Raw genomic sequence first — 144,179 nt, 5'->3', positions numbered from 1 at the left:
TCTGTAAGTCTTCACAAGGTTTTCACACACTGTTGCTGGTATTTTGGCCCATTCCTCCATGCAGATCTCCTCTAGAGCAGTGATGTTTTGGGGCTGTTGCTGGGCAACACCGACTTTCAACTCCCTCCAAAGATTTTCTATGGGGTTGAGATCTGGAGACTGGCTAGGCCACTCCAAGACCTTGAAATGCTTCTTACGAAGCCACTCCTTCGTTGCCCGGGCGGTGTGTTTGGGATCATTGTCATGCTGAAAGACCAGGCCACGTTTCATCTTCAATGCCCTTGCTGATGGAAGGAGGTTTTCACTCAAAATCTCACGATACATGGCCCCATTCATTCTTTCCTTTACACGGATCAGTCGCCCTGGTCCCTCTGCAGAAAAAACGCCCCAAAGCATGATGTTTCCACCCCAATGCTTCACAGTAGGTATGGTGTTCTTTGGATGCAACTCAGCATTTTTTGTCCTCCAAACACGACGAGTTGAGTTTTTACCAAAAAGTTCTATTTTGGTTTCATCTGACCATATGACATTCTCCCAATCTTCTTCTGGATCATCCAAATGCTCTCTAGCAAACTTCAGACGGGCCTGGACATGTACTGGCTTAAGCAGGGGGACACGTCTGGCACTGCAGGATTTGAGTCCCTGGCGGCGTAGTGTGTTACTGATGGTAGGCTTTGTTACTTTGGTTCCAGCTCTCTGGAGGTCATTCACTAGGTCCCCCCGTGTGGTTCTGGGATTTTTGCTGACCGTTCTTGTGATAATTTTGACCACACGGGGTGAGATCTTGCGTGGAGTCCCAGATCGAGGGAGATTATTAGTGGTCTTGTATGTCTTCCATTTCCTAATAATTGCTCCCACAGTTGATTTCTTCAAACCAAGCTGCTTACCTATTGCAGATGCAGTCTTCCCAGCCTGGTGCAGGTCTACAATTTTGTTTCTGGTGTCCTTTGACAGCTCTTTGGTCTTGGCCATAGTGGAGTTTGGAGTGTGACTGTTTGAGGTTGTGGACAGGTGTCTTTTATCCTGATAACAAGTTCAAACAGGTGCCATTAATACAGGTAACGAGTGGAGGGCAGAGGAGCCTCTTAAAGAAGAAGTTACAGGTCTGTGAGAGCCAGAAATCTTGCTTGTTTGTAGGTGACCAAATACTTATTTTCCACCATAATTTGCAAATAAATTCATTAAAAATCCTACAATGTAATTTTCTGGATTTTTTTTTTCTCATTTTGTCTGTCATAGTTGAAGTGTACCTATGATGAAAATTACAGGCCTCTCTCATCTTTTTAAGTGGGAGAACTTGCACAATTCGTGGCTGACTAAATACTTTTTTGCCCCACTGTACATCTTATACACATTTTACAGACACAGTCTACTTTACAATAGTTCTCTCTTGTTAAGTCTTAGTCCTTCCTCTATTTCTGATGTCCATCCAGTTTGATTTCTATTTGTAACTGTGCTATTTCACAAATGTTCCGAACCTATATACATTTTACAGATCCTGTATGTTTTACATTGTTTATCTTGTTATTAGTCCCACCCTTCAGCTCCATTTAACTCCTCCCATCTATCTCTCAACATCATCCATTTCGGATTTCTATTTGCCATATATTTTTCAACTGTGCTGTGATGCTTCACAAAAGAATTGAACCTTTCTATTCTCATAGCTTCTACAGATTGTAAATTAAAAATAAACATTTTTGCTAAAATAATTATTATATTATTGATTGATTGACTATGGCTTTTCAAACCACCCAGTATTGCTATCTGTAGCGTTAGTTCTAGGCAAATGTTGCAATTCTTCAGCCATTCCTGGACCTGTGACCAAAAATTAGCTACATATGGACGATACCAAAATAAATAATCTAATGACTCTGCCTCCTCACAGCAGAATCTGCAGAGCTGGGAAGATTGTATCCCCCATATATATAACATTCTATTAGTTGCAAGAATTTTGTATAGTAATTTAAATTGAAAAATTTGAAGTTTTGAATCCGCCGTTGTTTTGCATATCAATTCATAAACCATGTGCCATGGAATGGGTACATCGAAAATCTCTTCCCAACTATTTTGCCATTTATATGGCACAGCTGTCAGTTTTTTGGTCCTTAAATGAAATTGGTATATGTTTTTATTTATCACACTTTTCTTTAACCATTTATGTTCTTTAATACAGGGCCAACATACAAGTTTCTTACTTTTTTCCCCTTCTACTTGCCTCTTCCATTTTTGTGGTAATGCTGTAATTAATTGGTTGTAATTTTGGGTAGAGCAGACATATCCATATGTCTGTGTATCCATATGTCTGTGTTAGCTGCATGTGTGACATAACTCCACCAGTCCTATTTATGATATCATTCACAAAAATTATACCTTTTATAAACATTTCTTTGAAAAATACATTTTTTTTAATCAATTAGTATATTTGAATTTAACCACAATATTTGTTGTATTATTTGTTCTGTCTTTTCAGGTGGATTAAACTAAAATTGCAACCAACGAAGGCTTGTTTAAAAAATAAAGATATTTTGGAGATTATTTCCTTTTCAAACAACCGAAAGTGAGCAGGTGTAATCTGAATAAAGGGAAAAAGGTCCTTCTTGAACATAGGATGAGACATTCGTACAAGACATTCGTACCAATTTACTAGAGAACCAGTTTGGATTTAAGTATAACTTTTGTATGACTGATAACTTTAGGTCTAATGCTTTAATATTTAATCATTTCTGCCCTCCGAATTCATATTCGTTATATAAATAGGCCCTTTTAATTTCATCTGGCTTGCCGTTCCAAATAAAATGGAATATTTTTTGTTCATATAATTTAAAAAGCAGATCACTAGTTGTAGGCTAAACCATAAGCAAATAGTTAAACTGTGATATAACTAAAGATTTAATCAGGGTGATTTTTCCACAAATAGACAGGTATTTTCCATTCCATGGGAGCAAGATCTTATCTATTTTTGCTAACTTTCTATAAAAATGTATTGGAGTGAGATCATTTCTTTCTTTTGAGATTTATATACCGAGTATGTCCACATCTCCATCGGACCATTTAATTGGTAAACTACATGGCAATGTAAAATTGGCATTTTTTATTGATCCAATACGTAATATAGTACACTTATCATCATTTGGTTTTAATCCAGAGAGGATAGCAAAAGTATCTAGATCCTCTATGAGGCCGTGGAGAGACTCTAATTGTGGTTTTAAAAGAAAACATGAATCATCAGCGTACAATGGCACCTTAGGTTTTAAGCCACGGATTTCTAATCCCTTAATATTATTGTTTGATCTAATCTTAACAGCTAACATTTCGATGGCAATAATAAATAGATATGCCGATAGTGGACAACCTTGTTTTACTCCTCTAGATAGTTAAAACTTTCTGAGATGTAGCCATTATTTACTATTTTACACCTAGGGTTACTATACATAACTTTAACCCATTTTATAAGAGATTCCCCAAAATTGAAATATTCTAGGCATTTATATATAAACTCCAGTCGTACTTTATCAAAAGCCTTTTCAAAATCAGCTATGAAAACCAGTTCTGGTGTCCCCGATATTTCATAGTATTATATTGTTTCCAGTACTTGTCTTATATTATCTCCAATGTATCGTCCATGTAAAAAACCTGTCTGATTAGATTGAATAATATCTGACAGTACTTTTAAAATTCTATGCGCCAAGCATTTTGCTAGGATTTTTGCATCACAACACTGAAGTGTAAGAGGTCTCCAATTTTTTTAATGGACTGGATCTTTATATATACCACTTGGATCCTGTTTCAGTAATAATGATATCAGACCTTCTTGTTGCGTGTCTGATAATCTACCATTTATAAAGGAGTGGTTAAAACATGCTAATAATGGTCCTTTGAGTATATAAAAAAAAGTTTTGGATACTTCCACTGGTATGCCATCCAGTCCTGGAGTTTTCCCAGGGTTAAAGGCCCCAATTGCATCAAGCAGTTCCTCCTCTGTAATTTGGCCTTCACATGAGTCTTTCTGTACAGATATTAATTTTACATTATTATTAGGGAAAAAATCCATACAATTGCTTTCAGTTAGTGGAAATGGAGGAGCCTGAAACAAAAACATATTCTTAAAGTACTTTACTTCCTCTTTCAAAATATAATTTGGTGAATCATGCGTCAATCAATTATTTTTGTTTTTCCACTAACTTATTCTGTGCATCTATGTTACTGTTTTTATTGCTATCTAACTGTACTGTTAGTTCTTCAATTACCTTTGTTAATATGGACTCTTTTGATCTAAATTGCTTTTGTTTTATAGATGAGTACTGAATTGCATGGCCTCTAAAGGCACACTTAAAAGTGTCCCATACAATACGGGGATCTGCTGTACCTATGTTAGGTCTGAAAAAGTCAGTTATAAATTATTCTGTCCTAGTTCTAAACAATTTATCATTTAGTAGTCTTTGATTAAATTTCCAATATCCTCGCCCACGTGGAATTCTGTAAGAGTAATATATATGCCAATTATGTGATGATCCGACCGCATTCTGTCCCCTATCAACACTTTTTAAACTTTTGGTGCCAGAGAGAATGGCATAAGAAAGTAATCAAAACGACTAGCTTGATTAAGCCTCCGCCATGTATATCTCACTAGTTCAGGGTTTTTTAGTCTCCATATATCCAGTAATTACAATATAACCATGACATTCCTGATTTCATTAAGTGCCTGAGGGTGATAGTTTGTAGTGTGATTTCCTTTCCGGTCCATAGAGGTATTTAAGACCGTATTAAAATCTCCCACCATAATAATAGAGTCTAGTGTTGCTTGTAGAGTTGATAAATTCTTATATATATTTTCAAAGAAGCTTGGATCATCATTATTCGCACCGTATAGGTTAATAAGCCATATCTGTTTATTGTCCAATAACATATTTAAAATAATCGATCTACCTTGAGGATCTGTTTGGACAATTTGCACATTTGGATCAAAATTATTGTTAATTAAAACCATCAACCCTTTTGAATTTCTTTGCCCATGGGAGAAAAATATTTCGCCCCCCCCCCCCAGTTATTTTTCCACAAAACTTAAACTAAAACTGTTGAATGGGTTTCCTGTAAACAATAGATATTGCATGTTTTTAATAGGAAATTGCATGTTTGTTTATTTCAAATGCATAACATTTTCAAAGTAAAACATTTTTTGGGATGAGTTGTTAAATTGGATGATGTTTATCAATGAATGTGGTTGGAGTTTACCTCAAATATTCATGTGTCCAAATCTGTAAAAAAGAAAAAAAAAAGAAACCTCTCCCTAAAGGGTGTACTTACTTTTTCACATGACTGTATGTGGAGATGTGACATTGACAACTTAATCGTACTAGTTCTTAAAAGATGGCTGCCGTCAAAATTTGCACATTTGATACAATTTTGAAAAGAAATATGTGTAATTATTAATTAGAATTTTTGTGAGTTTGATATTCAAATTGTTTCTAGTACATTATTATCTAAGGAATAGGTCAGGACTGTTGAAAAATGTATGGCAAATAGAAAACTGTATGGTGTACAGAGATAGGTGGAAGGGGTAGAGGGGAGCTGAAGGGTGGGACTGAAAAATAAAAATAAAATAAGAATACTCATGTAAAATATACTGTGTCCGTAAAATGTACAGTTGAAGACGGAAGTTTACATACACCTCAGCCAAATACATTTAAACTCAGTTTTCACAATTCCTGACGTTTAATCCTAGTAAAAAATTCCCTGTCTTAGGTCAGTTAGGAACACCACTTTACTTTAAGAATGTGAAATGTCAGAATAATAACAGAGAGAATGATTTATTTCAGCTTTAATTTCATTCATCACATTTCCAGTGGGTCAGAAGTTTACATACACTCAAACATCTATTTTGTGAAGTGCCCCAGTCCCTCCTGCAGCAAAGCACCCCCACAACATGATGCCGCCACCCCCGTGCTTCAAGGTCGGGATGGTGTTCTTCGGCTTGCAAGCCTCCCCCTTTTTCCTCCAAACATAATAATGGTCATTATGGCCAAACAGTTCTATTTTTGTTTCATCAACCCAGAGGACATTTATCAAACGATCTTTGTCCCCATGTGCAGTTTGCAAACCGTAGTCTGGCTTTTTTATGGCGGTTTTGGCACCAAAGTCTGATCATCTTTAGGAGACAGAGCGCGTCTCCTTCCTGTGCGATATGATGGCTGCATGGTCCCATGGTGTTTATACTTGCGTACTATTGTTTGCACAGATGAACGTGGTACCTTCAGGCGTTTGGAAATTGCTCCCAAGGATGAACCAGACTTGTGGAGGTCTACCATTTTCTTCAGATTTCTTTTGATTTTCCCATTATGTCAAGCAAAGAGGCATTGAGTTTGAAGGTAAGCCTTGCAATACATCCCCAGGTACACCTCCAATTGACTCAAATGATGTCAATTAGCCTATCAGAAGCTTCTAACGACATGACATAATTTTCTGGAATTTTCCAAGCTGTTTAAAGGCACAGTCAACTTAGTGTATGTAAACTTCTGACCCACTGGAATTGTGATACAGTGAATTATAAGTGAAATAATCTGTCTTTAAATGATTGTTGGAAAAATGACTTGTCATGCACAAAGTAGATGTGGGGAAGCCAAGCAAGGAATAAATAGCAACATTACAACCTATGTGTTGTGATAACTGCATTGTTTGCTCTATAACATGTTAGTTCATATGCCTTCCCACCGTGATATATAGGCCTAAGGCCGAAACAATAGGAAGAAACAGTGGCAGAATAAATTGTTTCTCATCATAAAACTGGAGAGCAACATCTGTTTTCAACATCAAGCATATTGCATGTAACAAACAATTACATGACCTACAGCATGGTCATGGAGGTTAACGTTTTGGACATTTTTGGACTAATAAACAACTATTGACTTAGATTAGAACCACGGAAAGTTGGGCTACCGCAAGTCGCAAAGAAAGCAGGAGCTGCCTCCGCTATTCCGGGACCATTTCAATATCATCAAATCACCTCTGCTTAGTCTAATACAGTGACAACTAAAGAATACCAAAAACGATTTAGTCCAATCAACATAAGCTAAATATGGTGTGGCTGTCCATGGTACTGATGTGTGTGTGTGTGTGTGTGTGTGTGTGTGTGTGTGTGTGTGTGTGTGTGTGTGTGTGTGTGTGTGTGTGTGTGTGTGTGTGTGTGTGTGTGTGTAAAGTAGCTAGCTAGGAGCATTGTGTTTTGGTGGTTAATTTATTTACTATCAAATGAGGAGAGACAAACTTATCACAGAAGTCAGAGTTATACTTAAACTAAATCGTTATTGACTTGTTAATAAGGGAGCAGGTCAATACAATACAAACATACAAAGTGAAACGATTGAGTGCTCTGCGATAATAATGGCTGGTCGACGAATCACCCTCAGATGATTCGTTGAGAGCCCCAAGACAAAGGTACAAAGGTCTTGGGTTTGTATAAAAGATACTAATTATTCACATCAGACAGTATCTGTTCTCGTGTAGAAACCAGGGTCTGACCCGAGCCATCTCTCCATGCTACCATATAGAACAGAAACATTAACTCATGCTATGGAGTGTGGTCTTGTTTGGTTTTTCACCCAAATCATTGTAAATCTTCTGTCAGAATTAAGCCCCTAGAGGCCCACTTTCAGTTCACACAGACACAATAGAGTTATAAGAACCCTCTATTATGTTGCACAAAACAACCATTTGATCTAATAACAGTATTATAACATAATCTTGTAATTTCTCTAATAGTGTGTGTGCTTGCAAGTACAAAAAACATGTTGACTCACACTACTTGTAGAGAAACGCCAATGCGATCCTCCTCTTTCATGTTGAAGAAACGGTCTATGACTCTGTCAACCAGTACATGCTTTTAGTTTTTGTTGCCCTAGGCTACCTGGCTAAAATGCTTGTTCTCTAGCCTAACTTCCTTTCATGGGCAATGATGAGCCATCAAGTTAACATTAGCCTACTCCATCTAGCTTCCATGTACAACATGAACTACCATCCTCCCAGGCCAGGGGCACAATGTTGAATTAATGGTTGGATCAGAATCGGCATTATAATCATTGGCCAGTACGGAGAATTAAGTAAAACCACAAGTCCAAATCCCTATCTCCATCAATGGCTAATTTAGGAAAGGGACACATTTAGCTCGCCACCAGAGGACATTAACACAACAATTCAAGTTCTTTCTATCAATAACGTTGGCCTTTGATGTGATGTGATTGGTGTGAAGCCAAATCGAAACTGGCTTCTCTTCACAATACTTTTTGGTGAAACAGGACCATTCACAGTTGAGCTCACTCAGTGCTTTTTCCGGTGAGATACATTCAGCCTCTTGTAAATTGAAGGACAATTATTAAATGAAAAATCCATTGTTTGATATATTTATTTTCTTTGTCAATTTTTGGGGGAAGCCTGGCTTCCCTTGGCATCCATGAATACACACCACTGAATTTCAGAAGGATCTAAATTGACCCCTGTTGTGGCTTTTAGGAACTTTGAGTGGTTCTAGAAGTCCTGACCAATATTTCTGTGTACAGCGCACTCTGTGAATGGCACAACATCAACTTCCTTATATTTCCTAAAGGTTCTGGTTGTCCCGATTCATATGCGCTATTGCAAGCACAGCTGTGAGTTTCACAAACACAGGAAATTGGTTATTTGCATAGGGAGCGACAAGTCACATTTTCTGGCCTATCCAGACAAAGGAATGATTTCCTGTGCCTGTGAAACTCACAACATGCTTGCAAGAGAGGCTACAGTCCAAACGCAAAGTAGACAGGCCTTTTGCCTAAACCCTCAACCCTTGAATGACATTTTATATTGTCACATCCAAGTGTACCTTAAATGTCCCTTGCACAAGCGAGAGAAAGTGAAAATTGGAGAGGTGACGTCCTTGGTGGAAATTTTGAAGTTCAGCTTAAAAACAGCCAACCTAAATCTATTAATGTACAGTACCAGTCAAAGGTTTGGACACACCGACTCATTCAAGGGTTTTTGTTGATTTTTACTATTTTCTACATTGTAGAATAATAGTGAAGACATCAAAACTATGAAATAACACATATGGAATCATGTAGTAACCAAAAAAGTGTTAAACAAATAAAAATATATTTCATATTTTAGATTCTTCAAAGTAGCCACCCTTTGCCTTGATGACAGCTTTGCACACTCTTTGCAGTCTCTCAACCAGCTTCACCTAGAATGGTTCTCCAACAGTCTTGAAAGAGTTTCCACATATGCTGAGCACTTGTTGGCTGATTTTCCTTCACTCTGTGGCCCGACTCATCCCAAACAATCTCAATTGGGTTGGGGTTGGGTGATTGTGGAGGCCAGGTCATCTGATGCAGCACCATCACTCTTCCTCTTGGTCAAATAGCCCCACAGTCTGGAGGTGTGTTGGGTCATTGTCCTGTTGAAAAACAAATGACAGTCCCACTAAGTGCAAACCAGATGGGCTGACATATCGCTGCAGAATGCTGTTGCTGTCATGTTTCCATAAAGACCAAATTGCAGACTGTGTTGAAGTAACAATGTTTATTACAGCAACAGGGGCAGGCAAATGACAGGTCAAGGCAGGCAGGGGTCGATAATCCAGAGTAGTGGCAAAGGCACAGAATGGCAGGAAGGCTCAGGGTCAGGCAGAGGTCGGCAATCCAGAGTAGGGGCAAAGGCACAGGACAGAAGGCAGGCTCAGGGTCAGGGGCAGGCTGAGTGGTCAGACAGGTGGGCTCAGAGTCAGGACAGGCAAAGGTCAAAACCATGAGAGCGAGAAAAAGAGAGGCTGGGGAAAAGCAGGAGCTGAGACATGCTGATGGACTTGTGGTTACGTGTGCCTTGAATTCTAAATAAATCACTGACAGTGTCACCAGCAAAGCACCCCTACACCATCACACCTCCTCCTCCATGCTTCATGTTGGGACGTGCGGATATCATCCATTCACCTACTCCGTGTCTCACAAAGACAGCTGTTGGAACCACAAATCTCAAATTTGGACTCATCAGACCAAAGGACAGATTTCCACCGTTCTAATGACCATTGCTCGTGTTTCTTAGCCCAAGCAAGTCTCTTCTTCTTATTGGTGTCCTTTATTAGTGGTTTCTTTGCAGCAATTTGACCATAAAGGCCTGATTCACGCAGTCTCCTCAGAACAGTTGATGTTGAGATGTGTCTGTTACTTGAACTCAGTGAAGCGTTTTTTGGGCTGCAATCTGAGGTGCAGTTAACTCTACTGAACTTATCCTCTGCAGCAGAGGTAACTCTGGGTCTTCCTTTCCTGTGGCAGTCCTCATGAAACCTAGTTTCATCATAGCTCTTGATGGTTTTTGCGACTGCACTTGAAGAAACTTTCAAAGTTCTTGACATTTTCCGCATTGACTGACCTTCATGTCTTAAAGTAATGATGGACTGTCATTTCTCTTTGCTTTTTTGAGCTGTTCTTGCCATAATATGGACTTGGTCTTTTACCAAATAGGGCTGTCTTCTGGATACCACTCCTACCTTGTCACAACACAACTGATTGTCTCAAATGCATTAAGAAGGATAGAAATTCCACAAAATAACTTTTAACAAGGAAAACCTGTTCATTCAAATCAAATCAAATCAAATGGTATTAGTCACATCTGTCAAATACAACACCTTACAGGGAAATGCTTACTTACGAGCCCCTAACCAACAATGCAGTTTAAAAAACATACAGATAAGAATAAGAAATACATTTTACAAGTAATTGAAAGCGCAAGTAAAATAACAATAGCGAGACTATATACAGGGGTACTGTAATTGAAATGCATTCCAGGTGACTACCTCATGAAGCGGGTTGAGAGAATGCCAACAGTGTGCAAAGCTGTCATCAACCAAAGGGTGGCTACTTTTATTTGTCTAACACTTTTTTGGTTACTACATGATTCCATATGTGTCATTTCATAGTTTTGATGTCTTCATTATTATTCTACAAAGTAGAAAATAGTAAAAAATAAAGAAAAATCCTTGACAGAGTAGGTGTGTCCAAACTTTTGACTGGTATTGTATATATTTTTTTGCAAGCTAGCGTCATAATTTTGTTTCACATGCCGAAAATGCAGCCTTGTGTATTTGACACGTGACTACAGTTTGTATTTAATTGTAGGTAATGTCAACGCCACAAGTGTTGAAAGTTCTTCACTCGCTATGGGTTTGGACTGCAACCAGACCACCACAGTATGAGTCATAATATCCATAAAACCTAGCGGTCAAACATGGAAATGGTTCCAATCATTTTTCCTTCATTCATTATTCCCATAGCGGAATTTTATAAACACATAAAATAAGGGCTGTGTTTCGTGTAGGTTATCGTTGGAGATGCATACATTGTTTTTAGGTTTTTAAGTTACTGAGTTATCGTTGGGGATTAGGGTAGGGGTTAAGGTTAAGGTTAGGGTTTAGGGTATGGGTGTCCCAAGGATCCCGGATAGCAGTAACCATCTCATTATCCAATCCATTGGATTTTTAATGACACTCTATACCCAACAAAAAAACAGGACGTGGAACAAACCAGCAAACAGGCTCTGACTGCCGGCACCACTTAAACAGTGAGATATATATATATATATAGTCCTCTTCTTTTGACTAAAGCCCAGGTACAATGAATATACAATAAATATACAATGAATATACAATGAATGTACAATGACTATACATAAATATTCAATGAATATACAATGACTATACAACGAATATACAATGAATATACAATGAATATGCAATGACTATACAATGAATATACAATAACTATACAATGAATATATAATGAATATACAATGAATATAAAATGACTATACAATGAATATACAATGAATAGGGTGCCATTGGGAATGCACACTCTATTACCGGTATCCCCACTGACACAAGCACGCACACACGCACGCACACACACACACACACGCACACGCACACGCACACGCACACGCACACGCACACGCACACGCACACGCACACGCACACGCACACGCACACGCACACACACAGAGAATGAGACAGTCATCATACACTCTGCATAGACACACCCACAGTCTGTTCATACAACAGTCATATATACAGTCATGGCCAAAAGTTTTGAGAATGACACAAATATTAATTTTCACAAAGTCTGCTGCCTCAGTTTGTATGATGGCAATTTGCATATACTCCCGAATAATATGAAGAGTGATCAGATGAATTGCAATTAATTGCAAAGTCCCTCTTTGCCATGCAAATGAACTGTATCCCCCAAAAACATTTCCAATGCATTTCAGCCCTGCCACAAAAAGGACCAGCTGACATCATGTCAGTGATTCTCTCATTAACACAGGTATGAGTGTTGACGAGGACAGGGCTGGAGATCACTCTGTCATGCTGATTGAGTTCGAATAACAGACTGGAAGCTTCAGAAGGAGGGTGGTGCTTGGAATCATTGTTCTTCCTCTGTCAACCATGGTTACCTTCAAGGAAACACGTGCCGTCACCATTGCTTTTCACAAAAAGGGCTTCGCAGGCAAGGATATTGCTGCCAGTAAGATTGCACCTAAATCAACCATTTATCGGATCATCAAGAACTTCAAGGAAAGCGGTTCAATTGTTGTGAAGAAGGCTTCAGGGCGCCCATCTCCTAAAGTTGATTCAGCTGCGGGATCGGGGCACCACCAGTACAGAGCTTGCTCAGGAATGGCAGCAGGCAGATGTGAGTGCTTCTGCACGCACAGTGTGGCGAAGACTTTTGGAGGATGGCCTGGTGTCAAGAAGGGCAGCAAAGAAGTCACTTCTCTCCAGGAAAAACATCAAGGACAGACTAATATTCTGCAAAAGGTACAGGGATTGGACTGCTGAGGACTGAGGTAAAGTCATTTTCTCTGTTGAATCCTCTTTCCGATTGTTTGGGGCATCCGGAAAAAAGCTTGTCCGGAGAAGACAAGGTGAGCGCTACCATCAGTCCTGTGTCATGCCAACAGTAAAGCATCCTGAGACCATTCATGTGTGGGGTTGCTTCTCAGCCAAGGGACTGGGCAAACTCACAATTTTGCCTAAGAACACAGCCATGAATAAAGAATGGTACCAACACATCCTCCAAGAGCAACTTCTCCCAACCATCCAGGAACAGTTTGGTGACGAACAATGCCTTTTCCAGCCTGATGGAGCACCTTTCCATAAGGCAAAAGTGATAACTAAGTGGCTCGTGGACCTAAACATCAATATTTTGGGTCCATGGCCAAGAAACTCCCCAGACCTTAATCCCATTGAGAATTTGTGGTCAATCCTCAAGAGGCGGGTGGACAAACAAAAACCCACAAATTCTGACAAACTCCAAGCATTGATTACGCAATAATGGGCTGCCATCAGACAAGATGTGACCCAGAAGTTAATTGACAGCATGCCAGGGCAGATTGCAGAGGTCTTGAAAAAGAACGGTCAACACTGCAAATATTGACTCGTTGCATCAACTTCATGTAATTGTCAATAAAAGCCTTTGACACTTATGAAATGCTTGTAATTATACTTCAGTATTACATAGTAACATCTGACAAAAATATCTAAAGACACTGAAGCAGCAAACTTTGTGGAAATTAATATTTGTGTCATTCTCAAAACTTTTGGCCACGACTGTCCCCAATATGTTTTACAAAAAAATATTCCCTTCATATGGCATCGTTACAGAGATTAAACTGGATCTGCGTTATAGAGAGAAAACATCCTCAGCATGCACATGATACATAACATCCTCTGTCCCTCTCTCCCTCTAGCCTTCTCTCCCTCTAGCCTTCTCTCCATCTGTCCCTCTAGCCTTCTCTCCCTCTAGGCTTCTCTCCCTCTAGCCTTCTCTCCCTCTAGCCTTCTCTCCCTCTAGCCTTCTCTCCATCTCTCCCTCTAGCCTTCTCTCCCTCTAGCCTTCTCTCCATCTATCCTTCTAGCCTTCTCTCCCTCTCTCCATCTCTCCCTCTAGCCTTCTCTCCATCTCTCCCTCTAGCCTTCTCTCCATCTATCCCTCTAGCCTTCTCTCCCTCTCTCCCTCTCTCCCTCTAGCCTTCTCTCCATCTATCCCTCTAGCATTCTCTCCCTCTCTCCATCTCTCCCTCTAGCCTTCTCTCCATCTCTCCCTCTAGCCTTCTCTCCCTCTAGCCTTCTCTCCATCTATCCCTCTAGCCTTCTCTCCCTCTCTCCCTCTCTCCCTCTAGCCTTCTCTCCCTCTCTCCCTCTAGCCTTCTCTCCATCTATCCCTCTAGCCTTCTCTCCCTCTAGCCTTCTCTCCATCTATCCCTCTAGCCTTCTCTCCCTCTCTCCATCTCTCCCTCTAGCCTTCTCTCCATCTCTCCCTCTAGCCTTCTCTCCCTCTAGCCTTCTCTCCATCTATCCCTCTAGCCTTCTCTCCCTCTCTCCCTCTCTCCCTCTAGCCTTCTCTCCCTCTCTCCCTCTAGCCTTCTCTCCATCTATCCCTCTAGCCTTCTCTCCCTCTAGCCTTCTCTCCATCTATCCCTCTAGCCTTCTCTCCCTCTAGCCTTCTCTCCCTCTAGCCTTCTCTCCATCTATCCCTCTAGCCTTCTCTCCCTCTCTCCCTCTCTCCCTCTAGCCTTCTCTCCCTCTCTCCCTCTAGCCTTCTCTCCATCTATCCCTCTAGCCCTCTCTCCCTCTAGCCTTCTCTCCATCTATCCATCTAGCCTTCTCTCCCTCTCTCCCTCTAGCCTTCTCTCCCTCTAGCCTTCTCTCCATCTATCCCTCTAGCCTTCTCTCCCTCTCTCCATCTCTCCCTCTAGCCTTCTCTCCCTCTCTCCCTCTAGCCTTCTCTCCCTCTAGCCTTCTCTCCATCTATCCCTCTAGCCTTCTCTCCCTCTCTCCATCTCTCCCTCTAGCCTTCTCTCCCTCTAGCCTTCTCTCCATCTATCCCTCTAGCCTTCTCTCCCTCTAGCCTTCTGTCCATCTCTCCCTCTAGCCTTCTCTCCATCTCTCCCTCTAGCCATCTCTCCCTCTAGCCTTCTCTCCCTCTAGCCTTCTCTCCCTCTAGCCTTCTCTCCCTCTAGCCTTCTCTCCATCTCTCCCTCTAGCCTTCTCTCCCTCTAGCCATCTCTCCCTCTAGCCTTCTATCCCTCTAGCCTTCTCTCCCTCTCTCCCTCTAGCCTTCTCTCCCTCTAGCCTTCTCTCCATCTATCCCTCTAGCCTTCTCCCCTTCTAGCCTTCTCTCCCTATAGCCTTCTCTCCATCTCTCCCTCTAGCCTTCTATCCCTCTAGCCTTCTCTCCCTCTCTCCATCTCTCCCTCTAGCCTTTCTCCCTCTAGCCTTCTCTCCATCTATCCCTCTAGCCTTCTATCCCTCTAGCCTTCTCTCCCTCTCTCCCTCTAGCCTTCTCTCCCTCTAGCCTTCTCTCCATCTCTCCCTCTAGCCTTCTCTCCCTCTAGCCTTCTCTCCATCTATCCATCTAGCCTTCTCTCCCTCTCTCCCTCTCGCCCTCTAGCCTTCTCTCCATCTCTCCCTCTAGCCTTCTCTCCCTCTAGCCATCTCTCCCTCTAGCCTTCTATCCCTCTAGCCTTCTCTCCCTCTCTCCCTCTAGCCTTCTCTCCCTCTAGCCTTCTCTCCATCTATCCCTCTAGCCTTCTCCCCTTCTAGCCTTCTCTCCCTATAGCCTTCTCTCCATCTCTCCCTCTAGCCTTCTATCCCTCTAGCCTTCTCTCCCTCTCTCCATCTCTCCCTCTAGCCTTTCTCCCTCTAGCCTTCTCTCCATCTCTCCCTCTAGCCTTCTCTCCATCTCTCCCTCTAGCCTTCTCTCCCTCTAGCCTTCTCTCCCTCTAGCCTTCTCTCCCTCTAGCCTTCTCTCCATCTCTCCCTCTAGCCTTCTCTCCCTCTAGCCTTCTCTCCCTCTCTCCATCTCTCCCTCTAGCCTTCTCTCCCTCTCTCCCTCTAGCCTTCTCTCCCTCTAGCCTTCTCTCCCTCTCTCCCTCTAGCCTTCTCTCCCTCTCTCCATCTCTCCCTCTAGCCTTCTCTCCCTCTCTCCCTCTAGCCTTCTCTCCCTCTAGCCTTCTCTCCCTCTAGCCTTCTCTCCATCTATCCCTCTAGCCTTCTCTCCCTCTCTCCCTCTCTCCCTCTAGCCTTCTCTCCCTCTCTCCCTCTAGCCTTCTCTCCATCTATCCCTCTAGCCCTCTCTCCCTCTAGCCTTCTCTCCATCTATCCATCTAGCCTTCTCTCCCTCTCTCCCTCTAGCCTTCTCTCCCTCTAGCCTTCTCTCCATCTATCCCTCTAGCCTTCTCTCCCTCTCTCCATCTCTCCCTCTAGCCTTCTCTCCCTCTCTCCCTCTAGCCTTCTCTCCCTCTAGCCTTCTCTCCATCTATCCCTCTAGCCTTCTCTCCCTCTCTCCATCTCTCCCTCTAGCCTTCTCTCCCTCTAGCCTTCTCTCCATCTATCCCTCTAGCCTTCTCTCCCTCTAGCCTTCTGTCCATCTCTCCCTCTAGCCTTCTCTCCATCTCTCCCTCTAGCCATCTCTCCCTCTAGCCTTCTCTCCCTCTAGCCTTCTCTCCCTCTAGCCTTCTCTCCCTCTAGCCTTCTCTCCATCTCTCCCTCTAGCCTTCTCTCCCTCTAGCCATCTCTCCCTCTAGCCTTCTATCCCTCTAGCCTTCTCTCCCTCTCTCCCTCTAGCCTTCTCTCCCTCTAGCCTTCTCTCCATCTATCCCTCTAGCCTTCTCCCCTTCTAGCCTTCTCTCCCTATAGCCTTCTCTCCATCTCTCCCTCTAGCCTTCTATCCCTCTAGCCTTCTCTCCCTCTCTCCATCTCTCCCTCTAGCCTTTCTCCCTCTAGCCTTCTCTCCATCTATCCCTCTAGCCTTCTATCCCTCTAGCCTTCTCTCCCTCTCTCCCTCTAGCCTTCTCTCCCTCTAGCCTTCTCTCCATCTCTCCCTCTAGCCTTCTCTCCCTCTAGCCTTCTCTCCATCTATCCATCTAGCCTTCTCTCCCTCTCTCCCTCTCGCCCTCTAGCCTTCTCTCCCTCTCTCCCTCTAGCCTTCTCTCCCTCTCTCCCTCTAGCCTTCTCTCCCTCTAGCCTTCTCTCCCTCTAGCCTTCTGTCCATCTCTCCCTCTAGCCTTCTCTCCATCTCTCCCTCTAGCCTTCTCTCCCTCTAGCCTTCTCTCCCTCTAGCCTTCTCTCCCTCTAGCCTTCTCTCCATCTCTCCCTCTAGCCTTCTCTCCCTCTAGCCATCTCTCCCTCTAGCCTTCTATCCCTCTAGCCTTCTCTCCCTCCCTCCCTCTAGCCTTCTCTCCCTCTAGCCTTCTCTCCATCTATCCCTCTAGCCTTCTCCCCCTCTAGCCTTCTCTCCCTCTAGCCTTCTCTCCATCTCTCCCTCTAGCCTTCTATCCCTCTAGCCTTCTCTCCCTCTCTCCATCTCTCCCTCTAGCCTTTCTCCCTCTAGCCTTCTCTCCATCTATCCCTCTAGCCTTCTCTCCCTCTAGCCTTCTCTCCCTCTAGCCTTCTATCCCTCTAGCCTTCTCTCCCTCTCTCCCTCTAGCCTTCTCTCCCTCTAGCCTTCTCTCCATCTATCCCTCTAGCCTTCTCTCCCTCTAGCCTTCTCTCCCTCTAGCCTTCTCTCCATCTCTCCCTCTAGCCTTCTCTCCCTCTAGCCTTCTCTCCCTCTAGCCTTCTCTCCATCTCTCCCTCTAGCCTTCTCTCCCTCTAGCCTTGTCTCCCTCTAGCCTTCTCTCCCTCTGTCCCTCTCTCCCTCTAGCCTTCTCTCCCTCTCTCCCTCTAGCCTTCTCTCCCTCTAGCCTTCTCTCCCTCTAGCCTTCTCTCCATCTCTCCCTCTAGCCTTCTCTCCCTCTAGCCTTCTCTCCCTCTCTCCATCTCTCCCTCTAGCCTTCTCTCCCTCTAGCCTTCTCTCCCTCTAGCCTTCTCTCCCTCTAGCCTTCTCTCCATCTCTCCCTCTAGCCTTCTCTCCCTCTAGCCTTCTCTCCCTCTCTCCATCTCTCCCTCTAGCCTTCTCTCCCTCTCTCCCTCTAGCCTTCTCTCCCTCTAGCCTTCTCTCCCTCTCTCCCTCTAGCCTTCTCTCCCTCTCTCCATCTCTCCCTCTAGCCTTCTCTCCCTCTCTCCCTCTAGCCTTCTCTCCCTCTAGCCTTCTCTCCCTCTCTCCCTCTAGCCTTTTCTCCCACTCTCTCTCCCTCCCTCATCCTATAGATATTAAACAGTAATGAGAGTCCCATCTTTATCCTAACTACATATTTCACAGTTCATCACGGCTTGTGGGGCGGGGGAGGGGGGTTCTCATTTCATCGCTCATTACCTCCAACGCCACTCAATTAATAACCGAAATCCATGTCTTCGTCCCAAAAGGCATCCTATTCCCTATGTAGTGCTTTACTTTTGACCAGGGCTCATAGAGGCGCAACCAATGCCCCTGTTTATTTACAGAAGGGCACAGAGTATTTCCTCGCGTGGACTGTAGGTTGAGTGCTGTGTTTTAGCCCAGTGGTATTCAAACTTTATCAGTGGGACTCTGTTTTTTGGGCCAGAAATTCTGAGGACCCCATTTTGGGTGATCCCACTGCACCCCAAATCTAATGACACAAACTTGACATCGGTTAAAAAAAATGATAATCTAATAAACAAATAACTCATTAAATTTCTCTCAAATGATCTTTCTCAATAACGTTTGTATATTGTCCCCTAAAATAATATTTACTCTTATTTTTTTTATTGGTGACCCCACAACTTTGAATACCACTGTTCTAGCCCAATGTTGCAGCGGTTTAGTATAACATCTCTATTTGTTTTCTGTACTCAGAGAGGGAAATCTGCCTAGGTGACTGCCTGGGTAAGACAGTGTGGTCATGTCCATACAGGCCCTGTGGGTGCCTGTCTCTCTCTGCCATCCTCTCCATCGTGATAATGAGATTTCGCAGAATGGATATGCGTCCCAAATGGCACCCAATTTCCTATTTAGTGTACTACTTTTGACCCTGATCAAAAGTAGTACACTATACAGGGAATATGGTGCCATTTGGGACACAAAATAGATTTTTGCCACCCTGACACGCGGAGGCCAGGTTGAGAAAATACCATTTCCCTGAGAGGATGTGTGAGGACGAGAAAAATCAGAAGAAACAAATGTGTTTCATCAGGGGAAGAAGGGAGGAGGACGCTCTGGAATGGGTATTCACGCGGGGAAAAACGACATTTATCATGGTTCCCTTTATCACGTCTGTGATTGAAGATATGGGGAGCGGAATGAAGATCACACAATGGAGAAAGGTATCTTCTCTCAAACCAGAAGATTGAGAACAGCAAAAATAAACAGAAAATGCCCATCTAACATATTTAACATGATTGTACAAATACAGTACAACGCTAGTAAAATAGGTATTTTCTTCAGTATTATTTCAGACAGGAAACCCAAATATTCGTTCACCATTTATAAAATAGATGAGAATGCATTTGGTCTTTGTATTAGGCTCTGCTCCTTCAGGGGAGCTCACTGCCAGAGCAATGCTCAGTTATTACCATGATAATGAACTACATGTAGTGAGCGAGTTATAGCTGTACCCATCCCAGATGGGAACAAAAGCCGAGCCAAACAGGGGTTTCCCGTCCGAACTGTCTTCGCCTAACTATTTCAGGTGTTTACCTTCAGAGAAATCGATGAAAGAATGTAGATTTTCCAGACTACATTTTAGTCACTATCTTTAAAGGAAAGGGCACATGTTGATTTGTAGAACCCTCAAACTTAACTCTGGGACTCAAAATCCCAGACTGATTTAGACCTGAAACACCAAGTGGGTGCAATTAATTATCAGGTAGAACAGAAAACCAGTAGGCTCCGGACTTCGTAGGGTAAGAGTTGAATACCCCTAATGTAAAACATTGTTTTATTAGAGTTAGTTGTTTGACATTCAAGTTGTCATGCCTTTAACTATTAATTATATCTTTTCAATAACTGTGTTAGAGGAAGTTCCTACTTTTTAGTTCTCTTAAAGTAGATCAAGCAAAAAAACAGTCAAGTGTTTAATGGTTTATGACTGCAGTGACAAAAGAAATGCAATGATTTTGCTGAGCAGGACGGAGAGAGATGGAAAAACACAAGTACCCTTGGAGGTGTGTGTGTGTGTGGGGGGGGGGGGGTGCTGGGGAGAGAGAAAGAGAAAGAGGGAGCACAAGGGGAATGCATTAATGTGGTATTGATCAGTGTGCCTGTGACATCACTATCAGCGGAGACCAATTGGAAGGTCATGGTAACTCACTCTGACTTAACCTTACATGTCCATGTCTGAGAGAGAGAGAGAGAGGGAGAGAGAGAGAGAGAGAGAGAGAGAGAGAGAGAGAGAGAGAGAGAGAGAGAGAAGGAAGATGGGAGAGGAAGAGATAGATAGAGAGGGGGCAGGGGGAGAGACAGTGAGAGAGAGAGGGGTAGAGGGAGGGGGGGGAGAGGGAAGGTGTGAGAGGAAGAGATAGATAGAGGGGGGAAGAGGGAGAGACAGAGAGGAAGAGATGGATAGAGAAGGGGTGCAGAGGGAGAGACAGGGAGATAGAGAGATGGAGAGAGAGAGAGAGAGAGAGAGAGAGAGAGAGAGAGAGAGAGAGAGAGAGAGAGAGAGAGAGAGAGAGAGAGAGAGAGAGAGAGAGAGAGAGAGAGAGAGAGAGAGAGAGAGAGAGAGAGAGAGAGAGAGAGAGAGAGAGAGAGAGAGAGAGAGAGAGAGAGAGAGAGAGAAATTCTACAACCACCTAAAAGGAAGCGATTCCCAAACCTTCCATAACAAAGCCATCACCTACAGAGAGATGAACCTGGAGAAGAGTCCCCTAAGCAAGCTGGTCCTAGGGCTCTGTTCACAAACACAAACACACCCCACAGAGCCCCAGGACAACAGCACAATTAGACCCAACCAAATTATGAGAAAACAAAAAGATAATTACTTGACACATTGGAAAGAATTAACAAAAAAACAGAGCAACCTAGAATGCTATTTGGCCCTAAACAGAGAGTACACAGTGGCAGAATACCTGACCACTGTGACTGACCCAAACTTAAGGAAAGCTTTGACTATGTACAGACTCAGTGAGCATAGCCTTGCTATTGAGAAAGGCCGCCGTAGGCAGACATGGCTCTCAAGAGAAGACAGGCTATGTGCACACTGCCCACAAAATGAGGTGGAAACCGAGCTGCACTTCCTAACCTCCTGCCCAATGTATGACCATATTAGAGACACATATTTCCCTCAGATCACACAGATCCACAAAGAATTCGAAAACAAATCCAATTTTGATAAACTCCCATATCTACTGGGTGAAATTCCACAGTGTGCCATCACAGCAGCAAGATTTGTGACCTGTTGCCACAAGAAAAGGGCAACCAGTGAAAAACAAACACCATTGTAAATACAACCCATATTTATGCTTACTTATTTTAACTTGTGTGCTTTAACCATTTGTACATTGTTACAACACTGTATATATTTAATATGACACTTGTAATGTCTTTATTGTTTTGAAACTTCTGTATGTGTAATGTTTACTGTTAATTCGTTTTGTTTGTTTCACTTTTGTGTATTGTCTACCTCACTTGCTTTGGCAATGTTAACACATGTTTCCCATGCCAATAAAGCCCCTTGAATTGAATTGAATTGAGAGAGAAGGGCAGGAGGGGAGATGGGGAGGAGCATCCTTGTCACGCCCTGGCCTTAGTATTCTTTGTTTTCTTTATTATTTTAGTTAGGTCAGGGTGTGACATGGGGAATGTTTGTGTTTTGTTGGTTTTGGGTGTTTTTTATGGTAAAGGGGTTGTTGGGTATAGTATATGGGTTTGTGTGGAGTACATGTGTCTAGTGTTGTCTATGTATGTTTAGTTGTCTAGGAGAGTCTATGGTTACCTGAATGAGTTCCCAATTAGAGACAGCTGATTTCGGTTGTCTCTGATTGGGAGCCTTATTTAGGGTAGCCATAGGCTCTCATTGGTTGTGAGTAGTTGTCTATGTTATACGTTTGTAGCCTGTGTGTGCACATCGTTATTTAGCTTCACGATCGTTTTCTTGTTTTGTTAGTGTGTAAGTGTTTTTGTTTCGTTTTGCCTTCTTCGTCAATAAAAGGAGATGGCTTATTTTCCTAAAGCTGCGTTTTGGTCCGTCAATCCCCCACACGATCGTGACAGAACTACTCACCATTACAGGACCAAGCGGCATGGAAAGCGGCAACAGGACCCACCTACACAGGATTCGTGGACATGGGAGGAGATACTGGATGGTAAGGGGCCGTGGGCACAACCGGGAGAATATCGCCTTCCTCGTGAAGAGCTGGAGGCAGCTAAAGCCGAGAGGAGGCGATATGAGGAGGCAGCACGGAGACAAGGCTGGAAGCCCGTGAGTACAACCCAAAAATTTCTTGGGGGGTGCCTTAAAGGGAGTGTGGCGAAGTCAGGTAGGAAACCTGCGCCTACTCCCTGTACTTACCGTGGAGAGCGAGAGTACGGGCAGACACCGTGTTACGCAGTAGAGCGCACGGTGTCTCCTGTACGCGTGCATAGCCCGGTTCGGTACATTTCAGCTCCACGTATCGGCCGGGCTAGACTGAGCGTTGAGCCGTATGTCATGAAGCCGGCCCAACGCATCTGGTCACCAGTGCGTCTCCTCGGGCCGGCGTACATGGCACCAGCCTTACGCATGGTGTCCCCGGTTCGCCTACATAGGCCGGTGCGGGTTATTCCACCTCCCCGCACTGGTCAGGCGACGGGGAGCATACAACCAGGTAAGGTTGGGCAGGCTCGGCGTTCAAAGGAGCCAGTACGCCTGCACGGTCCGGTATTTCCGGCGCCACCTCCCCGCCCCAACCCAGTACCACCAGTGCCTCCTCCACGCACTAGCTATATGGTGCGTGTCTCCAGCCCTTTACCACCAGTGCCTAAACCACGCACCAAGCCTCCTGTGTGTCCCCAGAGTCCTGTGCGTCCTGTTGCTGCTCCCCGCACTAGCCCTGAGATGCGTGTCCCCAGTCCGGTGCCACCAGTCCCGGCACCACGCACCAGGCCTACAGTGCGCCTCAGCCGGCAGGAGTCTGCCGTCTGCACAGCGATGCCTGAACTGCCCGTCTCCCCAGCGCCATCTGAGCCATCCGTCTCCCCAGCGCCATCTGAGCCATCCGTCTCCCCAGCGCCATCTGAGCCATCCGTCTCCCCAGCGCCGTCTGAGCTATCCGTCTGCCATGAGCCTGCAAAGCCGCCCGTCTGCCATGAGCCTGCAAAGCCGCCCGTCTGCCATGAGCCTACAGAGCCGTCCGCCAGACAGGAGCCGCTAGAGCCGCCCGCCAGACAGGAGCCGCCAGACAGGAGCCGCCAACCAGACAGGATCTGCCAGAGCCGCCCGCCAGACAGGATCTGCCAGAGCCGCCAACCAGACAGGATCTGCCAGAGCCGCCAACCAGACAGGATCTGCCAGAGCCGCCAACCAGACAGGATCTGCCAGAGCCGGCAACCAGACAGGATCTGCCAGAGCCGGCAACCAGACAGGATCTGCCAGAGCCGCCAACCAGACAGGATCTGCCAGAGCAGTCAGCTAGCCATGAGCAGCCAGATCCGTCAGCCAGCCATGAGCAGCCAGATCCGTCAGCCAGCCATGAGCAGCCAGATCCGTCAGCCAGCCATGAGCAGCCAGATCCGTCAGCCAGCCATGAGCAGCCAGATCCGTCAGCCAGCCATGAGCAGCCAGATCAGTCAGCTAGCCATGAGCAGCCAGATCCGTCAGCTAGCCATGAGCAGCCAGATCCGTCAGCTAGCCATGAGCAGCCAGATCCGTCAGCTAGCCATGAGCAGCCAGATCCGTCAGCCAGCCATGAGCAGCCAGATCCGTCAGCCAGCCATGAGCAGCCAGATCCGTCAGCCAGCCATGAGCAGCCAGATCCGTCAGCCAGCCATGAGCAGCCAGATCCGTCAGCCAGCCATGAGCAGCCAGATCCGTCAGCCAGCCATGAGCAGCCAGATCCGTCAGCTAGCCATGAGCAGCCAGATCCGTCAGCTAGCCATGAGCAGCCAGATCCGTCAGCTATCCATGAGCAGCCAGATCCGTCAGCCAGCCATGGGCCGTCCCTCAGTCCGGAGCTGCAGTCCCTCAGTCCGGAGCTGCAGTCCCTCAGCCCGGTGCTGCCCCTTATCCTGGTGCTGTCCCTTACCCTGGTACTGCCCCTTAGTTCGGAGCTGCCCCTGACCCTGGTACTGCCCCTTACCCTGGTACTGCCCCTTACCCTGGTACTGCCCCTTACCCTGGTACTGCCCCTTACCCTGGTACTGCCCCTTAGTCCGGAGCTGCCCCTTAGTCCGGAACTGCCCCTTAATGCAGTGTGGTTAATGTGGAGGGGGGTCTTTTGGTGGAGGCTAAGGAGGCGGTTAGGGACTGTGGTGACGTGGGGACCACGACCAGAGCCGGAGCCGCCACCATGGATGGAAGCCCACCCAGACCCTCCCCTAGACTGGTTAATGGTGCGCCCGGAGTTCGCACCTTAAGGGGGGGGTTATGTCACGCCCTGGCCTTAGTATTCTTTGTTTTCTTTATTATTTTAGTTAGGTCAGGGTGTGACATGGGGAATGTTTGTGTTTTGTTGGTTTTGGGTGTTTTTTATGGTAAAGGGGTTGTTGGGTATAGTATATGGGTTTGTGTGGAGTACATGTGTCTAGTGTTGTCTATGTATGTTTAGTTGTCTAGGAGAGTCTATGGTTACCTGAATGAGTTCCCAATTAGAGACAGCTGATTTCGGTTGTCTCTGATTGGGAGCCTTATTTAGGGTAGCCATAGGCTCTCATTGGTTGTGAGTAGTTGTCTATGTTATACGTTTGTAGCCTGTGTGTGCACATCGTTATTTAGCTTCACGATCGTTTTCTTGTTTTGTTAGTGTGTAAGTGTTTTTGTTTCGTTTTGCCTTCTTCGTCAATAAAAGGAGATGGCTTATTTTCCTAAAGCTGCGTTTTAGTCCGTCAATCCCCCACACGATCGTGACAATCCTGCACACACACGATCCAAATCTATTTCCATGACAGAGAGAGGATAGAAAAATGTTGAGTCATTGTCTGCAGCCTTTTTATTATAAAAGCTCAGTAACTTAAAACCTAAAAAAAAATGTATGCATCTGTAGGCCAGAAGAAATCATGCACTGTGAAAACCATGATAAAACTGATTGATCTGATCATGATGAATATGCCATTAAATCCAGTCCAGTAGGGAACAAAGAAGGAGTGTGACTAGTAAAAGGGAAAGGGCAGAGAGGGTCTGTACTCAGTCCATGTGGAGACCTTCTACAGCTTAAAGAAAATTATTCCTGTAAAGTACTGTATGCTGAAGCCAGCTGGCCAGTAGGGGTAAATCTATGGGTGCTCAGGTCAGACTCAAAGGCATAAATTCCTGAAAGGATTGTTGTTCACACACTAAGATGCCCTGATCTGTCTCCCTCTGTCTATATCTGTCCCGATCTGTCCTTCTCCGTCCCCCTCTGTCCCGCTCTGTTGCTCTCTCTGTCTCTCTCTGCCTCTCTTTGTCTCTTTCTGCCTTTCTCTTTCCCTCTCTGCCTCTCTCTGTCCCTGTCTGCCTCCCTCTGTCCCTCTCTGCCTCTCTCTGCCTATCTATGTCCTGCCCTGTCCTTCTCTGTCCCTCTCTGCCTCTCTCTGTCCCTCTCTGGCCCTTTCTGTCCCTCTCTGTCTTTTTCTGTCTGTCTTTGTCCCTCTGTCCCTCTCTGCCTCTCTCTGTCCCTTTCTGCCTCTCTCTGCCTATCTATGTCGTGCCCTGTCCCTCTCTGTCCCTCCGCCTCTCTCTGTCCCTCTCTGTCCCTCTCTGTCCCTCCGCCTCTCTCTGTCCCTCTCTGGCTCTCTCTGTCCCTCTCTGTCTTTCTCTGTCTGTCTTTGTCCCTCTCTGCCCCTCTGTCTCTATCTGCCCCTCTCTGTCCTCTTTTGCCTCTCTGTCCCCTCTCTCTTTACCTTTCTCTCTCTCTCTGCCCCTGTCTGTCCCCCTCTGCCTCTCTCTATCCCTCTGCCCCACTCCTTATCTGTCCCTCTGCCCCTCGCCCTCTCTGTCACTTTGTCCCTCTCCGTCTCTGCCTCTCTGCCGTATGGAGAGCATAGCACACTATAAAGAGGATTTGTGGTGGAGGGTTTTGTGAAGAGGCAAGCTGTGCATTGTTTGGAACCCATAACTCACCTTTAAGACTCAAGGCCTTCATGTCCTTGATTTTATGATGGGACAGGCTGCCAGGAAACCCAGACTTTTGGATGTTACCAAAATCTATAATGTCCTGTCCATTGCACACTTTACTTAAAACCTATCAAACAAAGAATGCATGTTTCACATACTATCAATTCATAGCATAAACATATATCAATATAGCCTGGTCCCAGATCTGTTAGAGATCTTGCAAATGTCAGCTCCATACTCTCAGATAGAGGAAATGACTAGATCTGTGCTTGTCTCAGAGCCCAAACTCCCCTGTTATCTCTCCTGTGAATCTCTTTTTGTTTGAAAGAGAGGAGGGTGAGAGGCTGGTTGGGTAAGGAGTGAGAAGGGATATTAGGTGTGATGGAGCCAGCCTGACCAATCAGGGTTTTGTGAGGGCGGCCGCCGACCCTCTGCTCTGTCCCAAACAGCTCCCTATTCTCTACATAGTGCACTTCTTTTGACCAGAGCCCTATGAGCCCTGGTCAAAGTAGTTCATTGTATGAAGAATGGGGTGCCTTTTGGGACACGGGCCCTATCTCTCTCCAATAAGACAAGACCTTAAAATGCCCCCTTTTCCATCTCTCTCCCATCTCTCCCCATCCCATAGATGACAAAGTCTAGGCATCACTGCTTCAGCCACATATTCTTGATATTGTATGTATCATAACAAAGAGACCAGGACAAGGTGATTGTGTGATATTAGCATTAATTAATTCTTCTGATATTGATGATGGTATTTCCCATGCAGACATGAATGAAGAGGCCTGTTGTACTAGCGGTGGAGTAACAGGTGAAAGCATGGGGACTCCCATACATACACACAGGCTGGATAACTCCTCATGTAATTACAACACAAGCCTGGCTCTTAGCCACATCTCACACCAGTGCAGGGCTAATATAGGACTACAAAACGTATCCAGGGCTTTCAACAGTAGCCTCCGCTGCAGGTTCCATTGCCAAACATACATTTTAATAGGCTACTGTGTAAATACAACATAAAGTGATTATATTTTCATCATTATAAAGATAACATGTAATTTCCCTCACCTCTCAATGGAGAGTATCTAACTGTTCAAACACACACACAGTGGCTCAAACACACACACACTGGCATGCAGGCACAAAGGCACATACACACTAGGTAGACCAATCAGTCTCTTCCGACAGTGCCATTTAGGAGGAGTCAGGTGTGTGGCGACCCGGGTGACCCTGTTTCGGCAGACGAGACTCAGCTCTGTGATATACAGGCATCATTAGCTCATCATCAGAGATCACATACTCACTCCCACAAACACAGCCGTTCAGATCACACACACACTCCCACAAACACAGCCGTTCAGATCACACACACACTCCCACAAACACAGCCATTCAGATCACACACACACACACTCCCACAAACACAGCCATTCAGATCACACACACACTCCCACAAACACAGCCATTCAGATCACACACACACTCCCACAAACACAGCCATTCAGATCACACACACACTCCCACAAACACAGCCGTTCAGATCACACACACACTCCCACAAACACAGCCATTCAGATCAGACACACACTCCCACAAACACAGCCTTTCAGATCACACACACACTCCCACAAACACAGCCGTTCAGATCACACACACAATCCCACAAACACAGCCATTAAGATCACACACACACTCCCACAAACACAGCCATTCAGATCACACACACACTCCCACAAACAAAGCCATTTAGATTACACACGCACATACAGTGCATTTGGACAGTGTTCAGACCCCTTGACTTTTTGGACATTTTGTTACATTACAGCCATAATCTAAAATTGATTAAATAAAACAATTCCCTCATCAATCTACACACAACAACCCATAATGACAAAGCCAAAACTGTTTTTTAGATTTTTTTACTCATTTATTACGAGTAAAAACAGACATACCTTATTTACATAAGTATTCAGACCCTTTGCTTTGAGACTTGAATTTATCATCCTTGAGATGTTTCTACAACTTGCTCCAGAGCGCTCAGGACCTCAGACTGGGGCGAAGGTTCACCTTCTGACAGGACAACGATCCCAGTGGCCCAGCTAGAGCCTGGACTTGAACCCAATCGATCATCTCTGGAGAGACCTGAAAATAGCTGTGCAGCAACACTCCCCATCCAACCTGACAGAGTTTGAGAGGATCTGCAGAGAAGAATTGGAGAAACTCCCCAAATACAGGTGTGCCAAGCTTGTAGCGTCACACCCAAGAAGACTCAAGGCTGCAATCGCTGCCGAAGGTGCTACAACAAAGTACTGAGTAAAGGGTCTGAATACTTATGTAAATGTGATATTTCTGTTTTTTAAAACCTGTTTTTGCTTTGTCATAATGGGATATTGTGTGTAGATTGATAACGGAAAAAACAATTTAATCAATTTTAGAATAAGGCTGTAACTTAAACAAAATGTGGAAATAGTCAAGGGGTCTGAATACTTTTTGAATGCACTGTATGTGCAATTCTCTGGCTGCAAGCGAGGGAGAGAGAAAGAGAGAGAGAATGTGACTCAGAGTCATCTCCCGGCGGAGGCTCACAGTCTCCTTACATCCTTACAAGTACCAGGACAAATATGTCCGAGGGGGAGGGAGGGAGGGTGAGCATATGTTGGTTTGTTTGCTGGACAAATTAATCATATCAAAGTGTTAGAGAGAATGTGGCTGGGTTTGAGTGAACTATTTAGCTTTTGGTTTAGCGGCTGATATAACAAGCATGTATTTCTTCAATTGATAATGATGTGTATGGGTGTGTGTGTGCCTGCGAGCATGTGTTGTTGCATGTGTGTGTGAGTACAAACTGTGGCCTATACAGTGTGTGCCAATAACCTGTATAAAACATGTCTATAAAGATGTAGGACAGCGGTGGTATGATATTCACACACTAAGATGCCCTAAGAGCAGCTACTTCAGACTACAGTCCAGGGACTAATCATTAGGTCACACACTGATAATGGAGATCATAGCAAGAGTATATTAATCCACATTTAAATTCATGAATAAAACAAGACACCAACAGATCACTGACTGAACGGATGAGCGGACTGATACTGGATGCATGATGCACTATCCACTGACAAGACTGAGCTAGGCTGCGTCCCAAATGGCACCCCATTCCCTATATAGGGAACAAGGATAGATAGGGACAGGGCACCTGGACATCTCACACCTCATTAACTTGATGGGATACTAATAATAAGAAATAGTATTCATTATAAAAACTAATAATAAGAAATAATATATCATACTAATAATACTAATATAAAATAATACATCATAATAATACATCATAATAATAAAAGCCATATGACAACAGCATACTAGGTGTGCAATTCATATTCTAAAATAATATTGCACTGCATGTGGGAGGGACATGCTTGAGTCTACCTCGCTGGCTGTGTGGGGGAGAGGAAAGGAGCTGTCTCCCAGGGAGAGGAAAGTAGCTGTCTCCCAGGGAGAGTAAAGGAGCTCTCTCCCAGGGAGAGGAAAGGAGCTGTCTCCCAGGGAGAGGAAAGGAGCTGTCTCCCAGGGAGAGGAAAGGAGCTGTCTCCCAGGGAGAGGAAAGGAGCCTACTAGCAGAACGGCTTCGCCACAGCGTGTTGTGGCAGTTCAGTCAGATTGCTCTGGACTCGTGAAGCAATCGTTTGTATTGTGTTTGTTGCAAGACTGCCTGCCAACCGGTCAGTCAGTAAAGAATAACCTTATATTCAGACCCAAAGCAGAGTGTTTTAATTTCAGCTACTTGGCAGAGGCAAGCTGACTTTGATCAAGGCCTTGAGTGGAGATAATTAAGGATCTGGGCTCCATTGAAACGTCAACACATCAGGAAAGGCACTAGGAGACTGATATAAGTCTGTACAATATCTGGGTTTCAGAAGTAGTGGGTATCTGGCATAAGGGTACCTGGCATCCCCTAAATAGAAATCAGCATGTGCATCAAATGGACATGTGCATTAAAACTTCTTATCCCTGCTTGCTTGACTAAATCGCAACCCCTGACAGTGAGTTCAAATAGAGGATGGATGTGCATCTCGTGAAACATTTTATGCCACAGATACCGTTAATAAAACACTGTTGGATTGCTTCATAGTGCCTGTAAATATCTGGTGAAATATGTTTTCAAAGGACCAGCGAATTTTTCAAGAACTCCTTCAGATGAAGGGACATGCAGCAGTCTCATTGGTTTACTGGAAGCTACAGCAGGAGCAGCCAGGAGCAGCCAAGAGCAGACAGGAGTAGCCAGGAGCAGACAGGAGCAGCCAAGAGCAGACAGGAGGAGCCAGGAGCAGCCAGGAGCAGTCAGGAGCAGACAGGAGCAGCCAGGAGCAGCCACCTACCATGAAGGAAGAAGAAGAGAGAGTTTAGTCTGTACCTTAAGAAAGATTCGCATTACACAACAGTACAGTCTGTACCTTCACAAAGATTAGCATTACACAACAGCAGCCTGAGAAGATTGCCAACTGGGGAGAGCCAAATAGAAAAGATGTGTGAGTCCACTGGGTACAGTACAACAAAGATGACCCTGAACGAAGTGTGAACATGACATAGAAGAGGTATTCAAGAGGAATGAAGAAGTGAATGCAGTAAGAAATACAATTCTAATGAATGCTATCCACAGAGCATTTCAAACGTGTCTTTTTTTAATGCTGGCTGCCGCTCTGCTCTGTGCTGCTGTTGATGTTGTTATCTGGTTGCCTGCCTGCCTGCCTGCCCGTCTGCCCGCCTGCCTGCCTGCCTGCCTGTCTGTCTGTCTGCCTGCCTGCCTGCCTGCCTGCCTGCCTGCCTGTCTGTCTGTCTGTCTGTCTGTCTGTCTGTCTGTCTGTCTGTCTGTCTGTCTGTCTGTCTGTCTGTCTGTCTGTCTGTCTGTGTGTGTGTGTGTGTGTGTGTGTGTGTGTGTGTGTGTGTGTGTGTGTGTGTGTGTGTGTGTGTGTGTGTGTGTGTGTGTGTGTGTGTGTGTGTGTGTGTGTGTGTGTGTGTGTGTGTGTGTGTGTGTGTGTGTAAAGCAGAAAAAGCAAGTCACTTTGAACGCTACAGGCCCTCCCTGTCCACTGCAGTGGGGTCAGGAAAAAATCAATTTGCATTTTAACACAGGGGCCTGTGTGTGTGTGTGTGTGTGCGTGTGTGTGTGTGTGTGTGTGTGTGTGTGTGTGTGTGTGTGTGTGTGTGTGTGTGTGTGTGTGTGTGTGTGTGTGTGTGTGTGTGTGTGTGTGTGTGTGTGTGTGTGTGTGTGTGTGTGTGTGTGTGTGTGTGCGTGTATGCGTGTATGCGTGTATGTGTGTGTGTGTGTGCGTGTGCGTGTATGTGTGTATGTGTGTGTGTGCGTGTGCGCGTGCGCGTTCACGTGCTCCTTTTGCACCACGCCAGGTCAGGGCTCACTGAAGGGAGGACTCTCTCATGGCTTCTGACATCCTCTTAATGGAGAGACATGGTTGCCACGGCAGCCTGCTGACTGACAGACCTGAATTACTGTCCTGTCCTGTGTCCCAGAGTGCACACTATTCCCTTTATAGTGCACTACATTTGACCAGGGCCTATAAAGAGTAGGGTGATATTCGGGATGCATCCCCAGTCACGCTAATACACACGTCTGTGTTTTTGGTATTCAGTTCATCGGCTGAATACACACACAGTCAAATCAATGTTGTTTAATTCAGGGTACTGTAATTCACACAGATTCACAGAGGGTACTGTAATTTAAAAATTAAATAAAGATTTTCTCCTCATGAGTATCAATAATACATTTTTAATTAACAAATCAAATCAAATGTATTTATAAAGCCCTGATATCAGCTGATATCTCAAAGTGCTGTACAGAAACCCAGCCTAAAACCCCAAATAGCAAGCAATGCAGGTGTTGCGCGGAGGCTAGGAAAACTCCCTAGAAAGGCCAGAACCTAGGAAGAAACCTAGAGAGGAACCAGGCTCTGAGGGGTGGCCAGTCCTCTTCTGGCTGTGCCGGGTGGAGATTATAACAGAACATGGCCAAGATGTTCAAATGTTCATAGATGACCAGCAGGGTCAAATAATAATAATCACAGTGGTTGTAGAGGGTGCAACAGGTCCAACACCTCAGGAGTAAATGTCAGTTGGCTTTTCATAGCCGATCATTCAGAGTATCTCTATTGCTCCTGCTGTCTCTAGAGAGTTGAAAACAGCAAGTCTGGGACAGGTAGCACGTCCGGTGTACAGGTCAGGGTTCCATAGCCGCAGGCAGAACAGTTGAAACTGGAGCAGCAGCACGGCCAGGTGGACTGCGGACAGCAAGGAGTCATCAGGCCAGGTAGTCATGAGGCATGGTCCTAGGGCTCAGGTCGAGAGAAAGAGAGAGAGAAAGAAAGAAAGAGAGAAAGAGAGAGAGAATTAGAGAGAGCATACTTAAATTCACACAGGACACCGGATAAGACAGGAGAAAAACTCCAGATATAACAGACTGACCCTAGCCCCCCGACACATAAACTACTGCAGCATAAATACTGGAGGCTGAGAATAAACTATGTGTCTGTGTTTTTCAGCATTCCACATGCTAAATACATACAGTTAAATCAATGACCGTGTAATGAAGCGTAATTCACATGGATGTACAGATGTAGGATCTTAGTTGGAGCCAGTTTTCTACAGCAAGAAAACAATCCTGCAGCATCAGCACGTGTGGATTATAATTAATGGACATTTTTGTGGGGGTTGAAACATTTTTCGTAAGGGAAAATTTATCCTGCAACAGGCTGATCAAATTAAGATTCTACTTCTGTAACAGAAAGTTGAAGTTCTCCCATTTGAGTATAGGTGATAGATGTTTAAAATTGAGCTTTGAACTAAAATATTGAAATATGTTCCGTGTGAAAATATACTGAATAAAAATATAAACGCAACATGTAAAGTGTTGGTCTCATATTTCATGAGCTGAAATAAAAGGTCCCTGAAATGTTCTATATGCATAAAAAGCTTATTTCTCTCAAATTTTGTTCACAAATTTGTTTACTTCCCTGTTAGTGATCATTTCTCCTTTGCCAAGATAATCCATCCACCTGACAGGTGTGGCATATCAAGAAGCTGATTAAACAGCATGATCATTACACAGGGTCACCTTGTGCTGTGAACAATAAAAGGCCACTCTAACACAATGACACAGATGTCTCAAGTTTTGAGGGGCCGTGCAATTGGCATGCTGATTGCAGAAATGTCCACCAAAGCTGTTGCCAAAGAAATGAATGTTCCTTTCTTTATCACATAGTTTTAGAGAATTTGACAGTACGTCCAACCGACCTCACAACCGCACACCATGTGTAACCACTCCAGCCCAGGACCTCCACATCCGACTTTTTCACCTGGGTGATCATCTGACACCAGGCACCCGGACAGCTGATGAAACTGTGGGTTTATACAACCAAAGAATTTCTGCAATGGTATGGGCAGGCATAAGCTATGGACAACAAACACAATTGCATTTTATCTATGGCAATTTGAATGCACAGAGATAGTGTAACGAGACCCTGAGGCCCATTGTCATGCCATTCATCAGTCGCCATCATCTCATGTTTCAGCATGATAGTGCATGGCCCCATGTCGCAAGGATCTGTATACAATTCCTGGAAGCTGAAAATGTCCCAGTTCTTATATAGCCTGTGTTCTCACCAGAAATGTCACCCATTGAGCGTGTTTGGTATGCTCTAGATTGACGTGTACACAGTTCCCGCCAATATCCAGCAACTTCGCACAGCCATTGAAGAGGAGTGGGACAACATTCCACAGGCCACAATCAACAGCTTGATCAACTATATAATAAGGAGAAGTGTCGCACTGCGTGAGGAAAATAGTGGTCACACCAGATACTGACTGGTTTTCTGATCCACGCCCCTACCTTTTTTTAAAGGTATTTGTGACCAACAGATGCATATCTGTTTTCCCAGTCATGTGAAATCCATAGATTAGGGATTAATGAATTTATTCAAATTGACTGACTTTCTTATATGAACTGTAACTCAGTAAAATATTTGAAATTGCTGCATGTCGCATTTAAATATTTGTTTGATAGTTTGAAGTAAAATAGTCTGAAGAAAATGTTTCAGATGACCTTCAACAAGATGGCGGCTCGCTGTATGCCTCAGTGACTCCAACAGTTCTGTTCCACTAAAAAGGCTCAAGTCTAGCTTCTCCGGACGTTTCCCCCTTCCGGGCCGGGCCTGAGATTGTAAATGGATGATAGCTGCCATTTGTGAAGGTTACACACAATGTTCCCTGAATAATGATACTGCCACCAGCTACAGTACAGCCAGGTAGTTTGGTGTTCCCTCAGAGGAACAATGTCCAACCACAAGCACTGCAGTGCCAAAAGGATTCATTATTAAGAGTTGGCTACAATGAAATATGTCTTGTAAACAACTTTAATTGTATTGTCCTAGATCAACTTAGAATGTATTTGAAAGAATGCACACAAACCATGGTAATATACTATGAGCATGGTCTCTTTTCATACAATGACAAATGCTTGCAAATAATGGCTTCAATTAGGCTACTATATCCACAATTAAACCCACCAGACTTACTTTCATCTGAACGGTCACCTTTTAAATGTCCAATTTGTCCTTAAGAGGCCCATTTGAAAAAAAGTTGAAGCCTGCTTGAAGGACATTTAAATGTCTCATCATTTACATTTGGGCAGAAGGCATTTATAAAAATGTTAAATGACGCTGCCCTCTGAACCAGACCTGGGACTGCTGATGGATCACCTGGAGCTCAGCAGGTGTGTGTGTGTGTGTGTGTGTGTTTGTGTGTATGTGTGTTTGTGTGTGTGCCTGTCTGTGTGTGCGTGTGCGTGTGCTTGTGTGTGCTCACCCAGGAGTGTTGGGGAGATCCTGTTCTGGACATGAAGCTTTGATTAATGTCTTTTCCACCACAGCCAGTCAGGAGATGTACTACCTGCCATGTTGAGAGCCCATTGTTTAATCCAACAGACGCATCATTTGCACAGCGACGTAGGTTAACGACAGAAAGATAACCATTAAAATATAAATTAATCACTACTACATTTATCTCCTCGTTCATTCATTGTGCCTCTCCCGGTAGACAGACACTACACACAGCAGTGCACACAGACACACACACACACACACACACGTTAAACAGGAGTCTGTCTCTAGCTCCAACAATTTTGGGACTTCCACCTTGGTTTCCTGCTCTGTGAGATTTGCCTGTTTTATCTTGGCTAAGGGATTCAGCTGTCTTCTGGATGCATGTATAGATTGAGCTGCCTTCTGGTTGCATGTTTAGATTGAGCTGGCTTCTGGGTGCATGTTTAGATTGAGCTGGCTTCTGGGTGCATGTTTAGATTGAACTGCCTTCTGGATGCATGTATAGATTGAGCTGGCGTCAGGATGCATGTTTAGATTGAGCTGGCTGCTGGGTGCATGTTTAGATTGAGCTGCCTTCTGGTTGCATGTTTAGATTGAGCTGGCGTCAGGGTGCATGTTTAGATTGAGCTGGCGTCAGGGTGCATGTTTAGATTGAGCTGGCTTCTGGGTGCATGTTTTGATTGAACTGCCTTCTGGGTGCATGTTTAGATTGAACTGCCTTCTGGATGCATGTATAGATTGAGCTGGTGTCAGGGTGCATGTTAAGATTGAGATGTCTTCTGGGTGCATGTTGAGATTGAGATTACTTCTGGGTGCATGTTTAGATTGATCTGGCTTCCGGGTGCATGTTAAGATTGAGATGGCTTCTGGGTGCATGTTAAGATTGAGATGACTTCTGAGTGCATGCTTAGATTGAGATGACTTCTGGGTACATGTTAAGATTGATCTGGCTTCTGGGTGCATGTTTAGATTGAGATGACTTCTGGGTGCATGTTTAGATTGAGTTGACTTCTGGGTGCATGTTAAGATTGATCTGGCTTCTGGGTGCATGTTTAGATTGAGTTGACTTCTGGGTGCATCTTTAGATTGAGTTGACTTCTGGGTGCATGTTTAGATTGATCTGGCTTCTGGGTGCATGTTTAGATTGATTTGACTTCTGGGTGCATGTTAAGATTGATCTGGCTTCTGGGTGCATGTTTAGATTGAGATGACTTCTGGGTGCATGTTTAGATTGAGATGACTTCTGGGTGCATGTTTAGGTTGCCCGGACAGCCATTAACTGTCCAGAGCAAATCCAATGTAGGTCCTCTGTAAAAGAATGACTCACTCAGAAGGAGAGAAAAAGAGCTGTGATTCTGTCACCTTCCTCCTCTGCTCCATCGCCAGCCAGGCCCCATCTATCTCCTGTGTTTAATTTGCCTGCTAATCAATTAGGGCCTGTGTGCGCACACACACAAGCACACAAGAACATGCACACACACAAACATACACACATACGCACAGAAGAGCACACATACACAGACACACACACGGTGCATGCACACACACACAGTGCACGCACGCACACACACACACACTTCCCTTCGGCCAGCTGCATAAATGAGGCCAAAGAAATGAAAGCCACATTACAAATCAGGGCCTGTGAATAGATCTGACTAATGTATGACTAGACACTGGACAGGCAGCGTGGAGGTATTGCTTTTGTAATGAGCTTTGATTTTCTCCAGCCTCATCTATGTCAAACGAGTATGTGTACAGAGGTTCTAATTGATTAGCAGGGCAAACGATGGACAAACAGCCTCGTTAGTTCCATTTGTGCCAAAAAAGTGTCTGTAAACTGTAAACTGTAAACTTTTCCCTGTATATTTACAGCATTATACTGGCACCACAGTTGACAACTTAATACTTTGGCTTTACAGCAGAGATGCTGTAAAATGTTTTACAGTACTATTTTCCTTACTATAAAGACATATTACAGCATCCTTGCTGTACGTTTACAGGGATACTCTTTTGCAAATCCGTGAAGTTCTCCCACACCGATCTCGACAAACCATTTCTGCATGGACTTTGCTTTGTGCACAGGGGCAATGTCATGCTGAAACAGGAAAGGGCCTTCCACAAACTGATGCCACAAAGTTGGAGGCACAGAATTGTCTAGAATGTCATTGTATGATACAGCATAAAGATTTCCCTTCACGGGAACTAAGGGGCCTAGCCAAACCCTGAAAAACATCCCCAGACCATTATTCCTCCAACACCAAACATTACAGTTGGCATTATGCATTCGGACAGGTAGTGTCCTCCTGGCATCCGCCAAACCCAGATTAATCCGTCGGACTGCCAGATGGTAAAACATGATTCATTTGGGGCTCCCAAGTGGCGCTGCGGTCTAAGGCACTGCATCTCAGTGCAAGAGGCATCACTACAGTCCCTGGTTTGAATCACATCCAGCCATGATTGGGAGTCCCATAGGGCGGCACACAATTGGCCCAGCGTCGCCAGGGTGGGCCGTCATTGTAAATAAGAATTTGTTCTTAATTGGCTTGCCTAGTTAAACAAAAACAAAAAATATATAATAAATAATCGCTCCAGAGAACGTGTTTCCACTGCTCCAGAGTCCAATGACGGCAAGCTTTACATCACTCCAGCTGATGCTTGGCACTGCGCATGGTGATCTTAGGCTTGTATGCGGTTGCTCGGTCATGGAAACCTATTTCATAAACTGCTCTCAACGAACAGTTCTTATTCTGACCGAAGACAGACGATTTTTACATGCTACGTGCTTCAGCACTCAGTGGTCCCGTTTTGTGAGCTTGTGTGGCCTACCACTTCGCGTCTGAGCCGTTGTTCCTCCTAGATCTTTCCACTTCACAATAACAGCACTTACAGTTGACCGGGGCAGCTCAAGTAGGGCAGAAATTTGACAAACTGACTTGTTGCAAAGGTGGTACGTTGAAAGTCAGTAAGGCCAATTTACTGCCAATGTTTGTCTATGGATATTGCATGGCTGTGTGCTCATTTTATAAACCTGTCATCAATGGGTGTGGCTGAAATAGCCGAATCCACTAATTTGAAGGGGTGTCCACATACCTTTGTATACATAGTGTATGTAACCAAATAAGAGAATCATTACAACGCTAATGTAAAAACTAGATTGTGTGCCTGTGTGTGGGCTGTGTGGGGAGAGAGAGACAAAGAGAGAGAGGTAGACGGAGTTATAACTGGGACTGGGTACAATCCTAGATCTTCAGATTCAGTGCGCTGAGCTCCAAGTGAAACTAAGTGAAATAAAATAATGAAAATGGTAATAAGAAAAACAGAAATAGTACTATATACATAATAACAACTGTAGCAGTTATGAATGAATAAATGTCCATTGGGGTGTACATTGACCATAGGGGGAACAGCAGGCTGACTAAACGACCATTGAGGGGGTGTGGGGACCAAGTGAAACAATAAAAAGCAGATAAATGACTAGTAGTGGCTTCCAGTTTTCGCCATATTGCTCTTGTGCTGCCGGTGTCTGAGTAATGGAAACTGGGAGAACAGGCCATGGCTCGGGTGGCTGGGGTCCCTGATGATCTTCTTGGCCTTTCTGCAACACCTGGTGTTGTAGGTGTCCTGGAAGGCAAGCAGTGTGCACCTAATGGTGCTTTCGGCTGTGTGCATCACCCTCTGAAGTGCCTTGAGGTCTGCGGTGGTGGAGTTGCTATACCAGGCAGCCCAATCTAGGAGGTCCAGAGGAGGTGAAACACATAACAGGACAGTTTGGGCCGGAGAGCATCCAGGAGAGAGAAGTCAGCGCAGCATCAGGTGTTCCTCATGGAGCTCTGTAACAAACCTCCTCAATTCTGATTTGTCAGCTCCTCTCACCCCTAGGACAAGCATAGAAAAAGAAAGAATAGAATGAGAGACAGAGAGCACCAGGGCTGCTACTCTGTGGTTAAAAAGACAGGGAACAAGGGACATATCAAGCTGGTGTCGTGTATATGTACTTACCTCACTAGAGGTCTTCATTCAAACTCAGTGAGCTCTTAGAAGAATGGGGCATGGTAGGGATTGAGAACAAACAGCTGGCTTCCTCTGGGCCAGCTTGTCATGCACTTCTTCAGGATTCATCATCTTGGGTTGATTTGAACCTACAGCATATATTCAGTATAGTTTATGAAATCAATTGAGGCATTGAACATATACAAATAAGACTGCTAGATACACCTACATCAAACCCTAGCTAACTAATACAACATCACTATAGGCTACACAATATCACAGATTATTTTACCAGACTCACAACATGTTCCTTTCTAGCTGTGCCACCAGATGTTTGCATACTACTGGTAAAGTGAACAGGTTTAGCTAATACTGTAACATTATGGAACAATATTGTTTAAATTAAACAAATGGATAGCGGAAGAGTATAGCCGCAGGAAGTAGATTGGGGGTGCTGGAAAAACGTTTTGCCCGCGCTGCAGACGGCTATATCGGTCCACTAATTCAGGACTACTAAAGGCCCAGTGCACTACTTTTGTGAATAAAAACATATAAATAATATTGTGATTTTTCAGGGGCTGCTGCAGCACCCTCAGCATCCCTACTTCCCACAGCTATGCAGGAGAGGCTATACAGACACTCCTGGCCTGCAAAACGATGACTTACAGTATGTAGCGCAGATGAGAGCCAAGTGAGTGGAATCCCACAGGGTTGTGACAGCCCAGGAGTACTCTGTCCTGGTGTCATTGCCATTTATGCTCTCCCCTTTGAGAATAATATATCATGGTGACATCTAGATGGCGACTAATATTAGTTATTTCTTGTGTAGGCTGCTATCCTACTTGAAATACTGTATGAATCTTGGGCGGGGAAAAAATGTGCCATGTTGCTAGCTTCCGCCGCCGACACTATGTTAGGCTACAGCCGACCAGTTGCACTGCACCTTAGGTTGGCAGGCACCTCAATATAACATGATGCACTGGTCATTCGCATCGGCTTTAGCAGCTTGTGAGTACGGCCCACAACGTGGTTTATGCAAGATGCGGCTGGTCAATACGAACAAAATATGGGTCATCTTTACAACTGCTAGAAACAAGCTATTTATCTGTAGTAATGGTGGAAACATAGCGGTCACAAATCTGTGCTCAGTGTATTTCTATGGCACTCAGGGGCTGCGATACAGCCTATAATCCCAATCCTTTTCTATGGGTGATATTTTTCTATATCGCACAGCTAGATATTTACAAGCAATTTAGAGCATACCATTAGCCAGCTGTCTATTTAGGTTAGCTAAGGAAATGTACAGTAAGTCAATGTTAGCTTGCAATAAATATACTTATAAACAAGTCAACGTACCTACCCAGCAGCTGCTGAAAATATTTTTCCATTTCACAGCTGCTTCAAGAAGACATTTACTAAAACTGTCTGAGCTTCATGTGTCTCGCCTGACAGCATAAGGTTGGCACCTGAAACTGATCATTTGAACCTCTAGTAGGCATAAGCTATTCTTGTAAATAAATAAATAAATACAGTATGTTAGAGTCATTTTTACAGGAGGCTTCCAAATTACAGTTAATAAGAATCTTTTTCAGCATTTTACCCATAATGCAGTGCAATCTACAGCATGAATGCTGTAAGACACATTTATGGTATTATACTGTGCATTGTACAGTGTTTTACTGTTGAAATTACAGAAAAGTCTTAGTGTACTTTTTATCATTCACAACCCCATGTCATTATTGTCTTATTCTTCACTTAGACACTTTTGGGGACACAATTTGAACTCCATATGATAAAACATCCCGCTCAGACGAAAGAAACGTCAAGGCTGTTCCTTTCGGGGGACAATCAGGATCACATGTCAACAACAATGAGGGAAAAATGGTCTTTAAAAATCTACAATTTGGTATGAGATTATAGAAGTCAGCAGAATGTCAAAACGTAATCAACCAACTTCAGTTAACTTGATCACGTCAAGGCTTTGTGACTCTCCTGTTATAACATCCTTCAATCTTGTCTCCTGTTGTAACATCCTTCCTTCCTGTCTAGGGCAGTGTTTCCTGTCATAACATCCTTCCTACCTGTCTAGGGCAGTGTTTCCTGTCATAACATCCTTCCTACCTGTCTAGGGCAGTGTTTCCTGTCATAACATCCTTCCTACCTGTCTAAGGCAGTGTCTCCAGTCATAAAATCCTTCCTACCTGTCTAAGGCAGTGTCTCCTGTCATAACATCCTTCCTTCCTGTCTAGGGCAGTGTCTCCTGTCATAACATCCTTCCTTCCTGTCTAGGGCAGTGTCTCCTGTCATAACATCCTTCCTTCCTGTCTAGGGCAGTGTCTCCTGTCATAACATCCTTCCTGTTTAGGGCAGTGTCTCCTGTCATAACATCCTTCCTTCCTGTTTAGGGCAGTGTCTCCTGTCATAACATCCTTCCTACCTGTCTAAGGCAATGTCTCCTGTCATAACATTCTTCCTTCCTGTTTAGGGCGTCTCCTGTCATAACATCCTTCCTACCTGTCTAAGGCAGTGTCTCCTGTCATAACATCCTTCCTTCCTGTCTAGGGCAGTGTCTCCAGTCATAAAATCCTTCCTACCTGTCTAAGGCCGTGTCTCCTGTCATAACATCCTTCCTTCCTGTCTAGGGCAGTGTCTCCTGTCATAAAATCCTTCCTACCTGTCTAGGGCAGTGTCTCCTGTCATAACATCCTTCCTACCTGTCTAGGGCAGTGTCTCCTGTCATAACATCCTTCCTACCTGTCTAGGGCAGTGTTTCCTGTCATAAAATCCTTCCTACCTGTCTAAGGCAGTGTCTCCTGTCATAAAATCCTTCCTACCTGTCTAAGGCAGTGTCTCCTGTCATAACATCCGTCCTTCCTGTCTAGGGCAGTGTCTCCTGTCATAACATCCTTCCTTCCTGTCTAGGGCAGTGTCTCCTGTCATAACATCCTTCCTTCCTGTCTAGGGCAGTGTCTCCTGTTGTAACATCCTTCCTTCCTGTCTAGGGCAGTGTCTCCTGTCATAACATCCTTCCTACCTGTCTAAGGCAGTGTCTCCTGTCATAACATCCTTCCTTCCTGTCTAGGGCAGTGTCTCCTGTCATAACATCCTTCCTTCCTGTCTAGGGCAGTGTCTCCTGTCATAACATCATTCCTTCCTGTCTAGGGCAGTGTCTCCTGTCATAACATCCTTCCTTCCTGTCTAGGGCAGTGTCTCCTGTCATAACATCCTTCCTACCTGTCTAAGGCAGTGTCTCCTGTCATAACATCCTTCCTACCTGTCTAGGGCAGTGTCTCCTGTCATAACATACTTCCTACCTGTCTAGGGCAGTGTCTCCTGTCATAACATCCTTCCTTCCTGTTTAGGGCGTCTCCTGTCATAACATCCTTCCTTCCTGTCTAGGGTAGTGTCTCCTGTTGTAACATCCTTCCTTCCTTTCTAAGACAGTGTCTCCTGTGGTAACATCCTTCCTTCCTGTTTAGGGCGTCTCCTGTCGTAACATACTTCCTTCCTGTCTAGGGCGTCTCCTGTCATAACATCCTTCCTTCCTGTCTAGGGCAGTGTCTCCTGTCATAACATCCTTCCTTCCTGTATAGGGTAGTGTCTCCTGTCATAACATCCTTCCTACCTGTCTAGGGCGTCTCCTGTCATAACATCCTTCCTTCCTGTCTAGGGCAGTGTCTCCTGTCATAACATCCTTCCTTCCTGTATAGGGTAGTGTCTCCTGTCATAACATCCTTCCTACCTGTCTAAGGCAGTGTCTCCTGTCATAACATCCTTCCTTCCTGTATAGGGTAGTGTCTCCTGTCATAACATCCTTCCTACCTGTCTAGGGCAGTGTCTCCTGTTGTAACATCCTTCCTTCCTTTCTAAGACAGTGTCTCCTGTCGTAACATCCTTCCTTCCTGTCTAGGGTATTGTCTCCTGTCGTAACATCCTTCCTTCCTGTTTAGGGCGTCTCCTGTCATAACATCCTTCCTTCCTGTCTAGGGCAGTGTCTCCTGTCATAACATCCTTCCTTCCTGTCTAGGGTAGTGTCTCCTGTTGTAACATCCTTCCTTTCTAAGACAGTGTCTCCTGTCATAACATCCTTCCTTCCTTTCTAAGACAGTGTCTCCTGTCATAACATTCTTCCTTCCTGTTTAGGGCGTCTCCTGTCATAACATCCTTCCTTCCTGTATAGGGCAGTGTCTCCTGTCATAACATTCTTCCTTCCTGTTTAGGGCGTCTCCTGTCATAACATCCTTCCTTCCTTTCTATGACAGTGTCTCCTGTCGTAACATCCTTCCTTCCTGTATAGGGTAGTGTCTCCTGTCATAACATCCTTCCTTCCTGTATAGGGTAGTGTCTCCTGTCATAACATCCTTCCTTCCTGTCTAGGGCAGTGTCTCCTGTTGTAACATCCTTCCTTCCTTTCAATGACAGTGTATCCTGTCGTAACATCCTTCCTTCCTGTCTAAGACAGTGTCTCCTGTCATAACATCCTTCCTTCCTGTCTAGGGTAGTGTCTCCTGTTGTAACATCCTTCCTGTCTAAGGCAGTGTCTCCTGTCGTAACATCCTTCCTTCCTGTCTAGAGCAGTGTTTCCTGTCATAACATCCTTCCTTCCTGTCTAAGGCAGTGTTTCCTGTCATAACATCCTTCCTTCCTGTCTAGGGCAGTGTCTCCAGTCATAAAATCCTTCCTACTTGTCTAAGACAGTGTCTCCTGTCATAACATCCTTCCTTCCTGTCTAGGGCAGTGTCTCCAATCATAAAATCCTTCCTACTTGTCTAAGACAGTGTCTCCTGTCATAACATCCTTCCTTCCTGTCTAGGGCAGTGTCTCCAGTCATAAAATCCTTCCTACTTGTCTAAGGCAGTGTCTCCTGTCATAACATCCTTCCTTTCTGTCTAGGGCAGTGTCTCCTGTCATAACATCCTTCCTACCTGTCTAAGGCAGTGTCTCCTGTCATAACATCCTTCCTTCCTGTTTAGGGCGTCTCCTGTCGTAACATACTTCCTTTCTGTCTAGGGCGTCTCCTGTCATAACATCCTTCCTTCCTGTCTAGGGCAGTGTCTCCTGTCATAACATCCTTCCTTCCTGTCTAGGGTAGTGTCTCCTGTCATAACATCCTTCCTACCTGTCTAGGGCGTCTCCTGTCATAACATCCTTCCTACCTGTCTAAGGCAGTGTCTCCTGTCATAACATCCTTCCTTCCTGTATAGGGTAGTGTCTCCTGTCATAACATCCTTCCTACCTGTCTAAGGCAGTGTCTCCTGTCATAACATCCTTCCTTCCTGTCTAGGGCAGTGTCTCCAGTCATAACATCCTTCCTACCTGTCTAGGGCAGTGTCTCCTGTCATAACATCCTTCCTGTTTAGGGCAGTGTCTCCTGTCATAACATCCTTCCTACCTGTCTAGGGCAGTGTCTCCTGTCATAACATCCTTCCTACCTGTCTAGGGTAGTGTCTCCTGTCATAACATCCTTCCTTCCTTTCTAAGACAGTGTCTCCTGTAATAACATTCTTCCTTCCTGTCTAGGGTAGTGTCTCCTGTCATAACATTCTTCCTTCCTGTTTAGGGCGTCTCCTGTCATAACATCCTTCCTTCCTGTATAGGGTAGTGTCTCCTGTCATAACATCCTTCCTTCCTGTCTAGGGCGTCTCCTGTCATAACATCCTTCCTTCCTGTCTAGGGCAGTGTCTCCTGTTGTAACATCCTTCCTTCCTATCTAAGACAGTGTCTCCTGTCATAACATCCTTCCTTCCTGTCTAGGGCAGTGTCTCCTGTTGTAACATCCTTCCTTCCTTTCTATGACAGTGTCTCCTGTCGTAACATCCTTCCTTCCTGTATAGGGTAGTGTCTCCTGTCATAACATCCTTCCTTCCTGTATAGGGTAGTGTCTCCTGTCATAACATCCTTCCTTCCTGTCTAGGGCAGTGTCTCCTGTTGTAACATCCTTCCTTCCTTTCTATGACAGTGTATCCTGTCGTAACATCCTTCCTTCCTGTCTAAGACAGTGTCTCCTGTCATAACATCCTTCCTTCCTGTCTAGGGTAGTGTCTCCTGTTGTAACATCCTTCCTGTCTAAGACAGTGTTTCCTGTCATAACATCCTTCCTTCCTGTCTAAGGCAGTGTCTCCTGTCATAACATCCTTCCTACTTGTCTAAGACAGTGTCTCCTGTCATAACATCCTTCCTTCCTGTCTAGGGCAGTGTCTCCAATCATAAAATCCTTCCTACTTGTCTAAGACAGTGTCTCCTGTCATAACATCCTTCCTTCCTGTCTAGGGCAGTGTCTCCAGTCATAAAATCCTTCCTACTTGTCTAAGGCAGTGTCTCCTGTCATAACATCCTTCCTTTCTGTCTAGGGCAGTGTCTCCTGTCATAACATCCTTCCTACCTGTCTAAGGCAGTGTCTCCTGTCATAACATTCTTCCTTCCTGTTTAGGGCGTCTCCTGTCATAACATCCTTCCTACCTGTCTAAGGCAGTGTCTCCTGTCATAACATCCTTCCTTCCTGTCTAGGGCAGTGTTTCCTGTCATAACATCCTTCCTTCCTGTCTAAGGCAGTGTCTCCTGTCATAACATCCTTCCTACCTGTCTAGGGCAGTGTCTCCTGTTGTAACATCCTTCCTGTCTAAGGCAGTGTCTCCTGTCATAACATTCTTCCTTCCTGTTTAGGGCGTCTCCTGTCATAACATCCTTCCTACCTGTCTAAGGCAGTGTCTCCTGTCATAACATCCTTCCTTCCTGTCTAGGGCAGTGTCCCCTGTCATAACATCCTTCCTACCTGTCTAAGGCAGTGTCTCCTGTCATAACATCCTTCCTTCCTGTCTAGGGCAGTGTCTCCAGTCATAACATCCTTCCTACCTGTCTAGGGCAGTGTCTCCTGTCATAACATCCTTCCTACTTGTCTAGGGCAGTGTCTCCTGTCATAACATCCTTCCTACCTGTCTAGGGTAGTGTCTCCTGTCATAACATCCTTCCTTCCTGTCTAGGGCAGTGTTTCCTGTCATAACATCCTTCCTTCCTGTCTAAGGCAGTGTCTCCTGTCATAACATCCTTCCTTCCTGTCTAGGGCAGTGTTTCCTGTCATAACATCCTTCCTTCCTGTCTAGGGCAGTGTCTCCTGTTGTAACATCCTTCCTGTCTAAGGCAGTGTCTCCTGTCATAACATCCTTCCTTCCTGTCTAGGGCAGTGTCTCCTGTCATAACATCCTTCCTACCTGTCTAGGGCAGTGTCTCCTGTCATAACATCCTTCCTACCTGTCTAGGGCAGTGTCTCCTGTCATAACATTCTTCCTTCCTGTTTAGGGCGTCTCCTGTCATAACATCCTTCCTTCCTGTTTAGGGCAGTGTCTCCTGTCATAACATCCTTCCTTCCTGTCTAGGGTAGTGTCTCCTGTTGTAACATCCTTCCTGTCTAAGACAGTGTCTCCTGTCATAACATCCTTCCTTCCTGTCTAGGGCAGTGTCTCCTGTTGTAACATCCTTCCTTTCTAAGACAGTGTCTCCTGTCGTAACATCCTTCCTTCCTGACTTTTCAGTTTGGATAGTGATTTCACGCTGGATAGTGATTTTACCCACACCTACCCAGATGCACCTTTGAGGATTCTGCAGTCTGTAATCGGGCCCTTAATTAACTGGTGTCCGATATCCGCTAAATCTCTCTTCTCTTTTCCGAACCCCACGGCACGCACACACCTGCTTAGCCTTTTTGTGAGTGCTCGTTTGATCATTAAGATCAGGGATTTACCATTTGACTTTCACACTTCAATCGTATTAGGACGTTTAAAGGGGGTGGGGGCGTGTAGAGACTGACAATGCATTGAAGAATGAGGAGTCATTTCCACAGTCATTACTGTGGGTTCACGGTTTAATTCCTGCAAATCAAACAGAGTGGGGGATTACAGTGGGGTAGTAGACTATATTGAGAAATGTGTATCCTAGGCCCCCAAACCCTTCAAGGGAACAGCACAAAAGGCAGGCAAAGTAGGCAGGCAGGCAATGTCCCACTGGCTATATACACTACATGACCAAAGGTACCTGCTCGTCGAACATCTCATTCCAAAATCATTCATATGGAGTTGGTCCCCCCTTTGCTGCCATAAAAGCCTCCACTCTTCTAGATGTTGGGACATTGCTGCAGGGACTTGCTTCCATTCAGCCACAAGAGCATTAGTGAGGTTGGGCACTAATGTTGGGCGATTAGGCCTGGCTTGCAGTCGGCATTCCAATTCATCCCAAAGGTGTTCGATGGGGTTGAGGTCAGGGATCTGTGTAGGCCAGTCAAGCACAGAATTGTCTAGAATGTCATTGTATGCTGCAGCATTAAGATTTCCCTTCACTGGAACTAAGCGGCCCAAACCATGAAAAACAGCCCGACCATTATTCCTCCTACACCAAACTTTACAGTTGGCACTATGCATTGGGGGAAGAAGCGTTCTCCTGGCATCCGCCAAACCCAGATTTGTCCGTCGGACTGCCAGATGGTAAAGGGTGATTCATCACATCATAGAACATGTTTCCACTGCTCAAGAGTCCGTTGCTGTCGAGCTTTACACCACTCCAGCCGATGCTTGGCATTGCACATGGTGAGCTTAGACTTGTGTGCGGCTGCTCGGCCATGAAACCCATTTCATGTAGCTCCCGATGACCAGTTCTTGTGTTGACGTTGCTTCCAGAGGCAGTTTGCAACTCGGTAGTGAGTGTCGATTGTTACACGTTAAATGCTTCAGCACTCGGTGGCCCCGTTCTGTGAGCTTGTGTGGCCTACCGCCTCATGGCCGAGCCGTTGTTGCTCCTAGACGTTTCACCTTCACAATAACAGCACTTACAGTTGACCGGGAAGCTCTAGCAGGGCAGAAATTTGACGAACTAACTTGTTGGAAAGTTAGCATCCTATGATGGTGCTAGGTTTAAAGTCACTGAGCTCTTCAGTAAGGCCATTCCACTGCCAACGTTTGTCTATGGAGATTGCATGGCTGTATGCTCGATTTTATACACCTGTAAGCAATGGATGTGGCTGAAATAGACAAATCCACTAATTTGAAGAGGTGTTCACATACTTTTGCATATACAGTATCAATCAAAAGTTTGGACACACCTACTCATTCAAGGGCTTTTCTTTATTTTTACTATTTTCTACATTGTGGAATAATAGTGATGACATCACAACTATGAAATAACACATATGGAAACATGTAGTAACCAAAAAAGTGTTTATATTTTATATTTGAGATTATTCAAAGTAGACACCCTTTGCCTTGATGACAGCTTTGCACACTCTTGGAATTCTCTCAACCAGTTGTGTTGTGACAAGGTAGGGTTGGTATACAGAAGATAGCCTTATTTGGGCTATTGCAGCATATTAATGCTTCACAGAGTTCAAGTAAAAGACAAATCTCAACATCAACAGTTCAGAGGAGACTGCTTGAATCAGTCCTTCATGGTCGAATTTCTGCAAATAAACAACTACTAAAGGACACTAATAATAAGAAGAGACTTGATTTGGCCAAGAAACATGAGCAATGAACATTAGAATGGTGGAAATCTGTCCTTTGGTCTGATGAGTCCAAATTTGAGATTTTTGGTTCCAACCTCTATGTCTTTGTGAGACGCAGAGTAGGTGAACGGACGATCTCCGCATGTGTGGTTCCCACAGTGAAGCATGGAAGAGGTGGTGTGGCAGTGCTTTGCTGGTGGCACTGTTGGTGATTTGTTTAGAATTCAAGGCACACTTAACCAGGATGGCTACCACAGCATTCTGCAGCGATATGCAATCCCATCTGGTTTGCGCTTAGTGGGACTATCATTTGTTTTTCAACAGGACAATGACCCAACATACCTCCAGGCTGTGTAAGGGCTATTTGACCAAGAAGGAGAGTGATGGAGTGCTGCATCAGATGACCTGGCCTTGGACCGCAGAGTGAAGGAAAAGCATCCAAGAAGTGCTCAGCAGACTGTTGGAAAAGCATTCTAGGTGAAGTTGGTTGAGAGAATGCCAAGAGTGTCCAAAGCTGTCATCAAGGCAAAGGGTGACTACTTTGAAGAATCTCAAATATAACATAATATTTTCATTTGTTCAACACTTTTTTGGTTACTACATGATTTCATATGTGTTATTTCATCATTTTGATGTCTTCACTATTATTCCACAAATTAGAACATTTAAAAAAATAAAGAAAACCCCTTGAATGAGCAGGTGTGTCCAAACGTTTGACTGGTACTGTGCATTTATAGTGTATCTAGGCTAATGCCAGATAAGGCAAAAAATGTCTGTGCTGTATTCCATGACTTAATCAAAAGATTACAATGGTATAAGAACTTGAATGATTCAGACTGTTTTCCATAAGGAATATAAAGTAATTATGTCAATTAGGCTCCCTCTTTATCTATATCCAGGCCTCTTATCAAGCGTTAGGCCTGTTTCCTTATCATGGACACACATTTAATTAGAAATCCATTCCAATTAATGATGATTTAAGGAATTTACAATTAGTCTGCCTCAAGTAGTAGGACAGATTTCCCTTTTCGGTAAAGCTAGAATGGGCTTTAGAATGGGGATAGCACACTCAGTTGTTGTCACGCCCTGACCTTAGAGCTTTTATGTCTCTACTTTGGTTTGGTCAGGGCGTGAGTTGGGGTGGGCATTCTATGTTCATTGTCTATGTTTTGTATTTCTTTGTGTTTGGCGCCGGGTGTGGTTCTCAATCAGAGGCAGCTGTCTATCATTGTCTCTGATTGAGAACCACACTTAGGTAGCTTTTTTCCACCTATGCTTTGTGGGTAGTTATTTTCTGTTTAGTGTTTTCTACACCTGACAGGACTGTTTCGGTTTCGTTTTGCACTTTGTTATTTTGTTCCAGTGTTCAGTTTAAATAAAAGTCATGAACACTTACCACGCTGCGCTTGGTCCGATTCTTCCTCTTCAGACAACGACACCCGTTACAGTTGTTTCCAAACACACAAAGAAAACCTTTTTTATCACGGAATATAACATAAGATTTTAGAGAAATCTGATAAACAAAAACAGAAATAAATAAATAAATAAAAACTGATAAACAAAAAAAGATTATGTTCAACAGGTGTGTTTAAGGCTATGGAAGTTCCATGGGGTTCAGAACCATGCACCACCACCTCATTGTAATGATTCATTTGAACTGATTAGTAATGGATCTTAAAAATGTATTTTTCTCTCTCCATTCAGTCCTGTTGATTTGACTTTAAGCCCCAAGTTCATCTTGCTCTCCGTTTCCCCCGTCCCCATGCGTTATTATTTTGCCCTGATGCAGGCTGTGTCAATAAAAACACACTGCCATAAATCACCAAAGTCTGTACACTTAAATAACTCTCTCAGCCAGGCCAACTAGTCATTTGACACACACAATGTCATCTGGGTTGTATTCATTAGGCACAAACAAGAAAAAAAACTGCCCGAACGCTTAGGAACTGTCTGTCCAATAAGAAATGCTCGTTTTCATTTTCCATGATTATGAGCCTGCTGAGCACTGGGCCTATGTTGCTGCTCTGCTCGCAGCTCAGTGGAGAGGCGGGGTGAGGCAGGTAACCAAGGTGCAGAAAGAACATACACAGCACAGAAGCCAGACGTTTTATGAGTCGGTCTACCTAGCTTCACACTTCACACAGAGGGCTTCACAGTACAGTACATTAGCACCTGATGATTGATTGAGATGATGGACATAGCTCATGGTGAAATAATCTACATGGTGATTTTCAAAGGTTAACCTATAGCCTACAAGGTGTGGACATGTAAGGACTAATTGCTCATGTGAGTAATACTCTTTACTCTGTGATATGTAGTGGCTGTGATGCATTGGCCTGTGTCCAATATGGAACATAGCCAAATATCTTTCACAATGCTGTGTAGAAGAGAGGTGGTTAAATAATCATACTACTCAGAACAACGGACAAACAGTAAAAGGATTTAATTTATCATTTTCAGGGAAGAATTCTTGTGAAACTTTGACTGCCTTCTTCTGCTCTGTATTCTATTCTGACCAATTGAATCTGTGCTGTTTTCCTTTCCCTCCATCTCTCTCTAGGGGATCGCTACATATCTCATTACCTGTATCATGGCCCTGAGAAATACCTCTGGAACTAAAGCAGTCCCCAGACTAGTTGTCAAGATCATAGGCAGCAAACAGATCAAGTATTTCATCACAGAAGAGACAGACAAGTGAGTTGAATCAGGTCGATCAAAGATCAAGCTGTGTTCTAAGAATAGAAAATAATGGAATGGCATAAAATAGAATGCAATAGAATAACATACAATAGAATGGAATAGAATAGAAAAACATACAATACTATACAATAGAATGAATAGTTTACTTTTCATTCTTGTGAGAAACGGAAATCTCAAGTAAAGCAGCAGTAAAGTCTCAATGGTAATTCTGCTTCAAAACACTACATCTTACACTTGCTTACTACTGTGACTTAACTGGATCTCGATGCATATCTCTTTAACTTTGCACAAGGGTGAATGGAGCAGCTATTCCTCTGGCCGTTGTGGATAATGTGATGAAGGAACGCCAGAGAAACAGGACTCTATAGTGGCCAGATCACACAGACAACCTGAGGTTGAGGGGGGTGTGGGGTCAGCTTTTCAGGCTGCGCTCCACAAGGTAAACCCTGAACCGTAATATAGTGGTTATACTTATGTTATTAAGTTATGTTATTATTATTATTATTATTTATTATCATGTAGCTTAGAAAAATATATGTACATTATTTTAAAAACATAAAGGTACCCTCTTTTATATGTCAAATAAAAAAAGAAAATATATAACAGTAATACATAGTGAAAAAATGACATTGCATGAGTAGTATATTTCAAGATAGATAGACAAAGGTGACATAAACCCTATGGTTACGGGATTTCATTGATGTATACAGTACATTGTGCACAGTGAGCTGTATCTTTCTATTGGAGAGCTCAAAACACTGTGTTGGGTTCACTTGACAGGCCCCAAACAGACTGTGTGTGACAGCTCCCTCTGGTGACCGTTCCCTGTTCTACATCCATCAGAAGAACCCAGCTGTCATAAGAACTGAACTCAGGAACAGCAGCAAGGGCATCTGAGGGGGAGAAGGTTAGTCCAAACTACGGTCTAACTGTGATGACTTGATTACATTTTTATTTTACTCAAACAAAACCGTGGTCTGCACAGTGATCCCCACTTTCATACATAAAACAGATGATACCACGCTTCATGAAGTTGTATGGCATTGTTTATTTCTACTGATTATCACGTCCTACTGGTGTGGAGTTCAACAAAGGCTTATTCTGATTCCCCACCATAGAAATAGAATCATTCTATATAAATACATTTCTATGTAGCCCACTAGTGGTTAGAGCGTTGGGCCAGTAACCGAAAGGTTGCTGGATCGAATCCCAGAGCTGACAAGGTAAAAATCATTAATTCTGCACCTAAGCAAGGCAGTTAACCCACTGTTCCCCCGGCACCGAAGACGTGGATGTCGATTATGGCAGCCCCCCGCACCTCTCTGATTCAGAAGGGTTGGGTTAAATGTGGAAGACACATTTCAATTGAATGCATTACTTTGTATAACTTACTAAGTATCCACCTTTCCCCACATCCTCACAGAGAGATCTACCAGAGGAAGAACAGGAAGACTGTCTCTCATTGGCCATCAGTGAGCAGCTGGCTGACTGGCAGGCTTCTTCACCCCTGAGGACCATTCAGGAGGAAGTTGTTGCAATTGACCCTGCCCTCAAAGGGACCATCAGCCAATCACAGATCACTCAGGCGTTTCTGAGACATGAGGTTCCACTGAAATTACCAACATTCCGTCAGCTCCTCCTAACGTTCTGTGATGCTGACCATCCAGATCAGGTAGGGTTGAAATTAAACATCACAAAGGAGTTTATTTAGGGTCTTGTTTTTTATAGGAAATACCTGTGGTTCACCACTTCAAGTATTACTGCAGCATGGCATTCAAGGTAGTGGCAAGCAGAAGGCCACAGTAAAATAAGTTGACTGTTACTACATTTTATAGTTTATAGTTGATATTTAATTCACATCAGTGCAACTGTATGAGAGCCTGAGACTTTAGTATCTATTGCATGACATTGTTCTCATACTTTAGGTGCATTACAAAGACCTTCTACAATTCCTCAGTGGTATTGTGTTACCCAAAGAGCTACAAGATGACATTAAGGTTCTCTATTCTCTTCCATTTTCTTATTTTCTATAAAAATACATCTAGCCGTCTTTCTCAGCCCTTGCATCTCTATAGTTCTCTTCTGTAAATCTTGCTGAAAGTCCTCGTTGATATTTTGACAGGCAGAGTTTGGGCATGTGTCACACACATCAGAAGTCCCCAGGGGTTGCACTGAGCCCCCGCCAGCTTCTGTGTATCCCATGGAAACAGAAAGATGGCTCCAAAGGTTCCAGAGAATGGAGAGAGCCATGCACACATGTGACAGCCAGAACACTGGTACGGTTTTAAAAGTTGATAGGTCAAAATAATTCATAAGGGGCTGTTTTACCTGAAATATAGGGAACTATCATAACATAACTTGCAGTTACATGTACTAAATTCAAAGCAAAAAAATGTTTAATCACTGATATAATTCGGATAATAAATATAGATTTTCTAACTAAATGAATTGGGGATATTATTTAATGTACAGTAAACATTAATTTCAAAGAGACATCAGCACTAATGAGCTACACTACAAGTATATGACAGAATTGGGAATCTGTCTGCCATTTCAGGTTACATAGACCAGGACAAAGCCAGACGTCTGATTCAGAACTACAACCACATCTTCAACCTGAACCTGACTCCCCTGAGGATCAGTGATGTCACCCATTATCATGGAGGGAGAAGACAGGGCAAAGTCCACCTGGACACAGCCCTACAGTACCTAAAGGAACTGTGATGAAGGTGTTTGGTGAGGACTTGAAATATGTGTGGGGTTTGGTGTGTGTTGAAGACTGTAGGTTTTTGTCTGTAAGTAAACATTGGCATTATCTTTGTAGTAGCTACTATGTAATGTGAGTCTTGTTTAGAAAGCAAAATTTGTGCAGATAATTAAATAAAAAAATCTCTATACACTTTCACTCGAATACTTCCAGTTCATTACTGTATTAATAATTTGGTGCTCTAGCTGTGAATCACATCGGACTAGTCAATCCATCCAGTGCAAGGGCTTGAAAATAACTGAAGCCTCAAGCCAATGCCCATTGGTACCAGATCAGTCCCAGGTCCAGTTGCGTATCGATCATTTAGACATTTAGTGGCCCTTTTGGGTACGTTGGATTATCACAGGTGTCTGTAATTATCTCTGATTTATCACATGTCAAATATTTTACAAATAAAAATGTAATGATAATGCTGTAAAACATTATCTTAAATTTAAACCATTAACTTATTTAATACCATTGGTGTTTAATATGAGGGTTTCAGCATGAAATGCATTTTATGATTTTGTTTTACAATGTTAATATGTTTTGATGTCAATGTTTTGATGTCAAACTGGTGGCAGTTGTGAAAAAAGTAAACACTTGGAAGAAATGCAGTTAAAAATAATGACATTGTTGATTAGATGTTTTTTTCATTAATTAGGCTATTTTCTGTTGAACCATTTGGTCTATCTACTAGAATCTCATGGACAATATGGACACAGATATAAAACATATATACTATATATGAATACATTTTTTACAATTATCCAAGTATAACTTACCAAAGTTACCACAGGTTGCCATATATTTTCTGTTAATTACCAAAATTACTGAAGATTCTGGTAACTTTGGTAAATTACCGGTAGCTTTGCAACCCTATATGAGACTCTGTACTAATACTAGCTGAAAGATAGTGGCTGTGGTCGCAATGAAGACTGGACAGGTGTAGAAACATTTATTCTGCAAGCAATGTTATCAAGTTGTATAATACTTATCCTGTCTCTTTTTGCATCTCAACTTCATTTCCTCACCAAGGCCTCACAGTTCTTCATGTTGTCCATCAGATAGTTGTGGTAGCCACGGAACTTCATGCCGTTGTCTAGGAAACGCTGGACCATCTCATCCTGGTCATCAAGGTGTCCTTTGTCCACTCTGTGGAGCATCTCCAGGTGGTTCAACTCCCGTCTGCCCAAAGACTTTCTTCACTATTTATACAACACATTAAAGCTTCCTTTGTGAACAGTGCATTTATTTGCAAATGACTGTGTTCCAGTTTCATGAAAATGTAAATAATAGTGCACCGACAGGCCTTCCATAAGACTCCTACAGCCTACCTGCTCTTGGTGCTGCAACCCACTCCTACAGCCTACCTGCTCTTGGTGCTGCAACCCACTCCTACAGCCTACCTGCTCTTGGTGCTGCAACCCACTCCTACAGCCTACCTGCTCTTGGTGCTGCAACCCACTCCAATAGGCGTGCACTGCTCCTGTTCCACATATCCTCAATGACCCATATATATGAGTTCAGCCTTCCCGTCCACCCTACCCAACGCTCTCTGATGTGACCCATCATGGTCCTAACCAGACGCATCCTGTTGGCCCAGGTACAGAGAGACTACAGCCAGGACAGCCATCCCAAGCAGGGTGGATATGATCAGAGTGAGCAGAGACAGACCCTCCTGCAACCCTGTCCACACCTAAATAGAAGAGGCTGTTTCAGCAACTCGTGGAGGACAAAGTTGATTTTAAAATAAATATTTGTTTTGAAAAACCAATTTGTTTCAGCTTGTAGCCTTCATCTGGGTTTTACAGACAGAAGAGGACATTTGGGACATACTGTATAAAAAAATAGTATTTTCGTCAACACCTTTCTCTCCCTGGTCAGGCTCCACAGCAGGTCAGGGGCTACCAGGACAGTCAGTATAGCCTGGGCTAACAGCCACAGCATCAGTCTCACCAGATTCAGCACACACCACTGGGCCCACTGAAGCATTGTATCTGGATAGAATAGGTCCTAAGGGTGGTCAATATAGTGGCATCAATACAATGATCCTATTGGATTATTTTGATCCTATGTGGAATTCTCTGTGCATCAATGTCAGTATAATTTGGAGTGAAAACAGAGAAAATGAAGCAGAACATGAAGGTGTTATGAATAGTGTCTTATCTTTTGTCCACTCACCTTGCTATCTTGAAATAAAACTGTGCCTGATGTTTTTGTTGCTGTGATTTTCCGAACATTGTGCTCTAGAATTCAGAGGGAATTTAGAACGTCGGGTGGCTGGTTCATTCTACTCCTATGTGTTCAAGCGCCAACACGGGTTTTGGCTGTACCTTCGATTTCAGCACTATCTAGCATTGGTCAGCGGCACTTCCAGTTACGAGATGGGAAAATAACAATTATGCAAACTAAACCATTTGTATGGATTAACGCAAAGACATTTAAAATCTAGGCTAGCCGACTGCTTGAAATCATTCTATCTTTCGGAGAAGGTGTATTGCTAAGAATGTTAATAAACCACTCCCATTAAGCGATGGACAACGAGGATGTATTTGATTGTTTCATTTCTGTGAAACCGAAAGTAAAATATCGACTTGAGGTGAGCAACTGAAAAACTGTTTGGTAAGCTTTATTCTACAACTACGTTAAGTATTCGTACCTGTTGTTTCTTGTTTTATATGTTGCAGCTTTTACATATTTAGTTATAACTTTAATAAATAGCAAACGAAGAATGAGCCAGTGCTCGAGAGCCTATGCCTGTAAAGTTGTCTGCCTAGTGACGACAGGTAGCTCAGTAAACGCCTGAGTTTTGAACTTCATTGAACAAAACTACATTATTGTACTACAGTAGCCGTAAATGCCTGAGGTTTGAACATCATTGAACATAACTACATTGTTGTACTACAACAGATATTCATTGTTGAAGTATCCAGCAGCAAAGACAGATGATGGGGAAAGAGAACCAACATAGACCATTAACCATGAGTTATAGAGACGCCCTTCAAACACAACCTAATAAAGGTGAGCTTTCTTTTTTAAATGAGTTAGGGTACTGTATTTTGTAAGGCCAGTATATGGACAACCCAACCTTTTTGCTTTAGGGAGGGTTGTGTGTTTTTTATTGGGCACAGGGAGGGTTGTGTGTTTTTTATTGGGCACAGGGAAGGGTAGTGCGTTTTTCCCTGGTTTACATTCACTCTTTTGCAGATTTTACTATATAATGTCTTCCATCCTAGCCAACTTTCCTTGTCTGCTTGCATGCGCCTCCACTATATCAAGGTGTTTTGGTATTTCCCTTATGCTATGGTTTTCCTGCTCTCTAACTTTTATTATAAACTGGGTGGTTCGAGCCCTGAATGCTGATTGCCTGACAGCGGTGGTATATCAGACTGACAAAACAATTATTTGTACTGCTTAAATTACGTTGGTAACTAGTTTATAATAGCAATAAGGCACCTCAGGGGTTTGTGGTATATGGCCAAAAAAGGGCCAATGTTCTTATCCGCAATGCTTCGTGCATAAGAACAGCCCATAGCCGTGGTATATTGGCCATATACCACACCCCCTCGTGGCTTATTGCTATACCACAGGTCAATAGAGTCTACCAGTCTAAGCGTCTATCCTGCCCTCTATCCACCATTAATCGTGACAATAGCGTTAAGGTTGATCGTTTCTCCAGATCTGCAGAAGGCTAACTACTAGCAGTCCTGCAACACATAAAAGCAAGCTGCATCAATGTTCAATATGAATCCACTAGAACAAATAGGAATAGCTAATAGGCAGTGGAGGCTAGGTGCATCATTGCGCATGAAAGAACAGTGAAGAAATGAGACAAGCAGCTCAAAAGGCTTGCCTAATGATCTTGTTTAGGGACAATACAATTATCCAGTGGCGTGTAAGCTTGGCTTCCCCAAAACATTTTCCAAGAACAAAATACAGTATAAATACCTTTTTTTAATCTTTCATCTCTCTATGTTTTATACATGTCCTTCAATTTGTAAGAGGCTGAATGTATTTCACTGGAGAAAGCAGCCGAGCGAAAGAAAAAGCACCTCTCTGTCTTATTATGTGAAGAACATCTATCTGATGCTGTCTGGTCAAAATTAATATGACATAGTTTCCGCCCGTTGCATTGAATGCAGTGGAAGCCAGCGGGCGTTTGGCCTCCCTTGATAAAAAATAAAGCTAAACTGAGTGAGCTCAACTGTGAATGGTCCTGTTGCACAAAAAAAAAGTGTCAAGCTTGCTAAAATCGTCCCTTTCTTAAATTAGGCATGGATGGAGATAGGGATTTGAACTTGTGGTTTTATTTAATTCTCCGTATTGGCCAATGATTATAACAGCGATTCTGATTCAAACATAAATTCATATATTGTGCCCCTGGCCCGAGAGGATGGAAGTTCAACAAGTAGCTAAATGTAGCTAGCTGTCAACTAGCTGGTAGCCTAGGACAACAACAACTAAAAGCATGCAGAGTCATAGACCGTTTGAGTAACATGAAAGAGAGGATGGCATTGGCGTTTCTCTTTTTCTACTTACACACACACATAAATTAGTACCATGGACAGCCGCATGATATTTTGCTAACGTTGATTGGACTAAATTGTTTTTGGTATCTTTGTTGTCACTGTACTAGAATAAGCATAGGTGATTTGATGATGTTGAAATGGTGCTGGAATAGTGGAGGCAGCTCCTGTTTTCTTTGCGACTTGTAGTAACTCTTCTGTGTTCTAAATCAATAGTTGTTTAGTAGTCCGAAAAAGTCGGAAATATTAACTTGATTGGCCATGTAAATGTATGTTACATGCAATATGCTTTGTGGACTCCACCACTTATTGTCTCGGCCTTAGGCCTACAGTGCATTCGGAAAGTATTCAAACCCCTTCCCCTTTTCCAATTTTTTTTTACGTTACAGCCTTATTCTAAACTGATTAAATTGTTTTTTTCCCCTCATCAATCTACACACAGTACCCCATAATGACAAATCAAAAAACAGTTTTTTAGAAATGTTTGCACATTAAAAAACAGAAATACCTTATTTACATAAGTATTCAGACCCTTTGCTATAAGACTCAAAATTGAGCTCAGGTGCATCCTGTTTCCATTGATCATCCTTGAGATGTTTCCACAACTTGATTGGAGTCCACCTGTGGTAAATTCAAATGATTGGACATGATTTGGAAAGGCACACGCCGGTCTATTTAAGGTCCTACAGCTGACAGCATGTCAGAGCCAAAACCAAGCCATGAGGTTGAAGGAATTGTCTGTAGAGCTCCGAGACAGGATTGTTTCGAGGCACAGATCTGGGGAAGGGTACAAAAAAATATCTGCAGCAATGAAGGTCCCCAAGAACACCGTGGCCACCGTCATTCTTAAATAGAAGAGGTTTGGAACCACCAAGAGCTGGCTGCCTGGCTAAACTGAGCAATCAGGAGAGAATGTCCTTGGTCAGGGAGGTGACCAAGAACCTTATGGTCACTCTGACAGAGCTCCAGAGTTCCTCTGTGGAAATGGTAGAATCTTCCAGAAGGACAACTATCTCTGCGGAACTCCACCAATCAGGCCTTAATGGTAGAGTGCCCAGACAGAAGCCACTCCTCATTAAAAGGCACACGACAGACCGCTTGGAGTTTGCCAAAAGGCACCTAAAGGACTCTCAGACCATGAGTAACAACATTATCTGGTCTGATGAAACCAAGATTGAACTGTTTGGCCTGAATGCCAAGTGTCATGTCTTTAGGAACTGGGACTGGGAGACTAGTCAGGATCGAGGGAAAGATAAACCGAGCAAAGTACAGAGAGATCTTTGATGAAAACTTGCTCCAGAGTGCTCAGGACCTCAGACTGGGGCAAAGGTTCACCTTCCAACAGGACAATGACCCTAAGCACACAGCCAAGACAACGCAGGAGTGTCTTCGGGACAAGTCTCTGAATGTCCTTGAGTGGCACAGCTAGAGCCCGGACTTGAACCCGATCTAACATCTCTGGAGATACCTGAAAATAACTGTGCAGTGACGCTCCCCATCCAATCTGACAGAGCTTGAGAGGATCTGCAGAGAAGAATGGGAGAAACTCCCCAAATACAGGTGTGCCAAGCTTGTAGCGTCATAGCCAAGAAGACTCAATACTGTAATCAGTACCAAAGGTGCTTCAACTAAGTATTAAGTAAAGGGTTTGAATACTTATGTAAATGTCATATGTTTTTTATTTGTAATAAATTAGCTACAATTTCTAAAAACCTGTTTTTGCTTTGTCATTATGAGGTATTTTGTGTAGATTGATGAGGATTATTCTTTTTTAAATCCATTTTAGAATAAGGCTGTAACGTAACAAAAGTCAAGGGGTCTGAATACTTTCCGAATGCACTGTATATATCACGGTGGCAAGGCATATGAACTAACAGGTTATAGAGCAAACAACTCAATTATCACAACACATAGGTTGTAATATGGCTTTTTTCGCTCTGGTTTGCCTTCCCTGGTGATTTTGCCTAAGCATTGCTATTGCAATTATTCTACCTAGAATTTATTTTCCAATTTACAGATTTTTATGTGAATATTCTAAAATCTACATACAACAATATACGCATTTTCCTACTGGAGATGTGTTTCCAACTGACTTATTGTGGATAAAAGGCTGTGCGTGATGACCTAGTGCACATAAAAATAACTTCTGCACTTCAATTCATATGTACCAAATAAAAAATACAAGTTAAATGGGTTCCATGGCATTATCAACATTACTGATGGTTTTGTCACAAAAACTGTAGCGTTGAATAGCAAATGTGTGCATTATTAAAGGCAGCCAAGCATCGATCATCATGTCACCAGAATAAGACCCTCAATATTGATTGGACACTCACCACCTTGGATACTCACCACCCTGTGAAGTTCAGAATTTCTTTAATCTGCTAATCAACTGCATGCTTTCACGAGTCGTAATGGGAGGACCTCTTAACATATCATCGCATGACTCCCGAGTTTACTTCGACATGGTCATTATATCAATATTTGTGCATAAAGGCGTTTCCACTGCCATTTCTCACATAAATCATTTTACACACAAAAATAGCCCACCATGTCGACCAAACAAATTGTCTGTTGGCATTTATAAAATTGTAACGGCATTTGCTGTTTAATCAGCCCAGTTAACATTTTTTCATTCGTCAGGTAATTAATCCTCATGAAATGTTTATATGGAAGTGTCTGCAGCCGGCTCAGTGTAATGAGACAGACAGGGAGAGCGAGCTCGTCCATCGTGCTGTATGAACCCTCAACCTTCTGGCCGTTACATGCTGACCACACCGCTCACGTTACGTGTGCGAGCTTTGCAAAATAAATGTACACATATATGTTATTCAATCATTGCATCCACACTGCTAGCGTAACCAGGTGCTAAAATAGAACTCTATTTGTGATGCTTGATGCGCTGCAAGTCCCGCCTCTCCCATCTCCTCATTGGAGCATATACCCACGTGGGTGATTGAAAGATGAACTGAGGTGCACACTCCAATCCAGTTGGTGGTGGTAATGCACCTTAAAGTGATAAATTCTAAATTCTAAAGAAGAAGCCTGAAGGAGGAGAGATTACTAGAAACAAACTCGGTTTACAATTTTATCTGTGGATTAATTGTCGGAGGACCTTGTGCAATTCAGATAAAATAACAACCCAATGTGTATATCCCAGGACATTAGCTTGCAACAGCAAGCTAGCAACAGCAAGCTAAATTGTCATAAATGTTTGCTTTTAAACCTGTCCCCAAATTAATAGTTGGTTCAGAGTTTGTTTTGATATTTCAACCTGCATGTCCTGATCATGTCTGCTGTGGGTGGAGAAAATCAACATGCGCGCTATGGCCCACACGCACACCCGGCCTAGTCAGCATGTTAGCATCGACTGTGCAACAAAAGCATGCGGAAGTGGCGAAGTCGATATCCACGTTTATGAACACAGGGTCATTACTCGTTTGTGGTTGTAAACATTGCATTAATTCTGAGGGAGAGATTCTGCAAGTGATTTACAGTACAAGGGGAGTCGTGATTGGATCAGACCCACCCCCCCAGTACATTTTTAACTATCCCTAATTTGGTTATATTTCAACAATGAGAGGATAGCACCTGAGTGCAACCTCATCAAATTATTATTTTTTCTTTTTCTTAAAAAGTAAGGACTTCTGCTAGATCAGCAGCCCCTACTACTGCCCAGAACAGTTACCTGACCAGACTGAAGAGCAGCCTGCATGACCTGATGAACCAGCACCCAGAGGGAATACCCCTTTCCCGTATGAGTCAGGCCTGTTCTCTCCTCCTGCACCCGGAGGTACTTAAGCCCTACCCCTCCACCAGGTACCTCTTGGCCTCCCTCCCCGATGTGGTGAAGCTTCAGGGGATTGGGGTACAGACACTGGTGCTCCCAGCACTAAACCATTGTGGAGGTGGGACCGATGCTGGTCGTGTTGGTTGTCGCTAGCCTTCTCAACCTATGCCAAGCAGGGACCAGGCCGTCCGCAAAGAGACAGATTTCAAGATTCCAATCAAAGCCAAGACAATGGAAGAACCTCAAATGTACACAGCCCATAACGATATCAGGGAAAAGCATTAGGGAAGTCTACATACAAGACAATGGCGTGTCTTACAAGACGGGATACACACAAACAACACATTCTTACCATGAAAGCACACACCTGTGAATTACAGATTGATGATTTTTTACATTTTTAGACTGTGGCAATACAATTCATTCAATTATTTTATATTTATGATACAGCATGGCAAACAAGATTTCACTTTAAAGTGTACATGTTTGAACATAGATACTTTGTACCCAATTTTATTCATAATTGACAGATTTTAGACAAGTAAACCTAGAACAGTACATAAACCAATCATTGTTGTACAGCATCAATTTGATTCTATTTTTCTTAGGTAATTACTTTATTTTTGATAGAGTGATAACTAATTATTATGGTAAAGTATGTAGCTTTTCTAAACATTTAAATAAAACATTCTGAAAAACATGGACCGTGCTTTTTTTTGCCTCAAACTGAACAGGCAAGGTCTATTCTATCATGTTAAGGTCACATTCATTCAACAGCACTGTACAATAACACACCCACTACCTCTAACACTCTAGTCATCTTACAGGTTGTGTGGGTAAGTAACATACAGTACAATAAAGTCAAAATACACCAAAAACTTTGAATGACACAGGGGCAACGTTGTTACATTTAATGCCGGTTTGCCTGAGGCTGATGCCGTGCAGGTGTTGGTACGCATGCATACACACACTCATTCACATGTAAATAGTGCCATACATGCACTCAAACGTATTCAGTTGTCCTTTATGTCTTGTTTTATGTTTTCCTTTTTTTCCCCACTTTTGTTCATTGTTGCTGCATTGGGGGACAGGGAATGGAATTATTTTATTATGGGTTTTTTTCTCAGGGGGACTGTGGAGGGGGGGGGGGGGTCTCTGATGATTGAGGGGCAGCTCTCGGAAACTGTGGGGGGGATCTTGGAGGGCTGGTGGCTGGGAGCTTAGGCCGGTGGCTGATCGGTTCCTGGGTCGGGTCCCTGTTTTTGACCATGTGGGAGAACTGTCGACATGCCCTTGGGCAGGATGTTGACCCTGGTTGCTTCTGTGGGTCCCTCTGGATGGGAGTCTGTTAGATGACTGAATGTAATGTAAATGTTGAGCGGCTTCACTGCAGGTAGATTGTATGTTTAATATTCAATAAAATAAAAATGTAAAAAGTGCTCACGGTGCTATACGGCAGTCTCCATACCGATTCACCTTTAGCTCCTCTCCCTCTAGTCTACTCTTTTTTAACTCCACCACAGGGAAAGCTGTAGCAGTTACCCAAGATGGCTATCTAACTCTGTCAACATCAATTGTCAAAGGGCAAGGAACACCGTCACTACCTTGCTCTCCAACCAAGGGGCATTAATTAAGGAGCAAACTGAACTGAAGATAACATTCTGCAACTCTTGGAAGACGGTGGAAGTTGATAGAAATGTGTCTTTATTGTTCAAACCAACACATTTCGGCTCATAGACACTGTCCTTCAAGAGTTGTTGAATTTCCTATTCACTTCAACATCCTATTAGTTATAAAAAATCGCTTGATAATTAAAGTCGTTCACACAGCATGTTGAGGTGAGCAAATTTTAATTCCATTATTTACCCTGCTGCCCTAGCATTTTCATTAGCTAGCATTTGGTGTTAAGACTAAAGAAGACACTTAGTTTCATCATATTATTCACTCATTGGTAGACAATCTTGGCCTATGTGCTTAATAAACTCAGGTTGGGTTTTGATACAGATGCTTGATACATACGGCCCCTGGTCTCAGTGTTTGGTGCATCAGCTGTGACAGAGCATGGTGAAGGGTTTGGGTTTGTGGATCAGGTTGAAGAAAACCCTCCGTGTCCGGGGGAGAAGTGTGGGGGGCCAGGATAAACACAGGCGCTGCAGCAGGGATGTGAAGAACACAAACAGATCCAACTGGCCAGCTACTCCCCCAGACACACCCACGGGCCTTCAGAGGAGAGGGAGCCAGTCAAATCAGGGTTGGGGTCCTTTTCAATTCAGTAAGTAAACTGAAATTCAAAAAATTACTCAATGCTACTCAGAGAATTTTTTAAATATAATTTCAGTTTACTTCTGGAGGGAGCAAGGCAAAATGCTGTAGAGATTAGGAACTAGGTAAAGAAATGAGATGCCCACACACAGAATACTGCTGCTCCCTGGTGCTTTTCATTCCTGCAATATGATTACAAACAATATTCCGACTTCACAGAAGTCTTCCTCAGGTGGAACTAGGATGTGTGTTCCTCAGGTGGAACTAGGATGTGTGTTCCTCAGGTGGAACTAGGATGTGTGTTCCTCAGGTGGAACTAGGATGTGTGTTCCTCAGGTGGAACTAGGATGTGTGTTCCTCAGGTGGAACTAGGATGTGTGTTCCTCAGGTGGAACTAACCACAATAAACACTCAAAGATCACAGAGACACAAACAGTTTCAACACACAAGCACATACCTTGATGCAAACACATACAGTGCATTTGGAAAGTTATTCAGACCCCTTGACTTTTTCACGTTAGTCTTATTCTAATATTGATAAATGTGTTTTTCCCCCCTCATCAACCTACACACAATACCAAAGTGACAAAGAACAGGTTGTTATAAAATTCTGGAGAAAAAAAATGAAATATTAAATTTGCATAAGTATTACTCAGTACATTGTTGAAGCACCTTTGGTAGTGATTACAGTTTAATCTTGGTTTCCTTATACCAGAAAATCAGCCAAGCGGGCTGTCATGTGCCTTTTTACTGAGGAGTGGCTTCCGTCTGGCCCCTCTACCATAAAGGCCTGATCATTGGAGTTCTGCAAAGATGGTTGTCATTCTGGAAGGTTCTCCCATCTCCAGAGAGGAACTCTGGAGCTCTGTCAGAGTGACCATCAGGTTCTTGGTCACCTCCCTGACCAAGGCCCTTCTTCCTTGATTGCTCAATTTAGCCGGGCAGCCAGCTCTAGGAAGTGTCTTGGTGGATTCAAACTTCTTCCATTTAAGAATGGCGGCAGCCACGGTGTTCTTGGGGACCTTCAATGCTGCAGACATTTTTTGGTACCCTTCCCCAGATCTGTGCCTCGACACAATCCTGTCTCGGAGCTCTACAGACAATTCCTTCAACCTCATGACTTGGTTTTTGCTCTGACATGCACTGTCAACTGTGGGACCTTATATAGACAGGTGTGTGCCTTTCCAAATCATGTCCAATCAATTGAATTTACCACAGGTGGACTCCATTCAAGTTGTAGAAACATCTCAAGGATGATCATTGGAAACAGGATGCACCGGAGCTCAATTTCTAGTCTCATCGCAAAGGGTCTGAATACTTACGTAAATTACGTGTTTGATTTATAAGAAATTTGCAAACATTTCTAAAAACGTGTTTCCGCATTGTCATTATGGGGTATTGTGTGTAGATTGAGGGGGAAGAAAACTATGTAATCCATTTTAGAATAAGGCTGTAACGTAACAAAATGTGAAAAAAGTCAAGCAGTCTGAATAAATCCACAATTCACTGTGTAATACATTCAGAAAGTATTCAGACCCCTTTTCCACATTGTTACGTTACAGCCTTACTCTAAAATGTTTTAAATAAATCCTCAGAAATCTACACAATAACCCATAATGACAAAGCAAAAACAGGTCTAGACATTTTTACTAATTTATTAAAAATAAGAAATACATGATTTAAATAAGTATTTAAACCCTTTTCTATAAGACTCGAAATTGAGCTCAGATGCATCCTGGTTTCCATTGATCATTCTTGAGAATAAGGCTGTAATGTAACAAAATGTGGAAAAAGTCAAGGGGTCTGAAAACTTTCCGAATGCACTGCACATACAGTTGAAGTCAGAAGTTTACATACACCTTATAGGCTGACCACACAACTCGCGTTGCGTGCGCTGCAAATTAAATTTAGAAATCTATGTTATTCAATTATTGCACCCACACTGCTCTGCGTTGCCAAGGGCTAAAATAGAAGTCATTCCTATTTCTGACAGATAGCGCAGCAGGTCCTGCATCTCCCATCTTCTAATTGGTTTATAGAAGCAGGTACCCACGTGCCATCTCCTCATTGATTATACCCACGTGGGTGATTGTAAGACGAACTGTTGCCGGTTGTCGTGGTAATACTAAGAAAGTTTAGATGCCAATCACCATATAAGTTAAACAATGAAAAAGCCTGGAAGGAGGAGAGATGACTAGAAACGATTTGGTTGACCGTTTTATGTGTGGATTAATTGTCGGAGTAGAGGACCATGTTATTTTACCTGAAATGCACAACTCAATGTTTATATCCCAGGACAAATTAGCTAGCAACAGCAAGCTAGCTAAATAGGACAAATTAGCTAGCGAGTGCAAGCTAACTAGCTAAATTGCCATAAATGTTTAATGCTTTTCGCCTGTTCCCAAATTAATGTAATTGGTTCAGAGTTTGTTTTGATATTTCAACCTGCGAGTCATTATCGCATTTGTTGTAGAGGGACAAAATGAATGTATGCACGATGGCGCAAGCGCGCAGCCGGTTTGGGTTCCGTGTTAGCCAAAAAACATTTAAACTCAGTTTCACAATTCCTGACATTTAATCCTAGTAGAAATTCCCTGTTTTAGGTCAGTTAGGATCACCACTTTATTTTAAGAATGTGAAATGTCAATAATAGTAGAGTGAATGATTTATTAGACTTGTGGAGTTCTATCATTTATTTTCCTGAGGTCTTGGCTGATTTCTTTTGATTTTCCCATGATGTTAAGCAAAGAGGCACTGAGTTTGAAGGTAGGCCTTGAAGTACATCCACAAGTACACCTCCAATTGACTCAAATTATGTTAATTAGCCTATCAGATGCTTCTTAATTAAGCCATGACGTAATTTTCTGGAATTTTCCAAGCTGTTTAAAGGCACAGTCAACTTAGTGTATGTAAACTTCTGACCCACTGGAATTGTGATACAGTGAATTATAAGTGAAATAATCTGTCTGTAAACAATTGTTGGGAAAATGACTTGTGTCATGCAAAGTAAATGTCCTAACCGACTTGCCAAAACTATAGTTTGTTAACAAGAAATTTGTGGAGTAGTTGAAAAACCTAAGTGTATGTAAACTTCCGACTTCACTGTACTGTACATACAACAATATTCTCTATATGGACATATTGTTCTCTCCAAACAAAAAAGATCATTTGGGCCAATGAGAAGAGGGACTCACCCAGAGAAAAGGGTCATCTTCTATGGGTCACATTCTCTCCATCAGGTAAGAGTCTATGAAGTATCAGAGGTTGTCCCTGTCCAGGGTTTTCCAGTGCTGCCTGGCCACCTCCGATATGAAGCCTTTCAGCTCTGACACATTCCTTTGGATCCTCTGGTGAAGCCCCGCGAAATGTTTCATAAACGGGAACAGATTAAAGATCTAAAGAAATGTATCATGCCAAATATTTTGAAAGAAACCACCTGAAAAACATCCGTAAAATACAGTACACCGGATGCTAAAATCTTATTTTGAATCTCATTAGCTGTTAAAAGTTCCTGTTACTAATAATATGGTCATTTTTCACCTATTGTCTCTACACATTTTTAGAGTAGGAGTGAAGTACTCCCATAGTGATACATTACCAAAGTGGCCCATGTCATAAACCTTCATAACTCATAAAACCCCTCATAAACCCCCCCCCCCTTAAAAGATTTAGATGCACTATTGTAAAGTGGTTGTTCCACTGGATATCATAAGGTGAATGCACCAATTTGTAAGTCGCTCTGGATAAGAGCGTCTGCTAAATGACTTAAATGTAAATAACTCTAGAAGGGCAGACATTTTGGTCAAAGATCAATTCCAAACAAGTCAAATTGCAACCATTCAAAAAAAAATTTTATTTCTATGGGTACTCCGTACTTGTACCTGGCCGAGAGCAGATCCAGTCAGGAAGAGATTTTAATTGCGGATGTCCAGGAGGCTGTGGAAACGGTGTCCTTGTACTCATAGCAGTCTCCGAACACCACTAAGCAGATTATGTTGGACACGGCCTTCACGATCACGTGTTGTGGGTCGAATGGATTCTCTTCATGATAAACAACCACCACAGATCATAGTGAAAACTTTACACAGTTGGTCAGCTTCCTTCGTCACACAACAGTAGATATAATATTCCACTGACAAGATTCCAATAAGCCAATAGAAAATGTCTATGTGGCACAATCAGGATGACTTTGGGGCAGTCCTGCCAAACAAACTAATTACCGCCCTCCTTCTGTAGCACCTGTATAAGGTAGTGGGCCTCCTCTGTGACCCGATGATCCAGAGATTTCTTGCCCAGACTGAAGGCCTTAAGAGTGAGAAAGGCACACTTCCTGTTGACGCCAACTTTCCCCATGTAGACATCAAAATCCCTGAGTGGCAAAATAAATCATATAGGGTCTATCCAGCTGGCACCCTATTCACTATGTAGTGCACAACCTTTGACCAGGGTCGATTGGGCTATGGTCATGGTCAAAAGTAGTGCACTTGTGATACAGACTTTGTGACTTGTCAATGCTTTATATCCATCCTGGCACTTGAGTGCTAGAGACCCAATCAAAACCAGCTGTTCCAGCACTGCAACAATCTTTGATTAAAGAAAAGGAAAATGTGTGCTTTTTAGTTACACCTGGTGACAAATATTGCAGAAATAATTCTGGTAGTATCTCAAATATGCTTTCTTTTAGCACAGCAAAAGTGGGGTATACTGTCTCTTCAGTGCATGTTTGATTGAATTCCAGCCTCATGAAATGCTGTCTCAGGCTGCGGTCCAAACACTTAAAAGACACACCATATCCCCTCAGCCCTTAAATCAAGTGGACACTTCTGATGACGTCTGATGAGTATACACTTAAATGGACCACCCTTGGCCGGAAATTCATCACTCCATCCCGCAATGATTGTTTTTTCAGCCACCGGTAGCTTGTGGCTGCTTTATATGTGCTAGTCAATTGACTGCATGTCTACTTATATTAAATATATAATTATTAATATACGCCTACTGTATGATAGTTAGCAAATTAATTAGCTAACTAACGTTAGCCTGCCTAGCTGGAACTTCTGAAGGAACAAGTTTTAATTCTACAATTTCCAAAAGATAACCAAACAAAAACATATTTACTTTTTGCGAGTCGTGTTTGTGCCGTCATGGTCATTAGTAGCATAATTTCTAACTTATTTGCATTCATTTTTACTTACACTTGTAGGTTGACTTCTCCATTGATGTTTAAGTTTTCCCAGACTTTTCTTAGCGAATGTACAATTGTCACAAATTGAATAATGGGGAGTTTCAGGCCCCGGAGTGAACATAAATTGTACATTCGCAAAGATGACTAAAAAGAGGGCTGAGAGGCTTACGTTGCAAACTTCCCTTGCTTGGCTAATCATTTGGACCGCCCTCCAAGATGACAATGAGGATTCCTCCAAGGGCATAAGGCGAGGTTAAGTGGACGAGGGTTTCTTTTAAATGTTTGGACCACAGCCTCAGGTTACCACACTTCATGAGGAAGCCTGGGCTATGACTGTATTATTTCTCTTTCCTCCCTAAAGTGTGCACTTGCTCACTTCCCTTCACTCACTGATTTGAAAGGAAATGACTGGTAGCCCATTCCTCTAACAATCCAATGCTTTTCGATTTGTGTGAAGTAGTAAACAAGTGTACACTTCAAGATAAAAGGGGATAATATTGTGAAAGCAGAGGCTACAGGAAATGTAATGTGATTGACCAAATGGGTTGTGTCCCAAATGGCACCCTATTTAGGTTCTGGTCAAAAGTAGTGCACTATATAGGGAAAAGGGTGTCATTTAGGACACATTTGTGATCATGTCACTGACCTCCTCTGTAGATGATTCAGTCCAGAACAGGCATAGATGGCCTCCCTGAAAACATGGCTCCATTCCGGACCAGAGTCACATTGGTGACGTGGAGCGTGTTCAGCACTATAGACAGCTTCCAGCTGTTAAAGGAATACGCCACTCAAACTTTTTTTTTTCATTAGTCCCAAAATGTTTTGCATGTCAGCAGTCACATTTAAGGCATAGGATTTTTCCAGAAGCAAAATGTCAATTGCATCATCTGATGTGGTAAGTGATACTTCGCTTCTTGAAAATCCTAAATCTTGAAAACGTGACTGTTAACATACAAAAACATTTTGGGACTGTATTAAGTGGACTAATGAAAAACAATTCCAAAATATAGTTTGAGGTAATTTTCCCTTATAATAATTAAACTCTTTCGGGGTGGTTTTCCCCACACACAAATTAAGCATAGTCCTGGACTAAAGATCACTTTCAATGGAGATTATCCATTACGTTTGCCTTTTAGTCTAGGACTAGGCTTAATTTTGTGTCTGAGAAACAAGTCCTTCGTCTATATTAGTTAGGAAACTGCAGAAAGTCAAACTGACTTGACTTAAACCCTTTTAATAAATAATAAATGGATCATGGTGGGTCAGTGGCATAGTGCAGTTTCATGGCCCCACGCACGGTCCAACTTAATCCCCACAAATATTTATCTTAAAATTAACATTTCAAATATATAACAAATAATTATTTTACTAACTGGATTTATGTCAACTCCATGAGAAACCATAAAAGCCTTTTCATTTTTACAATGATTGTCCAACAAGTGTTTAAAGGGGCCTTGATTGGTTAATTCTAATTATTCAAATATGTAATACAAATCTCCAAATTTATTTGGGATTAATAGCCCTATTAAATGTTCCAGAGATAATTTATTTAGCATTGTTGTTTTTCTAGATTTTGAACATAAAACATTTATAAAGCAAACAATATCCCTAAAGTCTAGCACAGAAAATACTTCAATGTTTTAAGCATATGTTGCAGAACAGTGATTACAATTCTTATTCAGAATATTGACACAACAACATTGAGTCGACAACAGCTATTTGACCTAGATTGTGTGTATGCGTCTAGTTCTGTCCTTGAGCTGTTCTTGCCTATTGATGTTCTGTATTATGTTTTGTGTGGACCACAGGAAGAGTAGCTGCTGCTTTTGCAACAGCTAATGGGGATCTTAATAAAACACCAAATACTCAAAACAGACATTTTTGCCTCTAAAGAAATATTTTTTAAATATGGAAAATTATTTTTAGCAAATTTGCTTTTCCTCAGTTGCTTTAAGACTCTAAAACCTAATTAAATATACCAGAATATGAATTTTGGTTCAAATATATATCTTAATCTATCAGGCAGATGGAGCTGACAGTTTATGGTTGTGACCACGGGTGATTCTAATATTGTTAAAATCTATCGAAAGTAGAGAACTTCAGACTACAAGTGGTCTTTGTTGCACTACATGTAATGAAGAAATTAATAAGGAGTCCTTATGGTAAATAGCTGCCCCTGCTTATTCCTAATTTAGGATTTTTGACAAATCTAACAGACCAAATCTCCACACACATCTTTAAGGAATCATAGTTTTGAGAGAAATATTCTTTAAGGTCAGAGGGCTATGGCAAGAAACTACATAAGATAATGGATTTTAACAGAAAAATTGCCAGTTTGTAGAATTTTAAACACTTTTTTGGATTCTTTGCTACGGACAAGGGCATTTCCAGGCATAGAGCCGACATGGAAATTAATTAATTTCAACTATTTAGAAAATACCAAAACCAAATATTTTCCCTTATAAAATCCCCCAAAATGTAAAAATTATATAAATAAAGTTTCCCTGCCGGACAAGGATTGTCCGACTTTCAAAAATCTCTGGACAAATTTCCTAAACATTTTGCCATAAGGCCGAGAGAAAATGTTGCAATTTTAAAGCATATATAATTTAATTCTAAACATTTCTTCATGGCTTATGACGTGTTCATATGCTATCTGGGGAGGCCAGACCTCCGTGGGCCATGCCAGTGTGGTGGGGTCTTATGTGGGTGTCCTATTTCACACATGACCAAGTGTGTATTATGTATTAAGTGTGTAAACGACCACCCCTCATCCCTGTCAAACACTCCCTAAAACACTTCTGCGAGCTGACCTTTCTAATCGGTCAATAAATAGGCCATAGTGGCGAAATAATTATAATTTAGCTATTAAACACTGGAGTGATAGCTGTGCAGAAGAGGTGATGGGGTAGTTGGATGGGCTATTTACAGATGGGCTATGTACAGGTACAGTGATCTGTGAGCTGCTCTGACAGCTGGTGCTTAAAGTTAGTGAGGGAGAAAAGTCTCCAGCTTCAGTGATTTTTGCAGTTCGTTCCAGTCATTGGCAGCAGAGAACTGGAAGGAAAGGCAGCCTAACGAGGAATTGGCCTTGGGGGTGACCAGCGAAATATACCTGCTGGAGCACGTGCTACGGGTGGATGCTGCTATGGTGACCAGTGAGCTGAGATAAGGCGGCATTACCTAGCAAAGATTTATAGATTACCTGGAGCCAGTGGTTTGGTGACGAATATAAAGCGAGGGCCAGCCAACAACAGCATACAGGTCGCAATGGTGGGTAGTAATGGGGCTTTGGTGACAAAACGGATGGCTCTGTGATAGACTGCATGCAATTTGCTGAGTGTTGGAGGCTATTTTGTAAATGACATTGCCGTAGTCAAGGATTGGCAGGATAGTCAGTTTTACGAGGGTAGGTTTGGCAGCATGAGTGAAGGATTCTTTGTTGCGAAATATTTAAAAAAGGATTTACGGCGAAAGCACACCAAACGATTATGTTAGGTCAGTACATAGCCACAGAAAAACACAGCCATTTTTCCAGCCAAAGAGAGGATTAACAAAAAGCAGAAATAGAGATCAAATTAATCACTAACCTTTGATGATCTTCATCAGATGACACTCATAGGACTTCATGTTACACAATACATGTATGTTTTGTTCGGTAAAGTACATATTTATATCCAAAAATCTGAGGCGGGACGCTACTGGTCTCACTTGGAAAAATGCCAGAGAAAATGCAGAGCGCCAAATTCAAATAAATTACTATAAAAATTACTGTAAAAATCAAACTTTCATTAAATCACACATGAAAGATACCAAGTTAAAGCTACACTGGTTGTGAATCCAGCCAACATGTCAGAATTCAAATAGGCTTTTCGGCGAAAGCAAACAATGCTATTATCTGAGTTAGCACATTTGTAAACAAAAATATTTCAACCCTGCAGGCGCGACACAAAACGCAGAAATAAAAATATAATTAATGCCTTACCTTTGACGACCTTCTGTTGTTGTCACTCCAATATGTCCCATAAACATCACAAATGGTCCTTTTGTTCGATTATTTCCGTCGATATATATCCAAAATGTCCATTTATTTGGCGCGTTTGATCCAGAAAAACACCGGTTCCAACATCCTCAAACGTGACTACAAAATATCTCAAAGGTTACCTGTAAACTTTGCCATAAAATGTCAAACTACTTTTGCAATACAACTTTAGGTATTTTTTAACGTTAATAATCGATAGAATTGAAGACGGGATGAGCTGTGTTCAATACAGGATTAAAACCAACTATAGCTAGGTTTCTGGTCACGCGCTTCTATCTAACAGGACACTTCAAGTGACTCTTGTTCAAGATGGCCGTACTTCTTCATTACACAAAGGAAGAACCTCAACCAATTTCTCAAGACTGTTGACATCCAGTGGAAGCGGTAGGAACTGCAAGCAGGTCCCTTAGAAATCTGGTTTCCCAATGAAAACTCATTGAAAAGAGTGACCTCAAAAAAAAAATATATCGAATGGTTTGTCCTCGGGGTTTCGCCTGCTAAATAAGTTCTGTTATACTCACAGACATGATTCAAACAGTTTTAGAAACTTCAGAGTGTTTTCTATCCAAATCCACTAACAATATGCATATCTTATCTTTTGGGGATGAGTAGCTGGCAGTTGAATTTGGGTATGCTTTTCATCCAAACGTGGAAATGCTGCCCCCTATCCTAGAGAAGTTAATGAGAGTCTGGAAGGAGAGTTTACAGTAACCAGACACCTAGGTATTTGTAGTTGTCCACATATTCAAAGTCAGAACCATCCAGAGTAGTGATAATGGGCTGGCGGGCAGCGATCGGTTGAAGAGCATGCATTTAGTTTTACTTGCATTTAAGAGCAGTTGAAGGCCACGGAAGGAGTGTTGTATGGCATTGAAGCTTGTCTGGAGGTTAGTTAACACAGTGTCCAAAGGGCCAAATGTATAGAGAATGGTGTCGTCTGCATAGAGGTGGATCAGAGAATCACCAGCAGCAAGAGCGACATCATTGATGTATACAGAGAAAAGAGTCGGCCCGGACAACAGGCCCTGTGATCTGTAACTTCATTTGTTGACTTCTGTAACCGTAAAAGCCTTGGTTTCATGCATGTTAACATTAGAAGCCTCGTCCCTCAGTTTGTTTTATTCACTGCTTAGCACACTCTGCAAACCCGGATATCCTAGCCGTGTCTGAATCCTGTCTTAGGAAGGCCACCAAAAACCCTGAAATTTCTATCCCCAACTATAAAATGTTCCTACAAGATAGAACTGCCAAAGGGTGCGGTGTTGCAATCTACTGCAGAGATAGCCTGCAGAGTTCTGTCTTACTATCCAGGTCTGTGCCCAAACAATTTGAGCTTCTACTTTTAAAAAAATCCACCTTTCCAGAAACAAGTCTCTCACCGTTGCCGCTTGCTATAGACCACCTTCTGCCCCCAGCTGTGCCCTGGAGACCATATGTGAATTGATTGCCCCCCATCTATCTTCAGAGCTTGTGCTGTTAGGTGACCTAAACTGGGACAAGCTTAACACCCCGGCCATCCTACAATCTAAGCGTGATGCCCTCAATCTCACACAAGTTATCAATGAACCCACTAAGTACAACCCCAAATCCGTAAACAAGGGTACCCTCATAGATATCATCCTAACCAACCTGCCCTCCAAATACACCTCTGCTGTCTTCAACCAGAATCTCAGCGATCACTGCCTCATTGCCTGCGTCCGTAATGGGTCTGCGGTCAAACAACCACCCCTCATTGCTGTCAAACGCTCCCTAAAACACTTCAGCGAGCAGGTCTTTCTAATCGACCTGGCCCGTGTATCCTGGAAGGATATTGACCTCATTCCAGTCAGTAGAGAATGCCTGGTTATTCTTTAAAAAAATGCTTTCCTCGCCATCTTAAATAAGCATGGCCCAGTCAAAAAAAAATAGAATCAGGAACAGATATAACCCTTGGTTCACTCCAGACCTGACTGCCTTTGACCAGAACAAAATCATCCTGTGGCGTACTGCACTAGCATCGAATAGCCCCCGCGATATGCAACTTTTCAGGGAAGTTAGGAACCAATATACACAGGCAGTTAGGAAAGCAAAGGCTAGCTTTTTCAAACAGAAATTTGCATCCTGTAGCACAAAATCCAAAATGTTCTGGGACACTAAAGTTGATGGAGAATAAGAGCACCTCCTTCCAGCTGCCCACTGCACTGAGGCTAGGAAACATTGTCACCACCGATAAATCCACTATAATTGAGAATTTCAATAAGCAATTTTCTACGGCTGGCCATGCTTTCCACCTGACTACCCCTACCAACAGCTCAGCACCCCCTGCAGCAACTTGCCCAAGCCCTCACCCCGCTTCTCCTTCACCCAAATCCAGACAGCTGATGTTCTGAAAGAGCTGCAAAATCTGGATCACTAGAAATCAGCTGGGCTAGACAATCTGGGCCCTCCCTTTCTAAAATTATCCACCAAAATTGTTGCAACCCCTATTACTAGCCTGTTCAACCTCTCGTATTGTCTGAGATACACAAAGATTGGAAAGTTGCCGCGGTCATCCTCCTCTTCAAAGAGGGAGACACTCTAGACCCAAACTGTTATAGACCTACATCCATCCTGCCTTTCTATAATCTTCAAAAGCCAAGTTAACAAACAGATCACGACCATTTCAAATCCCACCGTACCTTCTCCACTATGCAATCTGGTTTCCGAGACTCTGTCAATCACCGCATTTTTATCAGCAGACTCAAAAGCCTTGGTTTCTCAAATGACTGCCTCGCCTGGTTCACCAACTATTTCTCAGATAGAGTTCAGTGTGGCAGTCTATGGGGGTGCCACAGGCAGTCTATGGCAGTCTATGGGGGTGCCACAGGGTTCAATTCTCAGGCCGACTCTTTTCTCTATCGCACCCGCCCGCCTGACTAGCATCACTACTGTGGACGGTTCTGACTTAGGCATTTGTAGTTGTCCACATATGCTAGGTGTCTGGTTAGACTGTAAACTCTCCTTCCAGACTCACCGTATCTCCAAACCAAAATTAAATCTAGAATCGGCTTCCTATTGCACAACAAAGCCTCCTTCACTCATGCGGCCAACACTTCCTCTGGCCGCCTTTCATTCCAGTTCTCTGCTGCCAATGACTGGAACGAATTGCAAAAATCACCCCAAAAAAAGTGGAGTCTTATATATTCCTCTTTAACTATAAGCATCAGCTGTCAGAGCAACTTCCCGATCACTGTACACAACCGATCTGTAAATAGCATACTCAACTACCTCATCCTCATATTGTTATTTATCCTCTTGCACCCCAGTAACTCTACTTGCACATCATCATCTGCACATCACCCCAGTTTTAACGCTAAATTGTCATTATTTCGCCTCTATGGCCTATTTATTGCCTTACCTCCCTAATCTTCTACATTCGCACACACTGTACATAGATTTTTATATTGTGTCGTTGACTGTACGTTTGTTTATGTGCAACTCTGTGTTGTTGTTTATGTCGCACGGCATTGCTTTATCTTGGCAAGTTCGCAGTTGTAAATAAGAACTTGTTCTCAACTGGCCTACCTGGTTAAATAAAAGGTGAAATAAAATTAAAATAAATGAAGTATTATACTAGTGTAAATTGAACATTTGTGTTTTGCATATCCCATAGTGCATTCAAACTGACATTGGGTTTTCTGCATGTAGTCGAAGTATGCATTGCAGTACATAAGCACTATAGCAAGTTTAATTTAGGCAGTATGGAGATGTTTGGTGGTGCTGCTGCCTAAATTACACGTGTTATAATAAAATACCCTAATTGCCCACACTGATCATAGAACTGTGTGATTTCAAGTTCCAAGTCTTGTGCCATGCAAGTTCAAAGTAATAGTTTAAGCTCTATAATGATTAAATAAGCCTACATGTCCCCATTCATTTTTATTATAATTTGTATCCACTATTACTTGACCCTCACCCACAAGAATGTGAGTGTTTACAGAGGAAATAAATAAAAGGTAGGCTAAATCAAACAAGGGAACCCTACAAACGTACGGAAGGGAACGCACCCTAAATTGGCAGTTAAATATAGGTGGTTAATAGGAGGCTAATAGGAGAAGTCCTAGCTGACTGTACAGACTACTTCTACTGCCTTCCTTTCAATACAAGAGCTCTGGGCTGAGCAAAGGAGGGAGAGCCCAAGCTCAGTTCAGAGTGTTTTTCCATCAGTGCAGAAATATAAACTACAAGAGCTTGTTTATACTGCTAGACTGGTGTGACAGCTCCTGCCATTGAACATTGAGAAAAACACATGCCAGGGGTGTATTCATTAGTGCACACCATAGGAAACTGTTGCAAAACGTTTGCAACAAAAAGAGTTCCTTACTGGAAAAGTTCAGCTGATCCCTCCGGCATTAAGGCCAGTTTGGTTCGGAGTAATACACCGCAGGGGCTTTTCTAGGAAAAGGTTCACTTGTGACACAACCACTACCATTATGTAATTACAGAAATCCATGAACCAAAGTAAAGTTTACTATCAACGAAAAATATGAATAATAATAGTACAGTGACTTTGCTATAAAAGTCGATAGAGTCCATGTCCTGCTGATAAACTCATACTCTAGTACTAGAGCAACTGCAGTTCTGGCCATTATTACTAAAGCTGGATTGTAAACATCTGTACTCATATCATGAGTAAAATCATAAAACTCACCGATCATAAATGATGTGTATTGATACTATACTGAATTGTATCTAGAGCGGCCATGGTTTGCGGTTCTGACCAGGCTATATCAGGGCATGTAATTGTGTAAAAAAAAGAAAAAAAGATTAAGAATCTCTATTGGAAATACTTTTAGAACAGGAATATACTTAAGATGCCTAGGAAACTGACCGAAATTGTCTGCAGTCAACAAATAATGTCACCAAAAACAAAATGTTTGCTTTAACTTTATTTTTTATGGCTTTGTTTTTTTCTTTTTTTTCCTTCTTTTTTCCCCCCATTACTATAGATCTTTTTGGCACTACATAATTATCTGATAGGAGTGGACATGTTAAATGTTATTTTTTGTTTGAACAAATGTCTATTCAAAGCTTTGATCCTTATTAAGCAAGCAAAGTATGAACACAGCTAAAAAAAATAAAGGACAATTTTTACCTCCTTACTTTACACAAAATAAAAACACTTTTTGGACCCCTTCAGAAATGGGGGTATTAAAATATTTTACATTTGTATCACAAATCAATGTAATGAGACAAAACACGTAAAAACTGTACAAAAATGATAAAATTCATTTTAAAAAGTATTGTGACCAGAAGATGCAAAGTTAAGATATCGTTTTTGTTTTGTCAGGGTGGAGGACCATGACGCCTAAATGAAAGAAGATGCTATGGGAGCAGAGTTCACAATTCATTTCTTCTGCTGGATGTAGTTGAGGTTGACGTGATGTCGTCCGTGGGGGAGGAGCGGGAAATGCTGATTGGGGTGCACCACAGAACCTGGGGCGGGGCCAAGACAAAGAAGGAAGTAAAGTTAACTACAGTATGGGCATTTTTGTAAGATCGAAGGGGAGAATTATTTTGAGTAGACCAATCAATTAACTATTACAAATTATTCTAAATGATCGGTGGATAGGTGGCTTTTCCACCACACCAGATATGCAATAATTAATTGTATTTTTTAAACGGACACCCGTTCTGAATGGACTCGAGGACAGTCCGACCCGTTCCGAAAAGGACAGTGGTAAACTGATTCAAACAGACCAATGCTGGTTCAGGTTCCGAGAGACCCGTTCGGATTCTAAAGAAAGCAATTTAAAATATCCAATTGAGCGCTGCCAGCACCATCAATAAACAAGCGATGTTGGCCAAATGAACTACAGTTACGTGTCAAACTGCCTTTAACAAATTATTTAAAAAACTATTAGTCGTGTTTCGACGTGTAGCGTATAGACTATACTTTGCTAATACAAAAGTTGTTTACCTCACGGTTCAGCTGTCAGCGATTTGAGCGATAAATGCATCAGGGCAATGCATAGGCCTAGGCGTTCACGTCATGATATTATTATTTTTTTTTTAAAGAGACAAGTTTAGGCCTAGCCCTAGAACGACAGAAAACAATAGGTATGCCGGTGTTGTGCTGAAATAGGCATACCACACCAAACCATCACAAAAGTTGCTTACTTTTGATATTACCCTAATAAAGTTAAGTCACTGTTCCCCGGGAAAATACGAACAGGTTCTTATATTGCCGCAATAAATTCAATACCAACAAAGGCGACTGCCTACCGCAGGCCTACCCAACAAATGACAGTAATAGGTTAATGCTATTTCTTTTACAACAGACTTACAGAACCTATAGAACTAAATACATAGCACAAAATTATAGATACGTTTTCGTTGACAAAAAATTAAACACTTTTTGCATTGGCTATTTAAAGAACTGGTTTAGATAATTAAAATAGACCTACAATAGTAATAGATAAACAATAATGGACTAGACAATAAATGAAAATAAATAAGGTAGAAAATTGCATCATACCTGAATAGCGAATTGCACAAAGTCCATTTGGCTGTGCCAACATTCTTCTCATCTTTGTCAACTACAATATCACAACTTGTCCCTGAGGACATTCCCCTTGTCGACTTCTTTTCACTATACTCTTTCGCCTCTAACTTTCGTTATACTTCAATGAAAAAGGACTCAATCTTCACGATCAACAGTAGACACGACTAATTAACAGAAGACAGGTCCAAATCGGAACCAATTGGTAATACATTTTAATTGCACATACCTGGTACCCGTGGCAATTGTGTCAGACCCGACCCAGAAGTCAGATTTTAGGGCCAGGACCCAATTGGGTCCCGAGTCAGATCTCAGAATTTCAGGTCTGTTGAAACGGTGAAGACCTCTAATCCGTATCTCTCTATCGCAGAGCCTCTTACCTTGGGACATGAAGGGCTTGCCGGGTTGTGGGTAGCCCCCGTTGCCCTGCTGGATGAAGTTATGTGGCATGCGGTAAGACCAGGACGGGGACAGGGAGTAGTGGGCCGCGTTGCTGTGCTCCCAGGTCCTAGAACCCTGCTGGCTCACCCCCCCAAACTGGGTCTTGTAGCCTGGGTCTACAGGGAAAGGGAGGTCTTTAAATTTGGTCCACAAAACATAATTGGAAAATTTAAACAAGAAACTACTCAGCCAACCACAATAATTTGATATCATCCTTTCGTCCCAGCACCAGTTTAAATGCACAGTGAATTAAGTGTGTAGCCCAAAACCACTGGTGTCTCTTACCTGACCACACAATCAGCACCGTTAACAAGGAAACAGACAGTTACTGCTAAAGACAAGGACAGAATCTGACCAGTTAGTCAGACAAACCAACAAAGACTGACTGTTCCAACAACTAGCAGAGACAGAAAGCTAGCAGAGTTGTGCACTGGCACAACTAGCAGAGCCCAGACAGAGACGGAGCCACCCAGTGTGTACCTGACTTGCCCACAGTGCCGTTAGCCACCATTGCCCCCTGTTGTGCCAGGTGGTTGTGCCAGTGCCTGTCACGTCCCTGCCCTCCTCCCAGGCCCATGGGCCTCCCCGCCGGCTGGGCGAAGATGATGCTAGGGTCGTTTAGGTTCATAGGGCTAAGGCTGCCACCCCCCAAAGATCCCCCTGGCCCTGTGTTCCCGTTCCCTGGCCCAGGGGCCTGGTGCAGAGGGAATTTAAGGCCGGGCGGGGAGGGCCCTCCAGGGCCGTTGGAAGTCTGGAGGATGGGGCCGTGGATGGGCCAGGAGTTGGAGGGGTGGTGGTGTTGGTGATGAACCTGGTGCCCCTGATGTGACTGGTGCTGGTTGTGGTGGGACGGCAGCAGTCCCAGAGCAGTGAGAGCTGCAGAGTGGTGGTACTGGCCCGGGTGGGAGGGAGGGAAGCCGAAGAGAGAGAGGGGAACCTGGGGGTGTTGGGGCTGCTTAGGGGGTCCCACTCCAGCAGAGGTCTTGGAGGAGGAGGATTGGGGGGAGCTGGAGGATTGGCTGGAACCCTGGGAGAACAGGTTGGGCTGGGGGGAGTAGGGCGGAGTCTGGTGGGAATCAGACTGAGGGGGGGGGGGGGGGGGGGGGGACAGCAGGGTAAGGATGTAGTGGAAAAGACAGGAAGGGAAAATACAGTAAGGGAAAGAGAGAAATCAATTAAAAGGCATCACCATACATAGAGGTCTGTACTGATAGATAAAGAAGCTAGCTGCAGCATGTTTGAACATGATAAGGGTGGCTAAGGGAGAGAGACAACGCCCAGTTGTACTCACACATTCGGAGGGTTGTCTGGTGCGTCCGGGGCGATCCTGTGGAGGCTGGGGGATGGGGATGGACTGGGAGCTCACCATGGCTTGCACCATGTGGGGAACTGGAGGAAACGGAAGCAAACCATTACATCACTCAGTCAAATAGCCACTGCTGTCCTCTGCTGGGAGGTAGTAGTCATGACAAAACAGAGCTTTAAATCAACAATTACATACTGTTAATGGGCTCCTATACGATACAGGAACGATACGTTTTAGTTTGAAACGATTCGGTGCCATTCGGTTTGATTACAGAACGAATCGATGCGATTCGGTTCGATGCAATACGATTCAATACACTAACATTTGTTGCACAAACACATTCATTTTCCATTCTAAATTAAAATCTGCTGCTGATGGAGCTCATGAGCTGGGACTCTTGGAGCTGGATCTGTCTGAGCTTGTTATTTTTTGCAGATTCGTGTTTGGGCTTTTAATATTTATAATTTACAAATTAGCTATGACATAGCCAGTGAATATATAGCAAAACTTTGGATTTCACTCCCATCTCAAAATCAAATGGTTTTGACCGTTTTTTACAGATTGATCTTCTCGTCGTCTCTAGTTTTGGCCATGCAGTGCGACTCGCAAAAGTGATTGCTGGCCTCCCGAGTGGAGCAGTGGTCTAAGTCACTGCATCGCAGTGCTAGCTGTGCCACTAGAGATTCTGGGTTCGAGTCCAGGCTGACGCAGCCGCCGGCGACCAGGAAACCCATGGGGCGGCGCACAATTGGCCGAGCGTCGTCCAGGATAGGGGAGGGTTTGGCCGGCAGGGATGTCCTTGTCCCATCGCGCACTAACGACTCCTGTAGCGGGCCGAGCGCATGCACGCTGACACGGTCGCCAGGTGTACGGTGTTTCCTCCGACACATTGGTACGGCTGGCTTCCGGTTAAGTGGGCATTGTGTCAAGAAGTAGTGCGGCTTGGTTGGGTTTCGGAGGACGCACGGCTCTCGACCTTCGCCTCTCCTGAGTCCGTACGGAGTTGCAGCGATGAGACAAGACTAACTACCAATTGGATACCACGGAACAGGGTAAAAAAATATAAATTTTTAAAAAGTGATTGCTGTCCTCGTTATGAAATAATGAACTTTACCCTGTATATCCAAAAATTACCATATACACTGATTGATCGAAGCAAAACTACCAAAAATATTGCTGATGGTGAACCTGAACAATCAAAATAAACTATTTTAAGCCCTGTTCAGCAGGTAGGCCAACAGCCAGTTGTCTCTCCGATAGCTTACTTTTATTCCAGTAAATCAGCGCACAGATGACAACCTAAATTATATCTGACCGATGCATGCTACATTTGGATCGGTTTAGGGTTCGCAGACCGATACACTTATCTTAAACATTTGAATTGGGGACCGATGCATATCGGTGAATCGTTACATTCCTACCTGAAATTGTCCAAATGAAACTCTTGTTTTGCTCTGTTTGCTTCTCAAACAGTAGACTGTTTATGTAATGAATTCACCCCAGAGGTGTAATTATTAGACCAAGACGGTAGCAAACAGTTGCAAAACCCTTTGCAACGGAAACAGTTTACTCCAAACAGAAAACGGTTTGGCAACGAAAACAGGAGTTTCTATTCGACAAATTCAGGTGTGTGTGTGTGTACCTAGTCCCCCTGCGGCTCTCTGTCTAAGATGACGGTACTCTTGGCAGTCCCTTCGTACGTGACCCATGTCACCACACTGGAAACAGCGACGCTCCCGCGGCTCATGTTCGTCTCCCTCCTTCACATCCTCCTCTTTCTCGTTCTCCTTCTTCCTCATCCCCCTGTTCAGACAGACACGCACACAGAAGCAGAGGATTAGCTCACTCAAACATGCAGCAACCACTTGACATAGGTTCAAATACTATTATAAATAATTTCAAATACTGTATCTGTGCTCGTCTTCCAACAGAACCAATGCAAAAAAAGTTTCAAAAGTGCAAAGCCCTTCCACCTGGAATTATTTGAACCCAGGTCTGTCACACACACTAGTTCCGAAAGAAACTCACTGATGTTCTCTCCCAGTGTACCTGCGTCTCTTGGGGCAGTCCTTCATGTAATGTCCGATCTTGCCACAGACCCGACAGCACCTGTCATTAGGTGCCAGCTCCCCGTCCGTTAGCACCTTGGAGTCAAAGAAGTAGTACTGCACCACAGAAGAAACAACGTTAGACATGAGAACAGGTCTTCTGTAGACAAATGGAATAATTTGACATCAACAGTGCCCATAATTACAAAGGGTCTCAGAGTGCGAATCTTGGACCAGGTCCCCCTCTTGTTCATTATTTTAAAAAGGCAAAAATGATCCTATATCAGCACTCTGAATACAGCCCTGTATCTAGTGTGTGCCGTACCGCCTCCAAGCCAGGCTGGGGGTAGAAGGGAGTACCAAACAGCTTCCTGCCGTTGATAAAGGCCTTCATGATGAAGTTAGTCACTAAGGAGAGACAGAGAAGGGGTGTGTTGGGGACCATGATCACTGAACTACTACAGGGAGCACAGACCATAATCACTGAAGTACTGAGGTAGATGACACATACTTGGCCTGATGAGGATAACTTAGGAGTAGGGTGGCAAAACTCTCAATAAATTCTGTGATTTCCAGAAATCCTGGATGGAGTATTCCGGATTTCCTGCTCATCATCTCCTGACTCCGGGGCACCTCCAACCGGGATTTCAGGAAAACTAGGGAATTTATTGAAAGTTCCTGAAATGTTGCAACCCTACTTAGGAGACATAGTTCACTTACTTTTGCGAGAAACTCCAGCACCAAGATTGTGATTCAAGTCAAAGGGATCTAAGGAACAAACAAAAAGTATTCAGTGATCAATCGGTCCTTTCATCATCACAACCATGTGAGTGAGAAGGAAAGTTTCACTACCTTCAATAGCGATGCACTTGGAGGTCCATTGCTTCTCGAAGGTGGTGAGTCGTTTCCTCTGGCGGATGCTAATGACATGCTCCTTAAAGTCAAACTCCTCGGTGTAGAACCTGAGCAGGCCCAGCCACAGCTCCCCCACAGACTCACGGTTTTGCTGCAGCTCTGGCAGATGACGACGCTATGAGGGAGGACAAGGGACAGTGAGCTTTATCAGAACTCTTTAATAGAATGCTTTAGACTACAATGACTAGTTAATAAAACAACAAACGTATTCAAGGTCATCATTTAGGAGAGGCAGGTGTGTGTAGGATTTGCTACATTCACTTGCGTTGATGACTTAACTCACCAGTTCCTCGAGGTCATCACAGAAGAAGGCATTCCAACCATCCACCATCCTCTGTGGTACAGTATGTCCGTCAAAGATCTAAGGAACAGGTCGACATTGGGTTATTTCCTAAAGCTTTTACAAAGACTTTGAGTGGGTTCTGTTGGTGTCAGCTACATCCACACTGACTGGATATAACAGGATGTACCTGTAACAAGGGTTAGCAGAGGGTAAGTGAACAGTACCTCTTGTAGAACAGGGATGACGGGGGGCTGTCTCTGCTGCAGGAAGTAGAGCACCATGAGGATGTATGCATAGGACGACAGACTTCCTCTGGATGCGTCACCTATGTCACAGCGCTTTGCAAACACCTTCATGGTGTATCCAAGGAACTGCACGCGAGGGTCGAGAGCCGCGTAGGTAGCCAGCATTCTGGTGTTGTGTTGAGCCTGAAAGAGGACCGACGCCAATGAATCCATACAGATGGATAGTACACAATCACTGATTACACATCAACTTAGCTTGACTTACAAAGGACATGTTACCCAATGATAGTACTCTGTCCCTTACCAGTCCTTGTTATGGCTATCTGTAACGTTAAGTAATGATCTCCGTTTACTCACCAGCGTATTGTAGAGGCTGATGTCTGCCTCCAGTCCGCTCGGTCTGTGTTCAAACTTCACAATAGGCACTTTGGCTGTTGTAATAGGCAGGATGTTCCTCAGACCTGACAGAGGAAAACACAGGTCATCAATCACCAAGTCACAAAATATGACAGTCTGCATTCATAACAAGTAGTCAAACCACACATCCTGAAAGGGGTCAATGTAATGTGCTATGAAAGAACCTCTTTTACCTGCGTGTTTCTTTAGCACCTTGGCTAGGTCTTCGATGATCTCTTTGCAGTTCAACTTCTGTTGAGTAGAGGGGTAGACAAATATACATCTCAGAACAACTGGGGAGACAAAGACCTGAGGGAATGAGTTTCACATTCAAAATGGACACTAATCACAGTGAGCCTACGTACCTCTCCGGTGTCGTGGCCCTCCAAGGTCATGCAGATGTCCAGGTCACTGTCACGGAAACCAAAGCCGTTCTTGGAGGAGCCAAACAAACACAGCTGGGCCTTGTCTGTGGGATGATATCATAGATGTTTTATAATACTGAGGTGGTACTACACAGAATAGTAAGTTCCATATTCTTGTGAACTGCTGTTACATATGCAATTCAGTACGTACCATTGTATTCCTTTCGTATAAACCTCTCCAGACTACCCATGACCTGCTCTCTCTTCTGCTGCTCTCCAAGAGAGGGGGACAGCTCATCTACAAACAATCAGAAAAAGTATATTTAGCGTGTTTGAGTATTCCTATTTGTGCATGTGAAGTCTATATATACACAGGTTTTACCAGTGTAGTGTTTAAGACACGTCTTAGCTCCATAATATAGAAGATCCGCTTGGACAAAATCTGGACATAATCACTCAAACAAACTCCTTCCAAGACAGCAGAATGATGTTAAGCATCAAATGACTTACGGTAGCAGAGTCTACAAAGGCCATCCAGGATGTCTCTGAAGCGATCGGTCATGGGAGGCAGCGGTTTGAGCTCGATCTTCTTGAAGTCATCAGGACAATCGTCCTTCAGATGGCCATCTCTCTTACAGATGCTGCACACGACTGTAGGAGGCTGCAGAGGAGATAAATAAAGATAATTAAGCAAAGCCTGTGAACTTAATTCTGGAACTTACACTAAACTTCTGTCAAAGCAAGTCTAGAATTTTCATTATCCAATTCAAAACAATAAAAAAATGCATTTTGTACAGGTACCTTTCCTCCTGTGAAGATCATCCTGTCAAATATATAATGCAGGTCTTCTGGTGCAATATGTCCCTGCATCTCAAACACAGGCTTAACTTCCTCTTCCTCCTCTTCATCACTGTCCAGCAGACCGTTCTGGGGCGAGGGGGAGGCGGAGGAATGCTCCAGGGTAGCGCCAGGCTCAGTTCCAGTCCCATCTGTAGAACTGTCCCCCTCACTGAGGACCAAGTCCATAAGGCCAGCGTTTAATGCCCGTTCTGCTCCATCCTCTTCATCACTTTCACCCTCATCATCCTCCTTCTGTCCTGTCTCAGAGCTCAGACCGTTCCCTTCCTTCCCATTGCGCTCTCCACCTCCACTCTTCTCAGCCACCTCTTCTCCTCCCTTTCCGTCTCCTTCCTCCGGTTTCATGTGGCCATGTTTGCATGTCTTCTTGCCTCTCTGGCGCTCTCCTGTGTTCCTGTCCTTGCTCTGCGGGCAGGCAAAGTATTTGTAGGCAGTACGAAAGCGCTCCTGGACGTACTCAAAGACCATCTGACTGTTCAGGCTGCGGGCAACATTCCTCTTCAGGGCAAACGGATCTGAGAAGAAATGGAGGAGGATAACTTTAAAGGCGGTAGAGCAGTGGTGTGTAGAAACTGACTAAAATAACTAGCCATGAAAAAGTCGATTCTGACCTTTCCACCATATTAATTTAAGTTATTCACACCTAGTAAGTCAGCAGTCTCATTGAGGGAGACAAGTAGAAAGGACAAAAGTGGTAACAATCGAAGGGAGCTAGTCATATAGAAAACAAATATGACTGTCTGCCATTTAGAATTGTGTGTGGAGGGGTCACAGAAATAACCTCTAACCCTGGCAATTTAACTGGTAAACTCATGGGTACACTCGCAATGGCTGTCTGGTATTGTGATGCAATAATTTCCATGTTAATGTAGAATGTTCATTCAAATTATGTTACGGATGTGGTTCATGCAATGGTATGTATTTTTTGTAATGACATTTGAGTTGAATTAACAAATCACAGCACAAATTGATAGGTACACTTCCTGCTTTGCTCCTATGGGTACACTCACAATGGTTGCCGGTCCACCCATTATGCCATAATTGACTTGAAAGGGGACGACCGTTCTATTCATTCTTATTTCTATGGGTGATCATGTCAGCTCTATTCATTACATTTCTATCTGCAACATTCTGAATGTTTCAACTCTGAATACCCTATTCAGTGGTCACTCTCCCTCACCCTTGATGGCCCGCCTGTCTGTTCAGTTGTCCGTCTCCCTCCCCCTCCCCAGCCTGTCTGTTCAGTAGTCTTACCCTCGATGGCCAGCCTTCGTCGGGGCCAGTTCTTCATCTCTCTGGAGAGGAGTTCTTTGAGGCGGATGCTGATGATGCGTTCCTCCAGGGCGAACTCCAGAGTGTAGAACCGAAGCAGCTCCAGCCACAGCTGGCCCAGGGACACCCCCTTTCCCAGGTCCAGGGCCAGGCGCGTCTGAGAGGGAGCAGAGCGAGAACACAGAGTGAGATGGGACATATGAACTAAGCCCAAGACTACATGGACAGTAGCCACAAAGAAGAACAGAGGCACTCTGAATGCCATAGGTGGCATGGATCAAAAAGGAAATGGACTGGTATAAGAAATATGGTGAGTAATCAGTCGAGCTAACACACCAATACAATGCTTTGTAGCACTTCTGAGAAAAGGGGATACACTCAGTCCTTTGAAGAACTCTGCTTTTAGCACTGCAGAATATAAACATATTACATTGTGCAGTCATAATTTCTTGAATAAAAAAAACTTTAATTGAAAAAGGAAATTAAAGCCTTGAAAAGGGAAATTAAAGCCTTGTCTAGAGTACTCACCATTCCCTCTGTATGCTGGTTCTTCACAGCAGTTTTTTTCTGCTCAGGCTTGGCCTTCCCTCCTTCCCCCCTGACGTCCCCCCGTCCCTCTGTACTGGGGGGCCGGTGCTCCCACCCCACAAATATATCCATCTCTATCCCCGTCAGATGGTACTCATCCACAGCCTTCACATCAAAGCCTTCGATCTGAAATCAACCACAAAGTTATAAACAGCATTAACAAAAACAGCAACAAACACAGTAAAGACATCTTAAACAAAAGCAAAAAAAATATGACCTGAAAGAAAATGAATCCGTTCAAATGTGTGCAGCAATAGTGGTGACTATTTTAATAAAATCTCAACCTTTGTGTGGTGTCACCTACCCAGTAGCCGAAGTAGACAGGAAGGATGGGCTCTCTGCGTTGTTGGAGGAAGAAGATGACCATGAGGGAGAAGGAGTAGGATGGGATTCCCCCTTCTGCCTGGCAGTCAATATGGCACAACTAGAGGGACAAACAAGCACACAAACGACATAGTCTTTATTTAAATCAGGTAAGTCATTAAGAACACATTTTCTCTGGTCAGGGGCTGTCGTTGTCATCAAAACCACTAAAGCGACAGTATGCTAAGCTAGGTAAAGCAACCATATAATTTACAATGAAATCCACTCTACTCATAAATGCTGAAGAAAACATCGGTATGGTTTAGGTTTAGTCATCAAAGGCCAAAACATTTAGTTACATTTGCTATTTCCACTAAAATCACTAGCGTCAACTAGACAGATGCTATTTATATCATATGCTGGTATCCATAAAATACTATTTTCCCCAGACCAGCCTTACCTTAGCCCAGAGGCGGAAGGCCAGGACCAGAGGCACCAGTCTGGGTTCCAGTCTAGCTAGGGCAGCCAGGTGGTTGGTGGTGAGGCAGGCCACATCGTTACCTGCACTCACCTTGCACATCAACCCACTGTGGAGATACAACACACTGATCAGGGTTGTATTCATTAGGCACCAAACAGAAGAAAACGCACTGAAGCAGAGATGGGTGCAGGTAACGTCCAATAAGGAAGTCTAATTTTTATTTTGTTGCAAAATTTTTGCTATGCTGTACCCAGGAATTAAAAATACACCCAGGAACCACTAACTCAGAGGATATTTCAAAAAAGTAGGTTGTAAATGGATAACAGTAGAGCTCATGGAAAACAGTAGAATTGACCTTCCACTGACCTGTTGACATCTCTGCAAAACACTACTGGAACTTTGGCGTGAAAGTCAGACTCAACCTCAGAATATTGAGCTGGAAAAAGAAAGGCCAACATTCTTTGACTGCTCCCAAACCCAACAATTATCTCCTGGCTGGCTACCCAATTTACATTGATTAATCCTTTTCAGGCGTTAAACTATCTAATTTACCAAAGGGGGTTGTATTAAAACTACTGTGCATTAGTTCGGATTTCTATTAATTTTATTTTCTCATAACCTTCATTCGAGGTGGTTAATATGAGCTCTCCAAGCTAACAAATAACTCAATATAGCTTCTTATGCCGAATTTACAGTCTCTCTCAACACTGTGTGTGTGTGTAGGGCTGTTTAACACACCACTGTTCTTCACGATTTCCAGTACTTGTATCAGCACATCTGGTTGAGTCATCTAGAGAGACAAAAACATTACATTTATTATTAGGAGTCAAGGCATCCAACATGTATCATATTCAATCAAATGTCTTCATAAAGCAGTTTATATATCACCAGCAGTCAAAGTGCTTTTACTGTGACCCCAGCCTAGAACCCAAAGACCTAACAGGAGTGGAGGCAAATAATATTCAGTCCACTGTTAATTTGAGTCCTGTTTTAGTGTCCTGTCTAGGAGTCCAATCATTCACAGGTTCTTGGATCCCTCCAACTGATAAATATACCCAATCAGTTAAATCTTATCCAAGACAATCAAGGTGAAAGCGATCAGAGATCATCTGATACAGACTGACAATAAGGCGATAATGCAAATCAAGGCTGTGTCCCAATAGTCTTGAATAACCTCCTTCCTGTTTCCTACGTTGATTACCACTGGTCTTACAATCATTTGACTTGCACCCACATTGCATTTAACACCTGCACACTTCGCATTTACACTGTGGCCAATCTATTAGGTACACCCATCTAGTACTGGTTCGGACACACCTTTGCTTCCAGAACAGCTTGAATTCTCAGGGCCATTGCATCGTTGCTCAATTGGTATCAAGGGACCTAACGTGTGTCAGGAAAAAAAACATTCCCCACACCATTACAGCACCGCCACCAGCCTGTACCGTTGACACCAGGTAGGATGGGGTCATGGTCTCATGCTGATTTAGCCAAATCCTGACTCAGGAACCGGAATTCGTCGGACAAGGCACTGTTTCTCCACTCCTCAATTGGCCAGTATTGGTGATTCCATGCCCCCTGGAGCCACTTCTTTTTGTTTTTAGCTGATAGGAGTGGAATCCGGTGTGGTCGTCTGCTGCAATAGCCCATCCATGACCAGGACCGACGAGTTGTGCATTCCGAGATGCCGTTCTGCTCCATTTGTGGCCCAACTGTTACCCTGCATGATTCTCCTTTGACCTGTCATCAACAAGCTGTTTTCACCCACAAGACTGCTACTGACCGGATGTTTTTTGTTTGTCGCACCATTCTCGGTAAACCCTAGACACTGTCATGCGTGAAAAGCCCAGGAGGACGTTTGAGACACTGGAACCGGCTCGCCTGGCACAGATGATCATACCACACTCAAACGTCACTTGTTTTGCCCACTAACGTTCAATCGAACAGTAACTGGATGCCTGTCTGCCTGCTTTATATAGCAAGCCAAGGCCACGTGACTCACTGTCTGTAGGAGCGAACCATTTTCGTGAACAGGGTGGTGTAGCAAATAAACTGGCAACTGCGTAATTATAATTTGCATTAGTGAGTTGTTAATCTCTCTTGGATAGGGGGCAGTATTTTCACGTCCGGATGAAAAGCATGCCCAAAGTAAACTGCCTGTTACTCAGGCCCAGAAGCTAGGGTATGCATATAATTGGTAGATTTGGATAGAAAATACTCTGAAGTTTCTAAAACAGTTAAAATAATATCTGTGAATATAACAGAACTGGTATGACAGGCAAAACACAGAGGACAAAACATCTAAAAAAAAAAAAAAAAAAATCAGCCTACCACTGTTTATTATGATGTCAGTCTTTAGAAAGAGTTTCAGGCTGGTTTTTGGAAAAATTAGCTAGAAGTTGTAGTTTTTCTAAGTGGCTCCCATTTTGGCTGTAGTGTTTCATTGCGCGTGGATGAAAGCGCATTCCTTTTTATTTATCTCCGGTAATGAACATACTATTCTCCATTTTAAATTGTATTGTTTATTTACGTATTAGGGTGCCTGAGGTTTGATTATAAATGTTGTTTGGATAAGTTTATTGGTAACGTTTGGGATTAATTTTGTATACATTTTGAAGGAGGGAAACCGGTGGATTATTGAATGAAGCACGCCAGCTAAACTGAGTTTTTATGGATATAAAGAAGGACTTTATCGAACAAAAGGACCATTTGTGATGTAACTGGGACCTTTTGGAGTGTCAACAGAAGAGCTTCAAAAGGTAAGGCATTTATTATATCGCTATTTCTGACTTTCGTGGCACACCTGCATGGTTGAAAAATGTTTTTCATGCTTTTGTATGCGGGGTGCTGTCGTCAGATAATTGCATGGTGTGCTTTCGCCATAAAGCCTTTTTGAAATCTGACACAGCGGCTGGATAAACAAGAAGTTAAGCTTTATTTTGATGTATAATACTTGTATTTTCATGAATGTTAAATATTTATATTTCTGTCATTTGAATTTTGCGCTACCGTCCCACATGCCCATAAAAAGTTAACAGACAAGACTTACAGTGGAGGGGTAGGTGACGTCAATGTTGATGTCACTTGTCTTGAAGGCAAATCGGGTGAGACAGGAGCCGTAGAGGCGGAGGGCGCAAACTGAAAAAAACACACCAACAAAAAACATAAATTAACCAGGGATCTATTGATACCATACATTAACCAGGGATCTATTCATGCCATACAGTAAACAGTATTTTATTCATGCCATAGATTCAACAGGATTTCATTCATACCATTTCCCTACTATTGCATTTTATTTGTTTATTGCCACCCTGGGAACCTTTGCCACTCCTGTACGCCTATACGTACAATAAGCTACTTTCAACCATCTAGACATGGCAGATGTAAACAGTCTAGATGACAGGAAGGAGACAGGAGGATAGAAATACTTGGTTACCTGAGAGGTGCTGCTGGATGATGATCTCCATCCTGGTGACCACTTCCTTTCTCATCAGGAAGTCCTGGTCAGAGATGCCATGTTGTTGGGTGACCTGAAGGACGGCTGCGTCCACGGCTCTGAGCTGGGCTGGGGAGGGGGCAGGCAGCGCACGCAGCTCGTTCTCCTCCTGCTTCTCCTAAAAACAACACAGGGGAGAGAGACAAAGGCAGGGTGAATCCAAATCCCCTCTAATGGCACTGTCTAATCGATTGGAGAGAATGTTGACAGAATTTGGAGTTTGGGGGAGATACAAAATGGTCGACGTAGACTTAGGAAGCAGCAAAATAGTAAGAATGTATACAGATACACCAATAAGCTCCACCTCAACCATTTCCACTTCTGAAATAACAAAGATGGAAATAACAGACTAGGATTTTCTTTCAAGTTACAGTACACATCAGTTGTTGGAGAACATGACAATTATGACAAAATAAATAAATTTTGCTAACTTTTTCTCTCACCATGATGTTCTTCTTGTGTCTCTTTTCCTTGATGTGTTTGTGTGCCCCCTGTACGTTCTCTATGTGTATTGAACATAGCTTGCATAGGTACTGGAAGTTAGGGTACTCTGGAGACGGCTGTAGAGACAGAAAGCAGTGAAACCAATTATATATGTGAGAGACCAGCCACTGATAGTGCCCCTCACTACACATGCCAATTATTTATTTATTTAACCCCTCAGCGATGTGTTGAACTGTTGACTATTAACATTGTTATTGTTTTTCCTGGTGGAGGGTTCTCAGCAACGAACAACCGTTGATAAGACATCTGACCTAAGAAGTTGCCTTAAAATGTAAAACTGTGTCCACAAACACCAGTCAACTGTTACAGACAATACAGTGGCTTCGGGAAGTATTCACACCTTGACTTTTTCAACATTTTGTTGCGTTATAATCTGAATTTAAAATGGATTAAATTGAGATTTTGTGCCACTGCTCTATACACAATATCCCACAATAATCAAAGTGGATTTTTTCAAAGAACAGTTTACAAATGAATAAAAAACTCAAAGCTGAAATGTCTTGACTCAATAAGTATGAAAAGAATGAGAAAAATATTCCAAAACATGCATCCTGTTTGCAATATGGCACTAAAGTTACACTGCAAACTTTTTGTCCTGAATATAAAGCATTATGTTGGGGGAAAATCCAACACATCACCGAGTATCACTCTTTATATTTACAAGCATGGTGGTGGCTGCATCACGTTATGGATATGCTTGTCACCTGCAAGGACTAGGGAGTTTTTTTTAGGATAAAAATAAATAGAAGAGCTAAGCACAGGCAAAATCCTAGAGGAAAACATGGGTCAGTCCGCTTTCCAACAGACACCAGCAGACAAATTCACCTTTCAGCAGGATAATAACTGAAAACCCAAGGCCAAATATATTGGAGTTGCTTAGCTTACAAAAAGATGACAGTGAATGTTCCTGAGTGGCCTAGTTACAGTTTTGAATTACATCTGCTTGAAAACCTATGGCAAGGGTAAAATGTCTTTCTAGCAATGATCAACAACCAACTCGACAGAGCTTGAAGTGTTTAAACAATCCAGGTGTGTGAAGCTCTTAGAGACTTACCCAGAAAGACTCACAGCTGTAATCACTGCCAAAGGTGTTTCCAACATGTATTGTCTCAGGGGGTTCAATACTTTTCTAATCAGGGATTATTAGCATTTATTCATCTTTAAAAATGTTAAAAATTTTCTTCCACTTTTACATGAGCATTTTGTGTACATCACTGACAAAAAAAAGATTATTAAATCCATTTTAATCCCAATTTGTAACAAAATGTGGAACAAGTTAAGGGGTGTAAATACTTTCTGAAGGGACTGTAAATACAGACAACTGATAAACAAACTGAAGTAACTTTTGTTCTCGCCTCACCTTGACCAGTCTGTGTATGTAGTCTCTGTAGAGGCGATCCTCAGCCTGTCTGAGACCCAGCTTCTGCTCAGAGGTCATGTTCCTCCCATGACCCTCCTCATTGACCCCTGACACCTCCACTGTCTCCAACACACCACCGGCCTTCACGCCTGCAAACACAGACAAACCAACTCTTCACTTACAGTCAGCATGTAGATTAACAAATGTTATGATCAGGAAGTGTTTATATGACAAAAAAATACAGCAATAGGACTCTAACACAGACATATTGTAGCAGCAAATGGCTCAAACAGTAAACAGCTATGTAGCTAAAGTATAGAATAACGCACCAGGTGACTTCTCCTTCAACGGCCCCATCTTGGGGGTCTTGGTCTGTGCAGTAAGGACTTCGTCGGATGAGGTGGCCACCGTACCTGACCCTGTGTCTCTCCCTCCACCAGCCGGGCTCCTGCCTGTAGCCACCATGGGCCTAGCGTCACCCCCCTGCCCAGCCTGCTGCTGGCCTCCCAGTCCCACCTTCCCCTTCCTCCTCTCCCCAGAGCTCGCCCTCCCAGTCAGCCTGCGAGGCTTCCCTCTCCCTGGGTCCTGAGGGCTGGCTGTGGAGGCTCTGCCTGTCCCACGGTTACTGCCTTGGTCCTTATGGTCCTCCCTGGCTGTGGTGATGTTCTCCTTGCTCCGGCAGGCAGTGGCAGGCTTGGGGCCAGGCCCCTCTCTCTGAGTCGCTGGAGCCTCTTTCAGGGACCTGGTGGAGGATGGAACTATGGCTCCCCTGGCCTCATTGTGAGAGGGCTTGATTAATTTTAGGGGGATTTTTGATTCCTCCATGCCTCGATCCAGTCCTCTCCCTCACCCGGGCTGAAGAAAACTAACTACTACTGTGTATTGAGAATGGGGAGGCAGCTAGTCCAATGAAAATCTGAAGAGATGAAAGTCATACATTTTTGGCATTACCTACATTGATCTTAAAAGAACAATAGCCTAAACTATTCATAGACAACTAATACTATCAAAACATAACATATTTTACTAATTCTGCATCTGCTGGGAAGAACTGAGAAAGTTGCCAGTGGCAAAACATTTAGCTTGCAATGAAGCCCCAAAGGCCTGATCAAAACAAGTACATCCTAGTTATGAACATATATGGGTTACAGTAGTTAGACCAGTGCATAAAGGGTAGTAATAAAACTTGCTAATTTTATTATTGCAAATATACATTATTACGATGAGAGTGGCTAGCTGAGAAAAACCTAGGCTGAAGCACTTGTGTTTCTTATGAAACGAAACCAACCCACAATATACTGCAAGGGCCTTCTCGCGTAGCGAGACACCCTGCAGATGCAAACAAACGGGGCAAGTGACATTTAAAATAACAACTAGACAAATAAATACTGTGCAGCTAGAGCAGACTTGCTAGCTACCTGACAAATGTTTGTATTTGCTAATGGTAGCTAACGAGCCACCTCGTATATCGAAGTAACTGATAAATGGCTAGCTTGCTAGCTAGCAAGTTAGCCATCTATCCGCTAGCTCTGCCAGCGGCTGGTAAGCCTTTCTATAGACGAAGTGTTTGACTAGCCACCCGACCCTATAAAACTGACACACGACAAAAGCGCCAGAACATGAAAAATAATATACAATGCCTTACTGTAATATGCAGATTTTAGCTCTAAAATACGTCTAATTTCTCTTAATCTTCCTGCTCAGTATTTTGTTGTTTTCATTCACGGATCAAAACCATTGCGGTATGATCAAAACAGCACCATAGACGCCATGTTAATTCTTGCATAGGGCATTGTGGGTACCTTTACTGAATGTAGGTGTCTCAAAGAATATGTATATTCTGACAAGAAACTTGTCTCTCCGCCCTAACAATGGGAGTCGGCACCGCGGGCTGTCTTCCTCCCGCCTATCTTTCTTTGGATTGGCGCATACATCTCATTATTGTAATACTTTTTGAATATTCGATGAGGGTTGTTGTCAACCGCCAGTAAATCCACATGGTATGCTGCCAACCTCATGCCATGAATATCTATATCTGCCGCTTCCTCTCTGGTTGTATTCATGAAACCATTATGGGATGAAAGCCATTGACATTTTAAGGAAGTATTTTTAATGTAAAGTAAATTTTAATTCATAGAAAATTGCCAAAAATACAAAAGTATTTGGAGGGATGGGGTCCCTGAACCATTTACAGTGGGTTGTATTCATGAAAGTCTTATTGATAGAAAATAGCCAAAGCCCAAAAATACAAAAGCAGGGTGAATTCAGAAGGGAGACACGTTTTGCTTTTCCATTATATATTATATTAGCACAACACCTGATACATTTCTGAAATGCTCAAGATGTTTCCTAATCACACATGTTGATATGATATTCGCAGGAGGCATGACACACACATTTGTGTACACAACCAAAACCATATTTTCTGTTCACATTTGGTAAACTGGGACAGCAGGTTAGATCAACTGGGACACAATTATCATAGTCCTAATATTTGTAAAAAAATTTCACCTTTATTTAACCAGGTAGGCTAGTTGAGAACAAGTTCTCATTTACAACTGCGACCTGGCCAAGGTAAAGCAAAGCAGTGCGACACAAACACAGAGTTACACATGGAATAAACAAACATACAGTCAATAATACAATAGAGAAAGTTTATATACAGTGTGTGCAAATGAAGTAGGATAAGGGGGGGTGAGGCAATAAATAGGCCATACTTGCAAAATTATTACAGTATGGCATATTAAACACTGGGGTGATAGATGTGCAGAAGATGGGTGTGCAAGTAGCGGTACTGGGGTGCAAAGGAGCAAAATAAATACAGTGGGGCAAAAAAGTATTTAGTCAGCCACCAATTGTGCAAGTTCTCCCACTTAAAAAGATGAGGCCTGTAATTTTCATCATAGGTACACTTCAACTACGACAGACAAAATTAGAAAAAAAAATCCAGAAAATTTCCATCATAGGTACACTTCAACTACGACAGACAAAATTAGAAAAAAAAATCCAGAAAATCACATTGTAGGATTTTTTATGAATTTATTTGCAAATTATGGTGGAAAATAAGTATTTGGTCAATAACAAAAGTTTCTCAATACTTTGTTATATACCCTTTGTTGGCAATGACAGAGGTCAAACATTTTCTGTAAGACTTCACAAGGTTTTCACACACTGTTGCTGGTATTTTGGCCCATTCCTCCATGCAGATCTCCTCTAGAGCAGTGATGTTTTGGGGCTGTTGCTGGGCAACACGGACTTTCAACTCCCTCCAAAGATTTTCTATGGGGTTGAGATCTGGAGACTGGCTAGGCCACTCCAGGACCTTGAAATGCTTCTTACGAAGCCACTCCTTCGTTGCCCGGGCGGTGTGTTTGGGATGATTGTCATGCTGAAAGACCCAGCCACATTTCATCTTCAATGTCCTTGCTGATGGAAGGAGGTTTTCACTCAATCTCACGATACATGGCCCCATTCATTCTTTCCTTTACACGGATCAGTCGTCCTGGTCCCTTTGCAGAAAAGCACCCCCAAAGCATGATGTTTCCACCCCCATGCTTCACAGTAGGTATGGTGTTCTTTGGATGCAACTCAGCATTCTTCGTCCTCCAAACACGACGAGTTGGGTTTTTACCAAAAAGTTATATTTTGGTTTCATCTGACCATATGACATTCTCCCAATCTTCTTCTGGATCATCCAAATGCTCTCTAGCAAACTTCAGACGGGCCTGGACATGTACTGGCCACTGCAGGATTTGAGTCCCTGGCGGCGTAGTGTGTTACTGATGGTAGGCTTTGTTACTTTGGTCCCAGCTCTCTGCAGGTCATTCACTAGGTCCCCCCGTGTGGTTCTGGAATTTTTGCTCACCGTTCTTGTGATCATTTTGACCCCACGGGGTGAGATCTTGCGTGGAGCCCCAGATCGAGGGAGATTATCAGTGGTCTTGTATGTCTTCCATTTCCTAATAATTGCTCCCACCGTTGATTTCTTCAAACCAAGCTGCTTACCTATTGCAGATTCAGTCTTCCCAGCCTGGTGCAGGTCTACAATTTTGTTTCTGGTGTCCTTTGACAGCTCTTTGGTCTTGGCCATAGTGGAGTTTGGAGTGTGACTGTTTGAGGTTGTGGACAGGTGTCTTTTATACTGATAACAAGTTCAAACAGGTGCCATTAATACAGGTAACGAGTGGAGGACAGAGGAGCCTCTTAAAACTTCTTCTGGCTGCAAGCCCGAGGCCGGCCACAATATGACAACAGCCACTTCAAGTGCAGGGCGCGAAATTCAAAATATATTTTTTAGAAATATTTAACTTTCACACATTAACAAGTCCAATACAGCAAATGAAAGGTAAACATCTTGTGAATCCAGCCAACATGTCCGATGTTTTAAATGTTTTACAGCGAAAACAGCACGTATATTTATGTTAGCTCACCACCAAATACAAAAAAGGACAGACATTTTTCACAGCACAGGTAGCATGCACAAAGCCAACCTAACTAACAAAGAACCAACCAAACAACTTCATCAGATGACAGTCGTATAGCATGTTATTCAATAAATCTATGTTTTGTTCGAAAAATTTGCATATTTCAGGTATAAATCATAGTTTACATTGCAGCTACAATCAGAAATTGCACCGAAAGCAGCCAGAATAATTACAGACACAAACGTCAAATACCTAAATACTCATCATAAAACATTTCTGAAAAATACATAGTGTACAGCAAATGAAAGACAAGCATCTTGTGAATCCAGCCAATATTTCCGATTTCTTAAGTGTTTTACAGCGAAAACACAATATAGCGTTATATTAGCTTACCACAATAGCCAGAAACACAAGCCATTCCCCAGTAGCAAAAGTTAGCGACCGTAACAAACCAGCAAAAGATATAATTTTGGACTAACCTTGATAAGCTTCATCAGATTACAGTCCTATAACATCAGGTTATACATACACTTATGTTTTGTTCAAAAACGTGCATATTTAGAGCTGAAATCAGTGGTTATACATTGTGCTAACGTAGCATCTTTTTCCCACAACGTCCGGATATTTTTCTGACACTTTTTCTGACACACATATTCTGACCAAATAACTATTCATAAACATAACTAAAAAATACATGTTGTATAGGAAATGATAGATACACTAGTTCTTAATGAAATCGCTGTGTTAGAATTCTAAAAATAACTTCATTACGATATGCAGTTTACGTTATGGCGAGAGAGTACCCAAAACCCGGCCGCAAACAACTAGTTCACATGTACGACAGATATATGAAATAACATCATAAAATGGGTCCTACTTTTGCTGATCTTTCATCAGAATGTTGTACAAGGGGTCCTTTGTCGGGAACAATCGTTGTTTGGTTTTAGAACAGCCTTTTTCCCCTCTCGATTTAGCAAGCACACTTGCCAAGTGGAGCGAATCTCTCCATCGTCAACAAACTCAGAGAACGGAACACGGCAAAACTCCCGAAAAAATTTCAATAATCTGATTAAACTCTGTGGAAAAAACATACTTTACGATGATATTGTCACATGTATCAAATAAAATCAAAGCCGGAGATATTAGTCGTCCATAACGACAGCTTATCAGAAGGCAAATCCAGGTCCCTTGACGCGCTCTCCAGAAAACATCAAACTGGTGACACGTCATACAAAGAGCATTTATTCGAGCCCAGATCAAGTTACACACTCCATTTCTTCTCTCACTCCTTGTCGACATCTAGTGGAAGACGTATGAAGTGCATCTAAACGAATAAATATCAAGGACTTTAATAGGCAGGTCCTAGAAGAGAGCATCGATTTCAGATTTTCCACTTCCTATCAGGAAGTTTTCTGCAAAAGGAGTTCTGTTTTACTCACAGATATAATTCAAACGGTTTTAGAAACTGGAGAGTGTTTTCTATCCAATAGTAATAATAATATGCATATTGTACGAGCAAGAATTGAGTACGAGGCCGTTTGAAATGGGCACCTTTTATCCGACTACTCAATACTGCCCCTGCAGCCCAAACAGGTTTTAAAGAAGAAGTTACAGGTCTGTGAGAGCCAGAAATCTTGCTTGTTTGTATGTGACCAAGTACTTATTTTCCACCATAATTTGCAAATAAATAAATTAAAAATCCTACAATGTGATTTTCTGGATTTTTTTCTCTCATTTTGTCTGTCATATTTGAAGTGTACCTATGATGAAAATTACAGGCCTCTCTCATCTTTAAGTGGGAGAACTTGCACAATTGGTGGCTGACTAAATACTTTTTTGTCCCACTGTAACAATATGGTGATGAGGTAGTTGGGTGGGCTATTTATAGATTGGCTATGTACAGGTGCAGTGATCTGTGAGCTGCTCTGACAGCTGGTGCTTAAAGCTAGAGAGGGAGATATGAGTCTCCAGCTTCAGTGATTGTTGCAGTTTGTTCCAGTCATTGGCAGCAGAGAACTGTAAGGAAAGGTGGCCATAGGAGGAATTGGCTTTGGGGGTGACCAGTGAAATATACCTGCTGGAGCGCTTGCTGCGAGTGGGTGCTGCTATGGTGACCAGTGAGATAAGGAGAGATAAGGCGGGGCTTTACCTAGCAAAGACTTATAGATGACCTTGAGCCAGTGGGTTTGGCGACGGATATGAAGCAAGGACCAGCCAACGAGAGCATACAGGTCGCAGTGGTGGGTAGTATATGGGGCTTTAGTGACAAAACGGATGGCACTGTGATAGACTGCATCCAATTTGCTGAGTAGAGTGTTGGAGGCTATTTTGTAAATGACATTGCCGAAGTCAAGGATCGGTAGGATAGTCAGTTTTACGAGGGTATGTTTAGCAGCATGAGTGAATAATGCTTTGTTGCAAAATAGGAAGCCGATTCTAGATTTAACTTTGGATTGGAGATGCTTAATATGAGTCTGGAAGGAGAGTTTACAGTCTAACCAGACACCTAGGTATTTGTAGTCAGAACCTTCCAGAGTAGTGATGCTGGACGGGTGAGTAGGTGTGGGCAGCGATCGGTTGAAGAGCATGCATTAAGTTTTGCTTGCATTTAAGAGCAGTTTGAGGCCACGGAAGTAGAGTTGTATGGCATTGAAGCTCGTCTGGAGGTTAGTTAACACAGTGTCCAAAGAAGGGCTAGAAGTATACAGAATGGTGTCGTCTGCGTAGAGGTGGATTATAGAATCACCCGCAGCAAGAGCGACATCATTGATGTATACAGAGAAAATAGTCAGCCTGAGGATTCAACCCTGTGGCACCCCCACAGAGACTGCCAGAGGTCCGGACAACAGGCCCTCCGATTAGACATACTGAACTCTATCAGAGAAGTAGTTGGTGAACCAGGCGAGGCAGTCATTTGAGAAACCAAGGCTGTTGAGTCTGCAGATAAGAATGTGGTGATTGACAGAGTCGAAAGCCTTGGCCAGGTTGATGAATACAGCTGCACAGTATTGTCTCTTATCGATGGCGGTTATGATGTCGTTTAGGACCTTGAGCGTGGCTGAGGTGCACCCATGACCAGCTCGGAAACCAGATTGCATAGCGGAGAAGGTACGGTGGGATTCAAAATGGTCGGTGATCTGTTTGTTAACTTGGCTTTCGAAGCTATCGGTGGTGACAGGGTTTCCTAGCCTCAGTGCAGTGGGCAGCTGGGAGGAGGTGCTCTTATTCTCCATGGACTTTAGTGTCCCAGAACGTTTTGGAGTTAGTGCTACGGGATGCAAATATGTTTGAAAAAGCTAGCCTTTGCTTTCCTAACTGCCTGTATATATTTGTTCCTAACTGCCCTGAAAAGTTACATATCGCTGGGGCTCTTCAATGCTAATGCAGTACGCCACAGGATGTTTTTGTGCTGGTCAAGGGCAGTCAGTTCTGGAGTGAACCAAGGGCTATATCTGTTCCTGGTTCTACATTTTTTGAACGGGTATGCTTATATAAGATGATGAGGAAAGCACTTTTAAAGAATAACCAGGCATCCTCTAATGACGGAATGAGGTCATTATCATTCCAGGATACCCGGGCCAGGTCGATTAGAAATGCCTGCTCGCTGAAGTGTTTTAGGGAGCATTTGACAGTGATGAGGGGTGTTCGCTTTACCACAGACCCATTACGGACGCAGGCAATGAGGCAGTGATTGCTGAGATCCTGGTTGAAGACAGCAGACGTGTATTTGGAGGGTAGGTTGGTTAGGATGATATCTATGAGGGTGCCTGTGTTAACGGATTTGGGGTTGTACCTGGTGGGTTCATTGATAGCTTGTGTGAGATTGAGAGCATCAAGTTTAGATTGTAGGATGGCCGGGGTGTTAAGCACGTCCCAGTTTAGGTCACCTAACAGCACTAGCTCGATTGTACCGCCCTATTGTAGAGCAATAACAATTAAATTCACACTTTGTTATATTATCATCTTGAGGATTTCAGAAATGTATCATGTGTTGGGTTAATATGTTGGATAGATGTCGAAAGAGGTTACAGAAGACAGAAATGGTATATATATATATATATATATAAATTAAACAGGATAACGTTACTACAAGAATCAGAGCCCTGCCTAACATAAGTACAAGGGGTCCCTATAAACAGGATCTGTCCCACTTTAGGTACTCAATGCTATCTTACTTTAGCTAGCTATGGTTGGTAAAGTGGGACAACAACAAAAATGACTAAATTACAAAATTGAAATATATCAGCAACTTGTTTTTATTTATTTTCAAGCACCGGTAGATTGTATGACCATTTACATCACAATTTGGCACAGTGCATTATTTATGACTGTTTTATTTATAACTAACCCAAGATAGTTCATCTGTCATTTTCAATGGGAGCAAATGAAGCATAGTGGGCAGAACAAGCAAGGAGGTGGGCAGATCCTGTTGGTGTGTTCTAGCATGTTGTTGCATATTTCTGTTAGGGGACGACTTCTCTGTGAAGTGCACGTGTGCAATAACTCAATTCGCTCTAGAACGTCTTGTAAACAACACTTTCTTTTCCTTTGGCAAAAGGCCATGTCTACAAAACGTTGTGCACTCTGTTCGTAACAGATTTGAGTTTTGGCAACAGAACTGCATTGCGATGAGACTTTTCTTTGATCAGAAAATCAGCAGAATGTTGGCCCAGTTCCATCTTGTCCAACCAATTGGAAGCTGGGGTGTCTGATCTGTGTGCCAGTAGTTCAAACAGACAACTCGGTGCATTCAACACCTCACAAATACAATCAGTGATGAAGTCAATCTCTCCTCCACTTTGATCCAGGAGAGATTGACATGCATATTATTAATATTAGCTCTCTTTCCATCGAAAGGCAAGCCGTGCTGCCCTGTTCTGAGCCAATTGCCATTTTCATAAGTCCCTCTTTGTGGCACCTGACCACACGACTGAAAAGTAGTCCAGGTGTGACAAACTAGGGTCTGTAGGACCTGCCTTGTTGATAGGGTTGTTAAGAATGCAGAGCAGCGTTTTATTATAGACAGACTTCTCCCCATTCTAGCTACTGTTGTACCAATATGTCTTGACCATGACAGTTTACAATTTAGGTTTACTCCAAGCAGTTTAGTCACATCAACTTGCTCAATTTCCACATAATGCATTACAAGATTTAGTTGAGGTTTAGGGTTTAGTGAATGATTTGTCCCAAATACAATGCTTTTAAAAGAAATATTTAAGACTAACTTGCCACCCATTCTGAAACTCACTGCAGGTCTTTGTAAAGAGTTGCTGTCATTTCAGTCGCTGTGGTAGCTGACGTGTATAGTGTTGAGTCATCCGCATACATAGACACTTTACTCAAAGTTGTTAGTAAAGAATGAAAAAAGTAAGGGACAGCTGCCCTGGGGAATTCCTGATTCTACCTGGATTCTGTTGGAGAGCCTCCATTAAAGAACACCCTCTGTATTCTGTTAGACAGGTAACTCTTTATCCACAATATAGCAGGGGGAGTAAAGCCATAACATACACGTTTTTCCAGCAACTGACTGATCAATAATGTCAAAAGCCACACTGAAGTCTAACGAAACAGCCCCCACAATCTTTTTATCATCAATTTCTCTCAGCCAATCATCAGTTGTTGAATGTCCTTCGCTATTTTTAACTAGGCAAGTCTGTGGAGGACAAATTCTTATTTACAATGACAGCCTAGGAACAGAGGGTTAACTGCCTTGTTCAGGGGTAGAACAAGATATTTTTACCTTGTCAACTCGGGATTTCAATCTAGCAACCATTTCGGTTATTGGCCCAACACTCTAACCACTAGGCTACCTGCCGCCCGAATAGGTGTGCCCTATAGGTGTGCTGAAAGTCTGCTGTCAATTTGTTTACTGTAAAAGAGCATCGTATCTGGTCAAACACAGTTTTTTCCAAAAGTTTACTAAGGGTTGGTAAATGGGTCGGGTATTTGAACCAGTAAAGTGGGATTAACTATTCTTAAATAGGGGAATAACTTTTGCTTCCCTCCAGGACTAAGTGTGATAAGGTGCGTCTCGGTGAGAGGTGTAGGAGTCAGGCGCAGGAGAGCAGGGATTTCTGAGAAGCGTGTTTAATATATAACTATACACTGCTCAAAAAAATAAAGGGAACACTTAAACAACACAATGTAACTCCAAGTCAATCACACTTCTGTGAAATCAAACTGTCCACTTAGGAAGCAACACTGATTGACAATAAATTTCACATGCTGTTATGCAAATGGAATAGACAAAAGGTGGAAATTATAGGCAATTAGCAAGACACCCCCAAAAAAAGAGTGATTCTGCAGGTGGTGACCACAGACCACTTCTCAGTTCCTATGCTTCCTGGCTGATGTTTTGGTCACTTTTGAATGCTGGCGGTGCTCTCACTCTAGTGGTAGCATGAGACGGAGTCTACAACCCACACAAGTGGCTCAGGTAGTGCAGTTCATCCAGGATGGCACATCAATGCGAGCTGTGGCAAAAAGGTTTGCTGTGTCTGTCAGCGTAGTGTCCAGAGCATGGAGGCGCTACCAGGAGACAGGCCAGTACATCAGGAGACGTGGAGGAGGCCGTAGGAGGGCAACAACCCAGCAGCAGGACCGCTACCTCCGCCTTTGTGCAAGGAGGTGCACTGCCAGAGCCCTGCAAAATGACCTCCAGCAGGCCACAAATGTGCATGGAGAGCCTTACGGTTGTGGGCGGAGCAGTTGCCGTACCAGGCGGTGATACAGCCCGACAGGATGCTCTCGATTGTGCATCTGTAGAAGTTTGTGAGTGCTTTTGGTGACAAGCCGAATTTCTTCAGCCTCCTGAGGTTGAAGAGGCGCTGCTGCGCCTTCTTCACAACGCTGTCTGTGTGGGTGGACCAATTCAGTTTGTCCGTGATGTGTACACCGAGGAACTTAAAACTTTCCACCTTCTCCACTACTGACCCGTCGATGTGGATAGGGGGGTGCTCCCTCTGCTGTTTCCTGTAGTCCACAATCATCTCCTTTGTTTTGTTGACGTTGAGTGTGAGGTTATTTTCCTGACACCACACTCCGAGGGCCCTCACCTCCTCCCTGTAGGCCGTCTCGTCGTTGTTGGTAATCAAGCCTACCACTGTAGTGTCATCCGCAAACTTGATGATTGAGTTGGAGGCGTGCATGGCCACGCAGTCGTGGGTGAACAGGGAGTACAGGAGAGGGCTCAGAACGCACCCTTGTGGGGCCCCAGTGTTGAGGATCAGCGGGGTGGAGATGTTGTTACCTACCCTCACCACCTGGGGGCGGCCCGTCAGGAAGTCCAGGACCCAGTTGCACAGGGCGGGGTCGAGACCCAGGGTCTCGAGCTTGATGACGAGTTTGGAGGGTACTATGGTGTTAAATGCTGAGCTGTAGTCGATGAACAGCATTCTCACATAGGTATTCCTCTTGTCCAGATGGGTTAGGGCTGTGTGCAGTGTGGTTGCGATTGCGTCGTCTGTGGACCTATTGGGTCGGTAAGCAAATTGGAGTGGGTCTAGGGTGTCCGGTAGGGTGGAGGTGATATGGTCCTTGACTAGTCTCTCAAAGCACTTCATGATGACGGAAGTGAGTGCTACGGGGCGGTAGTCGTTTAGCTCAGTTACCTTAGCTTTCTTGGGAACAGGAACAATGGTGGCCCTCTTGAAGCATGTGGGAACAGCAGACTGGGATAAGGATTGATTGAATATGTCCGTAAACACACCAGCCAGCTGGTCTGCGCATGCTCTGAGGACGCGGCTGGGAATGCCGTCTGGGCCTGCAGCCTTGCGAGGGTTAACACGTTTAAATGTTTTACTCACCTCGGCTGCAGTGAAGGAGAGCCCGCAGGTTTTGGTAGTGGGCCGTGTCAGTGGCACTGTATTGTCCTCAAAGCGGGCAAAAAAGTTATTTAGCCTGTCTGGGAGCAAGACATCCTGGTCCGCGACGGGGCTGGTTTTCTTTTTGTAATCCGTGATAGACTGTAGACCCTGCCACATACCTCTTGTGTCTGAGCTGTTGAATTGCGACTCTATTTTGTCTCTGTACTGGGACTTAGCCTGTTTGATAGCCTTGCGGAGAGAATAGCTACACTGTGTGTATTCGGTCATGTTTCCGGTCACCTTGCCCTGGTTAAAAGCAGTGGTTCGCGCTTTCAGTTTCACGCGAATGCTGCCGTCAATCCACGGTTTCTGGTTTGGGAAGGTTTTAATCGTTGCTGTGGGTACGACATCGTCAATGCACTTCCTAATGAACTCGCTCACCGAATCAGCATATTCTTCAATGTTGTTGTTGGACGCAATGCGGAACATATTCCAATCCGCGTGATCGAAGCAGTCTTGAAGCGTGGAATCAGATTGGTCGGACCAGCGTTGAACAGACCTGAGCGCGGAAGCTTGTTGTTTTAGTTTCTGTTTGTAGGCTGGAATCAACAAAATGGAGTCGTGGTCAGCTTTTCCGAAAGGAGGGCGGGGGAGGGCCTTATATGCGTCGCGGAAGTTAGTATAACAATGATCCAGGGTTTTACCAGCCCTGGTAGCACAATCGATATGCTGATAGAATTTAGGGAGTTTTGTTTTTAGATTAGCCTTGTTAAAATCCCCAGCTACGATGAATGCAGCCTCAGGGTGTGTGGTTTCCAGTTTACAAAGAGTCAGATAGAGTTCGTTCAGGGCCATCGATGTGTCTGCTTGGGGGGGAATATATACGGCTGTGATTATGATCGAAGAGAATTCCCTTGGTAGATAATGCGGTCGACATTTGATTGTGAGGAGTTCTAGATCAGGTGAACAGAATGACTTGAGTTCCTGTGTGTTGTTATGATGATCACACCACGTCTCGTCATGAGGCATACCGCCCCGCCCCTCTTCTTACCAGAAAGATGTTTGTTTCTGTCGGCGCGATGCGTGAAGAAACCAGCTGGCTGCACCGACTCCGTTAGCGTCTCTTGAGTTAGCCATGTTTCCGTGAAGCAGAGCACGTTGCAATCCCTGATGTCTCTCTGGAATGTTACCCGTGCTCGGATTTCATCAACCTTATTGTCAAGAGACTGGACATTGGCGAGTAGTATGCTAGGGAGTGGAGCGCGATGTGCCCGTCTCCGAAGCCTGACCAGGAGACCGCTACGTTTGCCTCTTTTACGGCGTTGCGTAGGGTCGCCGGCTGGGATCAGATCCATTGTATTGGGTGGAAGGCAAAACACTGGATCCGTTTCGGGAAAGTCATATTCCTGGTAGGAACGATGGTTAGTTGACGTTAATCGTATATTCAGTAGTTCCTCCCGACTGTATGTAATGAAACCTAAGATCACCTGGGGTACCAATGTAAGAAATAACACATAAAAAAACAAAATACTGCATATTTTCCAAGGAACGAGAAGCGAGGCGGCCATCTCGGTCGGCCGGAAGTCGTGACACTAAGGGCACACACTTTCTAGTAGGCTAAATTGAAGATATGACAAATACAGTGCCTTCAGAAAGACCCCTTGACTTTTTCCACATTTTATTAATTTACAGACTTATTCTAAAATCGATTAAATAAAAAACAATCCTCAGCTATCTACACACAATATCCATAATGACAAAGCGAAAAAAAGCTTTGGGAAATGTTTGCAAATGTATAAAATAAAAAGTAGACAGTAATATCACAACTACTCTTTCCAGTTTTTTCATTTTGTTTTTACTAGTTTCTACATTATAGAATAATAGTGAACACATCAAAACTATGAAATAACACATATGGAATCATGTAGTAACTAAAAAAGTGTCAAACAAATCAAAATATATTTTATATTTGAGATTCTTCAAAGTATAGTTGATGACAGCTTTGCAAACTCTTGGCATTCTCTCAACCAGCTTCATGAGGTAGTCACCTGCAATGCATTTCAATTAACAGTTTTGCCTTGTTAAAAGTTAACTTGTGGAATTTCTTTCCTTCTTAATGCGCTTGAGCCTATTAGTTGTGTTGTGACATGGTAGGGGTGGTATACAGAAGATAGCCATATTTGGTAAAAGATCAAGTCCATATTATGGCAAGAACAGTTCAAATAAGCAAAGGGAAACGACAGTCCATCATTACTTTAAGACATGAAGGTCAGTCAATCCGGAAAATTTCAAGAACTTTTAAAGTTTCTTCAAGCGCAATCACAAAATCCATCAAGCGCTATGATGAAACGGGCTCCCATGAAGACCGCCACAGGAAAGGAAGACCCAGAGTTACCACTGCTACAGAGGATACGTTTATTCGAGTTACCAGCCTCAGAAATTGCAGCACAAATAAATGCAGTAACAGACACATCTCAACATCAACTGTTCAGAGGAGACTGCGTGAATCAGGCCTTCATGGTTGAATTGCTGCAAAGACCACTACTAAAGGACACCAATAAGAAGAAGAGACTAGTAAAGACACATTCACATATGAAGACAATGTTCCATTCTGTCCTCTTCCCTTTCTGATATTCTGCATAGCACCAGGGACTTGTGAAAGACAAGCCTGACCTCTCCCCTCTCTGGGCCCCAAGTGACTGAGCCCTAGAGAGGAAAAAGTGCAATTGCCAACACTATAGTCCAAAAGGATACATTCTAATGACAAGTATCTCACATAAGCATATTATATGAATAAAACATCTTATTTATCTATGTTACCAAACGAATTCTGATTCATCCGCCACACTACATCATTATTTAATCCAGTATTATATATGTATATGAGCAGTAGATGAGAATGTAGTATCAGTAGACAAAACATGAACCTGAACTAATAAGTTACTGTTCTCTCTTTTCCGCTGTGAGAGAGCCTCAAAAATGATACTCCTGTGTAAGGGTCTGCAGCGAATCACAGCCAGCCGCCAGAGAGAAGCAAATGTAACCACAGGACATGTGACAGAGTTTATGGACACCCTATGTTCATCAATGGACAGAAAGTTCCACAGAATGGAATATAATCACGTGCTGTAAGAAACTGCTGCACTTGACCCCAGGTTTAAGAAGTTAGCCTTCAGTGATGCCAGAGCGATTGATGAGGCTCTTCAAAGAATAACCTCAGCAGCAGGGAGGAACAGCCCCAGCAGTCAGCTGGGTCAGGCACCAGGGCAACAGAAAGAAGAGGGATCAGATGGAGCAGAAGCACCAGTAGTAGTGCCACAAACGACTGTTGTTTGAATGCTGTTTGACGAGAAAGCCACTGGGGATACAGCACGAAGGAATCCCTCAGCAGATGCCATAATGGAGGTCCGATCCTATTTGGAGGAGCCCCTCCTCCAAAGATCTGCAGATCCTCTGAGCTGGTGGAAGAACAAGGCCTCTGTCTACCCACGGCTTACTAAAATCATGTCAGGGAGAATCTACATAGTGGCCACATCCGTTCCCTCTGAGAGGGTCTTCTTGAAAACGGGACAAATAATTACTGAGAGAAGAAACCGCATCAGCCCCTCGAAAGTGAGGCAGCTTGCATTTCTGAATGCAAATCTCTCATAAAAGCAGCATTGGTCAGCATTGCTGTGTGCTGCTGGTTATAACATGGCAATCAAGAAGAGAGAGAAAAGAGGGACCAGTTTAATGTTTTAAGTGGGATGCTGCAGTTTTGCAAATTGTTATTTATTTTTCTTTGATATGGTGCAGTATTCTATTATGCTGTTCAGATTGTCTTCGTTTTGAATGGTTAGATTTATATGATTTCATTTAATAATTTAATTAGAATCGTTTTAACACGTTTTAACACCAAATAATCAAACTATCGCAACTGTTTGACTTTAAAAAAATACAAAACTTATTTAAAAAAAAAAAAGAGCCGTTTGGGAGCTAAAAGAGCTCACTGAAAAGAACCGGAATGCGCATCATTAAACCCGGTACAGTAGGTGGCGGCAATTCACCAAAAGATGTAGTCTGCCATAAAACCTTGAAGAAGAAGAAGTTCAGTGCACAGAAGCTTCTACAGTAAATAGCTTACGTTGTACATTGATAAATAAGAAGACATGCTTTCTGTCCTCACATTGCTATTGATCTTATTCAGTCTAAATGAGGCCAAACAGAAAGATTTGTACACTTTCAAAGTTGTTAATAGCAGAGGGAGATTAGTCTCTTTGGAAAAATACAGGGGTTCGGTAAGTTTGAAACGCGAGCCTACCAACTTTTGCACGGTAGCCTATGCAAATGTGGCATTTGTTTACCGGTGAATGCATGCTGCGGATTTTCCTTTCATAAGGCATGTATGATCTATGCATGTTTTATAACAATAGCATCTTACTCTTATGAATAAAATGCTAAGTTTAAGACCAAATTATTTGTGTCTATCATCTGTATACGTGGCAACTGCTGCTGGACTCCCAACGTTGCTAAATTAAATTGTTTGGCCAATACTAAATTTATTGTTTGGCCAATAGCTAGCCTTAGTTTGATCCAACTGTTATGTCTGGTTGTATATTACTGACTATAACGTAACCTGCATAAAGTTATTTCATATGCCTTATAAAAGAGAGGTAATATTCCCTTCTGTAGTCAGTAATAATGTAATATTTTTAAAACATAATTTAAAACTTGTATTTATTAATTGTCAACTTTTTTCATTGGGTATAACCATATCACAGGACACTCTATAGACCGTCTGCATGCTGCATAATCTGAACAGAATTTAAAGTGATACAGTAGAAAGAGGCGTTCCCAAATCTGCCCATTTTCTATCCTTACCACGTGTAGTTCCGTCGTATTGACACTAGAGGACAGCAATACCATATGAGCACTACAGGTAAACACTTCTTTTTCTCACAATGTTTCGCCACGAGCTGCATTTATTTAAAGGCCGGGTGCACCGCCAGGGATACTGATGCAAACACTTTTTAATAAACGAAAACACAATGCACAATGAAAAGTGCATGTCTGCTAAATGGAGCATTCATGAGGAATTTATTTGGAAGCATTTATTTATTTCTCCTTTAGAGTTTATTATTGTGCAGTATTATTCTACCGCTTTATACAATTTTACAAAAGTGATTTATAAAATCATAGAAGCTCAATTAAAAATAAATAATGAAACAGTCCTGTGTAGCTCAGTTGGTAGAGCATGCAATGCCAGAGTTGTGGGTTTAATTCCCACGAGGGACCAGTATGAATATGTATGCTCTTACTATTGTAAGTAGTTCTGGAGTAGTGTAAAATGTAAATGAAACACTTTAGAAATGGAATAGCAACTTTTCATTTTGATGGATACAATTATAGACCTTGAAGAGGAAGGGAGATGTATAGAAAAATACAGAAATATAAAGTTGGCCATTAACATGGCTCACAAAACCAGGCTCACGAATCACTTTTGTTGTTGCTGTCTCCGATGAGTCACACATTCACATAAGAGAACATAGGACAGCCCACTGGGCACAGACATTACTTCAGCATCTATTCCATGTTGGTTCAACATCATTTCAATGAAATAAGATGGAAACAGCATTGATTAAACCAGTGTGTGCCCAGTGGGAAGTAATGGCTCAAACATTCACCTCAAGGATGTTTGGAATGTGTTGGTGCAATTCTATAATTCCAGTGTTCAAGTGATTCATTGGAAAAAATTATTTGGCACAAAAGTAGTGCACTGGTCCTTTACTAGTCCTGCATTAGAGGCCCGATATAGCCATCTGTAGTGCAGGCAAAAAAACATGTGTCATAGCAAATCACATAATGTAATATATCTTCTATTTGATCAAAATGTCACTGTATCTGTTCAATACTAAAACTGAGCTATTGGCCCAGAATTGCAAAAATATTTTAATGGATATAAAGAATTTGACTTGACCAAACATTATTGCAACGATTGACCATTTTCCAGGGCTTCTTTTACTATCACCCTCATTACTATCTGGCCTGAACCTCCACTATTCCCACTGCTCAGAGACTCCTCATCACTTACATTCACCTCCAAACCTTTGATCTTGTTTTCCTTGAAACCATGCCCACTCAATTAGTCTTGTAGCTCTGTGGTAGTCCCTACACACAGAGCAGGAAGGATTAAAGGGTCAAACTATTTTATGGAATAACCCCTGTGCCCTTACCAAATGTGTCATCTGGTCACATAGCCAACAAATCATCACATTGAAATGCCAGTACGTGACTTTGGCAGGAGCTCACTGGAGCTGAGTACCGGCACCTCAAATGTTCTAATGCTTGAGCTCCTGTCCCTCTTATAGAATATTTGCTCAAAAGTATTGTGGAGCTCTTTCACCTAAATATAAGAAGTACAGTACCCAAAATGAGTACCGGTACCTATTTCAGTCAAGCACTGGAAATAGCATTCAGCACCAATGAAAGGCTACTGGTTATTTTCATATTATCGATAACAGTTTTCATCAGTACAACGTTTATATTTTTAGTATTATGGTTGCCTGCAGGTGTCTCTTGTGGTGAATGTGGCCAGTGACTGTGGCTTCACTGAGGATCACTACACGGACCTTCAACAGCTGCAGAGGGACTTTGGGCCGTCCCACTTCAACGTCCTGGCCTTCCCCTGCAACCAGTTCGGCCAGCAGGAGCCTGGCAGCGACATGGACATTGACGCCTTTGTCCGGCGTGTCTACGGAGTCTCCTTCCCCCTCTTCAGCAAGATTGCTGTGGTGGGCACCGGGGCCAACAATGCCTTCAAGTACCTTGTGGGTGAGTGAACAGATGAGGGATGGATGGGGGCAGAGGCATATACACATACATACATATACATCTAGATGTATCGGCGGCAGGTAGCCTTGTGGTTAGGAGCGTAGGGCCAGTAACCGAAAGGTCGCTGGTTGAAATTCCCCAGCTAACTAGGTGAAAATCTGCCAATATGCCCTTGAGCAAGGCACTTAACCATAATTGTTTCAGGGTCACTGTCAGTAATTGCTGATTCCTGGCTCTGACCCTACTCTCAGGGGGAGTGGGATATTCATTTGTGTAATAGGATAAATGTAAGCACCCACCTAATTATCTTTATAAGGTGTCTGTGTATAGTTAACTGGATATCCTTTGGGTGGTGAGCCATTCTTAGTAAATTATAAAGAAAAGGGGAGCTCTAGGACCTCAGATGTAATCATTTAATAACCTAATATCCAATGTTTCCACAGACAAGCTGTCTTTATCAGGTTATAATGACAAACACTGAGGGTCACTAGTTTATATACTGTCAAAGGACACACACAGGTGTCTGTAATCATGGCCGGGTGTGGCCTGATATCATTGGTTAATTCTCATATAAAAATAACATACAAAAAACATGAATGGATAGCATTTGATCATAGATAGAATTTGGCTACATAGGCCTACAAATGTTTACAATGAATAGCAAAATCACAATAATCACAAGAATGGCTTCAGATCAAAGTTTACATTGAGACCAAAGGGAGCAAGGGTCTTTAAATTAAAGATCCAGACAGCCTCTCGTTTTAATAATAAATTGTCGAGGTCACCGCCTCTCCTAGGGAGGTTGACATGTTCGATGCCGATATAACGTAGGGACAAAATCGAGTGGTTCGCTTCCATAAAGTAGGCCGCAACTGGGTAAGTCAAGTTTTTGCACCTAATGGTGCTACGATGCTCCGAGATTCATACTTTTAATTCACGCTTATAAGTTATAAGATAAATAACTGCCTTAGTGGAGCCCGTGATAACACCTTTGATTGGGATCTGTTTCCCTTTTTGGGGGTGTTTGAAAGATCTACATTTGTAAGTGCCATTGCATTGAGCACAGCCATTACACTTGTAGTTTCCATCCGGTAGAGGCGCAAATAGACGTTGTGCAGGGATATTTTAGGGTGGTATATCAGAGTTTACCAATTGATCTCTGAGATTTCTGCCCCGCGAGAATACGACCAAGGGAGGGTCCGAAAACACATTACCGATACTGTCATCAGATCTTAGAATGTGCCAATGTTTGTGAACGATTCCCTTAATTTGTTCAGAGCACTTTGAATAGCGGGTAGTTAGAGCGCCAGAATGCTTCTTTTTGCGAGACTGTCCTTGTAAGAGATCATGTCTTGATAATGTTTTGAATTTTCTCAATGGCAGTATTAATCTGAACATTTTTGTACTCCTTCTCATTTCATTTTCTTTGTGTCTCAGCCATATTTCTGTCAAATTCTGATTGTTTTTTGCAAATTATTTTTATTGCATCCTAACATGCTGGGTTCTTTTACTGAAGACTCCGAAGCATACTTATAATAAATGGAACAGATTTATTTAATGTTCTCCTTAACACATTACAGTCGACTACTCTCTACAGTGTCTTTAGCCCAACTCTCCCATACATCATTAAACCTTTACCGCCCTTGCATCTCGTAATCCAATCACTTCAATGCAAGAACGGAAACTCCATTGTCATTGGTTAATTCAAATAACTCAACCTCTGCCTACAAATGTCATTGGCTATTTGCAACCGTTTTAAATCTAAACTCATTAACACATAATACATTTCTCAATACACCACACTCCTCCCCAGAAATTCTCACTTCCTCTGAAAACATCCTTGATGAACATTGTGGGTTTTCCAAAACAGTTTTTCACTTATCAAATCATATACAACCTGTTTACAGATCCACTCGGTCCGGAGGCCTTCTGACCATTTTTGGCCTCTTATGATGCCCTGGGCCCTCAGGCTCACGGCCTGGCACAATCTCTGTCTCTGTATGCATGCCCGTCACAGTCGTAGTTCCCAAGTCCCAATCAGAAATGTTCCACTCTGACACATTCAGGTCTTCTCTTTCATTGTGTTGCATCATCATTTGAGCCACATGCTTCTTACACAATTTTCCCTCAGTCTGCACTAAGCAGGTTACAGGACCAAGTACCCTTTTCTCTCTCTCTCCTCCCTGGTAATCTCTCCTCCCTGGTAATCTCGGACTACTGTACTGTTTGTTCCCACAAAAAAAAAACGTAGACGCTTGCCCACCCCCTTGTCCTGTATCTTAGACTGCGTGTCAGCTGAAAAGCTGGGATAACCTTGTTCTAACCTGTCTTTTTAGGAACAACTCTGCTGTAGTTATTCCAGTTATGGCATGCAGGGTATTCCTGAAGGAAAACATAAAGTTGTCCACACTATGCTGTACAGACCGTCCTGAGGAATTGTCCTTCTCAAGAGCCTGTTTTAGATCCTGTACAAGTCACTCTGCTGCGCCATTTGAAGCTGCATGAAAAGGAGCCGATTTGATGTGTTTCACCCCATTCAACTGGAAGAATATCTCCATCTCTTTTGACACCAGCCCTCGGCCCATTGTCTGAAACTCACTCCTCAACTAACCCGTAGGCTGAGAACATTCCCCGGAGTGTCTCTACCGTGGCTGTAGCTGAAATATTACTCATACATTTTACTTCTGGCCAGCGTGAGTATGCATCCATAACTACTAAGAACTGGTGCTCTCCCTTTTGAGCAAAATCTATATGAATGGCCTCAGGCCATTTCCAAGGATGCACTGGTGCAAGGTTCAGCATATGTCTATTAGACTGACACAATTGGCATCTCCTTACCAATTTCTTCTATGTCTGAGTCTAACCTGGGCCTCGAGAAGTGGCTCCTGCAAGAGCTTTCATTTTGACCACGCCCCAGTGGTTTTCATGTAGCTCCTTCAGTAGGTCCCTCTGTAGAGTAGACCGGCACCACCGCTCTCATACCCCATAACACACAATCACTTTCTACAGTCCTTCTCATTCAATAAGGCTTTAGTTCAGGATCAGTAACATGGTTAGGACACCCTGTAAGTGTGAAGTGCTTCACTTTTGCCAAAAACTCGTCCTTGGTAGTTTCCCTGGCTATGTCCTTAGCTAAAATGGGAAGTACATCTAAAAAAGATACTCGATAGTTTGGATTGGTCTCTGGGACCCCCCCCTTTCATGGGAAGCCTATCAAATCCAAATCAAATGTTATTTGTTTCATACACATGGTTAACAGATGCTAATGCTAGTGTAGCGAAATGCTTGTGCTTCTAGTTCCGACAGTGCAGTAATATCTAACAAGTAATCTAACAATTCCCCAACAACTACCTAATACACACAAATCTAAAGGGGTGAATGAGAATATGTACATGTAAGTATATGGATGAGTGATGGCCGAGCGGCATAGGCAAGGTGCAATAGATGGTATAAAATACAGTATATACATGTGATATGAGTAATGTAAGATATGTAAACATTATTAAAGTGGAATTATTTAGAGTGCATTGTATAAAGTGACTAGTGATCCATTTATTAAAGTGGCGAGTGATTGGTTCTCAATGTAGGCAGCAGCCTCTCTGAGTTAATGATTGCTATTTAGCAGTCTGATGGCCTTGAGATAGAAGCTGTTTTTCAGTCTCTCGGTCCCAGCTTTGATGCACCTGTACTGACCTCGCCTTCTGGATGGTAGCGGTGTGAACAAGCAGTGGCTCGGGTGGTTGTTGTCCTTGATGATCTTTTTGGCCTTCCTGTGACATTGGGTGCTGCGGCCTCTGTCACACTGCTTCTACGTTCTGTAAGTGGTCCTCTGACGATTTCCCTGTGATAAGAATATCATCCAGAAAGCACACAACCCCAGGTAAACCCTGTACAACCTGGTCCATACTACGTTGGAATATAGCTGTAGCACTTGATACTCCATAAGGCAGGCCATTCATCTGGTATAAACCCATCAACATGTTTTATAGTCAGGAAATGCTTTGACTCTTGATCTACCTCCACTTGCAGGTAGGCCTGTGTAAGTTCTAACTTTGTGAACTGTTTACACCCGGCTAGAGTAGCAAACAAGTCCAGGGTCTTTGGTAAGGGGTACTGGTCCACATCCACTCATGCATTTACAGTCACCTTGTAATCATGACATATTCTGACACCTCAGTTTGTCTTTGGAATGCAAACTATAGGTGCTGGCCATTCACTGGACTCTATGGGTGGGGTCACTCCTTGTTTTTCTAGCTTTGTAAGCTGTTTGTCTACTGCCTGTCTTGAGTGCATAAGGCACAGGTCTAGCCTTACAAAACTTTGGAACTGCTTTCTCTGACACTTGAGTTTTGGCTTTAATTCCCTTTACCACACCCAGTTCACCACTAAACACCTCAGCATATTTATCGCACAGCTGCGCAACTGGGTCTGACACATGGTTCACTCTTGACCAATCTGATTTGAGGTGCTGAATCCAGTTCCTCTCCATTAGCGTAGGACCCTTCCCGTTTGACACTAATAGAGGTAATGGTAAAACTTGAGCACCACATTTCATTTTAACCTCCAGCTGTCCCAATAACTGAATAGGCTGAGCTGAGTAAGTTCTCACCATGACCATGTACGGTTTCACATACTCACGATCACTACACACAGTAAAAAGTCCCAAGTCCTTTTCTGACTGGTGATTTCCGACCGTGCTGGAGCCTGCAGGCAGTAGCAGTTCTGCCTCCTCAACTTGATCTGTTGTCAAGTAGCCTGTCCCCTTCACTGGATTAGAGTGCACTATTTGAGAGCGTTGCTTAGAAAACGCGCTGCTCCCCGCAGATACTCTCACCCTGCAAGCCCTTTTAAGATGTCCAGTCTTCTGGCACACTCTGCATTGGAAATCCTTGTAACGGCAGGTCTGCTGTGAATGTCCTGTCCCCAAACAGCCAAACAGCGAAAACAGGGCTCTGAGGTCTCCCCCTTCTGGTCTGACATCCACTGTTTCTCCCTGTCGGATCCGGGTCGATGCCCCTCCCATTTTGTGGACAACTGATCGGATCTCAACTGAGTCGATGTCTGCTGGAATTTCTGCATACTCTGGGCTGTGCACTCCAAGTTGTTGACAATGTCCAATACTTTTGCCCATGTTAAATTCTTCCCATATGCCGTGCTTAACATCTTGCCATGCAGCTCCTTACTGGCAACTCCATAAACTAGCTGGTCCCTCAGCTGTTTCTCTAGTGCAGCACCAAACTCACATGTAGCTGCCATTCCCTTTAGCGGTGCTATATACTCAGCTAACGTCTCTCCCGCCAACTGTTTCCTATTTCGAAAAACATACCTCTCGCTCAACGTAAAAATCTCTCAGAGCTGAAATTATCTCCTGGAAGCTAGCCTCTCCCTGCTTCTTCAGCGCTAATAAATCTTTCAGCAGCGTTAACATCTTTGAACCCACGACTGATAGAAACACCGTTCTTCTGCGGTCGTCAGCTATCTCGTTAACTGCAAAAATCACTCCTCATATGTGCTGAAGCTCTAGATAGCCTATTGGAAACACAAACCGGTCTCACTACTGAAAAGTGCCATAGCTCTCATTAGCCCATGCGCTATTTCTTCCCAGCTGACCAACTCATTTACTAACATTAGTACTAGCTAAGTTTCTAGCTCGTTCACTCGGTTGGTCATCAGTAGTCTGAGGATTTTGTCTCAGAATTCTGTTATCCTCGTCGCCAGTTGTTGCATCCTAAGATGCTGGGTTCTTTTACTGAAGACTCCGAAGCATACTTATAATAAATGGAACAGATTTATTTAATGTTCTCCTTAACACATTACAGTCGACTACTCTCTACAGTGTCTTTAGCCCAACTCTCCCATACATCAATAAACCTTTACCGCCCTTACATCTCGTAATCCAATCACTTCAATGCAAGAACGGAAACTCCATTGTCATTTGTTAATTCAAATAACTCAACCTCTGCCTACAAATGTCATTGGCTATTTGCAACCATTTTAAATCTAAACTCATTAACACATAATACATTTCTCAATACACCACACTTTTGATTGAATTGGCTGTAGGGCAAACTGCTTTTCAATGGAAGCGGGTGACACCTATCAGCCCTCAACAAACTGTTAGGATCAGTAGGTTTCCTGTAAAGATCAGTGTATAGAACATTATCCTCACATAAAATCAGAAGATCAAGGAAACTGATTTGACGTGTGTCAGATTGCATAGTAAATCTCAGGTGCTCAGAACAGGAGTTAAGAAAAGCATTGAATGCCTAGAGCTGTTTTGCATCACCCCTCCATAGAACAAAAATATCATCGATGTACCATTTCCAAATAATAATGTTCGGCAAGAAAACATTTTTGAGACAGTTGAAAATGGACTGTTTCTCCATGTAACCCACGTACAAATTACCATAGTTAGGAGCCATAGGGGATCCCATCACAGTACCATTTGTCTGAATAAATAAATAATTTTGAAACATGAAGTAGTTGTGTGTGAGTACTATTTCAGCCAATGTTATGCATGCACTGGAAGGTAATTCATTAGGGTCACGTTGCAGAAGAAAATGTTCCATGGCTTCAATACCGCCCTCGTGTGGAATATTCGTGTATAATGACTCAACATCAAAAGTGACTAACAAAGTATTATCAGGGAGAGGATCAAATGATTTAATAATAGAGATCATATTGCTGGTGACCTTTACAAAAAAGGGGAGCTGTTCTGCGAGTGGTCTAATAAAAAAGTCAACGAAAGTCGGTAAAGGGGCCGTTACTGCGTCAGTGCCCGCTACATTCTTGTGTCATTTTGTATAGAAAGTTACAATTTTAGGGTGTTGAATAGACAAAAAGTTGTGTTCTTTTTTGGTGATCTGACCAGAAATTAAGTACCCATCTAGGAGAGTAAAGACAGTGTTCTGAAATTGGGAAGTGGGGTCACTTCCGAGTTTGTTGTTAAAGGTGTTGTCAAGCAGTCGTCTATGACACTCATTTACATAAACTGTCCTATCCATGAGTACAAGCGACCCACCCTTAACAGCAGGGCGGGTACGGACTGATGTATTGGATTGTAAGTCAAGCAAGGCTTGTTTTTCATCCTTGGGTAAATTATGGAAAGATATGTACTCCTATTTCTTCTTAAGGAGATTATTTTTCAACGAGTCTGCAATATGTCTCAATAGAGTGATTGTGATTGGCTGGAGGTACAAAATAAATCTTACTTCTAAAAGGAGTCGGAGTATGTGCAGGTGAGCAACCTACTTGTTCAGTAGAAATATCATGATTAGGGGAGATAAAGTTTCCGCTTAAACGGATGTTACTAAAAAACTTAAACTTGTCTACCTTAACATCGAAATCGTTGCACTGAGTTGTAGGCACAAAATAACCCTGTATTAATCAAGGAGACATGGGCAGGGCTCAAAATCTTGCCTGATAAATTAAAGACATTCAATCCCATGGGTTCTGGGACCTTGTGTACGGTCCCCTCTGCCTCTGGTAGTAGTTTCTTCTTACCCCGTTGGGTACGGCATCTCGTCGGTACGCGTGGCCACGGCCACCTACCCGCTTCCGTTGGCCCAGTCTCTCGTTGTATAAAGAACTGTCACTGGAAGCAGATGAGGAGCTGGTTGTAGAGCGTTGGTCAGACAGGAGTGGATAGAAGTAAGCGGCATCCTTCCTGTGTCTGCCATGGAGAGGAGGAGCAGACAGGAGTGGATAGAAGTAAGCAGCATCCTTCCTGTGTCTGCCATGGAGAGGAGGAGCAGACAGGAGTGGATAGAAGTAAGCGGCATCCTTCCTGTGTCTGCCATGGAGAGGAGGAGCAGACAGGAGTGGATAGAAGTAAGCAGCATCCTTCCTGTGTCTGCCATGGAGAGGAGGAGCAGACAGGAGTGGATAGAAGTAAGCGGCATCCTTCCTGTGTCTGCCATGGAGAGGAGGAGCAGACAGGAGTGGATAGAAGTAAGCAGCATCCTTCCTGTGTCTGCCATGGAGAGGAGGAGCAGACAGGAGTGGATAGCAGTAAGCGGCATCCTTCCTGTGTCTGCCATGGAGAGGAGGAGCAGACAGGAGTGGATAGAAGTAAGCGGCATCCTTCCTGTGTCTGCCATGGAGAGGAGGAGCAGACAGGAGTGGATAGAAGTAAGCGGCATCCTTCCTGTGTCTGCCATGGAGAGGAGGAACAGACAGGAGTGGATAGAAGTAAGCAGCATCCTTCCTGTGTCTGCCATGGAGAGGAGGAGCAGACAGGAGTGGATAGAAGTAAGCGGCATCCTTCCTGTGTCTGCCATGTGGAGGAGGAGCAGACAGGAGTGGATAGAAGTAAGCGGCATCCTTCCTGTGTCTGCCATGGAGAGGAGGAGCAGACAGGAGTGGATAGAAGTAAGCGGCATCCTTCCTGTGTCTGCCATGGAGAGGAGGAGCAGACAGGAGTGGATAGAAGTAAGCGGCATCCTTCCTGTGTCTGCCATGGAGAGGAGGAGCAGACAGGAGTGGATAGAAGTAAGCGGCATCCTTCCTGTGTCTGTTATGGAGAGGAGGAGCAGACAGGAGTGGATAGAAGTAAGCGGCATCCTTCCTGTGTCTGTTATGGAGAGGAGGAGCAGACAGGAGTGGATAGAAGTAAGCGGCATCCTTCCTGTGTCTGCCATGGAGAGGAGGAGCAGACAGGAGTGGATAGAAGTAAGCGGCATCCTTCCTGTGTCTGCCATGGAGAGGAGGAGCAGACAGGAGTGGATAGAAGTAAGCAGCATCCTTCCTGTGTCTGCCATGGAGAGGAGGAGCAGACAGGAGTGGATAGAAGTAAGCGGCATCCTTCCTGTGTCTGCCATGGAGAGGAGGAGCAGACAGGAGTGGATAGAAGTAAGCGGCATCCTTCCTGTGTCTGTTATGGAGAGGAGGAGCAGACAGGAGTGGATAGAAGTAAGCGGCATCCTTCCTGTGTCTGTTATGGAGAGGAGGAGCAGACAGGAGTGGATAGAAGTAAGCAGCATCCTTCCTGTGTCTGCCATGGAGAGGAGGAGCAGACAGGAGTGGATAGAAGTAAGCAGCATCCTTCCTGTGTCTGCCATGGAGAGGAGGAACAGACAGGAGTGGATAGAAGTAAGCGGCATCCTTCCTGTGTCTGCCATGGAGAGGAGGAGCAGACAGGAGTGGATAGAAGTAAGCAGCATCCTTCCTGTGTCTGCCATGGAGAGGAGGAACAGACAGGAGTGGATAGAAGTAGCGGCATCCTTCCTGTGTCTGCCATGGAGAGGAGGAGCAGACAGGAGTGGATAGAAGTAAGCAGCATCCTTCCTGTGTCTGCCATGGAGAGGAGGAACAGACAGGAGTGGATAGAAGTAAGCGGCATCCTTCCTGTGTCTGCCATGGAGAGGAGGAGCAGACAGGAGTGGATAGAAGTAAGCAGCATCCTTCCTGTGTCTGCCATGGAGAGGAGGAGCAGACAGGAGTGGATAGAAGTAAGCAGCATCCTTCCTGTGTCTGCCATGGAGAGGAGGAACAGACAGGAGTGGATAGAAGTAAGCGGCATCCTTCCTGTGTCTGTCATGGAGAGGAGGAGCAGACAGGAGTGGATAGAAATAAGCAGCATCCTTCCTGTGTCTGCCATGGAGAGGAGGAACAGACAGGAGTGGATAGAAGTAAGCAGCATCCTTCCTGTGTCTGCCATGGAGAGGAGGGGCAGACAGGAGTGGATAGAAGTAAGCGGCATCCTTCCTGTGTCTGCCATGGAGAGGAGGAGCAGACAGGAGTGGATAGAAGTAAGCAGCATCCTTCCTGTGTCTGCCATGGAGAGGAGGAGCAGACAGGAGTGGATAGAAGTAGCGGCATCCTTCCTGTGTCTGCCATGGAGAGGAGGAGCAGACAGGAGTGGATAGAAGTAAGCAGCATCCTTCCTGTGTCTGCCATGGAGAGGAGGAGCAGACAGGAGTGGATAGAAGTAAGCAGCATCCTTCCTGTGTCTGCCATGGAGAGGAGGAGCAGACAGGAGTGGATAGAAGTAAGCAGCATCCTTCCTGTGTCTGCCATGGAGAGGAGGAGCAGACAGGAGTGGATAGAAGTAAGCGGCATCCTTCCTGTGTCTGCCATGGAGAGGAGGAGCAGACAGGAGTGGATAGAAGTAGCGGCATCCTTCCTGTGTCTGCCATGGAGAGGAGGAGCAGACAGGAGTGGATAGAAGTAAGCAGCATCCTTCCTGCGTCTGCCATGGAGAGGAGGAGCAGACAGGAGTGGATAGAAGTAAGCAGCATCCTTCCTGTGTCTGCCATGGAGAGGAGGAGCAGACAGGAGTGGATAGAAGTAAGCAGCATCCTTCCTGTGTCTGCCATGGAGAGGAGGAGCAGACAGGAGTGGATAGAAGTAAGCGGCATCCTTCCTGTGTCTGCCATGGAGAGGAGGAGCAGACAGGAGTGGATAGAAGTAAGCAGCATCCTTCCTGTGTCTGCCATGGAGAGGAGGAGCAGACAGGAGTGGATAGAAGTAAGCAGCATCCTTCCTGTGTCTGCCATGTGGAGGAGGAGCAGACAGGAGTGGATAGAAGTAAGCGGCATCCTTCCTGTGTCTGCCATGGAGAGGAGGAGCAGACAGGAGTGGATAGAAGTAAGCGGCATCCTTCCTGTGTCTGCCATGGAGAGGAGGAGCAGACAGGAGTGGATAGAAGTTAGCAGCATCCTTCCTGTGTCTGCCATGGAGAGGAGGAGCAGACAGGAGTGGATAGAAGTAAGCGGCATCCTTCCTGTGTCTGCCATGGAGAGGAGGAGCAGACAGGAGTGGATAGAAGTAAGCAGCATCCTTCCTGTGTCTGCCATGGAGAGGAGGAGCAGACAGGAGTGGATAGAAGTAAGCAGCATCCTTCCTGTGTCTGCCATGGAGAGGAGGAGCAGACAGGAGTGGATAGAAGTAAGCGGCACCCTTCCTGTGTCTGCCATGGAGAGGAGGAGCAGACAGGAGTGGATAGAAGTAAGCGGCATCCTTCCTGTGTCTGCCATGGAGAGGAGGAGCAGACAGGAGTGGATAGAAGTAAGCAGCATCCTTCCTGTGTCTGCCATGGAGAGGAGGAGCAGACAGGAGTGGATAGAAGTAAGCAGCATCCTTCCTGTGTCTGCCATGGAGAGGAGGAGCAGACAGGAGTGGATAGAAGTAAGCGGCACCCTTCCTGTGTCTGCCATGGAGAGGAGGAGCAGACAGGAGTGGATAGAAGTAAGCGGCATCCTTCCTGTGTCTGCCATGGAGAGGAGGAGCAGACAGGAGTGGATAGAAGTAAGCAGCATCCTTCCTGTGTCTGCCATGGAGAGGAGGAGCAGACAGGAGTGGATAGAAGTAAGCGGCATCCTTCCTGCGTCTGTCATGGAGAGGAGGGGCAGGACCTCTTGTCAGGGTTTCTCCAGAAGTAGACTTTGTTCTCGGCCTTGTCTTTTTTGTCTTTGTTGAATTTCTTGATTTTAAGCTCCTTTATTTCTGTAGACAACTTGTCCTGGAGCGCTTGGTTAGTTTTTATTAGTTCATTGAATATGCCATCCTCATTAACAGCTCCTTGAAGAGCTGTGTGTTTCTCTTCAATTGTTATCCATTTCAATAAAATCCCTTTTCAACTGGTCAACAATTAATGTCATTCAATCAATAGAGCATGTGTTCAGGACGGCACACCAGCGCTGGCCCAATGACGGTTCTATTTGCCACCTGTGTCCTCGTGGAATAATGCCTTGACACACATTCTTAATACACACGGGAAACTGTTGAGCATGAAGAACCCAGCAGGATTGCAGTTCTTGACACAAACCGGTGCACCTGACCCCAACTACCATAACCCGTTCGAAGGCACTTAAATCTTTTGTCTTGCCCATTCACCCTCTGAATGACACACATACACAATCCATGTCTCAGTGGTCTCAATGCTTAAAAATGCATCTTTAACCTGTCTCCCCCCCTTCATCTACACGGATTGAAGTGGATTTTACTAGTGACATCAATAAGGGATCACAGCTTTCACCTGGATTCACCTGGTCAGTGGATGTCATGGAAAGAGCCAGTGTTCTTAATGTTTTGTACACGGCTATGGGTGGGGGATGCATTTTACAACTTTTTCCTGAATAGCTTGAAGTATGAACAACAAGTCTATAACCCCTGACTGACTTGGGCAGACAGCGACCGTCTTTGTGGACTCATTAGCAAGCCTAGGCCAGCTCAGAGAGTGTGTGTGTCTTAAGTGTGTTTGGTTTATTATGGGTTTGAGTGGCAGGTTGGGTCCCCCAGCGGGAGATAAAATGGCAGGCTACTGGCAGGCTGCACGTTTTTACAAACGGACCCTCAGAGCGTAGGTGATTCAAACGTCAGGAAAAATCAAGGGGAATGAGAAAAAGAGGCAAATTACATTTTTACCACACTAGTGAAAGGCTGGAAGGAATGATGATTGCAATCTTCTCCTCACCTTTGAGTGTACTATATCGAAAAATTTTATTCAACTTTAAGTGTACTATATCTAAATATTTCATTAACCTCTTTGGGCTGCAGGGGCAGTATTGAGTAGCCCGGATAAAAGGTGCCCATTTCAAACGGCCTCGTACTCAATTCTTGCTCGTACAATATGCATATTATTATTACTATTGGATAGAAAACACTCTCTAGTTTCTAAAACCGTTTGAATTATATCTGTGAGTAAAACAGAACTCATTTTGCAGCAAACGTCCTGACAGGAAGTGAAAAATCTGAAATCGATGCTCTGTTCTAGGGCCTGCCTATAAATGTCCTTGATATATATCAGTATACATGCACTTCATACGTCTTCCACTAGATGTCGACAGGCAGTGAGAGAAGAAATGGAGTGTATAACTTGATCTGGGGTCGAATAAAAGCTCTTTGTGTGACGTGTCACCAGTTTCCTGTTTTCTGGAGAGCGCGTGAAGGGACCTGGTTTTGCCTTCTGATAAGCTGTCGTTATAGACGACTAATATCTCCGGCTTTGATTTTATTTGATACATGTGACAATATCATCGTAAAGTATGTTTTTTCAATATAGTTTTATTAGATTATTGAAATTTATTCGGGACGTTAGGCGTGTTGCGTTGTGTGCCTTTGTTCAGGAAGAAGAGCTTCGCGCTACTTTGCTAGCTTTCTGTGCTAATTGACTGGAGAAGATGACATTCTAAAAACCAAACAACGATTGTTCCCGACAAAGGACCCCTTGTACAACATTCTGATGAAAGATCATCAAAAGTAGGACCCATTTTATGATGCTATTTCATATATCTGTCGAACATGTGAAATAGTCGTTTGCGTCCAGATTTTGGGTACTCTCTCGCTATAACTAAGCTGGATGTCGTAATGAAGTTATTTTTAGAATTCTAACACAGCGATTGCATTAAGAACTAGTGTATCTATCATTTCCTATACAACATGTATTTTCTAGTAACGTTTATGAATAGTTATTTGGTCAGAATAGTTGGAGTGTCATAAAAATATCCGCACATTCTGGGAAAAAGATGCCACGTTAGCACAATGTTTAACCACTGATTTCAGCTCTAAATATGCACATTTTCGAACAAAACATAAGTGTATGTATAACCTGATGTTATAGGACTGTCATCTGATGAAGCTTATCAAGGTTAGTCAAAAATTATATCTTTTGCTGGTTTATTCGCTATCGCTAACGTGCCTATTGCTATCGCTAACGTGCCTTGATGAATGAATGCGGTAGTGTGGTAGGCTATTGTAGTAAGCTAATATAATGCTATATTGTGTTTTCGCTGTAAAACACTTAAAAAATCGGAAATATTGGCTGGATTCACAAGATGTTTGTCTTTAATTTGCTGTACACCATCGATTTTTCAGAAATGTTTTATGATGAGTATTTAGGTATTTGACGTTGGTGTCCCTAATTACTCTGGCTGCTTCGGTCCTATTTGTGACGGTAGCTGTGATGGTAGCTGCAATGTAAAACTGATTTATACCTCAAATATGCACATTTTTCGAACAAATATAGATTTATTGTATAACATGTTATAAGACTGTCATCTGATGAAGTTGTTTCTTGGTTAGTTTGGTTGGTTCTTGGTTAGTTAGGTTGGCTTTGTGCATATGCCACCTGTGCTGTGAAAAATGTCCGTCCTTTTTTGTATTTGGTGGTGAGCTAACATAAATATATGTGGTGTTTTCGCTGTAAAACATTTTAAAAATCGGACATGTTGGCTGGATTCACAAGATGTTTATCTTTCATATGCTGTATTGGACTTGTTAATGTGTGAAAGTTAAATATTTCAATAAAATATATTTTGAATTTCGCACCCTGCACTTGAAGTGGCTGTTGTCATATTGTGCCCGGCTTCGGGCTTGCAGCCATAAGAAGTTTATTAAGTGTACTATGTCTAAATATTTTATTCAATGCAATTTTTCAAATCGCAACAACTAGGGGTTGAAACATGGCTTTTGATCAGATGCTAATTTGTATTCATGCTATATTAACACACAATGAATATACTGTATATGTGGTTAATTCTCGACTCATTATCATGCAATTAAAAAATACATAATTTTAACCTTTATTTACCTAGGCAAGTCAGTTAAGAACAAATTCTTATTTTCAATGACAGCCTAGGAACGGTGGGTTAACTGCCTTTTTCAGGGCCAGAACGACAGATTTTTACCTTGTCAGCTCGGGGATTTGATCTTGTAACCTTTCGGTCACTAGTTCAACGCTCTAACCACTAGGCTACCTGCCGCCCTGGAAACACATAATAAGTATTTATGTTTTATGGAATTGTCACACAAAAAATGTCTCTTTTGATTCTTTACAGAGATGTCAGGAAAAGAGCCTGACTGGAACTTCTGGAAGTACCTCATCGATACAGATGGGAAAGTCGTGGATGCCTGGGGGCCCAGTGTCTCTGTCAAAGAACTCCGACCTAAAATAGCTGAAATGGTACGGAATATCATCCTCAAGAAGAAAGAGGAACTTTAACTCAACACCTCAAGACCCATGTGACAATCTATTCAGGAATATCCTATGTGATTGAAATCCACTGTCTGCAACAAAAACACCCCAAGCATCACAAAAATACGCTCCAAGCAGCACACACTCCAAGCAGCACACACTCCAAGCAGCACACACTCCAAGCAGCACACACTCCAAGCAGCACACACCTCAAGCAGCACACACTCCAAGCAGCACACACTCCAAGCAGCACACACTCCAAGCAGCACACACTCCAAGCAGCACACACTCCAAGCAGCACACACTCCAAGCACCTCACACTCCAAGCACCATACACTACATACTGTAAATGTTGTATTCTACAGATGTAGGATCTTAATTTGAGCCAGTTTGCTACATCAGGAAAATAATCCTGCAGCAATAGCAACTGTGAATTATTATGTGGATTATAATTAATGGGCATTTTTGTAGGTGTTGATACATTTTTAGGGAAAATCAAGTCTAACATTTCAAATGTGAAATTACAAGCTTCAGAAGCCTTTTTAAACCTCAAATACACAAAATAGTTTAAAATGTCCTGCAACAGGGTGATCAAATTAAAATCCTGTATCTGTGCCCCGAATAACTTTTATGAAACCACCTCTATGACTGCATTCAGCATACTGATATCCTCTTTTGGAAGCAGTTGATCTGCCTGCGAAAAACTCTCTCATCAGCAATCAGAGCTTATTGTTGTGCTGTTGAGAGGTTCTTTGTATTGGATTGCCTTTTCATGGTACATGTGTGCACATTAATAAATACACTTTTACAAAGTGGCATGAATACTTTCATCAGTTTTTTTTCTACACAAAGCTGTACATGGAAATGTGTAGGAGGTAAATTTAGGTCAAACTTGACTTTTCCATGAACGTTTTTCTCAAATAAGATTTGTTTGTTTTTTGACTGTCTCTGCCTGTAAGGAATACTCACATTCCTTTGTAGATAAGTCTTTCACTCTCTAATGTTTTCAAGGTTAACACTGTGCTTTGTGCTTTTGTGTTAGTTCTTTACCTTGTTGTCATTTACACTTTTCTTACAGACTGTGTGCTTGTCCTGCCACCGCTTTGCTTTCATCTCATTTGAAACCATAACTTTGGAAAATGAAAATACATTTTGGAAATTGTTTTAGCAGCCTTTCCCTATTACCTGTCCTGAATGTGTTTTCTATGGTACAAAGTGTCGTTTCTCTGTTCAGCAAAGTGTTTTTATCCTTGGAAGATTTCGGTTGATTACCTTGGTACAAAATAGGGCTGTTGATTTCGGAGAAGAGCCAGTTTGGCTAACACTGTATTGTCAGTAGGATTGAATTCAGATTAAATAAAAACCTGGAATGTTGTACCAACATACAATGCATTCAGAGCTCTGTTTCATTGAACAGCAAGAAAGTGGGAATGTACCATAGGCCTCGGCTCTCCACCACTGACAATTACCGTTTCCTCTCATGTCCCTATCAGGAACAGATCTACCACAAGGGTCTGTAAGTTAGCCCTTACAGATGAATGAGGGCCGGGGACACAGATATACTGTAGGACCTTTGAGACTGTCATGACACACACCTAACGGTATACAGTTGTGGCCAAAAGTTTTGAGAATGACACAAATAATAATTTCCTCAAAGCTTGCCTCTTCAGTGTCTTTAGATATTTTTGTCAGATGTTACTATGGAATACTGAAGTATAATTACAAGCATTTCATAAGTGTCAAAGGCTTTTATTGACAATTACATGAAGTTGATGCAAAGAGTCAATATTTGCAGTGTTGACCGTTCTTTTTCAAGACCTCCGCAATCTGCCCTGGCATGCTGTCAATTAACTTCTGGGCCACATCCTGACTGATGGTAGCCCATTCTTGCATAATCAATATTTGGAGTTTGTCCGAATTTGTGGGTTTTTGTTTGTCCACCCGCCTCTTGAGGATTGACCAAAAGTTCTCAATCGGATTAAGGTCTGGGGAGTTTCCTGGCCATGGACCCAAAATATCGACGTTTTGTTCCCCGAGCCACTTAGTTATCACTTATGCCTTATGGCAAGGTGCTCCATCATGCTGGAAAAGGCATTGTTTGTCACCAAACTGTTCCTGGATGGTTGGGAGAAGTTACTCTCGGAGAATGTGTTGGTACCATTCTTTATTCATGGCTGTGTTCTTAGGCAAAATTGTGAGTGAGCCCACTCCCTTGGCTGAGAAGCAACCCCACACATGAATGGTCTCAGGATGCCCCAAACAATTCGAAAGGGGATTCATCAGAGAAAATGACTTTACCCCAGTCGTCAGCAGTCCAATCCCTGTACCGTTTGCAGAATATTAATCTGTCCCTGATGTTTTTCCTGGAGAGAAGTGGCTTCTTTGCTGCCCTTCTTGACACCAGGCCATCCTCCAAAAGTCTTTGCCTCACTGTGCGTGCAGATGCACTCACATCTGCCTGCTGCCATTCCTGAGCAAGCTCTGTACTGGTGGTGCCCATCCCGCAGCTGAATCAACTCTAGGAGACGGTCCTGGCGCTTGCTGGACTTTCTTGGGCGCCCTGAAGCCTTCTTCACAACAATTGAACCACTCTCCTTGAAGTTCTTGATGATCCAATAAATGGTTGATTTAGGTGCGATCTTACTGGCAGCAATATCCTTGCCTGTGAAGCCCTTTTTGTGCAAAGCAATGATGACGGCACGTGTTTCCTTGCAGGTAACCATGATTGACATGAAGAACAATGATTCCAAGCACCATCCTCCTTTTGAAGCTTCCAGTCTGTTATTCGAACTCAATCAGCATGACAGAGTGATCTCCAGCCTTGTCCTCGTCAACACTCACACCTGTGTTAATGAGAGAATCACTGACATGATGTCAGCTGGTCCTTTATGTGGCAGGGCTGAAATGCAGTGGCAATGTTTTTGGGGGATTCAGTTCATTTGCATGGCAAAGAGGGACTTTGAAATTAATTGCAATTCATCTGATCACTCTTCATAACATTCTGGAGTATATGCAAATTGCCATCATACAAACTGAGTCAGCAGACTTTGTGAAAATTAATATTTGTGTCATTCTCAAAACTTTTGGCCTACAAAAGCAGGATAAATGAGTTAGCCAGAAATAACTAGATTTTATGGATCAATAAAAAAGTTCAACTTAGATGTATTTTTGTTTGTTGAATCAATTAGACCATGACCATTTCAAGCTTATCTTTCAATTAAAAGTTAAGACAAGTTAGCTGGCTAAATCCTTAAACCTACTTTGTAGTATCCCTATGACCTTGCTCTGAGTTTAAAGACTTAATTAAACAAATTAACACCATAAGCTATGTTTTTATATTATCCAATAACTTTTTAGGACTTGTCCTCATCAGACCCCATGTGCAGTAGACTAGAATATTAGAAAGAACCCTGTTGTTTGTCGACTGCACGTGTTTCTTAACACGGAGAGAAAAGGCAGCAGGGTTCTCGCTTTCTGTTTTCTGTTTATGTGGGGACTTCAGAGCAGAAACATAAAAGTATCATTAATATGCATGTCATTATACAACACAGATCTTCATATGCATGTCATTATACAACACAGATCTTCATATGCATGTCATTATACAACACAGATCTTCATATGCATGTCATTATACAACACAGATCTTCATATGCATGTCATTATACAACACAGATCTTCATATGCATGTCATTATACAACACAGATCTTCATATGCATGTCATTATACAACACATATCTTCATATGCATGTCATTATACAACACAGATCTTCATATGCATGTCATTATACAACACAGATCTTCATATGCATGTCATTATACAACACAGATCTTCATATGCATGTCATTATACAACACAGATCTTCATATGCATGTCATTATACAACACCGAGCTTCATATGCATGTCATTATACAACACAGATCTTCATATGCATGTCATTATACAACACAGATCTTCATATGCATGTCATTATACAACACAGCTCTTCATATGCATGTCATTATACAACACATATCTTCATATGCATGTCATTATACAACATATCTTCATATGCATGTCATTATACAACACAGATCTTCATATGCATGTCATTATACAACACATATCTTCATATGCATGTCATTATACAACACAGATCTTCATATGCATGTCATTATACCACACAGATCTTCATATGCATGTCATTATACAACACATATCTTCATATGCATGTCATTATACAACACAGATCTTCATATGCATGTCATTATACAACACAGATCTTCATATGCATGTCATTATACAACACAGATCTTCATATGCATGTCATTATACAACACAGATCTTCATATGCATGTCATTATACCACACAGATCTTCATATGCATGTCATTATACAACACCGATTTGTGAGCAAACAATGTTTCAATCCACCTCTAGTTTCTCACCTCCCAATTGAATTTAGCAAATTGTTGAAGGATGGCTTTGTGAGACATTTTGATGCAATTTTTCAATTATCATCGATACCCACTGTGCAAGTTAAGATGCACCTGGGCTGTGAAAGTCAATATAACCCTAATTCCAAGACAAATGTGTTACCTGTCTGAGGTTTTGATGTTGTTCAAACAACTGCTGAATGATTTAGTGGTTTGTGTTCCCTATAGGAATAATTGGAACCTGAGCTGTTGAAACTTCTAACAACATTAATAAAAATGTAGGATTTACCTGATTTGTTCTTGAACATGACATTTGGAGAAAATATTGAATGTTTTAAGAACTCCCACAGAAACTGATAGAACCCTCCCTGGTGGCCTACAATAAGGTAAATACATATTTTTGAAATTGTGTTACATAATTTATAAAATGTACTTCAGGATCAGATACAGCAACACCAATTAATCATATTGAGCAGCACCTTCTCAGGAGATTGTAGAATACCTAATGCAGAAATGATGTTACCACTGAATTCTAATGTAATTAAATAGAAAATACGCTTCCAATAATATAATTAAAGCTTACAGTAAGTGCGTATGCACTTTTAATGCAATCTATCACTATACATAGATTTTGTATGTACTGTATGTGTGAGGGAATCAGGAGATGGTTGAGAATTTGTCATACATGTAGCATGTAGCATATGTATCCTACTGTATTTCCAGTGCTTGCTGAACTCTGGAAGCTTTAGACACAGTGCTTCCACCCTCAGACTGAGCAGAGGTACGACCTTTGGCTATCAAAAATCTGAGGTAAACTTAATTAAACTTAACATGGCAGAAAAATTGCATGAATAGCCCCCAATATCTAATTTCCTGTCTGTCCATAGAAAAGTACATTTTAGCTGATAGTTCAGACAAGTCTGGCTGTCTCAGTGAGTTCCTCATCTGATGTCTAGGGTCTTGGCTTTCAAACAGGATGATTATAGGCCTTGCACTGTCATTATCTCCATACAAAGAGATTAGAACAGTTTTAGGTTTCTTACTTAATTTGAATATCATCAGCACTATTGTTTAACTCCCTAATCTGCCTCACCTGCCTCACCTTTCACGGTACTGTCACATCATCCTTGCCTGTTGCACAGAATAAACTTGTATATGTATGTGTTGGCCTAGAGCAGGGGTGTCAAACTCATTCCACGGAGGGCCTAGTGTCTGCAGGTTTTTGGTTTTTCCTTTCAATAAAGCCCTAGACAACCAGGTGTGGGGAGTTCCTAACTAATTAGTGATGTTAATTCATCAATCAAGTATAAGGGAGGAGCGAAAACCCGCAGACACTCGGCCCCCCGTGGAATGAGTTTGACACCTGTGGCCTAGAGTGTGCTTGTATTCCCAGTGAAATGCATTACTCCTTAACCTGCCATGTACGTAAAGAAGAACAGCAGCACAGTGTGGAAAGAGAGAGAGAGAGAGAGAGGAGAAAGAGAGTGTTGTTAGGGAGATGGGGATAAATAAAGAGATGTACGATGTAAACATGGAACAGGTTAGAGGTAGCATTCTCTTTTGTGCTTGTGAAGGTTATTTATTTTAATACCCACCAAAATAGTGCTACCCTGGGTACTTTCCATAGCTTTGGTCAAAATGTATGCACTATACATAGTGCACATTAAGTGCACTATGGAGGGCCTCCCGGGTGGGGCAGTGGTCTAAGACACTGCATCGCAGTGCTAGCTGCTGCACCTAGGCTCTGTCGCAGCCGGCCACGACCGGGAGGTACGTGGGACGACGCACAATTGGCCTAGGTGTACGACCTGGTCAGCGTGCAAGACCAGCCGTGTACGACCAGCCGACACATTGGTGCGGCTGGCTTCCAGGTTGGATGCGCGCTGTGTTAAGAAGCTTGGTTGGGTTCTGTTTCGGAGGACGCATGACTCTCAACCTTTGTCTCTCCCGAGCCCGTACGGGAGTTGTAGCGATGAGACAAGACAGGGACAATTGGATACCACGAAATTGTGGAGAAAATTGGGGTTAATAAAAAAAAAAAAGTGCACTATGGAATAGACGCATACGCTATACATGCCCAAGGTTTATAAAGGTTAAAACCCCCTATTCTACAGATATGTTTTTTTTTGCATTGGATGCGTCTCAATCTGTGTCTCAAACTCTCTGACCAGTTTGGGCTGCACACTAATATGACCCATTTGTGGAAAGATGAGACTCTCACAAATATGTACATGTCCGTTGTTTTGACTCAGGCCTCAGGCCTCACAAGACTCATCTGAAGGTCCCCCGGTGCAAGTTTAAAAAATGAATGGAAGTATATAGGAGATAGTTAAGTACCAAAAATAAGAGGTTAAATACATGTAAAAAATAAAATAAAAAACATGTTTCCTGATCTTTCTTATATCGCTCAGATATAGGACAGACACTTCAAAACAAACTTTGTTTAGATTTTTTGGGGGGGACTATCTGTTGTTCCATGTAATGAATGTGTTATTGAATGCGCTTGTATGGGCTAATAGCAGTAAGGCCAAAAATAATTTTTGATGTTTTTTGGGGAATCTTCAAAGGGTCTTAAAATTCCTAATTAAATAGTCCCTCCCCTGGCTTAGACAGGGGACTGTGGTTAAACCCTGCTTCCTGTGTGCAGAGAAACATAATTTTATATGCAGTCACGTCTTGTGATTAATCAAATAATCTACAGGTAACTGGTAACAGGTAACTGTAAATACTTGAATAAATGAGGGATACAAAGTATATTGAAAGCAAGTGCCTCCACACAAGTGTGGTTCCTGAGTTAATTAAGCAAATACATTGTTTTATTTTATTTTTATTTAACCTTTATTTAACTAGGCAAGTCAGTTAAAACTTCTTATGGCTGGGGCCAGTATTGAGTAGCTTGGATGAATAAGGTGCCCAGAGTAAACTGCCGGCTACTCAGTCCCAGAAGCTAAGATATGCATATTATTAGTATATTTGGATAGAAAACACTATCTGTGATAGTGTCTGTGAGTATAACAGAACTCATATGACAGGCAAAAACCTGAGAAAAAATCCAACCAGGAAGTGGGAAATCTGAGGTTTGTAGGTTTTCAACTCATTGCTTATCGAAGATACAGTGTCACACCCTGGCCTTAGTTATCTTTGTTTTCATTATTATTTTAGTTAGGTCAGGGTGTGACATGGGGAAGTTTGTGTGTTTTTGTATTGTCTAGGGTGTTGAATGTTTTAGGGGGTTTAGTAGAGTAGATGGTTTAGTGTTCAGTGTAGGTATCTAGGAAAGTCTATGGTTGCCTGAATTGGGTCTCAATTAGAGACAGCTGGTTATTGTTGTCTCTGATTGGGAGCCATATTTAAGGCAACCATAGGCTTTAGCTGTTTTGTGGGGAATTGTCTATGTTGAACGTAAGTAGTTTGTGTGTGCACTTGCGTTTGTAGCTTCACGGTTGTTTGTTGTTTTGCTTAGTTTGTGTATAGTGTTTGTTTCGTGTTTTTTCCCTCTCTTACAAAATAAAGAGATTTATTTTGCATACGCTGCGCCTTGGTCCAATCTCTCTCAAGAAGACGACCGTGACATACAGTGGGATATTGGTCCTATTGCACTTCCTAAAGCTTCCACTAGATGTCAACAGTCTTTAGAACCTTGTTTGATGCGTCTACTGTGAAGTGGGGGTGAATGAGAGGGGATTGAGTCAGAGGTCTGGCAGAGAGCCACAAGCTGACCATGCACATTCACGTGAGAGTTAGCTTGAGTTCCATTGCATTTCCACAGACAAAGGAATTCTCCGGTTGGAACATAATTGAAGATTTATGATAAAAACATCCTAAAGATTGATTCCGTACATCGTTTGACATGTTTCTACGGACTGTAACGGAACTTTTGGACTTTTCGTGTGCTCGTCTGCTCGCGTGTCATGAATTAGGATTTGTGAACTCAAGGCGCGAACAAAAAGGAGGTATTTGGACATAAATGATGAACTTTATCGAAAAAATCAAACATTTATTATGGAACTAGGATTCCTGTGAGTGCATTCTGATGAAGATCATCAAAGGTAAGTGAATATTTATAATGCTATTTCTGACTTCTGTTGACTACACAACATGGCAGATATCTGTTTGACTTGTTTTTGTCTCTGAGCACTGTACTCATATTATTGCATGGTGTGCTTTTTCAGTAAAGCTTTTTTGAAATCTGACACAATGGTTGCATTAAGGAGAAGTTTATCTAAAGTTCCATGTATAACACTTGTATTTTCATCAACATTTATGATGAGTTTTTCTGGAAATTGATGTGGCTCTCTGCAAAATCACCGGATGTTTTTGGAACTACTGAACATAACGCGCTAATGTATACTGAGATTTTTTTATATAAATATTAACTTTATCAAGCAAAACATACATGTATTGTGTAACATGAAGTCCTATGAGTGTCATCTGATGAAGATCATCAAAGGTTAGTGATTAATTCTATCTCTATTTCTGCTTTTTGTGACTTCTCTTTGGCTGGAAAAATGGCTGTATTTATCTGTGACTTGGCGCTGACCTAACATAATCGTTTGTGGTGCTTTCGTCGTAAAGCCTATTTGAAATCGGACACTGTGGTGGGATTAACAAGAAGTGTATCTTTAAAATGGTGTAAAATACTTGTATGTTTGAGGAATTTGAATTATGAGATTTCTGTTGTTTGAATTTGGTACCCTGCACTTTCACTGGCTGTTGTCATATCGATCCCGTTAGCGGGATCTCAGCCATAAGAAGTTTTAATAACGAATTCTTATTTACAATGATGGCCTACCAAAAGGCAAAAGGTCTCCTGCGGGGACAGGGGCTGGGATTAAAAATACAAATAAATAAAATTACAATAGAGGACAAAACACACATCACTACAAGAGAGACAACACAACACTACATGAAGAGAGACCTAAGACAACAACATAGCATGGCAGCAACACAAGACAACACAGCATGGTAGCAACACAACATGACAGCAACATGGTAGCAACAACATGGCAGCAGCACATGGTAGCAGCACAAAACATGGTACAAACATTATTTTGCACAGACACAAAGGGCAAGAAGGTACAGACAACAATACATCACGCAAAGCAGCCACAACTGTCAGTAAGAGTGTCCATGATTAACTAAACCTAGAAATGTGATGTTTATGGACAAATGTTGGATTCACCAGTGAGACTGTGAGAGCTTGTTGCAGCAGGTGTGTGTGTGTGTCTGTGTGTCTGTGTGTGTGTGTGTGGTGTGGTGTGTGGGTGTGGTTGATCAAATAGATACAGGCATGTTGATCAAATGAATACAGGCATGCAGTGGTTGATCAAATGAAGAGATAATGTGTGTCTCAGTGAAACTACATTGAACAAAAATATAAACCCAACATGTTAAGTGGTGTCATGTTTCATGAGCTGAAATAAAAGATATGAAGATACCATATGCACAAAAACCTTATTTCTCTCAAATGTTGTGCACAAATTTGTTTACCACCTTGTTAGTGAGCATTTATCACTTGCCAAGATAATCCATCGACTTGACAGGTGTGGCATATCAAGAAACTGATTAAACAGCATGATCATTACACAGGTGCACCTTGTGCTGGGACAACAAAAGGCCACTCTAAAATGTGCAGTTTTATCATAGAACACAATGTGGAATTGGCATGCTGACTGCTGGTATGTCCACCAGAGCTGTTGCCAGATAATTGAATATAAATGTTTCTACCAACGTCATTTTAGAGAATTTGGCAGTACGTCCAACCAGCCTCACAACCGCAGAACCACATGTAACCACGCCAGCCTTGGACCTCCACATCCGGCTTCTTCACTTGCGGGATCATCTCAGACCAGCCACCCGGACAGCTGATGAAACTGTGGGTTTTCACAACCAAATAGTTTCTGCACAAACTGTCAGAAACCATCTCAGGGATGCTCATCTGTATGCTCGTCGTCCTCACCAGGGTCTTGACCTGACAGCAGTTTGGTGTCGTAACTAACTTCAGTGTGCAAATGCTCACCTCCGATGGCCACTGGCACGCTGGAGAAGTGTGCTCTTCACGGATGAATCCCAGTTTCAACTGTACCGAGAAGATGGCAGAAAATGGAAGCTGAAAATGTCCCAGTTTTTCCATGGCCTGCAAACTCACCAGACATGTCACCCATTAAGCACATTTGGGATGCTCTGGATCAACGTGTACGACAGCATGTTATAGTTCCTGCCAATATCCAGCAACTTCGCACAGCCATTGAAGAGGAGTGGGGCAACATTCCACAGGCCACAATCAACAGCCTGATCAACTCTCTGCAAAGGAGATGTGTAGCACTACATAAGGCAAATCTGAAATCCATAGATTAGGGCCTAATGAATTTATTTCAATTGACTGATTTCCTTCTATGAACTGTTGCATGTTGCGTTTATAATTTTGTTCAGTATACTAAAGCCCACTTTTTATCCCCTGTTTGTTCTCCTGTGAGATGCTCAGGGGCTCATTATGCTTACTAACATTCTCCCAGCAGGGTGTTCTGTGGCAGGGAAAGATCAAGCTTGTGTGGGTGTGTTTAATGAAATGTTCACATTACAACCTACCTGAATATACAAAAGAAAGAGAGAGAGAAAAGAGCGAGAAAGAGAGAGAGCGAAAGAGAGTGAGAGAGAGAGAAAGCGAGAGAGAAAGAGCATGAGAGAGAGGGAGAAAGAGAGAGCACGAGAGAGAATGCATGAGAGAGAGAATGCGTGAGAGCGAGAGAGAGAAAGCGCGAGAGAGAAAGCGAGAGAGAGAGCGAGACAGAGAGAACGAGTGAGAGAGAGAAAGAGAGAGAGAGAGAGAGAAAGCGAGAGAGAGGGCGAGTAACCTAGCTGTAAAACAATTATCTTACACCAGTATCATCCCAGTTTTATGGCTATTTAATTGCCATTTAGAGGTACTCTAACTCTACTAGGGTATCTTGTGTCGTGCGTACATTAAGAGTGGAAGTTCTGTATATATTGTGGGCACCTCTGCCTCCCACGGTTGCTGTCAACACGATGCACAGTGTAGCCTAGTGATGGACAGGAGAACATTAAGAGTGGAAGTTCTGTTATGACAAGCTTCAACTGCCTACATCCATTCCACCTGAAATAGCCATTTACAAAGGTTAGCTGTAACTGTTTTTTGTTATTACTCTGTATCTTATTCTCCCTTTGCAGGTGATATTAAAAAGACTGTTTAAAAGACTCCAAGGGAAATGTTTCACTATCAACTAACAATAAAAGTAGCGGGTCCAACAAAAACACTCCTGTATTCTACTGTACTGTATGTTATTTAGTAAACACAAGTGAGCATTCGTATTACTCATCCACACTAAGGACATCATCAAACATCAATCTCATCCACACTAAGGACATCATCAAACATCAATCTCATCCACACTAAGGACATCATCAAACATCAATCTCATCCACACTAAGGACATCATCAAACATCAATCTCATCCACACTAACGACATCATCAAACATCAATCTCATCCACACTAACGACATCATCAAACATCAATCTCATCCACACTAACGACATCATCAAACATCAATCTCATCCACACTAACGACATCATCAAACATCAATCTCATCCACACTAAGGACATCATCAAACATCAATCTCATCCACACTAAGGACATCATCAAACATCAATCTCATCCACACTAACGACATCATCAAACATCAATCTCATCCACACTAAGGACATCATCAAACATCAATCTCATCCACGCTAACGACATCATCAAACATCAATCTCATCCACACTAACGACATCATCAAACATCAATCTCATCCACACTAAGGACATCATCAAACATCAATCTCATCCACACTAAGGACATCATCAAACATCAATCTCATCCACACTAAGGACATCATCAAACATCAATCTCATCCACACTAAGGACATCATCAAACATCAATCTCATCCACACTAAGGACATCATCAAACATCAATCTCATCCACACTAACGACATCATCAAACATCAATCTCACCCACACTAAGGACATCATCAAACATCAAGCTCATCCACACTAACGACATCATCAAACATCAATCTCATCCACACTAAGGACATCATCAAACATCAATCTCATCCACACTAAGGACATCATCAAACATCAATCTCACCCACACTAAGGACATCATCAAACATCAATCTCATCCACACTAAGGACATCATCAAACATCAATCTCACCCACACTAAGGACATCATCAAACATCAATCTCATCCACACTAAGGACATCATCAAACATCAATCTCATCCACACTAACGACATCATCAAACATCAATCTCACCCACACTAAGGACATCATCAAACATCAAGCTCATCCACACTAACGACATCATCAAACATCAATCTCATCCACACTAAGGACATCATCAAACATCAATCTCATCCACACTAAGGACATCATCAATCATCAAGGGTCCATTATGGGCTTGCTTGAAGTGGTGTGCTGCCTCACAGCCAGAGTTCTGATACATGGTTACTTGCAGGACAGAGCCAGTTACAAATGTAGAACCTTAATTTGATCACTCTTTTGTTGATTAGAATGTTCCTGCATAGTAGGAAATGCAAATTTATAGTGTACTCAAGGTTTAAAAAGAAGTTTGTAATTTCCACTTTAAAATGTCAGACTTGATTCGCACTAAAGAAAAATATTTTCCTGCTGTAGGAAACTGTCTCAAATCTGTAGAAGGCATTGATTGGCTTTCAATATACTTGAGTGCAAAAAGTTAAATAAAGGTTCAATTAAAAAAAATATATTAAAAAGAGTGTAAAAAGATATATTCTAATTTAAGAAGTATAAACTGATAAAAAGATTTAATCCACATTAATAATTAATAATTTCGTCTTAATCTTTCAGACACAACCTATTTCGTTCACATGACAGAAAAGCCATTATATATAACTCTAGTCCGTACTCTTATGGTTACTACATTAATTTGGTTATAAACCAGGATTTAACACTTTTAAATGACATATTGTAACACTGTAAGGAATCATACAGTAATTACACCAAAATTCAGCCTTTTTCTGCTTCAGAGTGGGTTTTACGTGTGCAATAGGTTATACCCACTGGGCGAAAACTGCTTGAATCAAAGTTGTTAACACACCATTTCATCCCAAAAAAGCAACGTGATGACATTGAATCAATGTGGAAAACTGATTAGATTGGCAAGTCATCATCAATGTAAAGGGACGTTCGTATTTTTTTCACCCAACTTTTAACCTAAATCCAATGACATGGTGACATTTTTTGTTGATTTTACATTAGTTGACAACTAAACCAAATGTAAATGAAAACTAAACGTTCATCTGTGCCTAGTGGGTAGGCTGTGAGTTCTCTAATAGAAAGCACTGACACACATAGCCGCTTTTCAGAACCTCAACAGCTCGAAGTCTATCTACCGGTAAGCCTGAGTGTATGAACCCACTGCACCCAGAGATAGAGGAGAGGACAGTCTGGCAATCCATCCCATAATTGGCCTGACTCACCCCTTGTCGGCATGCATACAGTATGCGAACTGAATCTATCTGCGCTACTGTAGAAATGATAAAGGGGACTCTCCTTGTGAATCAGGACTATTCGTCCATGCACTCTTCCCTTCCTGAGGGTAAGGTGAAAGAGGTCTAAAACCATAGTACTTTTCAGAAGAGGCGCTTTGACATGTGGAAGTTTGATAATTAGATTGGTTTCGCATTTACATTTTAGTCATTAAGTAGACACTTTTATTCAGAGCGACGTACAGGAGCAATTAGGGTTAAGTGCCTTGCTCAAGGAATCAAGGGCACATCGACAGATTTTTCACCTAGTCGGCTGAGGCAGGGCTCAACTTTTTTAGCCACTTGTCCTTAGGACAAGTAGGACTGATTTTTTACGCAATTTTTACATCATTGTATGATGAAAGGAACCACTTTATAAAATAAAACAGATTACTATCTTTTTTACCATAGAGATTAAGACAAAAATGGAGGCTACACTCTGCCCATTGGCTTCTTTGCATTTTCAAGCCTTTCTCAAAATATAAAACTGCCCCTTTAAGGCTCTCCCGGAGGATGGTTGACCACCATTGGTAGTCTTTATAAAATAATTCCCTCCATTGCTCGAAATGTATGTGTCATGGCTAGAAGGATCCAGCTTTTGTCAAATTAATGTCAGATTTGACTTTTTAGGAGCAGGTTAAGAGAATTTACGCAGCAGGTTAGGAGAATTAAAACTTATCAGGTTAGGAGAATTATGTTATGGTTAGGAGAATGGTTAGGGTTAGCTAAAATGCAAAACATTTCCATTTTTGACATTAATTTGACAAAAGCTGGATCCCTTCTAGCCATGACCAAATGTATGTCAACTGTCATTGCTGGGATGATAACAAATATGTATATGGTTGAAAATAGACTCTGGGACAGTTCTGGGATGACAGATCCAAAATTCATACAACCACTGCACATAATTTTTTTTACAAAAAAGCAATGAGCCTGATGCAACAGACCGTTTAACTTAAAATGTTGCTAAAGTTGTATTTCTTCATATTATAAGCTCAAAATGCATATTGGAAACTCACCAATGCCCACATGGCTGTAGGGTACATGGGAATGTTCAACAATACAATTACAGGGAAGACACC

The 144,179-nt window shown here is 42.9% G+C and overlaps 3 protein-coding genes and 1 pseudogene across 9 annotated transcripts; 2 read left to right on the top strand and 2 right to left on the bottom strand.

Moving 5' to 3' along the window:
- The first annotated feature begins 48,678 nt into the window (after positions 1 to 48,678).
- LOC129869324 (uncharacterized protein C1orf87) lies at positions 48,679 to 54,118 on the top strand. The gene is made up of 5 exons (XM_055943666.1): positions 48,679 to 48,717; positions 52,637 to 52,885; positions 53,139 to 53,210; positions 53,336 to 53,489; positions 53,771 to 54,118. Exons 1-5 carry the CDS (start codon positions 48,679 to 48,681, stop codon positions 53,935 to 53,937), a joined length of 681 nt encoding a protein of 226 aa, XP_055799641.1. The 3' UTR covers positions 53,938 to 54,118.
- Positions 54,119 to 62,553: 8,435 nt separating this feature from the next.
- LOC129869323 (cytochrome P450 2J5-like) lies at positions 62,554 to 72,409 on the bottom strand (annotated as a pseudogene).
- Positions 72,410 to 78,659: 6,250 nt separating this feature from the next.
- On the bottom strand, positions 78,660 to 97,156 carry tut4 (terminal uridylyl transferase 4). 7 transcript variants are annotated; one of them, XM_055861687.1, is made up of 29 exons: positions 96,797 to 97,156; positions 95,481 to 96,067; positions 95,152 to 95,300; positions 93,719 to 93,847; positions 93,228 to 93,405; positions 92,838 to 92,926; positions 90,527 to 90,578; positions 90,155 to 90,224; positions 89,768 to 89,894; positions 89,309 to 89,428; positions 88,945 to 89,130; positions 88,399 to 88,573; positions 87,088 to 87,659; positions 86,797 to 86,947; positions 86,498 to 86,584; positions 86,287 to 86,390; positions 86,116 to 86,173; positions 85,883 to 85,986; positions 85,505 to 85,708; positions 85,281 to 85,358; positions 84,935 to 85,112; positions 84,803 to 84,850; positions 84,408 to 84,490; positions 84,063 to 84,199; positions 83,677 to 83,837; positions 82,020 to 82,117; positions 81,209 to 81,809; positions 80,517 to 80,844; positions 78,660 to 79,221 (listed from the first exon to the last, which is right to left on the bottom strand). In XM_055861687.1, exons 2-29 carry the CDS (start codon positions 95,974 to 95,976, stop codon positions 79,050 to 79,052), a joined length of 4,935 nt encoding a protein of 1,644 aa, XP_055717662.1. In that variant the 5' UTR covers positions 95,977 to 96,067; positions 96,797 to 97,156; the 3' UTR covers positions 78,660 to 79,049. The 7 variants fall into 7 exon arrangements, with proteins under 7 accessions (XP_055717662.1, XP_055717666.1, XP_055717664.1 ...); XM_055861691.1 differs by having other exon boundaries at positions 84,084 to 84,199; XM_055861689.1 differs by having other exon boundaries at positions 93,731 to 93,847.
- A 14,301-nt stretch (positions 97,157 to 111,457) lies between these two features.
- gpx7 (glutathione peroxidase 7) lies at positions 111,458 to 130,496 on the top strand. Its single transcript, XM_055861686.1, has 3 exons — positions 111,458 to 111,657; positions 113,929 to 114,190; positions 128,968 to 130,496. Exons 1-3 carry the CDS (start codon positions 111,529 to 111,531, stop codon positions 129,129 to 129,131), a joined length of 555 nt encoding a protein of 184 aa, XP_055717661.1. The 5' UTR covers positions 111,458 to 111,528; the 3' UTR covers positions 129,132 to 130,496.
- The last annotated feature ends 13,683 nt before the right edge of the window (positions 130,497 to 144,179 follow it).

Source organism: Salvelinus fontinalis, chromosome 14, assembly GCF_029448725.1.
Source record: "Salvelinus fontinalis isolate EN_2023a chromosome 14, ASM2944872v1, whole genome shotgun sequence".
NCBI lineage: Eukaryota > Metazoa > Chordata > Actinopteri > Salmoniformes > Salmonidae > Salvelinus > Salvelinus fontinalis.
Note: the sequence above shows the minus strand (reverse complement) of the source record. Positions and strands in the feature narration are given on the sequence as shown.

What these genes read in the sequence shown, in the direction of transcription:
- LOC129869324 (XM_055943666.1), top strand. Translation starts at nt 48,679, where the DNA reads ATGGAAGAGGTGGTGTGGCAGTGCTTTGCTGGTGGCACT. An exon ending in AGCTACAAGATGACATTAAG is followed by an intron (nt 53,211 to 53,335) that starts GTTCTCTATTCT and finishes ATATTTTGACAG; the next exon opens with GCAGAGTTTGGGCATGTGTC. An exon ending in ATGTGACAGCCAGAACACTG is followed by an intron (nt 53,490 to 53,770) that starts GTACGGTTTTAA and finishes CTGCCATTTCAG; the next exon opens with GTTACATAGACCAGGACAAA.
- tut4 (XM_055861687.1), bottom strand. Translation starts at nt 95,976, where the DNA reads ATGGAGGAATCAAAAATCCCCCTAAAATTAATCAAGCCCTCTCACAAT. An exon ending in GTTGAAGGAGAAGTCACCTG is followed by an intron (nt 95,301 to 95,480) that starts GTGCGTTATTCT and finishes CTGTGTTTGCAG; the next exon opens with GCGTGAAGGCCGGTGGTGTG. An exon ending in CCTTCCGCCTCTGGGCTAAG is followed by an intron (nt 89,429 to 89,767) that starts GTAAGGCTGGTC and finishes TTGTCCCTCTAG; the next exon opens with TTGTGCCATATTGACTGCCA.
- gpx7 (XM_055861686.1), top strand. Translation starts at nt 111,529, where the DNA reads ATGCTTTCTGTCCTCACATTGCTATTGATCTTATTCAGTCTAAATGAG. An exon ending in TGGAAAAATACAGGGGTTCG is followed by an intron (nt 111,658 to 113,928) that starts GTAAGTTTGAAA and finishes GGTTGCCTGCAG; the next exon opens with GTGTCTCTTGTGGTGAATGT. An exon ending in TGCCTTCAAGTACCTTGTGG is followed by an intron (nt 114,191 to 128,967) that starts GTGAGTGAACAG and finishes GATTCTTTACAG; the next exon opens with AGATGTCAGGAAAAGAGCCT.